This window comes from Carya illinoinensis, chromosome 8 (assembly GCF_018687715.1).
Source record: "Carya illinoinensis cultivar Pawnee chromosome 8, C.illinoinensisPawnee_v1, whole genome shotgun sequence".
Taxonomy (NCBI): domain Eukaryota; kingdom Viridiplantae; phylum Streptophyta; class Magnoliopsida; order Fagales; family Juglandaceae; genus Carya; species Carya illinoinensis.
This window is the reverse complement of record NC_056759.1, coordinates 12,256,359-12,399,892: the sequence shown is the minus strand read 5'-3', so window position 1 is coordinate 12,399,892 and position 143,534 is coordinate 12,256,359. Positions and strand designations below refer to the sequence as shown.

General features: G+C 34.6%; 13 protein-coding genes across 18 annotated transcripts; 6 read left to right on the top strand and 7 right to left on the bottom strand.

Moving 5' to 3' along the window:
- The first annotated feature begins 15,359 nt into the window (after nucleotides 1-15,359).
- Nucleotides 15,360-19,869, top strand: LOC122274192 (UDP-glucuronic acid decarboxylase 2-like). The gene is made up of 7 exons (XM_043083198.1): nucleotides 15,360-16,172; nucleotides 16,279-16,426; nucleotides 16,940-17,019; nucleotides 17,123-17,206; nucleotides 17,332-17,406; nucleotides 18,577-18,669; nucleotides 19,118-19,869. Exons 1-7 carry the CDS (start codon nucleotides 15,534-15,536, stop codon nucleotides 19,334-19,336), a joined length of 1,338 nt encoding a protein of 445 aa, XP_042939132.1. The 5' UTR covers nucleotides 15,360-15,533; the 3' UTR covers nucleotides 19,337-19,869.
- A 20,575-nt stretch (nucleotides 19,870-40,444) lies between these two features.
- LOC122274202 (small nuclear ribonucleoprotein Sm D2) lies at nucleotides 40,445-43,044 on the bottom strand. The gene is made up of 6 exons (XM_043083209.1): nucleotides 42,871-43,044; nucleotides 42,389-42,423; nucleotides 42,177-42,201; nucleotides 41,461-41,538; nucleotides 40,857-40,961; nucleotides 40,445-40,752 (listed from the first exon to the last, which is right to left on the bottom strand). The coding sequence occupies exons 2-6, from the start codon at nucleotides 42,391-42,393 to the stop codon at nucleotides 40,636-40,638; spliced, it is 330 nt and encodes a 109-aa protein (XP_042939143.1). The 5' UTR covers nucleotides 42,394-42,423; nucleotides 42,871-43,044; the 3' UTR covers nucleotides 40,445-40,635.
- Nucleotides 43,045-59,762: 16,718 nt separating this feature from the next.
- Nucleotides 59,763-61,731, bottom strand: LOC122318353 (LOB domain-containing protein 20). Its single transcript, XM_043135629.1, has 2 exons — nucleotides 61,232-61,731; nucleotides 59,763-60,396 (listed from the first exon to the last, which is right to left on the bottom strand). Exons 1-2 carry the CDS (start codon nucleotides 61,604-61,606, stop codon nucleotides 60,016-60,018), a joined length of 756 nt encoding a protein of 251 aa, XP_042991563.1. The 5' UTR covers nucleotides 61,607-61,731; the 3' UTR covers nucleotides 59,763-60,015.
- Nucleotides 61,732-64,856: 3,125 nt separating this feature from the next.
- On the top strand, nucleotides 64,857-66,030 carry LOC122274245 (60S ribosomal protein L22-2-like). The gene is made up of 2 exons (XM_043083265.1): nucleotides 64,857-65,175; nucleotides 65,621-66,030. Exons 1-2 carry the CDS (start codon nucleotides 64,943-64,945, stop codon nucleotides 65,763-65,765), a joined length of 378 nt encoding a protein of 125 aa, XP_042939199.1. The 5' UTR covers nucleotides 64,857-64,942; the 3' UTR covers nucleotides 65,766-66,030.
- Nucleotides 66,031-68,402: 2,372 nt separating this feature from the next.
- Nucleotides 68,403-70,258, top strand: LOC122274242 (pentatricopeptide repeat-containing protein At3g62890). Its single transcript, XM_043083260.1, has one exon. The coding sequence runs from the start codon at nucleotides 68,453-68,455 to the stop codon at nucleotides 70,169-70,171; it is 1,719 nt and encodes a 572-aa protein (XP_042939194.1). The 5' UTR covers nucleotides 68,403-68,452; the 3' UTR covers nucleotides 70,172-70,258.
- A 2,326-nt stretch (nucleotides 70,259-72,584) lies between these two features.
- Nucleotides 72,585-83,985, top strand: LOC122274243 (magnesium/proton exchanger). 4 transcript variants are annotated; one of them, XM_043083264.1, is made up of 9 exons: nucleotides 72,585-72,780; nucleotides 73,976-74,197; nucleotides 74,574-74,749; nucleotides 75,135-75,253; nucleotides 75,404-75,564; nucleotides 81,784-81,917; nucleotides 82,375-82,591; nucleotides 82,705-82,834; nucleotides 83,642-83,985. In XM_043083264.1, the coding sequence occupies exons 2-9, from the start codon at nucleotides 74,002-74,004 to the stop codon at nucleotides 83,937-83,939; spliced, it is 1,431 nt and encodes a 476-aa protein (XP_042939198.1). In that variant the 5' UTR covers nucleotides 72,585-72,780; nucleotides 73,976-74,001; the 3' UTR covers nucleotides 83,940-83,985. The 4 variants fall into 4 exon arrangements, with proteins under 4 accessions (XP_042939198.1, XP_042939195.1, XP_042939197.1 ...); XM_043083261.1 differs by having other exon boundaries at nucleotides 73,737-74,197; XM_043083263.1 differs by lacking the exon at nucleotides 72,585-72,780 and adding an exon at nucleotides 72,888-73,918 and having other exon boundaries at nucleotides 73,998-74,197.
- A 6,197-nt stretch (nucleotides 83,986-90,182) lies between these two features.
- LOC122318987 (blue-light photoreceptor PHR2) lies at nucleotides 90,183-93,366 on the bottom strand. The gene is made up of 4 exons (XM_043136823.1): nucleotides 92,224-93,366; nucleotides 90,806-91,035; nucleotides 90,620-90,715; nucleotides 90,183-90,434 (listed from the first exon to the last, which is right to left on the bottom strand). Exons 1-4 carry the CDS (start codon nucleotides 93,217-93,219, stop codon nucleotides 90,359-90,361), a joined length of 1,398 nt encoding a protein of 465 aa, XP_042992757.1. The 5' UTR covers nucleotides 93,220-93,366; the 3' UTR covers nucleotides 90,183-90,358.
- A 7,534-nt stretch (nucleotides 93,367-100,900) lies between these two features.
- Nucleotides 100,901-109,413, bottom strand: LOC122318942 (gamma-tubulin complex component 4 homolog). Of its 2 annotated transcripts, XM_043136709.1 has the most exons (16): nucleotides 108,941-109,405; nucleotides 108,563-108,851; nucleotides 108,326-108,462; nucleotides 107,960-108,058; nucleotides 107,752-107,872; nucleotides 106,281-106,553; nucleotides 105,989-106,069; nucleotides 105,832-105,915; nucleotides 104,982-105,068; nucleotides 104,785-104,840; nucleotides 104,450-104,647; nucleotides 104,092-104,317; nucleotides 103,491-103,579; nucleotides 102,798-102,951; nucleotides 101,878-102,000; nucleotides 100,901-101,797 (listed from the first exon to the last, which is right to left on the bottom strand). In XM_043136709.1, the coding sequence occupies exons 1-16, from the start codon at nucleotides 109,090-109,092 to the stop codon at nucleotides 101,729-101,731; spliced, it is 2,238 nt and encodes a 745-aa protein (XP_042992643.1). In that variant the 5' UTR covers nucleotides 109,093-109,405; the 3' UTR covers nucleotides 100,901-101,728. The 2 variants fall into 2 exon arrangements, with proteins under 2 accessions (XP_042992643.1, XP_042992644.1); XM_043136710.1 differs by lacking the exons at nucleotides 100,901-101,797; nucleotides 101,878-102,000 and adding an exon at nucleotides 102,005-102,115 and having other exon boundaries at nucleotides 108,941-109,413.
- A 2,404-nt stretch (nucleotides 109,414-111,817) lies between these two features.
- Nucleotides 111,818-114,969, top strand: LOC122274757 (mediator of RNA polymerase II transcription subunit 28-like). The gene is made up of 4 exons (XM_043083779.1): nucleotides 111,818-112,089; nucleotides 113,485-113,664; nucleotides 114,452-114,564; nucleotides 114,712-114,969. The coding sequence occupies exons 2-4, from the start codon at nucleotides 113,487-113,489 to the stop codon at nucleotides 114,844-114,846; spliced, it is 426 nt and encodes a 141-aa protein (XP_042939713.1). The 5' UTR covers nucleotides 111,818-112,089; nucleotides 113,485-113,486; the 3' UTR covers nucleotides 114,847-114,969.
- Nucleotides 114,970-115,220: 251 nt separating this feature from the next.
- Nucleotides 115,221-119,711, bottom strand: LOC122274756 (U1 small nuclear ribonucleoprotein A-like). Of its 2 annotated transcripts, XM_043083778.1 has the most exons (6): nucleotides 119,573-119,711; nucleotides 117,825-118,004; nucleotides 117,563-117,735; nucleotides 117,259-117,352; nucleotides 116,263-116,351; nucleotides 115,221-115,862 (listed from the first exon to the last, which is right to left on the bottom strand). In XM_043083778.1, exons 2-6 carry the CDS (start codon nucleotides 117,907-117,909, stop codon nucleotides 115,572-115,574), a joined length of 732 nt encoding a protein of 243 aa, XP_042939712.1. In that variant the 5' UTR covers nucleotides 117,910-118,004; nucleotides 119,573-119,711; the 3' UTR covers nucleotides 115,221-115,571. The 2 variants fall into 2 exon arrangements, with proteins under 2 accessions (XP_042939712.1, XP_042939711.1); XM_043083777.1 differs by lacking the exon at nucleotides 119,573-119,711 and having other exon boundaries at nucleotides 117,825-118,221.
- A 2,720-nt stretch (nucleotides 119,712-122,431) lies between these two features.
- Nucleotides 122,432-123,226, top strand: LOC122318054 (protein SENESCENCE-ASSOCIATED GENE 21, mitochondrial-like). The gene is made up of 2 exons (XM_043135183.1): nucleotides 122,432-122,671; nucleotides 122,825-123,226. Exons 1-2 carry the CDS (start codon nucleotides 122,598-122,600, stop codon nucleotides 123,054-123,056), a joined length of 306 nt encoding a protein of 101 aa, XP_042991117.1. The 5' UTR covers nucleotides 122,432-122,597; the 3' UTR covers nucleotides 123,057-123,226.
- A 10,466-nt stretch (nucleotides 123,227-133,692) lies between these two features.
- On the bottom strand, nucleotides 133,693-134,400 carry LOC122317950. Its single transcript, XM_043135036.1, has one exon. The coding sequence runs from the start codon at nucleotides 134,386-134,388 to the stop codon at nucleotides 133,741-133,743; it is 648 nt and encodes a 215-aa protein (XP_042990970.1). The 5' UTR covers nucleotides 134,389-134,400; the 3' UTR covers nucleotides 133,693-133,740.
- A 6,277-nt stretch (nucleotides 134,401-140,677) lies between these two features.
- Nucleotides 140,678-141,448, bottom strand: LOC122319040 (uncharacterized protein At5g01610-like). Its single transcript, XM_043136905.1, has one exon. It carries the CDS (start codon nucleotides 141,326-141,328, stop codon nucleotides 140,825-140,827), a length of 504 nt encoding a protein of 167 aa, XP_042992839.1. The 5' UTR covers nucleotides 141,329-141,448; the 3' UTR covers nucleotides 140,678-140,824.
- Between the last annotated feature and the right edge of the window lie 2,086 nt (nucleotides 141,449-143,534).

The following is a 143,534-nucleotide window of genomic DNA, read 5'->3' as shown; positions in this document are numbered from 1 at the left end:
AATTTAATTACGATACTTTGTAACATTTAAATGATTGTGCTTTCACTGGTTTGTAAGTTTGTAACTTTGGTTGTTAAATTGATGAGATCAGGTGAGGGAGTCATAGAAGGAGTTGTGACTGGTAACTTTGTAATATCCGTCTACAGCTACAAATATTCATTAGTGAGTGTGTTCTTGTAAGATATTTATTGTTTGCACTTTGCAAGATAGTGCATTTAGATCTTGTGTTGCTCCTGGCATGATTGTGTTTTAATGTTTATGATTCTGTTATTTTTATCTATATTTGATTGTTTGATGATGTCTCTTAATTTACATAGTTGATTTAGGTGTTAGTTTAAAAATTATTTATTATTGTTTGTTAGTTCTATTAATCATCTCTAATAATCATCTTCTTTTTTTTAATGTTTAAATACGTAAATGGTAACGAATGGGATTATTGGTTCACATTGGCATTATATGTAGTAAATTAGTAATACAAACTAATGGGCTTGCCTATCATTGTATTAAGGTTTTTTTTTTTTTTTTTTTTTTTTCTTTTTGAAGTGTTTTTGGCCAGCCCATTGGGCCATTAGACTGGCCTAACTCCTAGTTGGGCTTCAACCTTCAACTTCGACTCTGAAGCTCCAATCGTGTTCGGAGTTCGTTCCTGATCTGAGTTAGAGTCAAAAGTGGGAGTTGGGCATTCTAACTCTGTCAGAGTCGAAGTTCAGCCCTAATTATTACTACTCTTGGTCACACTCACCAGCCCTCTGGCCTTTTAAGATCATACCCTTACATGCCTTTATGATTTTGCAGGAAATAAGAATTTATTCAAAAATTACATATTTTCGTCTTTCTTTTAAAAGTTCAAATATTTTTGAAGAAAAGTCAGTTAAAAAAGCTTTGTTACCATTTCTAGAAAATAAATTGTATTCCATTGAAAACCACGACATTTTTTTGCAGGTGATTGACTAGTTTGTACTTCAATTGCTTGGTCCCTTTCCCCATTCATATTTGTCTAGTATGTGGATGGCAAGAATTCATAAACTTTACAAATTCATGTATTTTCGTGCATGATGGCAAATTTAGGTCAGGTAACGTACGGAAAAAGGGATACCAATGTTCAAGATGCTTGCTATGTGACTCCGCATCATAAGTTCATAACCTCTATCCTTACTCTATTGTATCATTTTCAAGTACTCGTAAGAGGGGCCCTAGCAAATGGGCACACTCAAGGATGTTGTTGACTCCTCGGAGACAATAAGATTCAATTTGGTAAGTGAGATGAAAATTTTAAATTTTAAAATAAAATATTAAAATATTATATTTCAATATTATTATTTTAAAATTTCAAAAAGTTAAAAAAAAAAGTTAAATTATTTATGATATTTTATATGGAGATTTGAAAAAAATTATAATAATGAGATAAAAATTTTATATTATCAAACCGAACCAAATGAGGTAAAAAGCGTTGCTTGGCAACAAAATTGAAGATTCTCTCTCTCTCTCTCTCTCTCTCTCATCAAGCTGACCATTCTAAGAGGGGTAGAGCTAGAATCCTCCTCCCTTTGCCTCTCCCTTTGTTAAACATCTTTATTGAGCCAGACTTTACTTTATGACACTTTTTTTTTTTCCAAGATTAGCAAAAGGAAAGTTCGATTTGTTGCTCCAGACTACTTTTGAGCTACACAACAAAATTTTGAAAATCATTCCGTTCTGACTAAAATTAGGGATAAGATTCGGCTAATCCAAATTGAAGAAACTAACCGGACTGGTTATTTTTAGACCAAATTCATTTGGTCCGATCCCAAATTCAAGGATTTTTAACTTCGGATCAGACCAAATAAAAATTAAAAATATATATTTTTTATTATTTATATAAATAATTGTATATAATTAATTATCAATATATCACAATATTACATAAGTATTATATTATTTAATATATAACTATAATATATAGTACTTGTATATATTAATATATTAACATATATTTTTTTTGATAAGTATTAATATATTAACATATTATAAGAGTTATAGTATAAATTATAGGATATATAAAAATTTATAATAATATTAGTATAGTTAACTTAATATATTAGTATTAAATCACTATAACTACATAGAGTATTATTTAATATAATATTACTAATTTATCACTAACATATAGTATATTAGTAATACTACTAGTATAGTCATTAGTTATAGTATTGGTACTAAGTCTATAACTATATATATTTAGATTAAGTATTATTATATTCTTTGATATATAACTATAATATATAGTACTAGTATATATTAATAATTGTACAATTGATTATGTAATTTTTATTTAATAAGTCACTTTATTTTAATTTGATATTTTAAATAAAAAATTTTATTGATCGATCTAAAAAATAAAAAAAATTGGACGAAATGAATCGACAGGACCGATCCAGTCCGGTATAGGGAAAATGATGGATTTTGGTCTATCACTCAAACCGGATCGTGCTCACACCTTATTGGAATTATCTTAATTTTTATGTTGAAACAGTAACCGGCACATCTAGGTTGGATGTTTCATTTTGGATAGAATTCCGACCTTTATGGCCGGTTTCGGTATTTCGGCCAAAATGGATGTTCCGGTCCAAAATATAATCAATGGCTTTTTCGTAAATTTTGCCAAATAATGAGGGACTTACTAGTAATTTTGGGGTCAAATTTCTCTCAGCCCTCCTCTTTTCCCCTTCCGTGTGAAACGAACTTCAAAACATTGGAACAAGATTTACATTTGGAATGCACAAACTTCACAAATTCTAACATAATGAATGCACAACATATGCAATATAGACGTAGAAGCGTTAAAAGGATTTTGAAGAGGCAACGAAGTAGAAGTGAGTCAACTCATTGGGTTGAGGTCGAAGGTATTACGTATTTATTCGAAAGAGATTGAGTTTTTTTATACATCTGTCTTTGAGGTTGCGTTTGGTTATTGAACTAAATTTAACTTATATCAATTCATTTTAAATTAATTATTGGTAGAACCTATTACTTTTTTAACTTTTTATAAAAAAATTAAATTTATCTTAATCTATTTCATACATTTTAACATAAAAAGTTAAACACATCTAAACTTAAAAAAAATTAAACTCATCTCAATAGGATCTACAAAATACTAATGTTTATAAAAATATCTAATTGTCAGTCAGTATATATAATTAATTTATTTATATAACGATTATTCCAAAACAGTATACTGAAACGTATCCGTATCCAAATATCGCATTCTAATACCTTAACCAAAACAGTCATCGAAAAAAAAATTCAAAACTTTGCTACACACCCATTACTAACGGAACCAGAAGTTGCCAATCTTCTGGCTAGAATAATGGTGTCAAAAACTGACAAGTATGAGTCTCACCCACCATAAATATATTGAGATATTTTTTGTTATATATATGGGAGCTGGGGGTTTCGAATCCAAATTTTTATTTAAAGAATTGAGTTATATACCATCAAACCATCAAACTCTTGACTATTAAGATATTTTAAATTTATACTAATCGTGGGCTAAAAGCATACAGCTGCGCCAAAAACAATAGCAAAACAACATCCTTGACCTAACCAAAGAATAAACTAGCTACAAATCTAGAAAGCAGCCCAATCTTTGGACGGCAAAACCAACCACCAATAAAAGTGGACTTTCTCTTGAACTTTGGGCCCATAAAGCAGACCTGTGGGTCCATTGCCGAAATCTTATTTTCTTCTTTTTAGCTTGGTGGAACTTAAATTAGGGAGTTGTTGGGAATCCCCTCTATTTGGTATTTAAATTACTTGCTTACTTTGAAAGAAAAGATTGTATTGAATGTTAAGACAAACGGGGGGATGGGGTTAGATCAATATTTTAAATATCGTACTGGATATCATATCAGTCAAGACATTGAAACAAAATATTTTAATATGGATATCGTTTCGTGTACCGTTTCGAGATAATCGATATATAAATAAATTATATATATAAATATATACTAATTATATTCTAAAATAATAATCTATATATGAATAAATTATACATAAATATATATAAAAATTATAAATAGCCTGGTACGAATTGGAGGTCAAAAAATGAACTTGTAATTTGAAAAAATGAAAAAAAAAACAAGTGAAGGCCAAAATACCAGCCAATACGGGCCGGTATGTAGGCCGGTATAGGTTGAAATATCGGCCAGTACGGCCAGTATTTAAACTGGTACGAAATATATGAAATTTATGTACTAGACCAGTGGGTCGTATGATATATATCGGCCGATACGGTACTAAATTTGAAACAATAGGTTGGATACTCTCTCCTTATTTGGAGGTTGGGAGATTGTTGTCTCTATTTTTATAGAGTATTATTTTCTCAAACAAATCGGATTGAAATATTTGTTTTTACAGAATCTCATATCTCATAAAGTTTTATCGTTAAAGAGTTTATAAAAGTTAAGATAATGCTCATCACAAAGAAATTTGTGTGCGGAGAAGTCCCAAACAAATGAGTAGTTTAGCTTGTAATCTGAATTTTTTTCAATATTTATTAGTCACAGTTATAACTTCAGTTTCATTAAATGAAATGAAGTCTATTTTCCATAAGAAAAAAATATTGTATTGAATGCTTTTAGGATGCAATTGACCAGCTTCACAAATCACTCTACGTACCCAAATGGTAAAGAGTTTTGCTACATATAAGCACAGTTGCGCACTAATCTATGTACCAATACTGATTTATTCATACTTAAAATTTAAATCAACAATGTTTTCAATCAAATCTACTTTTTGATCAATCACATCATATTAATGCACATATTAGTGCATAATTGTGCTTGCAACTATATTTTTCCAATGGCAAATTCTAAGATTTACTTTGTTTGGATTATTGAATGAGTTCAACTCATCTTAGTTGGGTCATGTTTTAAATCTATTTCAATATTTAAATACATAACTCTCAAATCACTAAATATCACTTAACTTAAAACCTATTTACACGTGAGATCTACAATCATTTTCAATTCAACACATCTTTATCATGTGGAATTTATAACCTTTTTTAATTTCTTATAAATACATCTAAACTCATTTTAGGTGGGTTCCATAAAACTCATTCTATCATCTCAATTTATCTCAATTTAATTCAACATCTAAACAAAACCTATTGTAAAAGAAATAGATACATAAAAACGAGTCATATAATATCATCGAACTATTTAACGCTAGCCGATAAATTTAGTCATGTAACATAACTGTTGTATGCTCCAGTTTATATATTTATTTCTCTCACTCTAAGGCTTAGGGTTTGAATAAAAACGCTAGATAATATGAATCCCGCCCTCTATGTACTCGAAAGGCTAAGCAGCAAGACATTTGACATAAAAAGTAACACATCAATGCATTAATGGAAACAAGTGACACAGACATCTGACATCCAAGCCAAAATATCTCTGGATATTCTGTTTGGTTTGGTTGCCGCTAGATGTGAAAATTTCTAGCTTTGGTTTGAATTATAAATGCTATGATGCTTTTTTCCTATCTCTACATCGATTATGAGGAGAGCATAGTTTAAGAGTTCTTCTCTCCTCGTCATACTTACACCATATATCAATTAAAAAAATATATATAAAAAAATCAAAAATACAGTAGATATGTAATATAAAGATTACGAGTAAAATTTTTCATTATTCAAATTCAATCTTTTTGAAAAGGTGGTCTCCATCACCCACTAACCTGAAAAAAAAAAAAAAAGTTGAGTTAAATTCTTTATGAACAGTAGTAAATTGAGATGATATGGTGAGTTTTGTGAGATCCACCTAAAATGATTTTAGATGTATTTGGATGTAAAATGAATTTATATGTATTTATAGAAAGTTGAAAAATATTGTTAGTCCCATATGTAAATAGATGTTGAATTGAAAAAAATTATGGATCCCACGTAAAAAGAGATTTTGAGTTAAGATGAATTTAATAATTTAAGTTTGTATTTAAACGTTAGACTCAATATAAAATTAAAATTGAATAGTCCAAATTTCAAACAGGCCTAGACAAAATATAATATATAATGGTAAGTGGAATTGATTATAATAACATTCTTAAGGGAGAAGTGGATAACACTTTCTTTGCCACACGACTTCTATATATTTATCTAAATATCTTCAATAATTTGAAAAGACATGGGCATGACATCTAAATTCCGTTAAATTAAATATATTGAGGTCTACATTATTCATGGGCAAATTTGATACAATGTGATCCACATTTTTCCTCAATCTCTTATCTACTTTAGACATCTAAATATCGCTATATAATTAATAGCATACATGCATGTTAGGTCTAAATATATGTTGTAGGCGGAGAAAGAGCTGCATGCGATTAATGAGAAAACTTGTGTACATAGTAGGCAACCAAAGACGTAGTCACAAGGGATTCACGTGAGGTAAGGCGAGTAAAGAACAAAACTTAATAAAACGTACCATACGATGCTAGAGACAACTCATGAGTCGTACTCGATTCAAAACCATAATCATACTCGATTCAGAACCACAATCAACCAAATTATTCCAAGGGTGAGATCAGCAGAGATAAATCCGAGCAAGATACTTGCGCCAAAAGGGCGCTATACACAGCCGAATTATACTTCCAAAGGAATCTTACCATACCAGACTCCCTATACTTATGCTCCCGGAAGGATCGTACCATACTAGATTCCTCAATCTCTATAGACCTATTAATTTCATTATGAATGCTTTTATTCATTTAAAACAACTTGTCAAAGACTATTGTTCCCTTGCTAACCTTAGCTGTATTTGGTATAACGAAAAAGAATGATCTATTGGTGAAAATTAGGTTATAAAGTCAAGAATGAGCTTCCAAATCACTCCAAGTTCCAACACTAATAAGAGTAGAATATTAGATGAAACATTTATAATATTAGATTCCTATTGTTTCATCAAATTATTAATTACAAACCAACCTTCCCTACTCCTTATCTTCTCTTTTAAGCTACGTCACAACCTTAAATATGGATTCAATGGCTTCCATCAATGAACAAGACCTTTCATTGGTTGCATTGCTAATTTTGTTTGCAGGGAATCTACCTTCTTGAGGCTACTAATTCTTTATTATGTATCCTCAACTACCAAAATATTTTTATGTATCCCCGTTTTGTTGTGAAATATTCCTTTTTCTCTAGATCCCATTATTTTCAACGTGTAGATCAATGTCTTTTGTACACCACACATGAAAATATGGAGCCATTGAAGGCAGACCTAGAAAATGAGAAGTGATCCTCTACGTTCTTGACGAATGCACTAAGTAGGTTCAAATTTGTCTTTATTGTTCGTAGTTTTTGACTTGTCGATCAATCTCAGGAGTATAAAGACTCTCGACAAAGAATTTTTCTTGAATATACGTTGGATAATTCAATGCAAAATTTCTCCAGTCCGATAGTCCAAAGAGTATAAATGCATAAGTTCAAACTCAAGAGGTTTGGTTTGTACAATTCGCCCCAAAACCATTACGCCATCCCTCCTTTTTTTTTTTTTTTTTTAAAAAAAAGAAACTGTCATCAGTCATTCATTAAAGAAACTTATATTCATAACCGGATACATTTTAGGATATTTTCATATCAAACACGATATCATAAACCAAAATAATACATTTGGAGCTCTACCAGTACACTGTTTCTTTTTGCGACTGGTCTGGTCTTCACTATTGGTGATCTATACAGACAAATATCCAAAAGACAACACTCTCTGTCTAAATAGATATTCAACCTCTACAGACAAACAACTGAGAAGCGAACTCTTATCTTATTTTAATAAACAATAAGGAACCAAAAAGGAAAACATTAGGCCATCCCTTAAGATTGAATCATATCATTATTATTTGTTATCACCACTTACCATATTATTAATTTTTTTCCTTAAATATAAAACGTTGGATTTCTTATTATGTCGATATAAATGATAGGGATTAGCTCTAAAAGATCAGATATGACAAACATTGGCCAAGTCTCATTCTCTCAATCTTATCATGGTCAGTTAATCAAGTGTATGATAAGCGTACTATCAATGAACCAAATTGAATGTTTCATTTTTTTTAAAATAATTTGTGTAGTCTTAAGATTTGTAAATTTAGTGTAATCATTTTGACATAAAAGTGACACACGTGATAAAGAAATTATGATTTTTTAATTACTAAATTTTATTTTCAAAAAATCATTATAAGATTTATATGCTCTAAACTTGTATCAAGGCTTCACTGCTAAATTACGTAAGTCTTCATTTTATTTATTTCTTTTATTTTCTCGTATTTATGATTGAGTAATGAGCCCTTAGTGCTAAATTACATAAGTCTTCACTTTATTTATTTATTTTATTTTCTCATATTTATGATTGATCGAGTAATACTATACACCACACCACCATCTCACTTTCATCTTATTATATAAGATGTGATATATTTATCACTATTTAATGATAACGAATAATCCAATAATGATAAATGTATCACGCCTTGTATAATGAGATGAAAATGAGATAATGACGTGGTGTATAATTTTTTTTTTTTTTTACGATATTGCAATTCTTTCGTCTCTACTACCTCCTCGCCATTCGACCACTATTAATTTCTACCATTAAAAATTGACGTCAACAATAAAGAGTACAAAAAATTTCTACTTTCTCAATATTTGGTCATGTTTTTAATATTTTTCAATATATTGAGTTTAGTACTATTTGAATTAGACTTCATTAATTTTGACTTCATTCCAACAGTTTTTTGGTATCTATGGATCATTTGGTGATTTAGGTAAGTGTTACTATTATTTATGTCAATATTTTTTATATTTTTATTGTTAATTTTGGTTGAAGTTCAATAGTAAAAAATTGAGAATTTTATTAATTAGGCTAGTATTTGAAGTAACACATTCTGAATTGATAGTCTAATGCATTTTTTTTAATCATTAAGTAGTAGTATAAAAATATCTAATTATTAATCAGTATATATAATTAATTTATTTATATAACGATTATTTCGAAATAGTACACCGAAATGTATCGGTATCTAAATATCTCATTCCAGTACCTCAACCAAAACAGTCATCGAAAATAGAATTCAAGACTTTGCTACACCCATTGTTGCCGGAACCAGAAGTAGTTGCCGATCTTCAAGTTAGAACAATGGTACCGAAAAAGGACAAGTAGAAGAGCTTCACCCGCCATTAATACACTAAGATATTTTTTGTTAATTATATATATATATATATATATATATATATATATATATATATATATATATGGAGGTTAGGGGGTTTTGAATCCAAATTTTTTATTTAAAATATCAGATCGTATACCATTAAACCTTCAAACTCTTGACTATTGAGATATTTTAAATATATACTAAACGAGGGCTAAAATCATACTGCTGCACCTAAAACAATAGCAAAACCACGTCCTTCACCTAACCAAACAATGAACTAGCTACAAATCTAGAAAGCAGCCCAATCTTTGGACGGCAAAACCAACCACCAATAAAAGTAGCCTTTCTCTAGAACTTTGGGCCCATAAAGTAGACCTATGGGTCCATTGCCGAAATCTTATTTTCTTCTTTTTAGCTTGGTGGAACTTAAATTCGGAAGTTGTTCGGAATCCCCTCTATTTGGTATTTAAATTACTTGCTTACTTTGAAAGAAAAGATTGTATTGAAGGTTAAGACAAACGGGAGGATGGGGTTGGATACCCTCTCATTCTTTGGAGGTTGGAGGATTGTTATTTATGTTTTTATAAAGTGTTATTTTTTTAAATAAATCGATATTGAAATCTCTATTTTTACATAATCTCATATCTTATAAAGTTTTTTATTAGAGAGTTTATAAAAGTTGAGACAATGCTCGTCATAAAGAAATTTATGTACCGGGAAGCCCTAAACATATGAGTAGTTTAACTTGTAATCTAAATTTTTTTCTGTATTTATCAGTCACAATTATAATTTCGATTTCATTTCATAAAAATAAGTCTATTTTCCATAAGAAAAAAAAGATTTTATTAAATGTTTTTAGGATGCAATTGACCAGATTCACAAATCACTCTACGTTGAATTTGGGTCCCATCACTTTTCCCACCCAAATGGCAAATTCTAAGACTATAAAAGATATAGATACATAAAAACGAGTCATATAATATCAGTGAGCTATTTAACGCTATCCGATAAATTTAGTCATATAATAACCATGAATGTTGTATGGTCCAGTTTATATATTTATTTCTCTCACTCTAAGTCTTAGGGTTTGAATAAAAACGCTAGATAATATGAATCCCGCCCTCTATGTACTCGAAAGGCTAAGCAACAAGACATTTGACATAAAAAGTAACACATTAATGCATTAAGGAAAACGAGTAACACAGACATCTGGCATCCAAGCCAAAATATCTCTGGATATTTTGTTTGGTTTGGCTGCCACTAGATGTGAAAATTTCTAGCTTTCGTTTGAATTATAAATGTTATAATGCTTTTTCCCTATCTCTGCATCGATCATGAGGAGAAAATAGTTTAAGAGTTCTTCTACTCATCATCCTTACATTACATATCAGTTAAAAAATTAAAAGAAAATAAAGTAAATTTGTAGTGTAGGAATAATAAGTATAATTTTTCCTAGTTCAAATCCAATCTTTTTGAAAGGGTGTTCTTCATCACTCACTAAACTGAACGAGAAAAAAAAAAAAACTCTGAGCTTCTTTCTAGTTGGACTAATTTCTTAGGTCCTATTTAGATATTAATTTGAGTTGAGTTCTTTATGAATAGTAGTGAATTAAGATAATAGAGTGAGTTTTATGAGATCCAATTAAGATAATTTTAGATGTATTTGGATATAAGATGAATTTATATGTATTTATGAGAAATTGAAAAAGATTATTAGTCTTGCGTGTAAAGAGATGTTGAGTTAAAAAAGATTGTGAATTCCACATAAAAAGAAATTTTGAATTAAGATAAATTTAGTAATTTGAGAGTTTGGTATTTAAATATTATATTCAATTTAAATTTAGATTAAAGTGTCTAAATTTCAAATAGGACCTAGACAAAATATAATATATAATGATTAGTGGAATTGATTATAATAACATTGTTAAGAGAGAACTGGATAAGACTTTCTTTGCCACGCGACTTCTATATATTTATCTAAATATCTTCAATAATTTGAAAAGACATGAGCATGACATCTAAATTCCGTTAAATTAAATTTATTGAGATCTACATTATTCATGGACAATATTTGATACAATGTGATCCACATTTTTCCTCTCTCTCTTATCAAATTTAGACATCTAAACATCGCTATATAATTAATAGCATACAAGCATGTTAGGTCTAAATATATGCTGTAGGTGGAGAAAGAGCTGCATGCGATTAATGAAAAAACTTGTGTACATAGTGGGTGACCAAAGACATAGCCACAAGGGATTCACGTGAGATAAGGCGACTAAAGAACAAAATTTAATAAAACGAACTATACGAAACCCGAGATGGCCTTGGAGTCGTACTCGATTCAGAACCACAATCAACCGAATCATTCTAAGAGTGAGATCAATAGAGATAAATACGAACAAAATACTTGCGCCAGAAGGGCGCTATACACAGCCAAATTATACTTCCAAAGGAATCTTACCATACCAGACTCCCCATACTTATGCTCCTAGAAGGATCGTACCATACTAGATTCCTCAATTTCTATAAACCTATTAATTTCATTCTGAATGCTTTTATTCATTTAAAACAACTTGTCAAAGACTATTATTCCCTTGCTAACCTTAGCTGTATTTGATATAACGAAAAAAGAATGATCTATTGGTGAAAATTAGGTTATAAAGTCAAAGAATAAGCTTCCAAATCACTCAGGTTCCAACACTAATAAGAGTAGAATATTAGATGAAACATTTATAATATTAGATTCCTCTTGTTTCATCAAATTATTAATTACAAACCAACCTTCCCTACTCCTTATCTTCCCTTTTAAGCTACATCGCAACCTTAAATATGGATTCAATGGCTTCAATCAATGAACAAGACCTTTCATTGGTTGCATTGCTCATTTTGTTTTCAGGGAATCTACTTTCTTGAGGCTACTAATTCTTTATGATGTATCCTCAACTACCAAAATATTTTTATGTATACTCGTTTTGTTGTAAAATATTCCTTTTTCTCTAGATCCCATTATTTTCAACGTGTAGATCAATGTCTTTTATACACCACACATGAAAATATGGAGCCATTGAAGGCATACCTAGAAAATGAGAAGTGATCCTGTACGTTCTTGACGAATGCACTAAGTAGGTTCAAATTTGTCTTTATTGTTCGTAGTTTTTGACTTGTCGATCAATCTCAGGAGTATAAAGACTCTCGACAAAGAATTTTTCTTGAATATACGTTGGATAATTCAATGCAAAATTTCTCCAATCCGATAGTCCAAAGAGTATAAATGCATAAGTTCAAACTCAACAGGTTTGGTTTTACAATTCGCCCCAAAACCATTACGTCATCCCTCCTTTTTTTTTTTAAAAGAAATTGTCATCATTCATTCTTTAAAAAAACTTATATTCATGATCGGATACATTTTAGGATATTTTGATATCAAACACGATATCATAAACCAAAATAATACATTTGGAGCTCTACCAGTACACTATTTCTTTTTACGATTGGTCTGGTCTTCACTATTGGTGATCTATACAGACAAATATTCAAAAGATAACACTTTTTGTCTAAATAGATATTCAACCTCTACAGACAAACAACTGAGAAGCGAACTCTTATCTTATTTTAATAAACAATAAGGAAGCAAAAAGGAAAACATTAGGCCATCCCTTAAGATTGAATCATATCATTATTATTTGTTATCACCACTTACCATATTATTAATTTTTTTCCTTAAATATAAAACGTTGCATTTCTTCTTATGTTGATATAAATGATAGGGATTAGCTCTAAAAGATCAGATATGACAAACATTGGCCAAGTCTCATTCTCTCAATCTTATCATGGTCAGTTAATTAAGTGTATGATAAGCGTACCATCAACGAACCAAATTGAATGTTTCATTTTTTAAAAAATAATTTGTATAGTCTTGAGATTTGTAAATTTAGTGCAATCATTTTGACATAAAAGTGAAACACATGAAAAAAATGAGTTTTTAGTTACTAAATTTTTATTTTCAAAAATTCCTTACAAGATTTATCCACTCTATACTTGTATCAAGCCCAAACTCCTAATTTACATAAGTCTTCACTTTATTTATTTATTTATTTTATTTTCTCATATTTATAATTGAATAATACTATATACCATACTATCATCTTACTTTCATCCTATTATTTAAGATATGACATATTTATCACTATTGAATAATAAAGAATAATTTAATAATGATAAATATATCATATTTTATATAGTGAGATGAAAATAAGATATTAATGTGATGTACGGAATTTTCATTTATGATATTGCAATTCTTTCGTCTCTACCACCTTCTAGCCATTTGACCACTATTAATTTCTACGATAAAAAATCGATGTCAACAATAAAAAGTACAAAAAGCTCTGAGATAAAAGAGAAGTTGTACAATCATAAAACATGCTTACAAATATAAATTTATAAATTGATATTATTTTATATAATATTTTAAATTTATTTTATAATAAAAACAATTTTACAATCTAATATAATATATCATGTCACGTTAGTGTATAGGTTTATTTTTGTGGAATCTTTTTGTGGTTAAGGGGTTGTTTTGAAATAAAGATTATTTAATCTCATCTCATCTTAAATTTTCTCTTAATCTCATTTCCTTCATAAATATCACTTAAACAAACATTTTTCAATTTTAAAATTTTAACTTTTTCGTCTAATCATTATTTAATTATTATAAATTTCTCAAACTTTCAGACAAGATACAAAAAATAATTCAATTTTTTCAAATTTAAAATAAAATTATTCTTAAAAATCTATATTCTAATAATATTTTAATTTTATAATATTTTTATTTATTTTTTCTTTAACCTTTACCAAAACTTAATAAAATATATTAATTCAAACTACCTTAATAATATTCACATATTCTTTGTCTCATCTCAATTTCCCAGCATCCCCATAATACTTTTCCAAGACATCAACCTCCACTGATCTCAATTGGCGACGCCGTTAAATTTTAACCATTCAACGCAATCCTTGATGGTGATTCATTATATATATATATATATATATATATATATTTATATATATAGATCTTTTTCTATGTTCTCAATATTTGGTCATGTTTTTAATATTTTTAATTCAATCCCACAGATTTCGTACCATATAATACGTGTAACACAAGTTTGGAAACTCCATTATTGAAGGAGGATTTTCAACATCCACATTACCAATAAAATGATACCTTTGAGATTTTATGTTTCTATTTATTTACACTGGGTGCCCCCCCTTCCCAACCACCTCAACCCTTACGTTATAATAATATATCTATTTGGCCACATGATTTGAACTTTCCTCAAATTTGTTGTGTTTTTTTTTTTAATTGGAAAACTCTATCAATCAACATTGTTTTTATTTATAATGTTATAAAAACTTATCTACCTAGCTAGCATTTGGACCCCACAGTTCAACATCTTAAATCCCAACAAATTATTTTGAAAAATTGTAAAAAATTGATTAATTATTAGATAGATCGAATAAGTGGTATTCCCGACTTATTATATAATCCTATGTAATTATAAATTTATATAATTTAAATAAAAAATTCTATTTATTATCAGTTTTATCAATATATGTTCAACATATCTTGATTTGCATTAAATGATTAAAACATAACAAATAATTTTCTATCATCATCAGAGTTTAGAATGACTTATAATTTTTCATAAAAATGTAAACACTTATTGGGATTTGATTAACACGGATACAATTGCTTTCTCTATGTAAACCAATGATGAAATTAATTTCAAGCATATAATAAACCTAATGACAACTGTCTTACCTATCAAACCATATCAAGTACTAGATCATAGGCTACCCGGCTGGCTTAGGGCTCGTTTGGTTATAGATTCAAGTCACTCAATTGAATTCAATTTAATTTTAAGTTAAATTTAATATTTAAATATTTAATTTTTAAATTATTAAATTTATCTTAATTTAAAATCTCTTTATACGTAAAATTATAATATTTTTTAATTTAATATTTTTTAGTTCATAAAATCTACGATTTTATTCAATTTTTTATAAATAATTTTAAACTTAACTTAATATTTAAATACATTTAAATTCATTTTAAATGACGTGACCTATTAACTCAACTCATCACTTATTTATAATCAACTGGACTCAGCTGAACATCCGACCCAAGTTCCGGGACACGACTGGACTCCATATTCCATAGCAACTCCCTACAGCTTAAATCCCAAAACCCCACGCACAAGTCCTGATCGCCCGAAAATCTCACCCCCGCCGGAGCGACGACTTCTTCTTTCCCCGGCGAATTAACTCGTGAGCCACTCTTTATGAAGGAGAAGAAGATGGGTTCGGAGTTGATTTTCAGAGGGCACGAGAGCCAACCCGTGTCGGACATGTACTCACCGAAGCCACGGAAGCCATGGCTCTCCGTGACGCGCCTGATTCGATACATGCTCCGGGAGCAACGGCTTGTCTTCATCCTTGTCGGCATTGCTATAGCAACCCTCGTTTTCACACTCCTACCCTCCTCCTCATCATCCCGCGTATTGTACAGAAACGGATACGTTCCGATCCACGAAACGCACTTCGACTGGGATCCGAACCGACTGCCCCATCACAAACCTGCCCTATACGAGCGCAGCTCCGCCTTCCATATGCGCAATTCCGTCGGGAAGCTCCCGCTGGGGCTGAAACGAAAGGGGCTCCGGATTGTGGTTACGGGTGGGGCCGGGTTCGTCGGTTCCCACCTTGTGGACCGTTTGATCGAACGAGGGGACAGCGTGATCGTCGTCGACAATTTCTTCACCGGGAGGAAGGAGAACTTGATGCATCACTTCGGGAACCCCAGGTTCGAACTCATCAGACACGACGTCGTGGAACCTCTGTTGCTGGAAGTCGACCAGATCTACCATCTCGCCTGCCCCGCCTCCCCCGTCCACTACAAGTTCAACCCCGTCAAGACCATCATATCCTTTTCTATTGAATTAAACAATTCTGATAAACGCTCGTACTATTACTGTTACTGTCTTTGTCTTCTGTGTATCCTTAATCGTGGTTTTCGTGGGATGTCACAAGACCAATGTGGTGGGAACTCTGAACATGCTGGGCCTGGCTAAGAGGGTCGGTGCGCGATTTTTGCTTACGAGTACAAGTGAGGTGTACGGAGATCCCCTGCAACACCCTCAGGTCGAAACGTACTGGGGAAACGTCAATCCCATCGGTGTGTTCACATTTCCATATTTCTTTCCCTTTTTTTTAAACTCGCAAGCGACAACTGGATTTAAACGACCCAGCGATTAGAGATATTCCGGCGAGCGTCGTTTCGGGTCTGCCGAGACGGTGAACCTTAGCATTGTTTTGAGGTTTTGGTCTAATTTGCGCTCGGACCAAGGAGTGGGGTAGAATCCAGTTGTCATTGTTTGCAATGTTTGGTAAGTCTATGCCACGTGGCATTGTTGGTGGGACTCTTTGTGACTGCAAAACAAAGTAATCCGTGATTTCTGGGTCTGTCATCCAACGGTTTACATTGCATCTTGTATTTGATTTTTCTGATCGATGGGTTAATAGCAGTAAAAGTAGGTAGAGACTAGAGTTGGAGGCTTGTAATCCTGAAGGAAGCGTAGCTGCGTATGGATTTCAGCTTTATATACATACAGGAAAATTATATATATACATATATGTATATATAAATATCTGACGAAACTTTTGTTGGGGAATCTGAATGTCGCGACAGGTGTTAGAAGTTGTTACGATGAGGGAAAGCGTACGGCTGAAACGTTGACCATGGACTACCACAGAGGTGCAAACGTCGAGGTCAGTACCTTCTCTCTTTCTCCCTCTCTCATTGTAATTTTTCTGTTGGTGATCTGAGAAAGTGTGTGGACCACGCTCTTACGTGAGAGCATTGTATTTGCAGGTGAGGATTGCGAGAATATTTAACACCTATGGGCCTAGAATGTGCATAGATGATGGTCGTGTTGTTAGCAATTTTGTTGCACAGGTAGGTCGCGGAATCTTTCTTGGTTCTGGTCTTTGTTTTTGTTTTAATGGGAAATATGAGCTAGCTAGCTGTTTTGTCTTTCATTATTAGTCTGTTAATGATGATTTTAGCAATTGATTATGTAGGCATTGAGGAAGGAGCCTTTGACTGTTTATGGCGATGGGAATCAGACAAGGAGTTTCCAATATGTATCTGACCTGGTTAGTGAAAAGAATCTTTGTTTACTCACCATGTTTGAAACTGTGTGTTTTTTTGCCCTGAAAAGGGGGTGGTTGTTTATTCTTTGTTTGGTGGCACCGGTATAAGAAATTCAGTGCTTCTTTTTTTTTTCCTTTTTCTATTCCATGTTGCTTCTAATATGCTTTTTGTGTAACCTCAAATTGTTTCTTATGTCGAGTTTTACTTCATTGTTTTTAACTTAAACATGGAAGTTTCTTCTGGCAGAATGCAACTGCTTTATGCTTGTTTGTAGCTGCTATTTGACACGAAAGCTTGCCATCGTGCATATCTTAGGCTACTATCTACTGATTACTTTTACAGTTTCAATAAACCAATTTAGGGAAATTTGGTGCCTCAGTTGGAAGTTTTGTACAGTCAGTCTACTGGTAAACCAATGGCCATCGTGGAGCCTATATTATTGTTTGTTCACAGAAAAATTTTGTTTGGTACACGCCTTAGAAAGTAGACTGAATTTGTTACTTACTGGGGCCTGTGTTGAGCATTAAGTAAAGTTTCATACTGCTCAAAATGTCAAATGTAATGCCTTGTGGTAAAGGGTCCAAACGGTGTTGCTGAAAAGAGCCATTTTGAAAGCTTAAAGTAAGCGAGTCATTTTAAATTCCCCATCGGGATACGAAACATGGTCTAGAATGCCAAGTCAATTTTCCCTATCAAAGCATTGGAATTTCTTTCCAAACTGTAAAGCAAAGCGAGTAGTAATAAACAGGAGAAAGATCCCTATGTTTCTGTCAACATTTAATTGCTCGTACGGAAGTTCATATTTTATGCTAAATAGCGTTAAACCATTGACTAGAATACTTATTAGTTACTTTATTAACAAATCTGGGATAGGCTTCTCTCTCCAACGGGGAAAGGGGTAGGTCCTATTTCATACCAGTAATGGTTGCTTCTACAGCACTCTCTCAGGAGGTGTATCCCATTCTAGGCCCTCCCTCTGTGACAGGGATTGGTGTGGATGAAAAAAATTTTGTTGTAAAACAAACTTTGATATTTTTAATAAGATTTCTATTTTGCATTTGGTTTTCCCTTTTTGGGGTGGTTTTTATGGTAAAATTGCAATTTCAGTTTAGTAACTGCTGCTCAAGATAATAAAAGTGGTGTGATTTGATGTGTGCGGCGTGCCACTGCAGGTGGAGGGTCTGATCCGACTTATGGAAGGAGAACATGTTGGACCCTTCAATCTCGGAAATCCGGGTGAATTCACCATGCTCGAACTTGCTCGTGTAAGTTTATTGCTCTTCTGGATAATATCCATGTATGATTCAAGTTATTTTCTTTTCCTGATCAGTATGTAATTAGGCATGATGAATAATACGAAGGCAGCTAGGTAGAGTTCTGTGAGTGGCAGGAATAATGATTTCTGCTTAAAAATGTATAACCGGAGATGCAATTGTCAATGTAAAACTTGCTTTTCATAGAGGTTTACTTTAACTCGCTTGTGAAGCATACATACATACATAATATATTTAAAAAAAATTACTTGCCTGTGGAATATGAGATGTGGTGCCATAAAATGACTGGAACTGTGAGGTCAATTGTTTTTGCCTTTTTCTTTTTGGTTGGTTTGCGAGGAAGTAAAGACGATAGATAATGTCGATTTACCTGCATTAGCCTTTCAATAATAAATAAATACATTCATGCATTGAGCTCTACTGCTTGTTGTTGGAGCAGGTGGTCCAGGAAACAATTGACCCAGATGCAAAGATAGAGTACAGGGCAAACACAGAGGATGACCCCCACAAGAGGAAGCCTGATATTACAAAGGCTAAAGAGCTACTTGGTTGGCAACCAAAGGTGGAACTTCGCAAGGGCCTTCCTCTAATGGTCTCAGACTTCCGGAAACGTATCTTTGGTGACCACAAGGAACGAGTTGCCACAACTACCATGTAAAATTCTAAGCCACCAGCCATATAAATATATATATATATATTATATATATATCCCCTTTTAAAGATCGACAAAAGGGAAGAAGATAATTATCTGGGGAACCTTTTCCCTTCTCAAAACAATACGGTGGCGACGCCACCAGCCACAGGACAGCAGCAGCCAGCGGATGAGCTCCTCCTATATTCGCCTCTGGACTAGGTTTGGAGAAGTACCTTTGCATTTTATTTTATTTGGTGTTTGTAATTTTTGAGCTTCATAGATTCGTAATTCCCGAATTATCTTATTCTTTTGAACTCTTATCATCAACATTTGGATTGATTATTGCTTTTGTTAAAAAAGAAGGTTCAAAAGTTGGTAGCCTCAGTTTGGTGTGGGATGAACATGTAATGTATAACGTATTACTTTCAACATGTAATGTATAACGTTTTAGTTTCAAGAAATAGTTGCACGTTGAAATGTATACATGCAAAGGAACAGTAAATCGCATTTTTTTACCTCAATTTCAAACAAAACAGATACGTTGGTTCCTTGATTTACTTCATTCTTTTTTTTTGAAAGGAAACCTGCATTTTATATTCATGTATTGACCAAATTACAGTGTTTATCAAAAACAACATTTTCCAGAACTTCCCTAGGATGATCTTCCATCCATACTAACTCTTCACTTACATTTAGAGCTAACTTTGCAAGACTATGAGCAACACCATTACAAGATCTCTTTACATGTACTACTTTCCAGCTCCCTCTATTGTGCAGAACAGCTTTTAGATCCTCAATCATTTGACCATGCCATTCCCAATTCTCTTCTAAACTGTTAACAGGTTTAACAACAGATAATGCATCACCTTCTAGTTGCACCTTTCGGAATTGTAGCTCTTCACACAACTTCATAGCCGTCCATAGAGCAAAAACTTCTGTTATAAAAGGATCTGCAACATGTTTTCTGGGATAGCACAGGGAAACTAATACCTTTCCATAGCTGTCTCTAGCAACTACCCCAATCCCACCTCTGTTTTCACTGGTCTTGAAGGCTGCATCCCAATTTACCTTCACTGCATCACCCATTGGTAACTTCCAATAATGACATTTATTGCTCTGAACTCCTCCAGTATCCTTTGCTTGACCTTGCTTAACCTGTGCCAATTGATACTCAGACAAACATTCCACAGCTTTGTTAAAGATTGCATTAGGTGCTTCGAATCTATTTTCAAAAACCAAGCCATTTCTTCTTAACCAGATTCCCCTCAATACCACAGCCATTACTTCTAACTGATCTAGAGGCAATTTGGAGAACCAGTCAGACCATAAGTCAAGAAATCTCTTTCACTACTTTGCCATTTCTGCACTGGGCTCTTTTCACACGCCCAAACATCACTTGTCCCATTACAACTCCATAGAGCATGACATACTGACTCATCCATATTTTTACAAACTGGACAAGTAGCTACTTTCAAGACAGCTCTTCTTTTTAAATTCATCTTAGTTGGTAGGCAATTGTTGATAGCCTTCCAAACAAAGATTTTAACTACCCCTGGAATTCTCAATCTCCATAACCCCTTCCATACCTCACTTGACTTGCTTGATACTACCCCTTTCTCCCTTCTTTTTCTGTTTACCTGAAAATGATATGCTCTTTTCACAATGTACATACCATTTTTCGAAAATGCCCAAATCTGTTTATCAAGAAGACCAGAAAAACTAACAGGTAACTTACAAATTATTGAGGCTTCATGTGCATTAAACACCCTCTCCACTAATTCAATATCCCATTCCTTCCTCTCAGCTCTTATTAGCTCCTCCACCTTTGCTTCAGCATTCAATATTTGAGGTGATGATTGAATTCTATAAGTGACAGCCATAGGTAACCACTTGTCTTTCCAGATTCTTATACTCTTCCCATCACCAACCCTCCAAACCAGCCCTTCCTTCAATAGATTGAGAGAACTCCACAAACTTCTCCAAATGACAGAAGGTTTAAATCCTAAAGAGGAATTCAATATACTATCATTCTTAAAGTATTTATCTTTTAACACAACAGCAGCCATGGATAAAGGGTTCATCATCACCCTCCAACACTGCTTTGCAAGGAGAGCTTGGTTAAAAGCTTCCAACTCTCTAAAGCCCAACCCACCATCCCATTTTGACATTCTCATCTTGCTCCAGCTCCTCCATTGAATTATTTTGTCCTTTTGTTTAAACCCCCACCAGAACTTGGCCATTTGTGAAGCTATCTCATTACATAATCTCTTTGGCAATCTGAATACACTCATATAGTAGGTAGGCACAGCTTGTATAACAGCCTTCAAGAGCACTTCTTTCCCTGATGGAGAGAGGAAAAGATTCTTCCAATTGTTGAGTTTTTTCCACGCACGATCCTTGAGCATACTGAATGATTGATATTTAAACCTTCCAACCATACTTGGCAAGCCTAAATATTTCTCACAGTTATTCTGTACATGAGCCCCACAATCTCTGATAATTGCCTTCCTCACATTCCAATCGGCTGTTGGACTGAACAGTACTGTTGTTTTATGCTTGTTAAGGCTTTGGCCAGATGCCTTCTCATATACCTCCAATATTCCACTGATCTTTCTCCATTCCTTCCATGTAGCCTTCCCAAATATTAGACAATCATCTACAAATAGCAAATGAGTCAACTTAACCCCACCTCTAGCTACTGTCACCCCCTTAAGTTCATCTTTCTGTTTTTCCTTTTCAAGCATTGTACTTAATCCCTCAGCACATAGAAGAAATAGGTAAGGAGACAATGGATCTCCTTGCCTTAATCCTCTAGAAGGGATAAAGTATTCACCTGGCCTTCCATTTACAATGGTAGCATAAGACACTGAAGAGATACAGCTCATAATCAATTCTGTCCATCTTGACCCAAATCCAAGTTTTTTCATTACTGCTTCCAGATACCCCCATTCAACCTTGTCATAGGCTTTAGAAATATCCAGCTTCACAGCCATGCTTCCACTCTACCCTTCTGTCTACACTTCATGATGTGCAACACTTCATAAGCTGCAATAATGTTGTCAGAAATCAACCTCCCAGGAATAAAAACACTTTGGCTTCTTGAGATGATCTCATCCATGACCTTTTTAAGTCTATTTGCAAGAGTCTTTGCAATGATCTTGTAAAATACATTGCAAAGACTAATAGGCCTGAATTCATTAACACTCCTTGGGTCTTTAACTTTAGGTATCAGTGCTATGAAAGTCTGATTAACATTCCTTTGCAAACTGCCTCCATTTAAGAATTTTAACACTGCATCAACTACTTCTTTACCAACCACATGCCAAAACTTTTGATAGAAACATGCCCCAAAGCCATCAGGCCCAGGGGCTTTCATAGGTCCCATCATCTTCAAAGCACTCACCACCTCTTCCTTTGTAAAAGTCTTCTCAAGGAAGTGGTTCATAGCTTCTGACACTCTTGATTCTATCTCAGCAATGCAATCATTTATAGCTTTTTCTGATGGTTTGACACTTAAATACACCTCAGAAAAATGGTCTCGAAAAGCCACTGCAATCCCCTCCTCATCCTCTCTCAAAACTGATTGATCATCTAATATTGAAACTATTTTATTCATTTTCCTTCTTTGGTTTGCACACTTATGAAAGAATCTGGTGTTTTTATCCCCCAAAGTGTACCAATTTCTTTTTGCACGTTGCCTCCATTTGATATCTTCCATTTCTAATAACAACCCAACCCTTTCTTGCAGCATCTTCATTTCAACCATGTTTTCCTGTGACATATCCAGTTGCAGCATCTTTATTCTCTTTGAGATCTGGTCTATCTCTTGGACTCTTCCCTTATCTTTCTTCTTGAAGGAGGATGATAAAGCTTCACTACAAAACTGTAGTCCAATTTGGACTCTCTGCACAGATTCTTCCATAAGCAAGCCTCTCTCCCAACCCTTCTTTATAATTTGTTCACAATCATCTTGTTTCATCCAACAGGCTTCAAACCTGAAAGGATAGTTTTGCCTTCTCTTTCTCTGCTCTCCTTGAGTAACAGTAAGTAAGATAGGTTGATGATCAGAACATCTTCCAATCAGTACCTCAACTTTTATCTCCTTGAAGTCTGATCTCCACTTCTCATTTGCTACAAACCTGTCTAATCTTTCCTTTGTAAAGGAGTTATCATCATGTTTATTAGACCAGGTATAAGCACTGCCTCTACAGCCAATGTCATTCAAACCACAATCCTCCAAAGCGTTTCTAAATAAATCAAGCTGACTATCTGGTCTTCTTCTACCTCCCACCTTCTCCTTATGCCACAGTATTTCATTAAAATCACCCCCTACACACCAAGCAACTCCATGCTTAGGTCTTAGCTGCCTTAACAGTTCCCAAGATAGCTCTCTTTTTCTGGTTTCAGGGTGTCCATAAAAACCTATGAATTGCCAATCCTTTCCTTCCTTCTCCTCTTTAACCATGACACTTATATGCCAACTTGAGTAATTAATCACCTCTACTTCATTCTCATGCCTCCATAACAAAACCATACCTCCTCTCCTCCCATCAAAATCCACCACAAGGCATCCTTCCATGCCTAACTTCCTTTGTAAATTTGAGATTTTACTACTTTTTGCTTTAGTTTCACACACAAACACCAATGTGGGCCACTTGTCCTTAACCAATAAGCTAAGGTCCTGAACTGTCCCAGGGTTGCCAAGCTCTCGGCAATTCCAACATATAATTTTCATAATGCTGGGTGGTGCTGATCAGCAGCCACCACCCCTGGTTTGTTTTCATCACAAACCATCTCAGAAATACCCTTGAACCTCTTACCATCCACCATCACCTCACTAAACTCTTCAATCTCCTTAAAACCTCTTTTTATCAAGGAGTGACTAGTAGTCTTATCTGACTCAGGCCTAGCTCTAGTTCTCCTTTTCCACCTCGAGACCCTCTTACCATCATCCCCTTCACCTGCATATAAATTCTCAATTAACTGCTCATTTCCAGATATAGTAACCTGGAACTCCTTTTGTTTTCCACTACCAACTGACCTCTCCTTATTCACATCTTGCAACAGATCTGGAGACTGTGGAACCCCAACCTGATTCTCAGTTTTTTTGCTCTCTTCCTGCCTCATTTTACTTCCTGTTTCCTCCATTTCTTCTCTATTTACATCCTTTTTTAATACCCCATCTTCCTCCACTATATTCAAATTTTGACTCCCTTGCTCTTCCTTTTCCTCTCTTTTTTCTTTTTCTTTTTGTTCCCCTTTCTGTACTGAATTCTTCCTTGATTGAGGTATAGCTCTAAGCCAAACACCATACTGGCCAGAGCTTTCAGCAGTCTCCTTACAACCATCCTTTTCATGGACTATTCTCCCACATTTAAAGCACATTTTCGGTAACTTTTCATACTGAAAAGGTACTCAACATTTCTTCTCTTCCACTACAATTGTTCTTCCTCGGGCTAGAGGTTTTTTCAGATCACATTCAACCTTCACCCTCAGACATCTACCCCAACCTGAACCATCTTCCAGTACATCAACCTCCACAACCTCCCCCATAGATCTCCCTATTACTTCCCCCATTGTCTTATTCATATAGCTCAGTGGTAGATTCAACATCTGAATCCAGAGGCATGCATGATCGAAATCTATCATGCTAGGTTGAGTTTCTCCATCAAAATCTTTTAAAACAAATAGGTGATTGTCAAACAACCATGGACAACCACTCATCACTCTCAATTTATCTCTACGGGAAGCAAATGTGATTACATAACAGTTTCTATCAATCTCTTGAAATTCCAGAGGCTTACCTACCTTCCATACTCTTTCCATCATAGTTCTGGCTGTATCCTTCCCGATCATTCTTTCCAGAACAATTTTACCAATCAGACTACGATCTCCTTTCCCTTGCATCACTCCAGTCCATCTCTTCTGAATTTCTATCAGACAATCCTCTTCGTCATTCAATTTCAGTCTCCTCCAAACCACCTCCATTTCCTCCATAGCTCGTTCCTCAACCAACTCAACACTCTGCTCACCAAAGCAAGCACGAGGCCAGACACTTCTTCGTCTCGGAAGATGAAGACTTCACACTCCTCTGCAATCGCTTTCCAAGGCGGGAAAAATGGTTACGAGAGACTTTTTTTGTATACCGATTTTCCATTACATAAGTATTTGATTTACTTCATTCTAGATTTACACCAAAGGTTCAGGAAAGGGTACTGCTACATCCCCCGAGGGATGTAGCCCGAGAACCCACTGGAATAGGATTAAAATATATATATATATATTTAATTTTTTTCATTCATTTTTTTTATATTCTTAAATTTTTTTTTTTAAAAAAATTCACAACATCACTACAAAAACATTTCCTTAATCACTGTTAAAAATAAAAAAATAAAAAATAAAAACACATTCTGGACCTAATTCAGGACCACAAGGATTTCCCAAAACCAAAAAACTAACATTTCTTTTCCATTACAATACGGGCCCCGACGTTAACAATTTAAGGATTGGGGGAAGTGACTTGTGAGCAACAGTCCCTTGTCCTTCTGTCGGCTACTCTGGAAAAATCCGGTGTAATTATTATGAAAATTAAGGATAGTGTCACTACCAAATTTGAATCCTTAGAGGTCTTGGGGTAGAAGAGAAATAGATATATGAATTAGACTCCAAAAGATTTATAACTACACAAATAAATGCTCAATAAAGGTTATTCGGTCAAAAACTCTAGGATCTCAATTCATCAATGCCAAACATTTCAGCTTCTTATTATTCAAAGCCCAATTTCGACCTTTTGGAAACGAGAATTGAAGTGATATTGGCAAGGCATCGTCGGCAATAGTAGCTAGGTCATTATTAGGCCTGTGCAAATATCCTTTAAATCCGATTGACCCAATCAGATCCACCTGATAAAGTCGAGTTAAAATTATAAGCAGGTCATCTAAATAACTTTGCAGGTGAAACCGTATCAGAAGAATTAACCCGTATAATAGACTCTCATCCCGACTCCCTTTGTCATCAACCCTAGCATCTCTCGACCTCTCTCTCTCACCGCTATGGGTCTCTCTCTCTCTCTCTCTCTCTCTCTCTCTCTCTCTCTCTCTCTCACATAGACGGTGGCGTGGATTTGTCTCTCTCACTCTCACTCTCTCTCTTCAACTGCAGCTCCAAGATCAACTTTGGCATAGGTCTCCAAGACAGAGGTATGTTCCTTTTCTCCTAGATCAGCTAAATTTGTGAATAAAATGAATTTATGTGAAATCTTCTAAATCCGTTCATAAAACCCTTCAGATCAGCACATAGTTTCTTCACAAGGTCATACCCGTGCATTATAATCCCAGTACAATGTATTTTCTGTTGTGTGTATTTTTCTATTTAGATGGTTTGGGCTGTGAGTTGTAGTGGTGATAATAAATATTGAGCCACTGGGGTTTGAACATGTTTTCCTATGTTGATGATTCAACTACGGGTCGAATTGTGGTGGGTTTAATATGGAACCTGTCTTTTTATTCGATTATATGACCGGGTTGAACCCATGGAAATGGAGTCATTGGAGTGGGCTTTGAAGATTGTTTTTTGTGTTAAATTTGGGAATCTGTAATTTTCTTTACATGATTGATTTCTCTTTAAGAATCTGATTTATGTAGATTTAAAAACTCAAAACTAAAGCATTCTCTGTTAAATTGGAAATTTGTAAGATGATGGCAAGCCCCCAGACATGCTCTATGCCTTCATTCAAATGTCAGTTGATGCTTCATGGATATGACTATAAATATCAATGGATGTAGAACCTTTTGGCTAACCATGGGTCTGGATACAAAAGGGTAAAAAAGACAAATTCAATTTAAGCTGCAATTGAAAGTTAGCTAGGAATTTGAATATTTGACAAAAATTATGAGGTCTGAGTGGTTGGTCTTTTGTTATGTTCGATTCTTATCACTCTGGATAATCTTCAGCCTACTCTGTCAAGAAAGGCAGCTTGGGTCCATTGATATGAAACAGTGCAAAGTGAAATATTTTTTCTTTTGTTCAAGAACCATTTTTTTTATAAGCAAAGCAAATGAAAATTGATAAAAGAAAGTCTAAACTCTAATATCCAAATTTGGAATTGACTTAAGAAAGTTTGAACCAGACTACTATGCATATGCATGTGGCATGTAGCAGATTAATGATCACCCTTCTGAAAACTAAAAACCCAATAATTTTTAGATTATTGCATAAAATGTGGCTTCCTTCAGATTCTACAATCACCTGAGAATGTGTCAGTTAACACTTTAAATCGTTGAATCTCTTCTTTGAGTGCATCATTTAGTGCTATTGTATATATATATAAAAAAAAAACAATCATTACTATGAGAATGATCACAAGTAGATCAGAAGTACATACATGCGAGTGTGTTTGTATCTTTTTCCCTTTTTTTTTTCTTTCTAGTGCTGGGGGGGATTAGCAAGGTAGCAAGAAAAAAAATATTACAAAAAGTTACTAGTAAAAATGTTACAACTAGTAAAGCAATCAAAGTTGACAGATCACATCTCAAGTAGAAAAAGGCATGAATGCCATTATAGGTATATTGGGATGATTAGGGAATTCATTTCAAAACATCAATAATGCCAACAGTGCTATGGAAAACAGAACAAAGTGATTGAATTGTCATAACAATCAAAACATACCTACCTATCACTTGCTATATATTGCTCGGGATTCGAGAATACTTGAAAGGTGATCTAACAAGGTTGAATAGAGCAGCAAATCAATTATTTACAACCCACTTTGCATTCTTGTTTGCTTTATGTCTTTTCATTTATTTCTTTTTAGCATTTAGAAAAAATTGAATTTCCATTATTCAAAACAGTATGGCATTCTTATTTTCTCATATTTTTATTATATAACAATTCATACCATGGATTCCTTCAGAAGTACTCCTACAAATTTAAGAGACAATGGAATTACTACTTCTTTAGCTTCAAACATTAACTTGTCTAATAGTAGTAACACCATCCTCCCTCTCAAAAGGAAGGCAAGTAAGGACCCATCAGTAGTGTGGGAACACTTCACAAAAATATATGGATGTTTATTAAGTGACCCAAAAGCGAGATGTAATTACTGCAACAAGACTTACGCTTGTCACCCCAAAAAATATGGTATATCAAGTATGTTGCATTATGTTAGTGTTTGTAAAAAAAATCTTGATAGAATTAGACCTAAAGATCAACAAACTACACATAAATTTAATCCAGAAGATGTATGAATGGCAATTACAAAGATGATAATTTGTGATGAGGCTCCGTTTAAGGTGGTGGAAGGGTAAGGATTTAGGAATGTATGTAAATCACTAGAACCAAGATTCCAAGTGTCATCTCAAGCCACCGTAGCAACAGATTGTATTAAACTATTTAAAAAAGAAAATGAGAAGTTGAGGAAAGTATTTAAGGTGATTTGACAGGTTAGTTTAACTACTGACACTTGGACATCTAATCATAACTTCAATTATATGTGCCTTATTGCACACTTTATTGACTATGAATGGAAATTGCACAAAAAATTTATAAATTTTTGTTTGATTCCTAATCACAAAGGGGATATTATTGGAAGGCATGTAGTCATGTCTACAGGATTGGGGTATTGAGAAGATTTTTACTGTTATAATTGACAATACTTCCTTAAATGACTTTGCCATTAATTACTTAAAAAAATTTGTGGAAAGTCATTTGTTGAAGGGGAAGTATAACAGCCTGCTAAAAATTCAATTGTGGAATTTCTGGAACCTCGTGAATACCTCATAAGTTTTCACGAATCTATTAATCGTATAGGTTTTAGTCTAACCACATAATTAGTATTATTACTCACTATGGTATCAAAAGTATGGAATGTCCAAATTAAGTTAGAAAATTTTAATTGGACAGCTTAGCATTGATTTTGGCCAAGTAATTTCATCTCCCTACATGGCTAATCAGATGTCTTCAAGAGGATCTAGAAGGTTCTAAAAGGAAAAAAAAATTAAAGAGCTACCTCACTCTTCCAAATCTATACTCTACCATTAGAAAATATCTTGGGCTGATATTTATAGATATTTTTAGGTAAAAATATCATGAGCTGATTTTTTGTAGATATTATTGGACAAAAATATCTTGAGTTGATATTTGTAAATATTTTTGGGTAAAAATATCTTGAGCTGATTTACGTGGATATTATTGGGTAAAAATATCTTGAGCTGATTTTATGGATATTATTGGGTAAAAATATCTTGAGCTGATTTTTGTGGATATTATTGAGTAAAAATATCTTGAACTGATTTTTGTAGATATTATTGGGTAAAAGAGACCAACACTCAACTCTCACTTCAGCCTCATCATCTTCCATATTTTGTGCATAAATACCTCCAGCCACTCCCCACGAAATCATCTTCATTTACACCTTTCATTGAAAGAACACCAAATGTGACACCCCCTTTTTACGTGTATTTTCACTGAAGGAATATTTTAATTTAATTAATATAATAGTTCCTTTATTTTAAATTATCAGATTTTAATTAGATTTTAATTGTTGTTGAATTTAAATTGCTGTTTAATTTATTTTAGCTTGTCTTTGTATTTAAAATTAAATAGTTTTTTTTACTAGTTATTTATTATATTTTAGTTTTACGTTGTGTTTAAAATATTTTCTTAGTTTTATTACTTTTAAACTTATTTTCGTTGGATCAGTTGTTGGACTCCAGATATGAGAATTGTACCTCATCTCTTTTCCTCCATCTTTTCTTTTCTCTTTTCCCTTTTCTTTTTTCTCTTTTCTTTCTTTTTCCCTTTCTTTTTCTCTCCCTTCCCCCGCGGTTTACCCCTCCCCCGTGCGAATTCTTTCTCTCTCTCTATACCCATTTTGCTTGTTTTCTCTCTCCACCCTGTGCCGCCGCTCGCCGGCGACGTGGTCCACACCAAGTTTCATCCCCAACCGTGCCGCTGTTTAGCCCGAAAAAGCCCATCAATCCGCGGCGTCAAAGTGCTCTAGCGCCGCCGTCGCTCCACCTCCGGCCACCACCTCTTCACCACTTCATCACCGACTCCTTGCCGTCCTAACCCACCCATTCCCGGCCTCGATCCGTCGTCGGAGCAGCTCCTACGAGCTAGTTTCCGATTTGGGCGTTTAAGCCCTTCCTTAGCCATTTTCGCCGCCACCCACGGCCAAACTCCAATTCCCTTAACTTCATAAACATTCCTAGACCATTCCCTATCAATCCTGAGCTTTAGTTTGTCCCCGTTCAAAAGTGGGTATTTTACAACCCACGGCCACAGTGAAATTTCACTGTTATGTTGCTTTTCCTTCTTCGTTTGCTGCGCGCCGATCCTTCGAAAATTAATATATAGCGCTGTAAGTATTTTCCAAACTTCGTTTTAGATTTAAATATATTATTGCCTTTACAATAATTATTTGTGATCTGGTTGGTTATTCCGGATTGAGTCCGAAGAGTCGGGGGTCGGTTGGATTTGAGAACGGAGTTGTTTGTTGGTTGTTTTGGATGCTTGGAAAGTATTGGTGAATTGTGTAATTTTATTGGCATTACATTGTGCACGCATATGCATGTGGCAATTATTGATAACTGGGTTTTCATGAGTTAAAATGGATTTTGGGTGCATGTGTATCACAACCCCAATGTCAAGATGGGGTATTATTTCGGTGGAGCTCCTCTGGTCATTCGGGAGTGTAATATACTGAGTGACGTCCCTTGAGTTGTCGCTGGGCGACGACGGGAGCGGGGGCTAGAGGATGTTTGGCTACGAACGCGCCGGGCGCGGAACTGGGCATCGCTCTACACACCGACTCCGTGGCCCTTCGCTAGCGAGGGCTAGAGGATGCTTGGCTACGAACGCGAGGGGCGCGGAATTAGGCATCGCTCGTTTAGGTGTCACATGTGTGGTCGTTACCTGCGGTGTGGCACAGGAGCCAGGGTGTGCGGATGACCCTAGGGGAGGTCATGGTGCATACGGATTAATTGGTTAATGGTTTGAGTTGAATATGGGCCAAATGTGACTTTTGGCGGGATATTTGGAAAGGTTATGTTTTTGGGCCAAATGGGATTTTGGCGTGTGTGTGGAAAAATATGTTGTTTTTGTGACATGTGCATTGGGCATACTTCATGCATATTGTTTTGGTTGTAATATGTTTTTATCTTGCGTCGTTTGGATTATTACTTATCTGCAGCACAATTTTTGATACCGTAGATTTTGGTGCAGATGTAGATAACGAGGAGGTTGAGTCCGATGAGACAGCTTCGCCGAAGGAGTATTTTGGAGTGCTTTTTATATATTACATTCGTCGTTGTTTTTATTAGCATGTATTTGGATTTGAGATGTTGAACATGTAATATTTTATTTACGCTTGTTTTAAACTGGTTTGTAGTTAAACAAAAAAATTATGGTACTTAGTTATATGACTTTATTAATCCACTGCGTGTTTTTATTTGTACACATATTGCTTGTGCACACACTTTTGTCATTTGGCAATGGGATGTGTGACCGTGTTATCATCGTCTCGACGTCTCAATTTCCACGTGGCCGTACGTGGGAGTTGGGGGCGTCATACCAAACACTCTCTCAGACAGTTTTTAGATGTTCTTTTGCACGCCCATTTTAAAACTTTTGTAAGTGTTTTATCATAAAGTCTCTTTCATACAAGTTGTTCCTTTTTTAGTCTAATTTACGTATATATCTTATTTGTTCCATTTAAAAATCATTTGGTCAGTCAAATATTATTTAAACTCTAAAAATGTCATTTTGGGAGATAAATTGGAGACTACGTTGTATTTTAGAGTTTTTGACCAAGTTAATGGATAGATCTTAGTCCGAAATTTTTATGGAGTATTGTTAACATGTGTATATGATTATTGGTTTAAGATTTGTTGCATGATTAAAGGTTTTGATGAAATATATTCTTAGATCTAGAAACTTAGAAACTGGAAGAAGAAAAATAGTTTCTGTTTTGAGAAAATTTAAATTTTTGGTGGTTCAAACTTATTCCAATGGCTTTGATAATTTTAATGGCTTTGATAATTTTATTGGAGGATCCTAAACCTCTTAAATACATATTAGAATATTATTTTGAAAATATTTGATGTTAGTTTCAAAAATATGAAATCTTATATAAAGAGATATTCGGATAGGCCAAGGTGTGAATGTTCTTGACTCAATTTATATTTTGGTTAATGTTTAATCATGTGATCTTGAATTAGAAGCTTATATATGTTTTAGGACATATTTTTAAATCATGTGACGGTTTGGTTTGAAGATCACATATTTATAAGTCATAGATCAAAAGGTTAATCAAAACAAGTTAAAAACAAAAATCAATGGAAATAGCATATGAGAATTTCAGCCCTATGAAATTTTAATAGTTATGATTAGTTTTAAATTTTTCTAAATTGATATTTGAGTTTAGGATAAAATTTTCATGCCTCATGTACATTTTGGTGACTTTTAGAGTTAGTATGCAAAATCCTTAAATTATGGGTAAAACGGTCGTTTTCCTACATATAAAAAGTAAAATAGAAATTTTACTCTTTAAGTTAGTATTTTTCCATATTTCAAATTATTAGTGATTTACTTCTAACTTTTAAAATCACTAATTACATTTCCTCGTGATCGCACGTGAGCTTTTATAAGAAACACGGAGATTGAGGTAAGTTAGCTTTTAACTTACTAGTAATTTACTATGTATGTGTGCTAAGTAAAAGAACTACAGTGTATGTATGTGTGTTATCATATATGTCATGTCATGCCAAGTTACCACATATTTGTCTGTTATACAGAATTTATTCTGTCATGAGTTTTCATCTATTACACAAGATATTCTGTCACTTATTACTATACATTGCAAGTACATCATGTTAAATATGTCATCTATTACATATATATCAAGTCATGTAATATTTACTGTTGCAAGTATGTCATGTTAAATATGTTGTCTATTACATATTATGCCATGTTACGAAATGTGCCTATCTCAAGTACGTCATGTCTTACGAGTTATGTTCAAGTTTGTTATGTTTAGAATACTCATGATGAAATAATTATGATTTTCTGAGCATCTCCTTTTATAATTCACGCGAGGTACTTTTGGTGAAATCATTTCGATTGTCAGAATTCAGTTCAAGTTCAGTTATGTTTTAATTACTTATGTATGGGGTCACAGCAACTGTGACGCATACACTACGTGAGACACATCAATTGTGACACGTAAAATACATGAGGCCACAACAACTATGGAGTATATATTTAAGCAATTAAAGAATAAGTTTCAAATCAAGTTTATGTTATGTCATGTTATGTTCATGTACATATTATGTTCATATTCAAGTTCATGTCAAGTTAAGTTTAGTTCACGTTTCAATTTAAATTATATTACTTATGCAATGTTATACGTCAAGTTATGCTTTGATTACTTATGTATGGGGTCACAGCAATTGTGACGCATACACTACGTGAGACATAGCAATTGTGACACGTAGAATACATGTGGCCATAATAACTGTGGAGTATGTATTTAAGCAGTTAAAGAATAAGTTTCAGGCACATGAAGTATGGGATCACAGTAATTGTGATGCATACACTACGTGAGATATAGCAATTGTGACACGTAGAATACATGAGGCCACAACAACTGTGGATTATGTATTTAAGCAGTTAAAGAATAAGTTTCAAATCACGTTCATGTTAAGTCAAGTTTCAGAGTAAGTTCATATTAAGTCAAGTTTCAGATCAAACTCATGTCAAGTCAAGTTCAGTTCACGTTTCAATTTAAGTTATGTCAGTTATACTATGTTGAACGTTAAGTTATGTTTTAATTACTTATCAAATTGATTATGCATTCATATTTTTATTGTCATCCATGCATCATTAGCCTGTGTGGAAGTTTTTTGTTAACTTACTAAGATTTGTAATCAAATCTCATTTTGGTAGTCCCAACTACCATTCCCTTACCATTCCCCCCGAATGATAGATTTTGTTATAGGACATAAAGGAGAATCAAGAGCTGACCAACTAGACACAATTGATTGAGCGACGGTGTGACGTCAACGTTAATATAGTAGTTAACGTAAATTACTACTTGTACGATGGAATTGCATCTCCTGTACTTTTTGGATCATAACCATTTTGAACTAGTGTTGTAATCTTAGTTGTTCAATGGGTCTTTATATGTGAAGTATGTTTTAAGCATTTGAGATATTTTTAATTTGGTGCATAGTATTGCTAAAGAAAAAAATTTATCCGCTACGAATATTGCATAATGTTAAATGCATGTTAGGAATATTGCATTTTATATGTCATGAACGGAGGCATGTAACCTTGCTTTGTATGTCTCAAAGCTTCAAATGTCCGTCCGATCCCAAACGGAATTGGGGGCGTCATAGGAAGTATATTCACATAAGGTATAGTGTCCATATTATGAACCTTATTGTGAATGATGGGCTAAAAGATTGTGATGATTCAATCACAAGGGTGTACAATGCAGTCAAGTATGTTAGATCATCTCCTACAAGAATGGAAAAATTCAAAAAGTGTATAGAGAATGAGAAAATCAGTTGTTCAAAATAGGTGTACCTTGATGTTCCCACTAGATGAAACTCCACTTACCTCATGCTAAAAGTTGCAGAAACACTTCAAAAGCCATTTTTGCGATTGGAGAATGATGATGGTTATTTTTCTTGCTATTGTCGTAGTGTGGGCTTGAGCCCCCGAACCTCTAGTGATTGGGTGAAAGTTAAAATAATGGTTAAGTTTTTTAAGATTTTTTATGATACTACTATGAGACTTTTTGGCTCTTTGTATGTCACATCTAATACATATTTCCAAGAGTTTTGTGGCATCCAATTGCATTTATAAAAAATGAGTCAAAATAATGATCCAGTGTTAAGAGTTATGGCTACGAGCATGAAGAGTAAGTATAACAAATAATGGGGATCAATTGAAAAGACTAACTTGATGATATTCATTGTTGTTGTTCTCGATCCAAGATGCAAATTTAGCCTTTTGCATTTTTTGTTCAAAAAAATATATTGTGGCAATTTAGTTGAAGGAATGATTGTAAAAGTGAAATAATTGATGATTGACATGTACGAAGAGTATAGTATTATGTATGGAAGTTTAAGTGGAGTTTCATACTCCGAGCCTCCTTCCTCAATTGATCCTAGTAATGTTTTTGGGTTGAGTATAAGCATGAAATTATTGAAAATAATTTGAGGAACAAATTACAGATTGATCAATACCTGGAACATGGTTCTAAGGCACGAGTTCTAAATTTTGATATTTTAGATTGGTGGAAGATCAATGAAATAAAGTATCATATTTTGAAGAGAGTTGCACAGGATGTGATGACTGTTCCTGTTTCTTCTGAGTCAGCCTTCAGTGCAGGGGGTCATGTGCTTGACCAATTTCGTTGTTCATTATCTCTAAGAACAGTTGAGACACTTATTTGTACTCAGAATTGGTTAAAAGATCCAATACTTATTGATCTTCATGCCTCGTTGGACAATATTGAAAGTTTTGAGATAGAATCAGGTAATGAACATATTTCTTTCTTCCATATTTATTGAAGTTTTTCATAATGTTTATTTTTATATCATTTAATAATCTTTTTTTCTTTTTCTTTTTTTTCTAAAATTTGATTCCCAATCAAGCTTTATTTATGTTGATGAGGAGTGACTCAAAACTTATGGTCTACACATTCTATATTTGTTGTTAATTTGAGGACTATTTATTTCAAGTTCATAAATTTGTTTAAAAGGGATGAAATATTTTTCCTTGATAATATATATATATAGACGTTATATTCATATTTATTGTTTATTGTTTATTGTTTATGTTATGGATGGCCTATGGGATGTAATGTATTGGATGGATAAACGGATTTGTGAGAAAGGCTGGACATTATATTTATGTTTATTTCTAGTTCATGAATTTGTTTAAAAGGGCTGGAATATTTTCCATGGATCATATATATATGTACGTTATATTCATATTTATTGTTTATTGTTTATGTTATTGATGGCCTATGGGATGTAATGTTTATTGAAAAAGGCTGGAAACATGATTTAATAATAATAATAATAAAATTGCTAATTTTACCAGACCCGAATCATTCGGGTTAGGTCGGGTGAGGTCAATCTATGCTGGTCCTAGGTTGCGAGCCACATCAGGTCGGGCCAAAAACTGATTGGGCGGGCTCATGATCAGGCCTAGTCATTATCTCTAAAATCTTATGAAGTTTACAAGTCCAACCTTCTCCTCATTCACCTCCTATCATTGCCTTTCCCAAAGTCACCTGGTCTCTACATCACAACAAGCCAGATTAACTCCAGCCCAACAGGCTTCTTCTCTTCAGCTAGTTCATCTAATTCAAGAATCCATTTGACCTAGGTATTTCAAATTATGGTCATTAAATTACTCTATAAAGAAAATGTAAACTCTTCAAGACAACTTTCATTTTTCCAACCACAAGGGAATCTCGTCAATTATCACTTCAGGAGAAAATTATAACTTCTACTCTTTCAGCCAACGCAACAAGACAAGCGACCTTGTCAATTATCATTTTAGAAGATGGTTACTAACTTCCACTGTTTCAACTTGCACACAAGACAAACGGCCTAATCAATTATCCTTTCAATAGACAAATCAATTATCACATTACTATACAATTTTACTGTTTAACTGGAATTAAAAAAATAATTTATTGCACTACCTCAATTAAGATCTTCTCATTTCAAGAAATGGAATATAGGCCGCCATTTAACTAGTGGCCAAATTTTAATTGAGAGTAGTGATTAAGACCTATTAATAATAAATTAAAAATTCTATTTACAGTCTTTGTCTTATTAATAAATGAGGATAAAAAAGAAAAACATATCATTTTAAAAAAGATATTATTGTAATTTTATATTTTTCTTAAACACAATTGCATAGACTTACATAAGCAGTCTCCATTTGGGGACTATGTATACTAACTCTTGATAAATTAGGAATCTATGATGCACATCAAAACCCAAACCTATTAGAGCATCTCCAACAATGATCTCTATCCAACCAATCAAAAAATAACATTCTATAATTTAGCTCCTCACTTGCTGTGTGACGGTCCCAAATCCCCACGCACGGATACGGGAAATTCGAGGCGTCCGGATGATGACAACCCGGGTCACCACCCTATCGACGAGTGCCAAGTGTGTGCAAAAGCAACATATGTGCATGAAGAAACACGTAGCGGATAACGAAAGTCATATAACTAAGTACCAGAATTTTTCTTAACATAATACAAGCTATTTAAAACATACATAAATAAAATATTACAAAACACGAATATAGTTTTAAACCAAACTATAAAGCATAACATCAGCAACCCGGCGGAGCCGCATCCTCGGGCTCAGCCTCCTCCTCCTCATCCTCGAATCCTGCACCAAAATCTACGGAACCAAAAATAGTACCGCAGGTAAGTAAAACCCAAACACCACCAGATAAAAACACATAGAACTCAAACAACATGCATGAAGTGATGCCAATGCGCAAAACCCATAAAACATAATTTTCCACACACGCCAAAAATCTCATTTGGCCCAAAAACAAACATTTCAAAAAAAAAAAACACGCCAAAAGTCACATTTGGTCTCTATTCATCTCAAACCATAATCCATTTTAACCCGTATGTACCATGACCTCCCCTAGAAGTCATCCGCACACCCTGGCTCCAGTGCCACACCGCAGAGTACCACCACGCATGTGACACCTAACGAGCGATGCCCAGTTCCACACCCCGCGTGTTCGTAGCCAAGCATCCTCTAGCCCTCGCCAGCGAAGGGCCACGAAGTTGGTGCGTAGAGCGATGCCCAGTTCCAGGCCCGGCGCGTTCGTAGCCAAGCACCCCCTAGCCCCCGCTCCCGTCGTCGCCCAGCGACAACCCAGGGGATATCACTCAGTTTATTCCGCTCCCGAGTGACCAGAGGAGCTCCACCGAGATAATACCTCATCTCGACTTGGGGTCGTGATACACACGCACCCGTAAGTCCACTTAACGCCAATAAACAGGCTTTTCACAATTAAACAAAAACACACATGCATGCACCATGTAAATGCTATATCAATGCACAAAAATGATCAACCAACATAATTCAATAAAACAAACAACTTCGTCCTCCATCCATCCGACCCCCGAACTCCTCGGACTCAGTCCGGAATCAACCAACCAGCAGATAAAATTATTGAATGAGTAATATATTTTTAAATCTGAAAATAGGGTTTGGAAAGTACTTACAACGCTATATGGTATTTTTAGAAAGCTTGCGGCGTTGCAAACGGCGGAGAAAAAGCAACGTAACAGTGAAAATTCACTGTGGCCGTGGGTTGTAAAATATCCACTTTTGAACGGGGACAAACCAGGGCTTGGGATTGATAGGAAATGGTCTAAGGATGATTATGAAGCTATTGGAAGTGGTGATTGGCCGTGGGTGGCGGCGGAAATGGAGGTTGATGGCCGGATTTCCCAAAATGGAAAGCTAGCTCGTGGGAGCTGTTCCGGTGACTATTGGAGGCCGAAAATGGGTGGGTTAGGACGGTAAGGGACCGGTGATGAAGTGGTGAAGAAATGGTGGCCGGAGGTGGAGCGACGGCGGCGGATCGAGGCAAAAATCGTGAGGGCTTTGATGGCGTTTTCCGGCCAAACGGCTGGCCGGATGGGGCTGAGGTTTGGTGGGGAGGTGCGCCGGAGGGAGGGGGTTCGACCGATGGAGGCGTTGTGCCGCACGGCGGCCGGACAGCGGTGAGTCGAGGGGTTAGGCTGCAATGGCGTGAGAGAGAGAGAGAGAGAGAGAGAGAGAGAGAGAGAGAGAGAGAGAGAGAGAGAGAGAGAGAGACGGGGTCGACGCGAGGAGGAAAAGAAAAGAAAGAAAAAGAAAAAGAAAGAAGAAAAAGAAAAGAGGAAAAAGGAAAAAGGAAAAAAAAGAGAAAAAGAGATATAGGAAAGAGATGAAGTCCAATTCTCACTCCGGGAAAACAAAACAAATCCGCCGAAACGAAATTAAAAACTGTAAAACGACTAAAATAAATAAAACATAACATCAAATAAAATAAAAACCAATTTTAAAACGCAATAAATTAAAATAAATAAACTAATATTAATTAAAATAAAAAAAATCCTTCAGTAAAAATACACGCAAAAGCGAGTCATCACATGCTGAATAAGCATATAGAAGTACAATTGATTAGTGTTGGATTAAAGCTAGGTAGCCATTTGATTGTATTCTTTTATTCGCATATCACTACGAATAATTTTGAGTTTGTATCTAATTATAAATAATTATGTATTGTGAATAAGAATATTTTGTTATTTGATTTTTATTAAATTTAAAAAACAATTTAAAAATGATAAACAAACTGAATCAAACTACGTGCTGCATATGATACTTATTGTGAGTATTAAGGGTCAAGCTTGGGCATGAGAATATCTTACTCAACTCAAGTTTCAACATTCAAAACAGTTCAGGCTCAATTACAGCTCTGATAAGACCCATAATTGCGACACGATTGTACGAAGAATGGGAAGATAATCTACTAGTAGAATATCTACTGAAGATGCACCCAAAAAGAAACTTCGTTTCTAATGAAACTTCTAATGATTGTATCAGATGAGGGCATAAGCTCCATCATATGGTCCATTTCTTAAATAGGAAATGACTGAAAAATAGACCAAACCAGACTTTTTGTTCCTTACAAGAAGACACCAATTTAGCAAAACCTTAATTTCAAGATGAAACTTTTAACGATTGTATCACATTACTTATATGAGGGTATAAGCTCCATCATATAGTCCATTTCCTAAATAGGAACAGACTCAAAAATAGACCAAACCAAACTTTTTAAATCTTGCAGTACGAAATGCTGCAATGCTTGGGGGCAGGAAACCTGGAATCCATGAATTGGGAATGATTTTCGAAAAAGGTGAGGGTGGTGAGAGAGTAATCAACAGACTGGGAAAGATATGAATCCAGAAACACAATACCAAACCTCGCTGCGCTGGGTGGGGGAGTGGGAGCACTTGTTAGCCCGATCAGACATTAAAAAATGCGATGATAAGGGCAAGTACCATGTGATCAACAAGTCTTGTGCAAAACAAACACGCAATTAACAACATTAGGAATACTTTAAGCAAGTAACAATTAGTCCTACAAAAAACAGATGGCGTCTGGTTTTTGTTAAGTACACCTCAGCTAAGTGAAATTTTAACGCACAATGAACTGGATTCACATCATAATAAGTTGTCCAACTTCAGATGATCATAAGATATCCTGCAACTCTCACTTAGGGTTCCTAAGGACGATGATAACTGAGTCTCCCCGAAGAAACATCTTACTGATAAACCTATCTTTGTTGACAGGATGTGCTTTCTTCTTGCCCTTACCAGTCTTCGGTACCTAAACCCAAAGCATAATATGTATATTTAAATAAGCAATAGTTTGCTAGACCTAATGGCATCGGACAGGAATTAGAGGCACCGTACGTTGCTAAAACAACTAACCTCAGTCCACATCTCCCTGACATTTTCGAGAACCATGTTGCAGTGCCGATCAAAGGCCCTCACCCGACCTAGAAGCTTCTTGTTGTTTCGGCAGTTAATTAGCACCTTAACAAGCAAGAGATAGAAGGAAACAATCAGCGTCCTCATGAACACAAATCTAACTAAATAATTGTATCTCACTGGTATACTCACGCTGATATCACAAGCCAATAACCAAAGTATTTGTTCGAGAATTCCAAAAATGGGACCAGGGTCACTTGCACAATACTACCCTGTTCTGGTCAAAACCAACAGAACAGTGATTTTAAAAATGCACCCGATGCCTAAATTTTCAAACCAGGCTATACTGATAATCAACTCACCTTTACTAAGCAAACAATGTGCATTCCAATCCAGTCAGTTCCCAGCCGACCAAATTTTGGGGTTTACCAAAAAACCCCCTACCAATAACATCGTACTTAATCCATTACACAAGCCTTTCTTTACAATCAAACAATCAATTCATTTTTTTGGGCTAAATTTAACATTAAAGTCTGAGCAACTTATATATTTTTTCTATAAGTCTGAGCAACTTATATGACAGGCTGTTAATCTTCAATTTTACCTGTGTGTTGTTTTTAACACTCATCATCAGAACAGAGAGTGGCCCAGTGTTGAATTCCTCTTCCTCATTCTTCCCAGCCTGTCACAAACAGTATGGTTGAGCAGAACTCTATGTTGAAAAGGCAGGAAATGATAAGCTTAGATCGGTACAAGGAAAAATTCTGCGAGCTAGACTCCACTGAAAAAGCTTATCGCAGACACAGATTGCACTACAACACAGTGACACATTCTAATAAAACAATATAACTTTTGTTGAAATTCAGTGCCAGTGACAACAATACTTTGTAGTTCTAAGTTAATATGTTTTTATTCATAAACCATACAAGATTTTTTAATTTTTCAGCTCGCTTACAACTCACAAAGGTGAAATAACATTCAGAAACCTGCAACAGCTCCAACATTAACGATTGAGTAACAGATAACATTAGAAACAGTTAAAAAATTCTACAAATAATTGTCATTTTAGTTAGACAGAATAATAAGTGACTAATTAGGAGCAACAAAAAAAATCCACAAATTAGAAACAGTTAAAAAATTGTACAAACAATTCTCATTTTAGTCAGACAGAGAATAATAAGTGACTACTTAGGAGCAACAAAAAAAATCCTCAACGATGCTGGAGAAATTGCACAACAAAATATCATCACGAACAGGGCTAAATACAATTAAGACACACACCCACACACACATATTTGCATCTATAAGAAGATAACTTACAGTGGCATCCTCATCCATTGGCCGACTGCAAAAGACAAAAACGAAGAAAAAAAAATAAAAATAGGAACATTAGTAAAATCTAACCATGCTTTTCGATCTATTCACAAATCGCAACTAGCAAGCCCTAGTTCTCTACCAAATTCACCGCCTAACAGAAAAAAGAACCAAAAATTAAAAGAGAACCAAGAAAGGAACGGAAAACCAGAAGTTACCTCATTTTGAGATTAATTCAATTCTCTAAAAGAACCTGCAAACGGAAACAAAGCTTAGATACTAAGAAATTAAAAAAAAAAAATGGTGCTAAAATGAAGAAAATCAAAATCTGGTGGAAACCGGTAGGGGCAATATTGAAGCTAAGGAACTTACAGGATTAGGGTTAGGGTTTTGGGGGGGTTTCTACTTTGTCGAGACGAGTCGCGTGAGGGAAAGAGATCTCTTCGAGTGAAAGAGATCTCAAGGATGGATTCTTAACTCTATAAAAGTGGTCAGGTAAGATCAATATCAAACTCAAAAAGGTTTTGAATTGAATGGATTCAAGAAAAACAAAATGATAGCTAGGATAAGTGGGAACGCGACAGTGGCTGCTAGGATCTGGTCAACAGCTTCAACACTCAAAATCATTCCATTCTTCTATTAACAAAGTGGCAACAATGCATCCATCCAAACAACGAAGAAAGAGAGAGGGGGGGCTTACCAGAAGAGAGAGAGAGGCCGTGCGGTGGAACTCTGAGAGAGAGGCCGAGCGGTCGCTGGTGGGATTTTGCGCGAGAGGCCGTGCGGGAGATTGGGAAGCCGAGCGGCGATCTTGGATTCTTAGGGTTGGAAATTAGAATTGAAGAAGAAATGAAAAGTGATTTTCGGGAACTAAGCCCTATTCGGTTCCGCCGTTTTAAGTGGACTGCGGGCTGGGCTAACAGTTGGCCCTTTTGAGCTGGGCGGCTTTTATTTTTTTGTAAATTCTAATTCAAACCCTACGGATCTAATCTGAATCCTAAATCAATTTTAATCTATGTTTTAACCTTAAGTTTTTTATTTACAGTCCTTATAATTCTTTTACCACTTAATTTTAATTATTAGTATTTATTATTAATAATTATTATTTAACTAGAGTCAAATTACAATATTATTATACTATAGCTTTACATGTTATTAACTCAATATAATATTTTATACTAATTTTTAACTTATAAGTTATTCCTATAGTATTTAATGGTTTATTAGTATTACATATTATTATATTACTCTCTAATTTAATTATGTACAAGACTTAGTATCCTATATTTAATGTTATTATAATAGTGATTATACATTCGTATACATGTTATTATACACTAGTTATTATATATTAGTATTAGATGTTATCATACATTACTATTTATATGTTATTATACTTGAAATATACTAACTATATAAGATATAGTTATATAAAATTTATATTAACAATACTTTAGTTATTATACATTAGTATTACATGTTATTATAAATTTATATATTAGTGTTTATCCATTAGTGTTATAATATTACATGTTATTATGCATTTTAGTGTTTATACATTAGTATTATATTTTATTATGCATTTTAATTATTCATTAGTGTTACATGTTACACGTATTTCTACATTAGTAATTTAGTGTTACATGGTAATAATATTGAAATAGTATGATGTTTACATACACTAAACGTACTATTATTAGTCAATTTATTCTATATATATTATAGTATAAATATATTATTTTATAATAATTAGCTCCTGCTAATATATTATTGATTTTAACTAATTATATAAGATATAGTTACATAAAATCTATATCATCAATACTTTAGTTATTATACATTATTATTACATATATTAGTGTTTATTCATTGACCAGAAGTGTTACATGTTATTATACATTAGTATTACAATATTACATGTTATTATGTATTTTACTGTTTATACACATGTAATTATATTTATATTTATATGACTAATATATAGAAAAACACATATATTTTTATAAAATATGTACAATATTAGAGCGGAGTCAGAGTTGGATGGCCAAGTCAAAGTCGGAGTGAAGTGAAGTTGGAGTAAGTTCACCTCAATGATGTGGTCTGGAGCCCTCAGCAGTGATCTGGTGTGACTATACAGTGACTGTGCATACATCCATGGGGATGAATCCATGAATGTATGAAAAATAAATAGAAAATGAGATACACAGATTTAAGTAGTTCAACATAACTCCTATGTCTACGAGCATTTAGGAAAGGGAAATCCACTGTAGTATGATTGTTTTATAGTCTCTTATTTCTTACTGTACAATGAAAGTCATAGATCTATTCACTGGAAGAGATATTATCGCTAGAGATCTCGTGGTGAAGTTGAAGAAGCTGAAGAAGTCCCCTTGAACTCTTCTAACCGTTTACTTTTATTTGATCTCTCTTTCTGCGTGCCCCTAGCATTACTCTTTTTTATTAAAATCTCAAGATGTGTTGAAATACACTATTATACTATGTTTAGAAATTTAATTAGATGCATATAAGAAATGAGGTGTAAAAAATAATTGATGAATTCCGGGAGGGAGGGGGACGGGGCTATTTTTTTACACGAGATCTCTTTCTAATAAATTATATTTTTGCTTTTAATAAACTATGGCCTTTCATTGCCATCTATTTCTATTTATCTATTTAATTTCATGAAGAAAAGTATTAACGTCGTGTTTTGCATGCCTTAGGATTGGACTCTCAGCAACTAGGGTCTTCAATCTTTAGCCTACGGATACAAATAAAATGCTATGAAACGGGGGCCGTCATTGTGGCCGGGGAGTCTCCAATGTCAAGATCAATATCATCTTAGAGTTTAGTGCAAGTATGTAGAAAGTTCACAAAAAGTTCCTAGTATCTGGGATTACCTTTTATACCCAATCTCTGGGCTTTGATGCCCATGTCCTGTGTCATGAGGATGTGTCCTCGCAACAGTTCCTTCAGTCAAGCTCGTTAATGCAGAGTGGCCTCTAGGGGTGGCGCATTCAATGCGGCATGGCTCTTTACCCTGTTCGACCAATGGATGCACGCTATCAAGCCCTTCCTTTCCCATTCGTCAGAGGATTAGGGGCTTTCCTGCTAAGGGCGTAAAAAAAAATCAGTGAACTGGTGGGTTCGATCCAATATCGAATTTGGTTCGGTCCAGTATTGATTTTATTTTTTCTTAAAACCAGTCAAAATTAGTCCGGTTTGGATTTTTTTTTTTCTAAAACTGGACCAGACCGGACCGGACCAATTTATATATATTTTAATTTTTTATATTATATATAATTTTTATATATAATATATAATTATATATAAAATAATTTTATATTATAAACTACTAATTAATATACTATTAAATTTTAAAATCTTATATCACTATAGTTTATTGTATTAATAGTTATACTAATATTATATCACTATATATTATAACATATTACAATATATTATCACTATTGTATTATATATTATAATATGCTATATTATATTATATTATATATATATTATATTAAAACTGAAAAATCGAACCGAATCAAACCAAAACCACTAAAACTAAAAGAACCGATTTTGGGGGATAATCGGTGTGAAATCAGTTCTTGAGAATGTAAAATCGGTTCATACAGGTTCGGTCCCAAATTTTATTTAAAACCGGATTAGTTACACCTTACTCTCTGCGATCTACACCCATCCGTCTGCTTAAGGCCATACGTGATTAAGCTCCATCGAGATGGCGTGTTCCTCATTTCTCTACGTTAGGGTGGGTTTTCCTTGAGTTCAAGGTCATGGACCAATTTCTATTTTAGAACTAGGGACCCTTTGATTGGGCTGATAGGTTGTTTGTTTGGCATGGGCCTCTCGTGGTATTGGGCTCATACTCTGGGCCTTTAGCCCAAGGAAAAAACTCTCATACAGTTATCCCGTCAATTTCCATCGGACTAATCTGATGGGAATTCCTTCCTTCCTCTCCTTTCATATTCTTACATGCCCGTCGTCGCTTGGTATCCTTCCCTCCCAAGCGAGATGGCTCTTCCACTTTCTTGTTCCTCCATGTGTCGGGCCCCTAGGCTCCCCTTCATCATGTGATGCGACATGCGACACTTCACATTTTGACTTTATTGGCACGTTCTCCAACGGTTGATCTCTACCTACCACATCCTAAACATTGTGCTTTTTGAGGTTCCTAGGCCATGGGAAGGCCTGTCGACACTAACGGTTCTGCTTTGCACGTTGCCCCATTCCCTGGCATGCTCTCTTGTGGGCTGATGTTGCCTTTCCCTTGCCCTGTTTGTGAATTCTTGGACTATCTTGAGCTGGCTTCCTCCCAACTTCACCCAAACACTTGGCAGATCCTGATGTGATATTGCATTTTGTGGCGACACATGCTGTTGAATTCTAACCCAGAGCATGTTGACTTGAATATCCTTGAGTTCCTCCTGACCTATAATATTATAAGGCATGCCATATATATTTGTAGTTTCAGGGCGATGAATGCCTTTGTCGTATTGGAGCAACAATATTGCAAAATCAATGATTGGAACAACAAGTTCTTCTTTATGGCTGGTCGGAGATGAGAATTTCTGTCGATTAAATGGGCTAAATTCCCCATCAAGGCTTGATGGGGTGTTGTTCCTAGTGACAAGACCTTACGACCAACGGCAACTCCCAAGGAGCTGCGCCATATAGCCATCATCAAGAAGTGAGTGGAGAAGCACCTACTCGCTGTTCTCTCGAAAGCTCTCCTGCGGGAGGAGAACATAGTAGTGCATCTTTCTCTCATCAGTCACACCATTCATGCTAGCTGCGGTATTTCCATTCGGCTACCAACTACCTCAGCAAGGAAGCATTCCCCCAACCCTTCCATCGAAGACAAGGGGAAGAAACCTCGTGCAAAGAAGGCTAGGGTTGACAACAACCCTTTCAATAATATGACTAAACCTTATAGTATGTGGCCAGTGATCCTCATTCCGTATAACTTGCTTCCATGGTTATGTATGAAAGAGGCATTTTTAATGACCTCTCTCATTATTCTTGGTCTAAAATCGCCAAGGGAATGAAATAGATGTGTACTTGCAACCTTTGGTAAATGAATTGAACGATCTTTGGGACAACAGGGTTGCTACATATGATGCCTCCACAAAGGAAACATTCTTGCTGCATGTTGCTTTATTGTGGAAATCAATGACTTCCCAACTTATGGTAACCTTTTTGAGTGGTCAATTAAAGAGAAATTAGCATGTCCAACGTGCAACTTAGGTACAAATTCCATGACGTGGTCGACGTACGGTTGAAAGCTTACATATATGGCATGTCCGAAGAGCAATGTCAATATATAGCAAGTTAATGACTTCAAGCAAAGTAGCTTTGCCATTATATACTTTTGCCCATAAGGTTAATTATGTTAGCTTATCAACATTATATGGATGAGAGGTCATGATCATGATCACAAGCTAAAGTAATAGGATTGATGGAATGTATATGTTATACTATTTGACTTTAGTTTAACAGTTCATCAATGAATACAAGGTTGTTAACATTTAATATCATGTGTTGGCATGCATGCATTGTGTCCTATGAAGGTTTTTTTCATACTCCTTCATAGGTCTTTTTCCATGCCATTGTATTGCCTATGGATTAATAGTTTGTAAAAAAAATAATATTCTCTAAGTAACAAAGTCAACCATTCAGGTTGTTAAGTTACATACTCATGTGACACCTACACAGATAATGCTCATTATTTGAGACAATTATTTGTTATAATATTTGTTGATTATTTGGGAACAAAAATATTTTGGAATGATAAAGAGGAATAAAACTGAGCATATTAGAGTGAATGCAGTTTTATTGAGTTGATCAAAAAGTAATAACCATATCGACCGATCCTGAAGACAATTTTTAGTTCCAACGAGATAAACCTTCTCTTTTTGATGATTTTATCCTTCTATTTCCGATGATTTTTCTTATTTTATAGTCTATCGCAAAACAATATTTCCAATGGAATTAGTATTCACCACAAAAGAGCTTTAAAACTTTGCTAAAAACCACTAATTGCAGCTAATGAAAAATTCAAGGCAAATATGTGTTTGATCATTTGAGTCGATGACATTTCAAAGGGGAAAAGTTTATGCAACCACAGATCAGATTGTCAACCGAAATATTTCTATCGCTTATTACTTTTTTGTCTAAAAAATAATTCACCACAAATATTTAATCCCAATAGTAAATCAACGCCCAAAAAGGTCAATATCATCAGTTGCGCACAATCACCACAATTTAGTTACGGTGAATAAAGGAGTTGTTGCGGCGGTGAAAAGTTGTCACTAATTTGTTTAAGCAACAATTTGTCATTCCATCGGGCCACGTTATTTGCAGCGAAAGATGTAGTGTAAAAAAAAAAAAAAATTAAATATTGACGTTTTTTCCGTTTCAACGCAAAAAAAAGTAAATGTATCCCAACTTTGGCATCCATCAAGCAATGAGGTTGACTTTAACAAAAAAATAAAAAAATTGCATCGAAAAATGTTATTTTTTGTGATGAATTGATGTGCTGGAATAGTTGGTTTTCCTTGTGGTTAATCAAGTCATGAAATGTTGAAATACTGTTTCCCACATTAGCATATAGACTATAGAGTATGTTATGGACTGCATATGCCCACAACATGAGGCATGAACGTCTGACAATAGGAACCAAAGATAATGAAAGGCCTCTAAATAATAGGAACGTGCATGGTATAGTGCTATAGTACTTATATAGAAAATGCTAGGGGCTACCGCTGGCTTTTATTTATTTTTATTTAATGATTAAGTAAGTTCTTTTTAATAATATAGTGATTTTTAAAAAAAATATTAAAAACTATATGTAAAAAAACACATAAAAATAACTAACAGTAACTTTCAGCAATAGCAGTAATAACACCCTAGTTATTTATATAAGAGAAACAGTTGAAGAAGACATCCTAAGAGTACTCCCAATTCAGATTTATTTATCTTATCTTTTAAAATATATTACCAAAACTCACTTTTGCTATTTTATATACTAACTTTTATAATATGTCATACATCAGCTTATCTTTTTTTTTTTTATATCATTTAAATATTATATTATTTAATAATTTGTTGGAGAAAAAAATACAAAGAGAGAGAAACTATTGTAGGAAATAAAGTACATGAAAAGAGAAAAAATAAATAAAATATTTTTACATTTGTGTACAGTTTATGCTACAGGTAGCTAAACACTATAGCAAAATGGAAAATAAATTTCCAAATACACGATCCGCTAAAAGCAACTTTAAGTTACTTTTATTCAAATTTTACATAAAAATAGGGTTTTTTGTAATTTTACAAATTTTATGTAATTTCCAAATACATTCAAATTTTACATAAAAATTTTACAAAATCATTGGGAGTGCTCTAATAACACTTGAAATCTAAGTCAACGTGTGCTCCCCTTCTATCATAGAATATCATATAACTAAAATTGTTTATGTAAAATATACTCAATTCAATTGACATGACATTTTGTGATAAGATTGAAACGCTGTGTGTTCGTTCGTACTTAAGAAGTAATTAGTAATTACTCTTAAAAAGCAGCACAACTCTGGGTAGGATGCATTATTACGAAAAGTCTAAATGCAGGCACAACGGAGGCCTCCCCGCAAACGACATCCTACGTGGAGTCAAATGCACCGTTTTATTTATTCTAAAATGCTGCATTTAGTTGAAGTCTAAATGCCATGTAAATTGCACGAAACGGTGCGTTTGGTATTTCATAGGGGACACCGTGCTCTCCCTCCCCTTTCCTCTCATTCCCAACCCTAACCCTCCCTCCCCTTCCATGTCTCCTTGAGATCCCGTCCCTAACCCTCGCCCTAAACGGTGGTAACAAGGTGCGTAATTCATTACTCCACTTTTTAACTTTGCACAAGGTACGTACAGTGAATAAATGGCTAATTTTCATCAGAGCCTGCTTTGTGGGAATGGGGAGGTCGATTTCAGAATAATAGGGAGGTCGATTTCATCAAAGCAGAATATTCCAGGGATAGGCACGAAACCATAATAGCTGATGTTTCTGTTTCTTTCCATTCTTACCTGTATTTTTGTTTGGACACGAGCCAATGAATTGCTCTTTTTGGATGTCTGCTTGTTTTGCTCTTTAACGATGAACCAGAGAGAGCTGTATATTGATAAAATTAAATGCAAAGGTAGTTATATTGATAAAAATTTTGAAGTCTGTGTCTGTGTTTATATGCAGAATTTTATAGATCTGGCAGGGAGTGAGCGTGCATCTCAAGCATTATCGGCTGGGGCAAGATTGAAAGAAGGTTGCCACATAAATCATAGTTTACTTACTCTGGGAACCGTTATTCGCAAATTAAGGTAGCCTTATTCTTTCTTAACAATTTTCTCCTGCAAAATCATTCGCAGTAGAATTTTCTAACCTATCATCAATTAGAGTGGGTGTGGCTATTTGTTAGTTACTGATCGTGTCTATTTCACTCCATGTAGAACACTGTTATAAATAGTAAGCTTTAGTGCAGTTCTATATTTGTATTGAGTTGCTATCACAAAAATTGAAGCTTGGTTGCTTCTACCACAATGTTTAGGATGTTGCTTGTAGTGAGAATTCTTTCAAGACATTAATTCCAGTACACAATATCTTGTAATGTTATTGTCTCCAAATACTTTGCTTGTTACTTGTCAGATGCTACTCTGTGCACAATGATGAAGATAAATTGTAAAAAATATTGGAAGGGTAGTGACTAGTTTCTCTCTACAGGTAAAATCTAAGCAACCTTAATGCCCTGTGAGAACTACATATTACCTTGTTCATTTATCATTAGCTTGTCAGATGCATAGACACTCAAATCTTGTTCCCACATCATTGGTTCATCTCTCTCTCTCTTTGGGTGGGTATTTGTGCACATGCGAGCTATTTTGCTTATTTTTCTGCCTTTCTTGAATTATTTGGTGATTGACAGTTATAGTGGTAATTATATTATTTCTAGCTTCATAATCTGGTAATATGATTGTATGCAGTAAGGGAAGACATGGACACATCAATTACAGAGATTCTAAGCTGGAGTTATTTTCGCAATGAGTTCTGCTGCAATGTCCAATATGAAAATTGATTTGCCTTTGTACTAGGGAATTTCTTTGCTTTAACTTGAAAATTGGAAACAAAGAAAAAGCCTCATTATTTTGCAACTAGACATTGAGCAAGTACAAAGCTTACATATGCATGCGTGCAGTTGCCTTATTTTCACTACAATGATAAAGAGTAAAAAGCTTACATTTCTTATTATTTGACCAATAATAATACATGTTGTATCTTCTTGCAAACCAGCTGTCAAGTTCTAAACCTATAGTCCTATATATTCATCAGGAAAAAGAATTAAGGATGTCATCATCAGTTTCTTCAGCATCGCTTGTTAATAGCACATTGAGTAATGTCCCAATATACAACTGTGGGAAAGAAGCTGTACTTAGAATATCAAATACTCCAAGAAATCCTGGACGAGCATTCTTTAGGTGTCCATTGTACAACAAAAAAGTAAATGCAATTAATTGTACTTGTGTGTTTCTATTTACATATTAATGTTTTGTTAAAAATTGTGACATTTGACATACTTAATTATTTATGTGACACACAGGGGTTACCACATTGCAAATATTTCAAGTGGGCAGATGGTAGTTAATACAAAGAGCAAGTTCTTGGAAAGAGAGAAGCAGAAATATTAAGGAAAGAGGAAAAACTTAAAAAGAGAGAAGAAGAAATTGACAAGAGGGAGTTGGCACTCCACAACAATGAAGCCCAGCTTCGTAGGCAAGAAGCCGACATGCGGCATGCACGAACACTACTCCGTGGGCAATGGCTAATGTCTATAGTTATTTATTTGTATTTAATACGCTCAAAGTGATGAACACGTTATATTTGTATTTGTATTTGATAGGAACTTAGCGTTTGGAAGTCTAGACTTTAATAAATGTACTTGAGACTTTATTTGTAAAAAGTCTAGACTGTTTTTGTTCTTTAATGTTGAATTGCTTATTAACAAAGTTGGTTATTGTCTCACAGTTTTTGAACCTTTTTGAGATTTTTTAGCATGAAAATCTGCTCTAGAAACAGGAACTATTCACTGTGCAGAAATTCCCTACTGCAGATTTTTTAGAAATCTGCAGCTGCATATTTCTAAAAAATCTGCATATAAACTAAGAACTTCTGCTCATTTTACAAGTATGCTACAAAAACAATGGAGTGCTGCATTATTGGTTGATAGTGGAAAAATCTGCATTATGCATGTGGTGAAAAAAACTTACTCTGCATTATAGACTTAAAAAGTGAACCAAAAAACTTGTCACTTCACTCCAAAAAACTGTTGCATTATGCATGTGGTGGAAAAAATCTGCTGCATATAAACTTTAAAGGTTAACTAAAAAACTTGCCATTTCACTTAAAAAAACTGCTGCATATGCATGTGGGGGAAAAAATCTGATGTCCTATGGATTTAAAAGGTTAACTAAAAAAACTTGCCATTTCACTCAAAAAGTTGCTGCATTATGCATGTGGTGGAAAAAATCTGCTGCATTATGCATGTGGTGGAAAAACTTACTCTGCATTATGGACTTAAAAAGTGAACAAAAAAACTTGTCATTTCACTCAAAAAAACTGCTGCATTATGCATGTGGTGGAAAAAATCTGCTGTATTATGGACTTAAAAAGTTAACTAAAAAACTTACCATTTCACTCAAAAAAACTGCTACATTATGCATTTCACTCAAAAATCTGCTGCATTATGCATGTGGTGGAAAAAATCTGCTGCATTATGGATTTAAAAGGTTAACTAAAAAACTTGCCATTTCACTTAAAAAGGTGCTGCTGCATGTGGTGGAAAAAATCTGCTGCATTATGCATGTGGTGGAAAAAAATCTTCTGCATTATGGACTTCAAAAGTTACCATAAAAACTTGCTATTTCACTCAAAAAAACTGTTGCATTTTGCATGTGGTGGAAAAAATCTGCTGCATTATAGATTTAAAAGGTTAACTAAAAAACTCACCATTTTACTCAAAAAAACTGCTGCATTATGCATGTGGGAGAAAAAATCTGCTCCAGTATATATGTGGTGTAAAAAATCTGCTGCATTATGGACTTAAAAAGTTACCACAAAAACTGCCAGTGGTGAAAAAAAAAATTCTGCTGCATTAACTAAAAAATCTGCATATAAACTGAAAAATTCTGCAACTTTTTCCATGTGCATTACAGAAAATATGGATCTGAGTACATCATAGGACCATAATCCAAAAATCTGCAGACTGCATGTCACTAAAAAAAAATCTTCATTATAGCATCAAACTTAAACTATGGACTGAGTACATGCACTCAAAGCACTTCATTTATATAAATAGCAGCCCAACAATAAATACAAGTTCACTTGGCTGGGTTCAAACATCTCAAACTCCAACAAGCATCTGTTTACAAACCAACTTAAATACAAAACATAGAACAACACTCAAACACAAAGTCTTGCTACAACATGCTATTTGGCTGCATTCCATCTGCCGTCTCTGGCTGTGTCCCATCCATCCCTAGTTACATCTGTGTATGTAATAGCAGATAAAATAAGACCCACATAAATAACTTAAAAATATAAGAAATAAATGAAGTAAAGTTTTAGTACACTTTCTTGTGTCCCCATCACTTCTTGTTGTACAGTTTCTTGATCCACCATTACAGGAGTTTGTGCATTTTCTTGATGTCTACAAAAGTGGATTTCCACTACTTTCCAATAATTCGCTATCCAATCTACATCTTTGACAACATAAAAAAATACATAAATAACCATGTTCACAAGTAATAATATATTATTAAATAATAAAAAATCTACTTTTCCATACTCTCACCAATCTGCTTTTCCCTTTATCTCCTTTCTTTCTCACAGCCTTAGTTTTTTTTTCCTCATTTGTTCCTCCATCGTTGACATCCTCCTCTTACATGGGGGTCTTCCCTTGCCTCTGACAACATGGGGGTTTAGTACCTTTTTCGAACTTCTTTCCGTGGCTGCATTCATAGTACTTACTCCAACATTGGAATCTATGTTGTGGGGCTTCGAGGTGTAGTATACCTCATTCATCGCATACAACTTTGATACCATATCCTCAGTATACCCATCTTCAGTACAAGCATTGGTTATTATCTCATAACAAATCTTCAGTAGACATTTATACCTAACAGTTTCTGGCCTCTGATCAGCAACGTCATCACTGCTCGAAATAATAGTATACTTACGTTTTATGTCCTTTCTCCATCGGTCTAATATGAACTTGTCCGGCAACTCAAGGACTTTCCGTGCTGAAAAGATGGCAAGAATATGTCTACATATTATCCCTCGCATCTCAAACAACCCACAAAGACACTTCGCCTCACACTCGGCCCCATTAAACAAAACAATATAAGTAACCTCCTTAATGAAATCTTCAGCCTTAACTTCATCATCAACTGAGTAAGTTGCGATTACTCCATTCATTTTCTCGAAACGACAATGACAATAAATCATTCCCATTATCTCTTGTTGTACCTCTCTAAATTTTTCATTTGTATACACATTTTGAAACTTCTTCTCAAGAGCCAAGTGTGATATGCAAGGAATGGTGAAGTTGAAAGAATAAAAGTCTGCTTGGTTTTCGTTCTCAATTTTTTTCTTCAATGCATTGTTAAACTGATCAACAAACTCTTTAAGGTTTGTCCTGGCATGCACATAGCCGTCGAAGAAAGCATTCATACTCTCATTGCGCTGAGTTGTACTTATTCTGGCCCAGATCGAGTTCTTTAAATATACAGGCACCCAAAACTCTCTCTCTCTGCATATAAACTTTGCAGCCATGCATTTTCATGCAAGTTGAATGTATCCTTGAGGATGTTCCAAGAATTCTCAAACTCCTCAATAGTAAGGGAGTCATATACACAAGATAATAACTTACTTTTCAAGCCAAATTGGTATTAACTATGGGAACCAAGCTTCTCAGAGAGTTTTTTCAATATGTGCCACAAGCAATATCTATGTCACGTGTTGGGAAAAACAATGGCAATCGCATTCTTCATTACACGATCTTGATCTGTAATAATAGTATTTGGCACTTTTCCATCCATGCAATCAAGCTAACTTTTGAATAACCATACAAATGATTCTGTCTTCTCACTTGAAATAAGGTTTGTACTCAAAAGGATTGATTGTCTATGGTGGTTTACACCCACGAAAGGTGTAAATGGCATGCCATACCTATTTGTCAAGTATGTGGTATCGAATGTTACCACATCTCCAAAATAGTTATAGGCCCCTCTAGTACGGGCATCTGCCCAAAACACATTTCTCATCCTATCCTCTTCATCCACCTCCATGATGCTGAAAAATCCATCATTCTTATATTGCATCATTCTAAAATATTTCAACAATGCTTGAGCACCACCTTTACCAAGGCGTAGGTGTCGTGCCTTATCAATATAGTTACGACAATCTTTTTCTCCAAATGGTACATTCTCAAACCCACCCGCCTCAGTCACAATAGCTTGAAAACTCTTATTCATCCGTATGCCAGCCTGATCATTTGTATCCAACACCCTCCTAATTGATTCATTAACTTCTCTGCTGCATCTAAAGAATCTTGCTTTTCTTAGACTGAGTACATGATTGTGTGTGTTAAAAACTAATGTGATACATAACTTTCCATTCTTGAACATCACATTTATCCTTGCCTTGCATTCTGTCTTGCTTGTTGGCCGAGGTTTCGAGACATTTGACGTTTTATTCCGTGCCTTTCCACCACGAGCACATCCCAGAGTAACATATTTGATACTCCCATCTTTCTCTCTTTTACTCTTTTGTGTCATAACTGGAAAGCCTTCTTGTTTTCCATACTGTTTATAATAAGCCATCAATGCATTCTCAGATTCAAAGCACATCCCTGACTTTGGATCCTCAACGATATCACCCCCATCAGATTGTTGGACATGAATTAACCCATAACTGCCAGCCTCTTTGGTCTCAACAGTATTACCCAAAGATGCAGTAGACTGCTCTTCACAGTCTATCGATTCTAAAGATGCCTCACTAATCTCTTCAATAGAATTACTTTGCTTCACTTTATTTTCTTGCAAATTAGGAGAAAAAAGTATTATATGACAATATATGTTCTAAATAATGTAAAAGACAACACATGGAAAATCAAACACATTACCTCGCTACCACATGGATATGGGTTGGCATTCATCGGAGGAATAAATGCTGGTAAAGCCTCACAAGAGCTAGAGGCTACAATAGCGCTGCTTTGTACACTACAACTGGCAGCTACACTAGAGCTGACATTGGTTGGAGAACTAGACATGGGAGCGATCGTAGAGTTTCATGTTTGTTGCTGCAGTTTTCTAAATAAAAATTTAACACAAATACTTAAACCAAATATTGTATAGGAAAAAAAAATTAAAACACACTAACTACAATAAATATTCCAAGAAATAATCACCTGATTGCTCTGTAGATATGGGTAGGCAGTTAGAGGAGGTCTCATCATTGGTATGGCGGGACTATGCAAGGTAGCGGAACTACTCAAGGCAGTAATACTTGACGCAGTAGCGGTTGTAGAGTTCCATGGCTGTTGCTATAGTTATCCCAAAAGAAAATTTAAAAATAAATAATTAGACCAAATATTCAAGTTCATAAAATTAAAACTATGCTCCAACGATCACCTGGTTGCTCAATGGATATGGGTTGGCACTTTGAGGAGGCATAAAAGGTGGTAACCACGCATGAGGCATTGTACCGTAATAACTTGACATGTAATTTGAAATGCCTGGATAAAATAGTCGTGATATGTCCTAACATGTAGTAACATAATGTTAATCAACTCAAGTGGCCAATGACTATACATAAAATAAACACACGCCAACTGTTGAAAGAGGTGTACAATACCGTGGTTGATGGATTAGTGGTAGGAAGTGTTATGCATGATGCGTCTTCTTTCTTTTTTTCCATCTACATAATTCCAAATAAAACTACATAACAATGAATACAAGTGGGTGGTTGTAAAAAATGACACATATAATTATATTAATAAAGTGTGAAAAAAATACCAAACTATGGACTAAATATTTGAAAAATTGGAGATTTATTTCTATGGAATTTTATCCTTTTTTTCATATTAAATAGCGTTCAACAAAAGGAATGTGGATAAATGTTTCATTTGTGCCATTAACTTGCTTTTTTTATTATGTTATTAAGAATTTCATTTATTGTTCCTGCTTAACCTCATTTTCTTTCTTCTTTTTTGTCTCCTCCTGATTATTGTGAGTGGATAGTTGCACCATCAATCTCTATACACCTATCTTTTCGGTCAAAAAAAACATTTAAGTGTGTTTTTGTATAGGTTATTGGAACTAACATTTAGAAAATATTCTCTCTCTCTCTCTCTCTCTCTCAACAAAAAAAAAAAAACATCTAGATAATATTCAATCTAGACAAACCGCCTATAAATCCAAACTATCTTGACCTTGAAAGTTGTTAAATTGCAGGGTAAATACAAAACTTAACATCGTATTATTGGTTGGTTACAAGGATTTCAATGTTGTTGATAGGACAAAAGTAGCGTGTTCCTCAAATTAGTTACTATTGGTAGAAACTAATTTTGAATTTAATTATTTATTTAACAACTTTGAAAGCAAGTGGGTGTCCATATCATTTAACAAATTTTTCAAAACCCTCTTTACATTTTCATTTATCAAATTTTAATGACTAAAATAATCTAGAAAAATTAAAATTCTTGATTTTGAATCTACTAAAACAGAAACAGCCTTATGAAGGCCTCCTCAATGCTCTTCTTCTCCTTCATTTTCCTTTTATATTCATTTCTCCAGCCTTCTCACTCCATAGAAATACTCCATTGGTAAATATTAAAAATTTAGAGATAGAAATATACAAAAACAATTTCTAAATCTTAGATCTGAGAAGATTACCTCCTCGTTAGCTTTTCTTTTGTTGATTTTCTGCCTCCTGAACCTAGAATCTGATTTCCCCTGCTATGCTAAGCTTGAACACTTTTTATGAGAAGTAAATGATGAAAGGTATGAGAGAGAGGAGGTCCACAATGGGAATGATTTTGCTGCTATATATCCATTCATTTCTATAGCAAAATCATACGAGAGAGAGGAGATCTACTTGGATGATTTTGGTAATGAAGATCTCCAACAAATCTGCAATGATGTTGAATGATTTTGGATGAATGAATAAATAGTAGGAATGAAACGTACGAGAAGGAGAATGAATGTATTCTCTACTATCCATCGAATTTGAAATGTCATAATTCTTGCTTATTTGCTTTTTTTTTTTTAATATAAATGCTGACGTGGCATTTCACGTCAGTGGAGTCCGCATGCAGGCACACATTTGTGCCTGCCTCTAGCACTAATCGCATTATTATTAGTCCTTAGCCAAAACTCTGCCACTGTAGCACTCTTATACCTCTACCATGCAAAGCTTAATATTTGATCTAACTTAAACGTCAGATTCATCCTCATCGGGACAAGCTTAGTGCTTGCTTTGCATTGTTTAATTTGCACGAGTCAACGGTGAGTACGTAGTGGAATAACATTGGAAAACTTTTCCAACAGTTTTGTTATACCTGTGTACGAAGGCTATCAATAGTATAGTACTGCAGGACAATAACAAACTAGCTGTCCTACATATATCTATATTTTTCATGGGAAAAGGAAAAAAAGGATGGGTGATCTTGCGCGGGACTTGTCTAGGCTTGTACAATTCATTTATCAATTAATTAATGGATCGCCAATGTGCATGGTTGATGTTAGATGGTACTGCTGCATGCATAAACCGCAAAGCACGCTGTGATATATAGAGTGTAGAGAGGAAATCATCGGCGAGCTTTGTTTCCTCATCCTTGGACGTGGGAGTACGAGAATCTCTAGATTTAGGGAAAACATGAAGATAGTGAGTGACGTAGTAGATCAAATAGGGTTTTGGACACGTACGTGGTGAGGCTCATACGACAATGGAAATGAGAAGGAATACTCGATTACTGGGGAGTAGATAAATCGGAGGCCAGAAAACTTGCTTGAGGCGAGTGTGAATATAGGGGGACCAAAGATAAAATGGTGCACGAGCCTCACACATGGGAATGCAGATGATCATTCATTGGAGATGTCACAGTACTCCCCGACTGTTAATGAGCGTGTTTACGTAGGATGAAGTCCCAAAGGTGGTAGATCCATTTTCAACCCTTCATATATATATATATATATATATATATAAACACATAAGGAAATGATAAATGGACTGCTTTGTGATCAGGCAAGGAAGGGAAGAAGTTAGGGAGAACGGTAGAGCTTTTCCCTATATATATGTGTGTGTGCATGTGTTTGTGTCATGTGTATGGGTTGCGTTGAGACCGGAAGGAGTAGTCCTAAAAAAAGCTCCTGCCTGAAAGCAGATGCAATATCAACTCTTATGATCTCGAGCAGTAAATTCTAGTTATTCTCAAGAATAAATGGGGATCATTCCTAAGTATCACACTCTTAACATTTATCAAATATCATCGTTTGGTTGCATATAAAACTCTTAGTCAACTCCCTGCATGTTTCTGCCGTGCCCACTTGTTTGAAACAAGTGATCCCTAAGCTATATATACCATTGGAAACTCACGATCCTTTATCCCATTGACATACATATTTTATGGACCAGAACGTACACTAACATATACATACGTATAATTATTGAAAGATGGTTATAAAAGAAAGTCTTCTGGATGAAAAATATGACAATTGTACGAAGTCATTAACTCAGGTGAAGAGTTTTATTGACGAAAACGGGTGGAATCCGGCTCTCTTCCTCGTATTCTTCCTCATCCTGGGACGGTCTTGAAAGCGGTAGTACTAAAGGATCTAGGCTTTGGGAGGATATTGGAGCAGTAGTATCCCCTGCAAGGTCGAATTCTGTGGTAGTGAAGCCATTGATGTTGACAAGGTTAGTGGAAGCAGAAGAATTGTTGGAGTAGTCAGGTTGCAGTACTGTTTGAAAGTCACGCCGTTGTTGTTGTTGTTGATGCTGCCGCTCCTGCGCATGCTGATGTGAGTTCTGAATGACATTTGAGAATGCAAACCTACTGTTTATGAGCTGAGTTTGCACCATTGCCAGCTCCGCTTGCAATGATGCCACCTGGAGATCATATCACATGACCAGTTTTTCTTTGTCAGTTTAATTTGTTTTAGATTACATATATACACTTCACCTTTCTAGTTATAATATTTCTTAGAGAATATATATACGTAATGATCTGGGCCAATTAGTTAGGTCTTGACCTGCATTAATCAGCCAATCATGAGCTCAATCAATTAAACTTAATTGCATTAATCTATCTCTTTCTCACATGTACACACGCATATATATATATATATAGATATATTATAAAATCATCATTTATTTTAAAAATTTATATAAAATTAGTGTTCAAACTTAGAACATTTATTTTAATACTATGTAAAATCATCATTTATTTTAAAAATTAAAATAAATAAAAAATATAAATTTAATTATTTATATTTATTTTAATACACTACAAGAAAATTAGATAGTTATTACTACTTATTTTTTGTAAAAATGATTATTTCTTACTAAAATAAACTTTAATAAAAAATAATTATTTTTACAAAAAAAATAAAAATAATTATTTTCACAGAAAATAAGTGACAATGATTATCTGATTTTATATACATATATGTGCGCGTGCATGCGGCCGTGCATACGGTGATCTGATTGTGTTAACTATTTGGTTTGATTTACAAAGTTGATAAGAGTACCATGTGATAACCATAAAGATTATTATAATTTTGAAGATTAATTAAGAGAATGATTTTGTGAAAAATTATATATTGTTTTTCAGAAAATTTATCCATGAATCCATGATTCTAAGTCTATTTAAGAAAAAACTATTTAGTAGTAGATGTCAGGCGTATAATCTAGTTCGTGTAAGTAAAGCAATCTGAGAAAATACCTGCTGTTGTAAAGCAAGTATGGTAGAAACACAACCTAAAACAGGATCGGACAACCTCGCCTGAGCTTCATACGAGATTGTAACCACAGCATCGTGTCTCCGGTTCACTGGGACATGCACTAAGAGCTTAGACACATTGCTTGCTCCGAACACCTTGTGCACTGCTGCAAATCGCGCAGCTCCTTGGTCTGAGCCGAAGTGGGGTGCAAAAATACACCCACTCACGCACTTCCTCCTCAAAAACTTGCATGCTCCGCATGGAGCCGCTGCTGCTGAAACGGCCGGCTCTACCTCTGCCGGTGCCAAACCTCGCTTTCCTATCCCCTTACGTCGAGTTCCAGATGTAGTACTGTCGTCACCTTGTGGCTCGGCCATGGGAGTAGATCAGACGACGTTGCTGGTTTAATTTGATTGAGCAAAAGAGAAAGGGGGTGGGATTGCTGCTTATATGTGAAACAGATGAGTGCACGTTAGTCTTGTGAAAAGGTTGCAAGGTGAAAGAGGTGAGCTTCTCTTTGATAGAAGAGAGAGAGAGAGAGAGAGAGAGAGAGACGTTATGGTTGGTAAAGTGGGAGAATGAGTGAAACGGGAAGAGTCTGGTGTGAGGGATCCACGTACGAGCAAAGAGGGTGACCGTAAAGCTTAATGATTTAATATTGGTGTTAGTTTGTGAATTTTATACGACGGACAAAAAAAAAAAACATTTCCGATGGTTTATCTATTTTTATTTAAAATAGCAAATAAACAGTCACTTTATCTATTTTAACCAATAGTTTTCGAGATATATATAGGCTTATCTCTTCTTTTTTTTTTTTTTTCATTTTAATATTCTTCTTTTATTCTTTTTTCACTCATTTTAAACAAATGTGCCCGTGTGGAAAAGAAAAAAATAAAAATATTTTACATAGATGTAGAGAATCGTTATATATATATATATATGGCACAATTCTAGCTATTTTGCATAAACGTTACATAAATTGATGGAAATATATATATTATTAATTTTTAGACTGGTTTGAATTTAGAGATGAAATGAGATAGTTTTAGATAAAAAATGAAAGGTGAATAAAATATTGTTAGAATATTATTATTGTTTGGGTATTTGAAAAAATTGAATTGTTTATTATATTTTATGTAAAAATTTAAGAAAATTATAATAATGAAATGAGATAAAATGAGATCAAACGTTTTCAAATCTACATAGACCTTAATCATTGTACTTTAACCATTTTTTACATTTGTACGCAGGATATATAAGTACTTATAAAACTATTGGGATGCTCTAACCATGTATGGTATATTTTAAGAAACTTTAAAAAAGGTTGTCATTAGTTTGTGTGTGTACGTATATCATGTACAAAGTAAATAGGTGGTGTATGAAACGTGAATAAGGTTGTCATCTTAGCGGGGCACAAGTTAAGATTTGTGGGGCACTTGCCGCTTGGCGTGTGCATGTGATCGTCATCTCATTATCTTATAATGTGTTATTAGATGATTAGAAACTATTTATTATATTTTACTTATAAACCTCTCATTTAATATCACCTCATGAGATGATGAAAGAATGATAAAAAAATAATAATGATAAATAAAGTTTTTCATATTAACAGTCTTGTGAGGCCAAAAACTCAATTGCAAAGGAATTTTTTTCGTTGTTATTAATGGTATACTTTTTACAAGGTTTTGAAACTGTTGCAAATTGAATTTCTCGTCATTGATATATTATAAGTTGTTGAAAATCATTAGGGTATTATTGATCTTATGTCTTTCTTAAATAATACTATAGTCACTATTACATAATTATCAAGTTTTCAATCATTCGAAATACACAACAAAAGCTTGCATGTACTGTTTAATCAACCCACTGATCCCTAAATAGAAGCTTACAAATCATCGAGTTTTCGAAAATCTCATAATTCTAAAGATAATTATAAGCTTACAAATCATTAAGTTTTCAACCCACTTATCTCTAAACAATATAATCAACTTAATCAACAATAGCATCCTCTAAGGGCCTCTGCCCATTGCCATACCTTTCCTACAATAATTTTGAGTAGAATGTAACACGTGCTCTTCCTAAGTCATGTTAACGTGTCAACTTTAAAAAAAAAAAAAATGACGCAACCAATCACATTAGTTGAGTGTATAAAAGGTACGCAAAAGTGGTTGTAAATAGAGTTTATATATATATATATATATTTATTTAGTAAGAAAAAGAGTTTTTCAAACTCCGAAAAATGTTTTAATTGTGATAAATCTAGATAGACATTTTGCTATTTTGTTGATAAATGTACTAATATTTTTAGAGATGAGTTGAGATTAAAGTTGAAAGTTGAACAAAATATTATTAAAATATATTGTTTTAATATTATTTTTATATTGAAATTTGAAAAAATTGATTTGTTTATTTTATTTTGTGTGGAAAATTGAAAAAATTATAATGATTAAGTAAGACGAGATGAAATGAAATATTTTGTAAAAGTGAACAAGACTAATTAAATATTAATGCTAATAATCAAGAAGATTTGTAGAGATGATACACACACATATATATATATACATACATATATGTATATATATATATATATATATATGTATGTGTGTGTATCATCTCTACGTACATGTTTTGGTCAAACCAAAGAGAGAACATCTTCATGAATGGGAGAGTTTTCTTAGAATCCGAGTGGTGGACCATATATGGTGCCATAGTACTTAAGATATTGTGGCTGAGTACTTGAGAATCACTCATGTACTGATCTGTTGTTATGTATGGATTGGCCGATGGGGAGATCAACTTGCTTTTTCTTGATCATGATAGTTAGCTTCTAGTGCCCTAAATTGCCAATTAAATGCAAATTAAGCTCACACCTAACTATATAGGCCGCTTGGCGCGCGATTAGGAGTTGCATGAATTTACTACAGGAATAATAAGTATATGTGACGAGTTATTTACGATAAAAATAAACTCATTTTAATAAGAAATTATCATTTTTGTAGCAAATAACTGACTATATATATATGTTTTTCATGTAGTGATGCATGTGAATCTAAGGATATATATTGGAATCAAAAGGCCGTTGTACGAATCAATCGGTCATGAGCTATAGGAAAATAGAATAAAAACAAAAATAAAAAGCTGGAAAAAAATTAGGTGTGGACATATGGGAGAACGATTGAGAAAGAAGAAGTAGAGAAGATAAGTTGTTAGAAATAGTACTATATATACTTACAGTTTTACTTACGTTTAAACTTATAAAACTTATTTTGTTAGTTTTTTTTTTTTTAAATTTAAATTTTAAATTTTAAATTTTATAATTTTTTAATATATCAAAGACTGATATATAGAGAAATAAATCTTTTATATATTTTTCTTTAAGTATATTTAATATTTTCCAATTTGTTGTCGGAGACAAGTATGCGTTTTAACAAATACGGTCAAAGTCGAGTAAATGTTTGAGCTGAAAGTCGGGCCTTATGGGCCGGTTTGGAGACCTGTCACCGATCTGTCAACCATGGCTTAGAAGTTTAGAACAACTTCAGTTCCCAGCTTCGCCCCAGCCCAAGAAAATATCCGACGACGTCGTTTTAGATAACCAAAAACCCTAGATACGCACGCACGACAGTGCTTTCTATCTTTCGCAGCCAAGCTCGTGTCGTGTACCTCTCTGAGTCTCTCTGGATCATACCAGGCAGTGAAGAGTCGCAGCGAAAATGAGCCGTGGGGCGGCAGCGGTGGGGGCAAAGGGGAAGAAGAAGGGAGCGACGTTCGTGATTGACTGCGCGAAGCCGGTAGAGGATAAGATCATGGACATCGCCTCACTGGAGAAATTTCTTCAGGAGCGGATCAAGGTTGGAGGCAAGGCCGGCGCTCTCGGCGAATCCATCACCGTCACCCGCGAAAAGAGCAAGATCTCTGTCACCTCTGATAGCAACTTCTCCAAACGGTATGCGTATACGCAGAACTCAGATTGTTGGACTGTGCTTTGTAGTCGTAGCGTAGTATCGTAGGATAACCTTATTGTTTGACTGCGATGTTCGTATAATTGGTTTTGTTTCATTTTTTCTCAAATGGCTGCATGGTTTCATAAATTTTCCTGTTTGTTTTGGATAATGCAATTTTAATTCCACACCGGAGTTAGGAAAACTGAAGGATCTAGAGTTTGTAAACATTAAGACGGACAAATCGTGGATTTAGGCCTAATGATTTTGTCTTTGGAACTCTATAATAGTTCCTAACAAATGCTCTTTTCTCTGTTCATCTGTGTGCTGAAATAGTAGTTTTTCTTTTTTGTGAGTTGTGAAGCTCTGTACCTGCGTATTGTGTCTATGACATGCGTGACTCTCTGTTTTTTTTTCCCACCTAGGTATGACTTTTAGTGTGTTTATCAGGTACCTTAAATACTTGACTAAGAAGTACTTGAAGAAGCACAACGTGAGGGATTGGCTTCGGGTGATTGCTTCCAACAAGGACAGAAATGTTTATGAATTGAGATACTTCAACATCGCCGAGAATGAGGGCGAGGAGGAAGATTGAAGATCTAGTATTTTTGTATTGTGTCACCATCTATTAGCACGCTTGGTTGATTTAGTAGGTGGGGTTGTTTGATGTTTTACTTCAAGTCTGTGTTATCCTCCATGCAATTCATGTTTGTTTCTGGATTTTGGTTATGATAGAATGATGGTTATTATGAGATTCATATAATTGCTTTGGTTTTGTGGCCATTAATTCATGGTGCTGCAAGTCTCACTTTTCTGCCTCCAAGTGGTCATTTCAATCAAGTAGTTGATGTTTTGGTGTATATGTTTTATCCCCTTTGATGAATATTGTCTATTGTCTACTTCTCCTTCATGTCTTGTTTAAACTTGTCTTGCTTAGATGTCTCTTTGCCACATTGGCAATAACAGGAGAGGGGTGGATTTTTTTGAATTCGATGTGCATTTTAACTTGTGTGGCTGGTGGAAAAACTTGCAGTCAAATGCCAGTCAAATGCATGTTGTGTGTGATGATGATCAGTTGAATGCCAGTCTTCCATTCTTGGGTTCTTATATGTGTTTGGTTTTTTGTTGGTTGTGATTGGGAGCACTTAGGTTTATCTGGTTGACTTTTGATTTAAGGCATCCTTAATGTGAATTTGATTTATGAGTGGGTGGATTTCTCGTGTAATGCATGGCATTATGCAGAGAAAGGACAGCAGGGTAAGCACTGTGCCATATTGGGCATTAGGAGTGTAAACTATCCGAGTTCGAGCGAGTAGTGGATGGTCAAGTCTTATTCGTTTAATTTTAATACGCACATGAGTTGAACTTGAGCTTATTACCGACCTATAAGTTTATGTTTACGAACAGTTGATTTATTATTCGAGCTAGTTTGAGCTTATTTACAAGCTACTTTCTTTTAATAAGATAGATTCTTTGTATTATATCTTGTAATTTTATATACACATTGTTACATTCAAAAGGATTCAAGCAGCACAATTTCTCATAATCTTTTAAATACTCTAGATATTTTTCATTATAAAGATATACAGTAAAAATGTTCGGGAAGTTGTATCATTTAATAACCAATTATAAATTTGTATTTGTAAATGTCCCATTCAACAAATGAAACAAGTCAAATTAGAATTCGATCAAGTCAATCTTGATTTGTCTTATTTATTTACAGCAGTAGTAGGCAACAAGGGAAGGTCATAGTATATTCTTGTAACGTGATTTTGTACCCGGAAGACTATGTGCATGTTTGGGGTTGCAGTAGAAAATATTAGTTTTAACTTAAAGCTTATAGCTTAGGGCTTAATATAATAAGCTCTATTATTAAAAAGCTATTTATTGTTTGGGATTCATATGTCTATAGCACTTTTAAACATATTAATTTGTTTGGAAACAAATTTAAAAATCATTTTTTGACATAAAAATGACATAAAAGGGCATATACTTGATAAAAATAAAATATTATAATAAAATAATAACAAAAATAGTCTAATAGATCTTTTAATAATTATAATGAAAAAAAAAATTTCTTCAATGATGCATAAGTGATAGGAGAAGAATGAAAAATTTTAATGGATAAAGTCTTGAGTAGATTATACGGGAATAATAAAAAATATAGATTGGCAAAGTTGTCAATGTGCTAAAATGATGAGGGTCATTTCGTAATGTACATAATACGGTAAAATAGGGATTACTTTTTCTAAAGTGCTTATGACAAAAAGTATCACTTTAGTGCTTTTGTTGAAACGTAGTTTTCTGTTTTTTTTTTTTTAGTTTAGAAGTACTTTAATGTAAAACTATCAAATAGATAAATTTTGACATATAAACACTTTATATCATTCTACCGTACTTTTTAGACTTCCTACCACAATCTCAAACAGACCCTATAGGTAAACTTCTCCCTATACGATGACAAGGTATATAGATGACCTACAGCTGGCTTTCCAAGAGGAAACTACTCCAGGACCCATACGCAATGCAGCAAATAAGAGAGATGTGTTCAGTGGCCTAGGGGGATTGTTGGTTCGTAGTTTCCCCCGTCTTCCATGGCGAAAGCCTTGTTGTGGTCGGATGAGATCGGCCACTTTGAAGGACTGATTCATGCGAAGTTTTGTGAGTGGCTTTGGCCAAGGAGCCGAGGACTCCCAAGTTGGCAAGTTTATTATTTCTTTACTTGATTTAGATCTTCTCACCTGGATAAAAAATTTGGTTGTAATTAATTATGTATATCAATACTCATATTTATTTAATGTGACTGGTCAGAAAATTAAACTTTAATAAAAATAATGTAGTATAATATGTTGGGAATGAAATCGACAAGGATCCCTTCACAAAATCTTTGAGGCCCCGCTCTGAGAAATTTCAACATTAGTTTCTCTATTTTTTAGAAGAGATATTTGCCGGTTTGGCTATACAAATGGTAGCATTAACAAGATACATAAAAAATAAAAATAAAATATTTTAATCATAAAGAGATTATATAAAAAAGAATTTATAAATTAATATAATTTAATGTGGTATATTATATTATAAAATTATTTTTATTATAAAAGAGATCTAACGGATTTTAAGAAACGATATTAATTTATAGATTATTTTGTATAATTTTTTTATTTGTAACAATTCCTTTAAAAAAAAAAAAAAAGGACAGTTATTTAAGGTTTCTACGACAATATATAAAGGAGAGGAGCAAAAAGCGTTGTACCAAACTGATGCTCGTACGGTTTCGCGCCAATGCGAGTCTGCACAAAGCTCATATCGTCCACGCACCCTACTCTTCATCTTGCCTATCCAACTGTTGAATCCTTCATCTGGAACACTCTCATTCGAGCCCATGTCCAAGCCGGGTCTCGGCCGGAGGTCCTAACCCACACACCACTCTCCGTCTTTTGCCGGATGCGCTTCCATGGAGTCGAGCCTGACTTCCATACCTTCCCTTTTCTTCTCCAGTCCTTCAATTCTCCAATTCAGCTCCACTCAGGAAGACTAATCCATGCGCAAATTATCCTCTTTGGGCTCGCTAACGACCCGTTTATTCAAACGTCCCTTATCAACATGTACTCGTCCTGTGGGGATTTGGCGTTCGCGCGTCAAGCATTCGATGAGATTTCCCAGCCCGATTTATCGTCTTGGAACTCGATCATTAATGCCACCTTTAAAATGGGCTTGATTTGTATTGCAAAGAAACTGTTTGATGATATGCCTGCAAGAAATGCGATATCTTGGACTTGTATGATAAATGGATACGTGAGGTGTGGTTATTATAAAGAAGCACTGGCCCTGTTTCGTGTGATGCAAACGGTGGGAGTCGATGGAGTCAGGCCTAATGAGTTCACCATGTCGACTGTGCTTTCTGCTTGTGGACGGTTGGGTGCACTTGAGCATGGAAAATGGGTTCACGCTTATATTGGCAAATGTGGGATGGAAGTTGGTGTGGTGTTAGGGACTTCGCTGATAGACATGTATGCTAAATGTGGGAGTATTGAGAGGGCCAAATGGATATTTGATAATATGGGTTTTTGTAAGGATGTGATGGCTTGGAGCGCTATGCTTTCAGGATTGGCCATGCATGGACATGCTGAAGAATGCCTTGAATTATTTACAAAGATGATTAATCATGGGATGAGACCTAATGCTGTAACCTTTTTGTGTGTTCTTTGTGCTTGTGTACATGGAGGCTTGGTGAGTGAAGGGAAGGAGTATTTTAGGAGGATGAGCGAGGAGTTTGATATTACTCCCTTGATCCAGCACTATGGATGCATGGTAGACCTTTATGGAAGAGCTGGTCTTATTGAGGAGGCATGGGTTTTGATCAAATCTATGCCCATGGAGCCTGATGTGCTGGTGTGGGGAGCTCTACTTAGTGGTTCAAGGATGCATGGGAGCATTGAAACATGTGAGATTGCCCTTAAAAGAGTAATTGAGTTGGATCCCACAAACAGTGGCGCCTACGTGCTTCTATCCAATGTGTATGCAAAAATGGGAAGGTGGGCAGACGCAAGGCACGTGAGAAATGTTATGGAGGCAAGGGGGATCAAGAAAGTTCCTGGCTGCAGTTCGGTTGAGGTCGGAGGTGTACTTCATGAGTTTTTGGTGGGAGATGATTCTCATCCAGAAACCAGAGAGATCTATAAGATGCTTGACGAGATTATGAGTAGGTTGAGGATGGAGGGTTATGTGGGAAATACTAAAGAGGTGTTGCTTGATTTGGACGAGGAAGGAAGGGAGTTGGCTCTATCCCTTCACAGTGAAAAGCTGGCCATTGCATATTGCTTTTTGAAGACGAGTCCAGGTACCCCAATTCGAATTGTTAAGAACCTGAGGATATGTAGTGATTGTCATGTTGCAATAAAGATGATATCTAGGGTGTTTAACCGAGAGATTGTGGTTAGAGATTGCAATCGATTTCACCATTTTACAGGTGGATTATGCTCTTGCAAAGACTACTGGTAGATTGATAGGAAAATTCTAACTCTAGTTTATTGGAATTTGAAATCTTCCTTCAATGGACCACATGGAAAAAATAACTACTTATAAAAAAGAAAATTTAAAGTCTCGTTTGGTTACACAGTTTATATGAGATGAGAATAGATGTTTTGCTAAAAGTTGAATAAAATATTATTATAATTTAATTTTTTAATATTAGTTTTGTTTTAGGATTTGAAAAAGTTGAATTATTTATCATATTTTGTGTAAAAATTTGAAAAAGTTATAATAATTATATAACATGAGATAAGGTAATTTGGTTTTGAGGGACAACTCATCTAAATGAGAAGAAATAGAGTTTCACATATTTTATAATTCTATAATAAAAGAATATTTTTTTTTAATCAAAACAAATCAAGTCAAAAGTTGTGTAAAGATGGTATATTTTGACACATCAGGTTCGTAATGTTTTTAGTTTACTCAATAAATTCTTGAAGATAATTAATTTTCATATATCATCGATCATAACTATATGTACAATGTTTCTTTTACCTTGGGGCCTACATTAAGAATTTTATGTTTATATAAACAATTTAGGGGCCTATATTAAAAATTTTAGTATTTATCATACAACTCAAAACTTTTTTTTTTTTTTTGTTAGAATTAAAGTCTAATTTAACTTTGGAGGTGCTAATTCATTGTAAATAAATAATATACAGAAATTATTTAAAAACACCAACAACATATACAGATGAATTATAAAAACTTATGGGGCCACCAATATATAATAGAGTCATGTTGCTCTGCCGCCCATTATTGAGTGTGCCCCACAGACTAAATGTTACTTCAAATTTTTTTTTTCTTTTTTATATTTTCTAAACATATTTAAATATTTAAAAAAATAAAAAAATATATATCAATATACTACTAATATGTATTTTTGTAACCATTAAATAAAAAATAATAATAATAAATCAAAATATATGAGTAGTCGAAGACAGATGTATGGACACATTAACATTTTCCATATATAATATGAGTCTCCCCCAGTATACTACACAAGATAATAGCGTTGACAAGAAAGAATGAAGATACGGTAGAGTATCTTTTAGCCAATAGAGTAATCAGTAAGACCCGAAGTGCCCTCTGCTCATGACTGTGAACAGATGTACACACAAAGCAAATCACGGACGCCACACATTTTATTTTAATTACTGTTCATTGTCATGGTCATGTTCTTGTCGTTTAGAGAGGTTTTTGGCCCTTCTCTGATCTGAGCCTGACTTTGTCAAAAATCTCAAGCGATGGCAGGGATGTATTTAGCTTTTTATGTCATATTTTCACTGTATCTAATATTTTGAATAGGGAATTGTTCAAAAATAGCTTCAAACAAATAATGGTGTGTCAAAATATTCATACAGAAAAGGGATGAAAAAATCTCTTTTGAGTTTGGAGCTTCTGAAGTGAACTATGTAACGAATAATGCTAGATTCTCTGCTGGGAGCCATCGCTCCTATTTTTTTTATTTTTTATTTTTGAATGATTAAAAAAATTATTTAATATTATTGTGAATTTTTTATTTATTTGAAATATTTAAAAACATTAAAAAATGATGTGAAAAAAAAAACAGAAAAAAAAATTTAAGCTAGCGAGAGCTCTCAGCACGAGTTCCTGCGATGGCTCTAGCAGTCTCCATATGTAACAGTGTCTGAAAAATACAAACAGACTTCGTGTTTTTTTTTTTGCATGTTTCACTTTCAATGATAAAGGTGGAAAAACAGAAAAAAACTGAGAATCATATGCAAAAATGCCAGACTTGGTGTTTACTGACTGAGCATGCATATTTTGAGTGGCAGTCTTTTCATATCAAATCAAACCAAAATGTCCAAGTTTCTTTGCCTGAATCTGACTTTTGATAATTGCTTTGGTTATCCCTTCGCCTTCTCGTTTACGAACCAAAAAGAAGACTCCAACAGGCAACAGCTTTGCAGCCAAGTTTCGAGTCTTGACGAGAAAATAAATAAATAAATAAATATTAAAAACAAAATTTGGGGTTACTTATAGAATTAAGTATTTAGATTTTCAATCATTTATATATGTATATATATATATATATAAATATCTGACTTTCAATGTATCTCAAAAAATGCTACGTGACATATCTAATATTATATATTAATCAATAAAAAAATTGAAATAAAGCATTTTTATGCCAAGTCATCAATATAATAAAAAAAAAACTTTAAAAATTGTATATGTTACTTTTTTCTCTATTTTATTTTCCTTTTTTTTTTTAATTTTTAATTTATAATTTTATTCAAGAAAAACTTTTAAATATTTTTTTAATAATTGAATTATGTCGTTCACAGGTTCAGGTTGGTTAACTTTTATGGCAATCTCGTTTAAGGAATTTGTTTTGTTTCCGTTGTCTTGAAAAAGTTGATCAACCGATCGAAATCCTGCACGTCTCTGTCCTGTAGAAGGCCTACAATACAGTCTACATTTCTCCAAAATCTCAACTCTCCTCCATTGTCTGCTCCTGGAAACACTTTTTTTTTTAACATCGTCCGGCAAGTTGATTACTCCGCAGGCGACTCTTCGGCGGCCCTTGCATTCACCGTTGAAGACTTTAGGAGGTGTGTACACCAGTCATCTCTTTAATGTTCTTCCCTTTCGATGCTGAATTAATCCTTTTTTTCTTCATCTTTGGAGCTAAAATTGAGATCTACTTGTTTGGTTTCAGTGGAATATCGACTGCGAATTGTGGGTTTTTAAAAATATCTTTTACTGATGACTCAAAATTCAAAGTCCTCTCTGTATCGATATATGCCGTATGCGTGTGTATGGATGTGTTTTGAGAGATTCAAATAATAATGCCTTTCTTTCTTTCTTTCTTTTATATTCAAAATATATTCATTCATCTAATACTATCCATATCTTATTTATCACATAATTAAAATAAAAACACGAGATGAATAAAATGAGAAAGCGTGCGCTGTTGCCGTGTAAAACTCGTCCCCTCTCTCTCTGGCTTCATGCGAATCCACTTTCCAGTTCAGTTCTGTAACAAACTGAAGTATTGTACGGTAACAGTCTAAAACACACACTCACTCTGTCCGTTTGACCGACGAGTGAATCCAATGTTACATGCGAAACGGATGTTTATCTGCAGAATAGAATTACAAGTATCGGGTGTGTTTGTTGTTGCACGTAATTTTCATGTTAAAGATCTAGATTATGCATATTTGGTTTAGTTGAAGAGTTCACCGAGTTAGTAACTTGGATTATCTGTTTATCTATCAATTTATTCTATGGGAATTGAATTTGGATTGAGATTTCTATGTGAAGACTGAAGATGTTATATTGAGCCTAGTGCTTTCAGTAGTAGCTTCTTAGAGTAGATTTTCTATTTATTAAAAGATTATAAAAACAAAAGAAAATGCAAAACCTTCAATGTAGACTACTCTTTAGTTTGCTTGGTCTAGTATCATCTATGTTGTGGACTACTATTGGTGCTCAATTACTGTCGCCTTGACATTGTTTGATGAAGGGTCATTCTTACTGATTTGTAGCTAACCATTTTGTTTTTCAGATCTTCTTACTGTTTTCTTGGGGTCATTGATGTTGCATGCTTGAGCTGCAATTTGGGGCTTCTTTAGATGGCCTCTGCACATAAGCATATCACGGAAAACATATCTCATCTTTCCAATATTCTTGAGCTTGAAAAATGTGAAAGCTACCTATTATTCCGCTGGGAAACCAACCTTGGGGCTGGTATTAGGACCTTACTGTATTTTCTTGGTCTTGCTTACTGTTTCATTGGGTTGTCAGCTATAACTGCTCGTTTCTTCAGCTCGATGGAAAATGTTGTGAAGCAAACACGGAAAGTTGTAAGGATAGATCCTTCTACTGGTGATGAAATTGTCAGATATGAAAAGGTGTGGAATTACACAATTGCAGACATTGCCCTCCTGGCCTTTGGGACTAGCTTTCCTCAAATATCATTGGCCACTATCGATGCCATAAGAAACATTGGCGAGCTGTACGCAGGAGGTTTGCTATATAAGTTTATTTCTTTCCTTTGTAAAAGTAAGAAAATAGTTCTAGAATTTATATTGACTCACTGAACTAGACTGTTCTTCAGGTTTTGAAATTTATGCTGCATAATAGAAGTCTTATTTTTCTGTACCATATTTCTATGCATCCTTCTTCTGGTTGATCTATGATTCTATACCATTCTCTATTATTGTAAGATGAGATTCTGGGTGAGAATGTGAACAGTCTTTTCACCATGTGATTTATTTCTCTTCCTTATTAAATTGAATTGCAAATATTTTCCTCAATTTTGATTTGATATATGTGTAACATTTGTGATGAATACTTTTATAGTTCATATCTATGACATTCTTATAATCCCCAAAATTTGTAGGTTTGGGTCCTGGAACGCTTGTTGGCTCTGCTGCATTTGACCTTTTTCCCATCCATGCTGTTTGTGTTGTCGTTCCAAAAGCTGGCGAGTTGAAAAAGATATCTGATATAGGAGTTTGGCTAGTGGAGCTCTTTTGGTCTTTTTGGGCTTATGTTTGGTTATACATAATATTAGAGGTAGTTTAAAGTGATGTTCTCCTTCTTTTGCACCATCACGATTTTTTTTCCCTGGAGTCAGAACTATGGTTTACAACATAATTCTTTAGATGAATGTTCTCATTTAGACCCTTAATTCTTTGTTATTCAATGAAGTGATTTTAATTCATGGTCCCATGCGTTTTGGTCAATGGCTATATGTGCATATGCAGTTCCATATATTGATTTCACATATCCCATCATCAAAAGAACTCATAACTAGTGATCTTTGAGTTCATAGCTGGGTTCCTATTTGGAGATGATGATCAATCAGTCTTATTTTGACCACAGACTGTTGAACAGGTATTTATATTAGCTGACACATGCCAAGAACACTGTAAGAAAAAGGGTTTACATTATGCTGTAGGTATGGACTCCAAATGTGGTTACCCTGTGGGAGGCCTTATTGACAGTACTGCAATATGGGTTACTGCTGACTCATGCTTATGCTCAAGACAAGCGCTGGCCCTACTTGACTCTTCCTTTGTATGTGCTGTGTCTTTTGATCTACATGGTTTGCAAAACTTGTTTTCCATTTTAGCGTGTATTGCTTTCTCTTGTCTTTCGGATGTATTCAGTGACTATTCTGGTTAGATTTGCATGATTTTCTGTCTCTGAGATTTTCTGCTTCTCTAGGAAAAGAACTGACAGGCCAGATGACTGGGTGCCGGCAGAAGCCACTCCATGCAAATACAATACCAATGTCTATAATGATCTCTCTGAGCTGCACCAAGTTGGTGAAGATGAAATCAGGGGCGTTGGTGCTATTTTCCCCATTCATTCAAGAAATGAAACTGGTACCCATCTGTCACATCCAACTTGGGTAATCTAGAACTTTTGTATTCATAATATTAAATACATGTATATATTTATATATATGCATATATATTAAATTTTCGGAGGTCTATTTTTATGGGCTTTAAAGATGTTTTAAAATTGAGATTTAAGGCCTAGAACTAAAGAAAAAGCAGGCCCAAACCTTGTTCTACTAGGATTGGTCAAAAAGAGTCCAAGAAAGCTGAGAAATCCTAGTTGAACAAGGATTTCCTTCTAGACAGATCTGCCACCTATTTTATAGCTAAGAAACCCTAATATTTAGAACCCCTATTTCTTAAACCCTTTATTAAGTATTAACAAAATTCTTTGCTAATGAAAGCCCTTCGGTGGTAAGAATGTAACCACTTCCCTTTAAGGATAGAATGCTACATATCATTCACATCATAGCACCCAGTTAAAAATACCGTAAATCAAACACTTAAGCAATCCTTGATAAGAAACTTGACCAATGAGCTAAAATGCTACAACTGATAAAAACATAGAGGAAAACTTTCTTTAATGCAAAAATAAAAAAATAAAGCCTTTGGTGTACTTCTAGCACTAATTAAAAACCCCCTGCTAAGTATTGACTTCGATTCACTTACCAGAAAAAAAAGCATCGACTTCAACTCTATCTTTGCTAGCCTGTTGGGTCATTCATCTTCATCCGGACATTTAAAACATATTGAATACTCGGTAATTAGATACACGATGGAGTCAATAACATTATGAACATTTTACCTTTAAAGAACATCATAAAATCTGGTTCCAAACATTTCACTTGTTCCAAACATTGTTTTATTTCATATATTAAGTGGCCAAGGCACATTTAAACCTTGTCTCAAGGTTGCCAGTCTTAACAATCCCGACACCATCTTGTTGCAGTATGAGTGGCGTCATATCGAGACATGATCATCACTCGATAAACAGAGGTGCACTCAAGTGTGCCAATTTCCATGGACCATATTGACGGTTACCTCCACCTTTCAGCTCTTGTACTATTGCACATCTTTATAGGACAATAATATTTTAAAACGTCCTCCATTCATCATAACTTTGCATAACATGGCACATTCATACTACATATAGCATAAACATGCAACATAAAGCATTTATGAAAACTTGTATGTTCTGACATCATACAAGATACAGAAAAAGGGTCTTCTGAAGAAAAGGTTCCAATTAGAGGCAATATAACTCGAAAACATTAGAAAAAATCATATCATTGATTATTTGTAAACCATAAAGGCAAGGTCATATCTAGTTACCTTATCTCCTAGCTTGCACAAAATATGAATTTTTCCTTCGCAACCTAGTACACATTGTCTGTTATTCACACTTGTGTAAGTAGAAAAAGATCTGGTTTCCTTTATTGGACCATTGAATGTACGGAGGCTCCAGTGATTAAGGAACATGTGGTAAGTTTCTATGAACAACTTTTTACAGAAAAGGAGGGATGGAGGCCAAATTTGGATGGACTCAGTTTTGATTCTATTGAGCCACAAACTGCGTCATGGTTGGAAAGAGCTTTTGAGGAAACTGAGGTAATTGAAGTGATTAGAAGAATGGCAAAAGATAAAGCACCAGGACCAGATGGTTTCTCAATAGGATTCTTTCAAACTTGCTGGGAGGTTGTGAAAGAGGATATTATGAATGTGTTCCAAGAATTATATGTGGGAGGAAAATTCCAGAAAAGTTTGAATGCTACTTTCATTGCCTTAATCCCGAAGAAGACAGGGGCATCGGAGGTGAAAGACTTTAGACCCATTAGCCTCATAAATGGGGTTTACAAAATCATCTCAAAGGTGCTTGCAAACAGGTTAGGGGTGACCTTGGCTAAAATAATCTCAAAACCACAAAATGCTTTTGTAAGGGGCCGTCAAATTCTAGATTCTGTCTTAATAGCCAATGAATGCCTGGATAGTAGAATAAAATCTGGATGTGCAAGGATCATCTGCAAGTTAGATATGGAGAAGGCATATGACCATGTAAATTGGGATTTCCTCCTTTATTTATTGAAGAGATGTGGTTTTGGAGAGAAATGGTGTATGTGGATCAGATGGTGTATCTCAACGGCCAGATTTTCAGTTCTGATCAATGGCAACCCAGAAGGTTTCTTTAATAGTTCCCGGGGACTAAGACAGGGAGATCCGTTGTCACCACTTCTCTTTGTTATCATCATGGAAGCACTGAGCAGGATGTTAACGGCCCTAGTTAACAATGGTCTTATGGCAGGTTTTTCACTGGGGGATTTAAATAGGGGCACTGTTTCAATTTCACACTTGCTTTTCGCCGATGATACTTTAATTTTCTGCGAGGCAGAGCAGGACCAACTTAGTTCTCTGAAGGCGCTCCTTCTGTGCTTTGAGGCAGTATCAGGGCTGAGAGTGAACTTTGATAAGTCAGAGATGGTACCGGTTGGTAGTTTAAGTAATACTCGGCAGTTGGCGGGCATACTTGGGTGCAAAGTGGCTTCTTTCCCAATGACTTATCTGGGCTTACCGTTGGGGGCTGCTTCAAGAGCCTTAACGATTTGGGACACAGTTATTGAGAAGATAGAACGAAGATTGGCAGGATGGAAAAGATTATATTTGTCAAAAGGAGGGAGAGTGACCCTTATCAAAAGCACTCTTTCTAACTTACCAACTTATTTTTTATCTCTATTTCCTATCCCAGCAGGTGTGGCGGCGCGGCTTGAAAAACTATACCGAGACTTTCTATGGAGTGGGATGGGGGAAGAATTTAAGTTCCATCTAGTCGGTTGGGACAAGGTGTGTAGACCAATTCATTCAGGTGGACTAGGGATAAAGAACTTGAGGTTGTTTAATCAAGCTCTCTTGGGAAAATGGTTATGGAGATACAATGTGGAACCGGACGCTCTTTGGAAACTAGTAGTTGATTGTAAATACGGTCGGTCTTGGGGAGGTTGGTGTACTAGAGAGGGCAATGGGCCGATCGGTGTGGGGATTTGGAGGCATATAAGACGAGGATGGAGGGCTTTTGCTAACTGTACTAGTTTGGTGGTGGGGGAAGGAACGCGTATAAAATTTTGGAAGGATGTTTGGTGTGGGGAGGTGGCACTAAAGGATTCTTTTCCTTTAGCTTTTTGAGTGGCAAGTGACCAAGAAGCAGCGGTGGTGGATCTCATGACACTCTCAGGAGATCAAGTTCAATGGAATGTGACCTTTACTAGAGCAGCGCAAGATTGGGAAATAGACAATTTTGAGGCCTTTTTTCGTTTGCTATACTCCAAGAAACCGAATGGACTGCAAGTCGACAAATTGTGGTGGATACCAGCGGGTAAGGGTATTTTTTCAGTTCGCTCATTTTATAAGGCCCTTACAGCTTCACCGAATCCTCAATTCCCATGGAAAAGACTGTGGAGGAACAAGGCGCCTCCTAAAGCACTGTTTTTCACATGGACAGCAGCCCTGGGTAAAATTTTGACCACTGATAACTTGAGGAAGCGAAGGATAATCATTTTAGATTGGTGTTGTATGTGTAAGAAAGCCGGTGAGACAGTGGACCATCTCTTATTACACTGTGAGACAGCCAGGTCTCTGTGGTGCGAAATTTTCAGTCGTGTAGGGTTAAGTTGGGTGATGCCGGCTTCAGTGGTTGGGCTTTTGGCGAGTTGGGTGATGCCGGGAGGTACTTCACAAATCAAAGATATTTGGAAGATGGTCCCTATCTGCATTATGTGGTGCTTATGGCGAGAGCGTAACGAGAGGACCTTCGAAGAGAAGGAGCGCACACTAGGGGAGCTGAGTCTGCTTTTTTTCAGTACTTTGTTTCAATGGGCCATTGCCATAGATTTCAATGGCCTAAATGTACATGATTTCCTTTTGTCCTACTTAGCGAACTAGATAGGTGTTATCTCTTGTATACCTCCTTGTGTACTTGGGCTATGCCTATTCTTATTAATACTATCGTTTACTTATCAAAAAAAAAAAAATTTTTAAAGAAAATAACATTTTTGTTAATGGATGATCACATCACACTTTGTTGTATGATTTGCTTCCTATAAAGCAAGCATTTGACTTGCTTTTATGCAACTTAGTGTGCTGACCCTTTTTGACTTATTCCCCAATCCTACTGTGATTGCATATTCTTTAAAAAGATCACTTATGGCTGCTGTCGGTTACTGCAAGGAGCATATGCAGGATTTACCAGCAAACATGCACTTGGATTTTTGGTGACTTCTAGGGCCCTCTAGTTGATGGTTTGTGTGTACTCCATCTAGGCTTTAAAGCCAATTTAGGGTCTTACGGTCAGGGAAATTAGGCCTCGACAGTAAGCATTTAGGTTCTTAGAATGTCTTGAAGTCTTTGTGTGTGCGTGTGTGGGTATGCATTTGGGCTATGTAGCCAGCCTTGTTTAGTGGGGTTTTGCCTGTTATAACCCCAGCATATGCCTCAATGCTTAGGAAATTCCACATTACAAGGATGACTCACTGGGGGCAATCTACGGTCTTAAATTCCTATCACAGCCTCGAAAGAAGGTCCACACGGCTGCATCTATTGGTCTGCAGAGCTGCAGGATTTTTTGCAGTAGCCAAGTCCCACCCTTAAGTAACATGTATCAAGCTTAAAATCTAAATATCTATGTATGATGTGATGATGAAAACTTGTAGAAATTTAAACTGAAAACACAAAGAATCCATTTTGTTTCATTCTTGGAAATCATGAATAAAAGTTCGCAGTCACTAAATTATTCCTTTAATAACCAATCTATCTTAAAATCACACTACTAAATCATAACCCTGCCTGAAAAAGTTCTTACCTAAAGTTTTTACAGCTGTGTAATAAAGGAAAATCTAAGAATAGTATCCGTGCACTTGGTTTCCTCTTCTCAATGTTGATCCCTTGTGCTCCCTAGCCATAGAGTTTGATGTTTTGACATGATAGAAACAATAAATAACCCATTAGGTCTCATAAAAAGTAGGCATTTCGAAATTCTTGGGAGGATACCTACTAAAACTCACCTTGAGTCAAACTTATAGTTTGCAGCATGAGTGCAGCATCTAGGGATCCTTCAAGGCTTGAAAGAAGATGCTGTCAAGATGTTAAAAACGGTAGACAGCACAAGTCTGTTCACTGATTTTACGGGAATTTTATTGAAGATGACATTGGAAACTCAAGGTTGTTTCCTCATCTATGGCTGCATCACACTTGGAAAAGGTTCCTCTATGGTTTCTTCTTGGATTTCTTGGCAAAAACTTAGGACAATGTGTGCTGTGAGGGGCGCTAGCTTTGAGAATGATTTTCCTTAAATTTTTGGATGATAGTTCTAGGCTATGGGGGTTTTCTTTGGAGAGTTATTATGTTGCAAATTAGGGTCATTATTACGGTCAATTTTGGGGAGACAGCCAGCTCAGTTAGCTGCTGACATTTTGGCAGTTTTTGGATGTTCTAAAAGTCTCTAATTATAAAAGGCAGTAGTCCTAGGCTTAAAGTGCTCTGATTTTTGGACTTTAGAAACTCTTTTTCCTTGACTTCAGTTTAGGCAAATCTTTTCTATCATAGAAAAATAGACCCACAGCTTCCTAGGGCTTCCAGACAGCTTCTCTTGCTCTGTACAGGTCTAAATATTGTCCTAGTTTGGCAAGTTTTTTAATACTTACCCCTATAGCAGGGTTGACTGTTTGAGTCCATAAATGAGACCTGCCAGCCTTTAATACTACCCTAATTGGGAAAAGGATCCTCTCCATTTAGAATGAAATGGATAATATTCATTTAGTGTAAGTCATGGGGTATTTTAGTCATTTCACAATATGCTGAAATGATCAAATTAGCCCATGTTTTATACTAAATGGATGCTATTAATTTCACTTGAAATGGAGAGGATCCTTGTCCCCCTAACTGGCACCTAAATACAGTTAAGCATTTACAACGTAATAAAACAATAATTAATATGATACCTATTAGCTCCTATAGACATTTAAGACCATTAATCATTGTTTATAAGATATTAGTCAACTTTGTAAGAAAAATCAAGAATAATTATACGGAAAAAATATGCTAGATTAAATCCTTAGGGCTCGGGAATGATAAAGAAATACACACCAGATGCTTGGAGGTACTGTAAAGACGGATTGAAGTGTAGTGTTCAATTTTGTTGCATAAATTTATGGTACTTCAATTTTTCTAATACTTTTAAATCAAAATTGGGTTTCTCCATCTGAAAGTTTATGCATGCAGGTCTGGGGTACCAAGAACTTTCTGTCAATGATTGTTCTGCTGAATGCTCCAACAAAGATATTCAACACAACATCAGTTTAAAAGATTCTCATTTTCTCCAACTTTGGAAACAGCAATTTGAGGATGCACTCATGGTATCGTATTTCAAGCTGTACATGTGAAATGTTTTTTTTGTAAGTATAGGAACATCTTAGTTTCAACAATGTTTCTCTTCTTTTATCTAGTTCAACAGCATCACCGAAAGTAGTTTTTGGAATGCAACTTCCTTTGAATCATCTCCTTGTTATGTTATAAGAGTGCGTAGTGTCTTACATCTCTGATTTCAAAGTTTAATACCACACCTAAAGTTTTTTTATGTATATATTTTTAATTTCTGCTATAGATACAGATCATGGAATTATTTCAGAATGATTTGCAACCTGATGCTTCTATTTAAGTGCATTTATGTTCCACCATGTAGTTGAGTGATCACAGGGATGTTATATTTGGCTTTCTTAATTTTCTTTCTCTGCATAATTTCATCTCTAATTATTTTTAACCATTCAAGTGTAATAATTGGTTTCCAGTTAATAATTTTTGGTTCTTCAACAGCTGGAAAGAAAAGAATCCAAAAAACTCAACAATGTCTATCTCAGAGTAGCAAGCATTTCCTGGCAGTTACTTCTTGCCCCATGGAGGTTTCTGTTTGCTTTTGTGCCTCCCTATCATATTGCTCATGGCTGGATCGCATTCATATGCTCTCTAATTTTCATCAGTGGGATAGCTTATATTGTAACCCAGCTGACAGATCTTATAAGTTGTGTCACAGGTTTTCATCCTTTCTGAAAATAAAATCTCATCTCCCTTTGCATGGTCGATGATACATATGACTTTGCCTATGACAAAACATTCATCCATTTTTATGTTGTTCTTTTTCTTCAGGAATAAATGCATATGTCATAGCATTTACAGCACTAGCAGGTGGAACTTCATGGCCAGATTTAGTGGCAAGCAAGATTGCTGCTGAACGTCAGACAACAGCAGACTCTGCCATTGCAAACATCACTTGCAGGTATTGCTCGAGATGTAGTTCCCATTTGGGGCCTTTTTACATATTAAGATCATTAGGTTACTGGCAAGGAGACAATTATTCATGGTTGACAATCGATGGTTACTCTAGAAATTTTTAATCCTTCCAAGATTCTCCTAAACTGTTAAACAGAAGTTGCTAGGTTAGAATTATCTGTGAAATTTCAAATTATCGTCGCTACGCATGTCATGAGAATCAATTGATGAAGCAGACTTATGCCCCATTTTTCATGAGATCCAGGATAGATGTTAATGTGTCTACTTGAAGCCTATCCTTCTTCCCCCCACCACCAAACAATAATAATAATAATAATTATAATTTCTCTGAAACCTCAAGGAAATGAAATGATGTGTATAATGAGGTCAAGTAATACAATTAGCGGCTGAGAGGGAACAAATCTAGATTCTGGTTGCTCCCTTAATTTGGGGGGGAAAGAAATCTCATCTCAAACTCAAAATTCTCATATCATCATTACAACTTTATCAAATTTTCACACAAAATATAATAAACAATTCAATTTTTTCATATCCCAGTACAACTTTTTCAAATCCCAAAACAATAATAATACTAAAAATAATATTTTAAACTCTCATCTCAAACTCAAAATTCTCATATCTACTCCCAAACCTCCCTAAAAAGTTCTGTGATTGTCTCTTCTCAGTTCTCATTATATTTTTCTAGGGTCCATAAGTTATAAGCCTTTAAATTCAGAATGCAATTCTGATGTAAAGGCAGTGTATAATTTTTCAGCTACTAAAATTGCTTTTTCTCCCTGTATTCTGTTTGCAGCAATTCAGTTAACATATACGTTGGCATTGGCATTCCTTGGCTTATTGACACAGCATACAACTTTATAGCATATAGAGAACCACTGCGGATCAAGAATGCAGAGGGACTAAGCTTTTCTTTGCTTGTTTTCTTCGCCACTTCTGTAGGGTGTATTACTGTTTTGGTATATAGGCGTATGACGTTGGGTGCAGAGCTGGGAGGGCCAAGGCTTTGGGCCTGGGTTACCTCTGTGTACTTAATGTTTCTTTGGATTATTTTCGTCGTGTTGTCTTCCCTCAAAGTCTCAGGGATCATATGAGAATTTACATCAATTTTTTCTTTAATTACAGCATCATTTTTCCCCATTGTTACGGTGGGCATCCTAGGTAGTAGTATCCTCTTTCGCAACTGGTCGCTTTTTAATTTCTGAATTCTGGGACTTTGTATATGTAATAAGCATGGATACCCCATAGTGGGACTCCGAGATTTTGGCGAGTTCTGCGACAAATACATGGTAAGATGGTGCAAAAGGTTTGTTTGACGCCAACTGCCATTGTTGCTTCTTTCTCCGGCGTTAGACTAGACTCTTTCAACGTACCAGACAGGATGGAAGTTTTTGTTGCAGTATCCAGCTTTGGAGCCCCTGAAAATCGGCCTCGCACTGAAGGCTTCTTTTCGCTGAAACTTCCCACACATAACCACACCTCGTATGGTTGAGAATCCTCCATAGTTGCCATTTCAGATACACCCTCTTGGTGCTTACAATCTTTGTCAATGTGGCCTATTCTCTTGCAACAGTAGCAAAAGTTTGGCAAATGCTCATAAGAGAAGCGAATCCAAACAGACTTACCCCCTCCTACCGATAACTTAGAACCACGCAGAAGAGGCTCATGGATATTAAGCTTTACCCTGACTCTCAAAAACTCTCCCCATTCCACTTCACCATTCTCCAAATCCACTACCTCAACAAGCCCAATCTTCTCCCTAAGTTTCTAACCAACATGCACATTTCGAGCCATAATAGGAATGTCATGAAGTCTGACCCAGAATGAAGCAGTCTCCAGATTGATCTGTTGTACTTGAAGTCATCCATCCGCCTCTACGAGCAACACCAGATTTTTATCAAATGTCCATGGCCCCTCCCGCAGAACCTTCTCTTTATCTCTGATATCCTCAAACTCAGCACTAACCAATGTTGTCAAAAGATTCCAAAAACGAACACCCATAAGTGACCGCCATATTTTCCGCATCGTACCCTTAAAAGCTTCCCGATTGAAATATTTTTCCGTGAACAACTTCATAAACAAACACTTTCCCCCTTGAGGCAACACATCCACCAACTTATCTGGTTCTATTATCACTTCCTCACTTTCCTTTTCAGTTAAAGAAAGCTTAGTATAAAGAATTGGAAGATCATCCTCTATAATCATTCTCTCAGACGAAAATAGAATAAACTGCACCAAGGCAGTAAGAGAACCTCTACGAAGGAAACCTAGGAGAGGAAATTTGTTTGACGTAAGTTAGTGCAACATTGTCTTGTACAATTTCTATGTAATTATTTTCATTTTTCCTGGATTTGTTTGACAATGAAAGCATACACCTAATTCTTTTTCCCCCCTCAAAAAGTGCACATTTAACTTTTAAGACCAGTGCATTAAACATCTACATCCTGTTCTCTCATGAAAACTCTCTGAAAACCCTACCCAAAAAAACCATCTAGTGAGGGATTGCTCAATCCACATTAAAAACTATAATTTGAAGAGAAATGATAGTATGTAGTCCCAAGTGTACCACTCCAGATGACTGCTCATTAATTTTATTTTAGTTTATAATTTTTTTTACTTAATAGTTAGGAAAGTGATTATTAGTGTATTGATATTTTTTTATATTTTTAAAAATATTTTAAAATGATAAAAAAATATGAATAAAAAAATAGAAAAAAAAATAAAAAAGTGATTTTAGCTTGACCGCTACAAGCGGCATAGTAGCGGTGCTCTAATTTAAAAGGATTAATTAATGGTATTGGAGCACTTAAAATTGTTGTAAAGAGTAAGAATTTTCTCTTTCCAAACAATATAGAATTCTGTTCACCACCTATACTCTCTCAATATGGGGTATCATAATTTTGACATGGCTCATGTCTCACATTTTTAGTTGAAATTGACTCTATACTATTTATAACCATTCAAAGAAGATTCAAGCCACATCCAAGTTATATTTTAAAAGAACTAATCAATAATATAGTTGAAGTTCTTATGAATTATAATATATATTTACTCAATATTGAGTATCACACCTCTCAATATTGGATGTCACACCTATATTTTTTTTTTCCTTGTCTTTTTTAGCATAGAGATGACATCATATCTAAAGTGGCTTTAATTCCCATGTGTGCTACAATGGAACCAAAAATAGTAAAACATTAAAAGGCATTTTCGTTTTCTCTCTCTAGGGTTTGTTCTCTCTCAAACCAATCTCGACCATCATCCTTTTTCCTCTGCTATAGGGGGGTTGAAGCTTCGGCTCCTCATTCCCTCCTCTCATCCGACCATCGAATATGTTCATAGTGTTTTTTTTTTCAGTATTTTAGTTGTTTTTCTTCCATAGTACCAAGAAGCATCGATCTGCTGCCAAACAGCCTCTAAAGACCACCACACGCCTCGCCTACAGACTCTTTAGCTGCTGATTTGTCAGGATAATCACATGGCTAGCTTGCTTGCATGCCTTGGCTTAGGCCCTGATAAGCAACGGGCACCCATGAGGGCTAGTGGTCACGTGCAGACCATGCATGCAAGCCCGTGCATGCCCTTGGGCGTGCACCTGCACCCATGCATATGTGCCCTCACAAGCACGCCATCCAGCGAACGACTCCAACTCATGCCTTGCAGCCCTAATGTCCAAACCGTCAGCTTTAACCATGCATGCCCATCGTGCATGCCATAAGCATGGGCCATGCAGGACCACTACCCAAGCCACTTGACTAGGCACTATAGCAACAGCACGACATCACCCTGTGCCCACCATTAGGCCTAAGCTTGGCACCATGTCATGCCCACCATCAGCAGGCCAAGCACAGCGCCATGTCATGTCCACCATCAGACCAACACATGGCACCATGCAATGCCATGTAGCAAGCCGTGGACCAGGCCATGACTAGCCCAGCCATGGGCCATGCACCACCATAGCCCATCATGAGCTAATTATCCATTTTATTATTTTTATTTAATTACTCGTGTATTTGTTATTTTACTTACTTTATTTATTTATTTTAATTTGCTAAGGACCTTTTGGGAGTTTCCAAATTGTAAACTCTATAAATAGAACCCTTATTCATTTCATTAGGGATCTTTTGTGATTTGGAACATTTGCTTGGCCTGTCATACTGCTTGATTTATCATTCGGTACTTTTGCACTTGGGCTTCTTGGGGTGTAATTCATGAATCTTCAGGGAGAATGATCAAACTTTACAATTCATGAGTAAGTGTAATCCTATTTATCTTTTAATATATTTTGAGGTTTCCGTTCAATCTTTGTGCAATTCGTGAATCAAAGTTTGATTAGATTCCTCTTTGTTCTTTGGAGTTTTCTCTTTGATATTGTGTTGGAGTTTTGTGATCGAATTATTGTGGTGAAGAGCCGAATCCTTCCTTGGGATTTTCGGCCTTGTGTGAAGATCTGAAGATCTCTTGTGTTCATGTGTTTTTTCACATGTTCATAAGTTTTCCTTGATGTTTCTTGAAGATTCTCACTTGCCAAACACCATTCGGCCACCCTTTTCCCATTGCCTTTCATGCCACTCATCATTGCCCTTAACCACAAAACCCTAGTTCCATCACAAGCCCTACATGCCACCCCCTATTCCCACAACCAAACAAGCCTTAAAACCTTAGATCTCATCTTGAGACATTCGGCCAAAGCCTCCTTGGCTTGGCCGAAATTCTAGATCCTAATTTCTCTCATTTCCACTTTCCATAAATTGTTTGATTGGTCAATAGCCCTTAATTAACTCAATCAAATTCTATTTCCCACCAAAACAATTCCATTCCTTATCCATCCTACCCATTTTCGGCCAACCCATCTTCCATTTAGATCTCACTCAAATTCCTACATTTTAGGAATTACAAATCCCTACCTTTTAGGAGATCTACATGCCACCTAGCCCTAGCCGTGTACCCCCTCTATCCTTGGCCGAAACCTTCATCAAACCCTAGCCAAATTTGCCCATCTCTCAACCCTAGCACAAAAGTGGCGTCTAGCAACCCAAGAGGCACATTGCCATGCACCACATCACCCAACCCGAGATCACCTAGCCCATACACCATCCATACTTCCCACCACTAAGCCCTAGCCTCAATTCACCCAAGCTCTCTTTGGGCTACACGTGATCTACACCAAGTAAATGAGTTCTATCTGTTACTTGAGGAGCAACAAGAAGAGGATAGAACCCTTAGTGTGTGAGGGCTTAACTGAGGTCTCCAACAACTCTACTGCCATCACGCGCAACACCACTAGGTTCAGTGGCTTCAGTTCTCCCAGAATCTACCACCCATTTCTTTTCCTAGAGTGGCACATGTACCTCACGCGCCACCACAAACAATGGAGGTCTTTTGCCTGGATATCGATGCCTTCTCCGGTTGCTACATCCATTCCTATATTCTTGTTTTTCCTAACCAATGATCATGACAAAGTGACAATGGAAGATTCCTACCGTCAGTCCAGACAAACAAGATGCAGCACACTTCGCTCCATTGTAACTTTTAGTTGTAATATGTTAGTCTATTTATCAGACTATTTTAAAATTGCTTCAAGCGGATTTCCTTAGTAGAAAATGGGTGGGAACCATTGTTTTGGCTTTAGATCCTTTTTTTTTTCTTTTTTTATGTCTATGGTGTTGCACTTTTTTTTAGGATGATTGTTGGAGACTCACATCTCATTAAATCTTATATCATGTAACTTTTAGTTTATCTATAAATTTGCTCACTTTTTATAATAATAATTATTATTATTATAAAAATAAAAATAAAAAAAGGGGGAACCCATCAATCTATAAGTCAAGACATGCTGTGTCAAAATCAAACAGGCATATGAGTTTCACGTGATGTTGTGTCCCTACACCGCTACTACTTTCTCGTGGGCTGCACTTGATGTTGCATATACTTTGTTTGAAAACAACATTTATTAGATTGAAAATTATTATTCTTTTCTAAGTAAACTTCAAATTTCTATTTCAAAGTATCAAAATTATAATTATCTAAAGTAGGGGTGGGCAGCGGGGTCCCGCCCCCGTTCACCCCGCCCCCACATGGAGGGGCGAGCAACACCGCCCAACATGGGCGGGGCCGGGGGCCCCTGCTACGCATCTAGTCCCCCTACCAGGGCCCGCCCTGCCCCCCTTACATATATATATTATATATATATAACATAAATATATATATATATATATATAAACATATATATATAAAAATATAAATATGCCTTTATATTTTACAAATCGTATATATATAAATATATATATTACAATTTGCTAGAGTTGTTTACAAATTATGCATTAGCAAATTTAAAAACTATATAGTTTAAAACTACTGCACTACAACTTATATAAAATATATACTATAAAATTTAAAAACTACATAATTTTTAAATTATAGTCATATTTACAAATTTTAAATTTACAATTTGGATATAAAAATATGTTTTTTTTTTATCACTTTTAGATCTAAAAATAATTTTTAAATATAATTAAATGTAGTTCATAATTAAAGTGAAAATAAAGCAGGACAGGGCGGGTATCCGCTCTGCACCCCGCCTAGTGGGGGACGAATGGGAAAACCCCACCCCCGCATCATGCGGGGCGGGGTGCGGGGAGAAGGCTACCCCATACCGTATGATGCAGTAGCACCCCTAATCTAAAGAACCTTATTGTTCCACTTTCAGAATATGTTTTTATTTATTTTATGTAGTTTGTGTGGAATTTGGACTCGAGAATTGTTGAGGATTCCTACCCATCAATCATGTATTTCCTATTACTCACAATATATTACTAACCAAGACAGAGAAATAACAATGCATAAGGGCAATGTTACAGTTCAAAAGAGGCCCAGTAACCGTCAGATGAACCGTATCTGAAATTGTCTCTCCCCAATTGGCTGCCAACCATCTTATCATGGCTAACTTTCAAGAACAGGTCACCGAACTTACAAAACTCAATAACTAAAATATTGGCATTCAATGTCAAGAATTCTCAGAATCAGCTTATGGTTTCCTCCCCCCCACCAAAAAAGCCACGTCAGCTGTACTGTTTCTTCCAGTTGTGCTTTTAGTTCTTGCATATGTAAACAAGTGTCTAAGGTAGTCTGGTTCAATTCATCGGCTGTAAGTTTACAATAAGAAGTGAAAACTAAAAAATACTAAGAATTTTCACTCACTGATGATTGAGCCATATCTTTCTTTTGAATCTAAAGATGAAAACATGGAACGAGGGGCAGGAACCAAAAGGACCTGTAATTCACAAGGGGGCACGTGAAGATTGAAGATGTTTAGAAAGAGCAAAAGAAGCCGACTCTGGAAGGCAAAGTTCCCATATTCACCATTTATTTGGCAGCTAAAAAAGTTCAACAAGGACTACAATGACAAGCCTAGCTACACCAAAATTTAAAAGCTACATCTTGGAAAATTATAAAGAAGCTCAAGCAACCAACATCCTAGAACAATTTTTCCTTTCCATTTGTATTTTCTTGTTTAAGCTAAGGCACCCGTACAAGCAGTGACTGGAGCAGCTTCAAGCTGTTTTGAACTGTATTTCTTGGTAATGAATCTGCAATGAACCGGTGATATAAAACATCAGTACATTTGAGAGAAATTATGCAGACATGATCCAACTTTCAATAAAGCCTGCTTGATTTCTAGGGTGATGGAAATATATCATTAATGGTCACGTCTTCCTAAAAACATGACGTACTGGTGCTAATGCAAACCAAGCTTTATGATCAGTCTAGTTACCTGAAGAAATCCCTCCACAACAACTCAAACATCAACCAGTTGTTTCCAGTATCAGGTGAGCCACTATCATTCCGGTTTGAGGAAGCAGAAATGGTTCTAGCAATAATATAATATCATAGACAGTGAGTATACTACAGACCTTGTAAATTTTGGCATCATTAAAAAGAAAGGTAGACTGAGGCACACCTGGTAGCTGTTTTCTTCAGCCCATCAAACATTGAGCGGGGAGAGAGGCATCCCATAGCTAGCCATGGAGAAATTTTGCAGGAGAAGTTTGCACCATATATGCTGTTGCTGCTGCCATCACTTTTCCCCTTATGTGGTTGTGCTTGGCATTCAGCGGCAAATTTTTTGAGCCTTTGAAGTGCTTCAGTCTCACCTCCCACCATAGAAGCATTGGCAGCAGGCTTTCCATCCTAGAGGACATAAATGACAGTAACGCAAATGAATTATTTTTTCTGTCAATACAATAATTATTGAAAAATTAGCAGCAGCACGTCATACATGACAATAATGTCTGCCGGCCACAAAAGCATTCCAAGCAAAAGAATTTACTACGTTAAAATGAAAGAAAGTTTTAACAACAGGTCAATATGGATGATGTAATATGCTGGCGAAGAATTATTGGGAGAAAAAAGGTGATGTTTTGAGTTTGATGCAGACTCGCCTAACCCAAACACATCCTAGACAGGACAACAGTTGTGTCATAGTGGGCAAAGTCCATGTATTATAAGCAGTAAACCCTAATCACAAATACAAGCCAAAATTCAATATTGAGAACTGCCCCATGTTGGCCAGTGGGTCCATTGTAAAACTTAGAAATTCAGGAAATAAAAAAGGAGTTCATACTCAATGGAACAATACCCTAATAAAAATGAATGGAACAAGACACCAATAAAACAGTAGAGCATATAAGGTCACAGCAACGAGACTACCATGTACTAAGCGACATACAAGCTTTATACTTTAGTGAATAGTTAATTCAAAGAAAGCCTCTCAAATTTAAAATTAATATATTTCCGAGTGTACTTTGTCCGCTTCTTATAAACCCCATTGCAAAACTAGGTTTCAAAACTAGTCTAGATCCATATCGATTCAAACATCAAAATTAACACGAAAAAAGGAAGCTGCTTTGGATTCCCAGTGTATGTAATCACTCTTTGGCAAAGATAGTTACCATTTTCTAACCAATATTGATATAAAATGATTTTTTTTTTTATAATTAAAATGTAATATATTAATCAAAGAATAGGCATAACGGCCGGTGCAATGTATAGTTGTCCTGTAATATTGTTATAAAATGATAAAGTCAGACGTATCTATCATGGCTATGTGATTGTTCCCTTCTCAATTTTCCCCGCCATTATATCCTGCTTTAAACATTTATCCATGTCCACTTAATTCATAGAATCCACATTGAAAAAACAGAAACAATGTTATCAAAAAAGTTTAGGAGAATTATTTATCTCATTGCCTGTGCACCCCGGGATTAGTCGGGACACCCGGTGCCAAATAAAAAAAGAAGTTGCGAAGAAATTATAAAAACATGAATATTTACAGCAACCAAAACATAGATTACATAAAAACGAAACCAAAGTGCAAACCTGAGCCATTGTCGCAGATGGGTTAAGCCCCAAATCCACCAATGATGGAATATCCCCAGGCTCTACATCACCCCGAGCCGGCAGCCCCTTTACTTGATCCAATGCCTCAATCGTTTTTCTCACCTCCAGTCCCTGCACTTTCTCTCTAAAACCACCGTAATTAGCTGGCATATCCTCCAGCTTAAACGGCAAATCGTCAAGGTGGTATAAAGTACTCCCCCAGAAGTACTTCACCTCCACATTCTCCTCCTTCATCGCAGCCTCAATCCTCCCCTCCGCCTTAACCTCATCGTGCGAAACCTCTCTATGCGCATACACCGCGTCAGCACCTACCTCCTTGGCCAACTCGACCAAAACTGTCTCAGGCTTTCCAATCCTCACCACCAGATCCGAACCTTTTGCCTGGAGATTCTTCCTGAGGTCAGAGACCGATTCGATCAAAAATGTGGCGCGGTACGGCCCGGTCTTGTCGAAACCAGAAGAGGATTTTCCGTAATCTCTCGGGTCGAAGCAGTACACGGGTAAGACCGACATGGACTCGTTGTTGGCGGTGTTAAGGCATTCGTTGTCGTGGACGCGAAGATCATTTCGGAACCAAACGATGGCAGCTCGTCGAAGTCCAGCCCCATTGGAAGGGTCTAAGGGGCGGCGAGGACCAAGAGAGAGAGGGTTTTGGAGAGGATTGGCCGAGACTGTGGACTTGAATGAGAGTCTGGAGGGAGAGGGAGAGTTGATGGTGGCGGTGAGAGAGAGGTGGGAAAGGGAGGAAGCTTGGGTAGGAACCTTGACCTTGCTTGGTTGGTGGGAAAACAATGAGTAAATTTTGGGTTGAAGAGAAAACGGTGTGGGGAGGATTGTATTGAGAGAAAGAGATAGTGACGCAGTGGCAAAAGGGGCTGAATTGGACTGGTCTTTGGAGGGTACAATGGCCAGTGGGTTTTGTTCTTCAGAGGATTTCATTTCTGGATTTTCATGGATTTGGGCGTTGGGATCCATTGGAGAAGATAGCTTTAGCTTGCAGACAAGGGAGTCGGGACGGTATCTCTATCTCCTCCTCCTCTGGTCTGGTTTGCTCTTATTTTCTTTTTTGTGGTGGTGGTGCTGTGTCTGTGTTAAGAGTCAAGACAAGTGGGGGGTTGTCCAGTCTTTAAGAGTAGGGTTTTAAAGCAAACTACTTGCATTGTCACAACCAGCGGCTGCTTCACCTAACATTTTTTTTGTTTCCACACTAAACTTTCAAGTTCGAATTATCATAGCCATCTCTTTTGGATCATAACTTAATTTCAACATATATTTTATGGTTGGTAGATTCAAGTCAAAGTATGTAACTAAATTTTTTTAAGTTGGTAAGATATGATATTTTCATAAACAATTAGGACACTGACATCAGTCCTTTTAAAATAAATATTTTATTCTCGACATATTATCGTAATATTAATATTTAATTAGTAAGATTTAAATTTTAAAATTTATTTTAAAAATTAAATTATTAAAAATTTTATGTACAGTCACTTTTACGTATTTTTTTATATATTTCATTAATATGATTAGTTTCATCATTTTTTAATATAAAATAATTATTTTAATCAATCACATCAGTAAAGTGTACAAAAATCATATAAAAGTGATTATATATAGAAAAAACTCTTAAATTATATCTTATAAGTATTTTATTAGGTCTCTTTACACTGATTTGAAAATAAAATTTTTCTTCTATAAATTCATAATAAAAGGGTCCATGCATTAAATTCTTCTAAGTTCAGATAAATTTAAACAAATTCCATAATGTCTACCAAGCACCTTTTTTTAACCAAAAACTACAAAAACACCCCCACATTAGATTATGTAAATACTAGCTAAACTAGCCAAGTTTTTAACTTCACCTACACAAATTTGTTGGATACTAGCTTATGTAAATGAGTATTTTATTCTTATATTCTTTAATTATTATAACTTTGTGATTTTCTTTTCTTATTTGTCTACCACAATTTAGTTCTTGTAATTTGACTATGTGCATGTTTGAGATTACGGTAGAAAATATAATTTATAATTTTAAAGCTTATAACTTATAACTTAAATAATAAGTTCTATTATTAAAATATATATTTTTTTTAATAGGAAACAGTTTCATTAATAATAGCAAAGGCACTACAAAGACTTGTCAATCCAAATGACTCTTTGAATACAAGAAGGAACATTACCCTACCAAACAATTTAAGTCATCCACATTTCTTGCATATCTAGCAAGTTTATGAGCAACTTCATTAGAAAATATGTATACATGTTGAATAGTGCATTTCTAAAACCTTTGCATCAACTGCTTGATGTCTTCAATAATATTTTCCAACAAAGAACTTGATCTCAATGAATCTTGGATTTCTTTGACCATTAAAAGGTAATCACTTTTAATATGCAACTCATGTAAACCAAGACAAATACATAGTTGCAAACCTCTAGATAGCAAGAACCTCAATCTTGGATGAGTCTTGAATTGACAATTCCTTCTTACTAACTGCCAAGGACCTTTCCTATGCTGTCTCAAAGAATCAGACCAACACCTCCACTTCCTTGTTCATGGAACATTGCTAAATCCACATTGTAACAGCCCGCTAGAAATTCAATTGTGAAATTTCTATTAACTTTAGGAACCTCGTGAAGACCCCATAAATTTTCACGAATCCATTAATCGTATAGGTTTTTGTCTAACTACATAGTTAGTGTTATTATTTACTATGGTATCATAAGTGTGTTTTTTATTATTGGAGATAGTTAGAAGTGTCAAAATGTATTATGGTTTGTGCCATTAGACTCGGAGGGTTATTTAACGTCTTATGACGCAATAACATTTTTTTATATTTTCGGACAAAATGTCTGTTCAAAACTGTAGATATTATTGGATAAAAATATCTTAAACTAATTTTGTGGATATTATTAGATAAAAATATTTTAAGCTAATTTCGTGGATATTATTGGGTAAAAATATCTTGAATTGATTTTTGTAGATATTATTAGGTAAGAGAGTCCTACACTCCACTCTTACTCCGGGTAAGAGAGTCCTACACTTAACTCTCACTTTAGGTAAGAGAGTCCTACACTTAACTCTCACTCCAGTCTCATCTCTTCCATATCTCATCCATAAGTATCTCCAGCCACCTCTCCCCACGAAATTACTTTCATTTATACTTTCCATTAAAAGAATATCAAACACTCTCTCTCGGACAGCTTTTAAGAGTTCTTTTGCATGCCCATTTCGAAACTTTTGTAAGTGTTTTATCATAAAGTCTCATTCATATAAGTTGTTTCTTTTTTAGTCTAGTTTACGTGGATATCTTATTTGCCCCATTTGAAGATCATTTGGTTAGTCAAATATTGTGTAAACTATAAAAATGTCATTCTGGGAGATAAACTGGAGAATATGTTATAGTTTGGAGTTTTTGACCAAGCTAATGGATAGATATTGGTCCGAAATTTTTATGGAGTATTGTTAACATGTATATATGGCTATTGGTTGAGGATTTTTGCATGATTAAAGGTTTTGATGAAAGATTTTCTTAGATTTAGAAACTTAGAAACTGGAAGAGGAAAAACAGTTTCTGTTTTGAGAAAGTTTAACTCTTTGGTGGTCTAAACCTATTCTAATGACTTTGATAATTTTATTGGAGGATCCTAAGCATCTTATATACATGTTATATTATTATTTTGAAGATATTTGATGTTAGTTTCAAAAATATGAAATTTTATGTAAAAAGATATTCAGATAAGCCAAAGTGTGGATATTCTTGCCTAAATTTATATTTTGGTTAATTTTTAACCATGTGATCTTGAATTAGAAGCTTATATATGTTTTAGGACATCTTTTTAAACCATGTGATGGTTTGGTTTGAAGATCACATATTTATGAGTCACAGATCAAAAGGTTGATCAAAACAAGTTGGAAACAAAAATCAATAGAAATAGCATATGAGAATTTCGGCCCTATGGAGTTTTAATAGTTGTGATTAGTTTTAAATTTTTCTAAATTGATATTTGAATTGAGGATAAAATTTACATGAGACATGTAAATTTTGGTGACTTTTGGAGTTAGTATGCAAAATCTTTAAATTATGGGTAAAACGGTCATTTTCCTACATGCAGAGAGTAAAATAGAAATTTTACTCTTTAAGTTAATATTTTCCATATTTCAATTTATTAGTGATTTAGTGCTAACTTTTAGAATCACTAATTACAGTTCCTTGTGATCGCGCTTAAGGTTTTGTAAGAAACGCAGAGATTGAGGTAAGTTAGCTTTTAACTTACTAGCAGTCTATTATGTATGTGTGCTAAGTAAAGGAACTATAGTGTATGTATGTGTGTTATCATATATGTCATGTCATGCCAAGTCATCACGTAATTGTCTGTTATACAGAATTTATTCTATCATCAGTTTTTATCTGTTACATAATATATTCTGTCATGTATTGCTGTGCATTACAAGTACATCATGGTAAGTATGTCATCTATTACATGTATGTCAAGTCATGTAATATTCACTATTGCAAATATGTCATGTTAAATATGTTGTCTATTATATGTTATGTCATATTACGAAATATTTCTATCTCAAGTTGGTCATGTATTTCAAGTTATGTTCAAGTCACGTTATGTTACGTCAGGGTTTCAGTCCTTTCGTATTCTAGTCACGTTTCATCTTGATTACTTATGTATGGGGTCACAGCAATTGTGACGCATACACTACGTGAGACACAGCAATTGTGACACATAGAATACATGGGGTCACAATAACTGTGGAGTATGTATTTAAGCAGTTAAAGAATAAGTTTCCGTAGAATACATAGGGCCACAACAACTGTGGAGTATGTATTTTTCATGTTAAGTCAAGTTTGTGTAGAATACATGGGGCCACAACAACTGTGGAGTATGTATTTTTCATGTTAAGTCAAGTTTCAGATCAAGTTCATGTCAAGTCAAGTTCAGTTCATGTTTCAATTTAAGTTATGTCAATTATGCTATGTTGTACGCCAAGTTATGTTTTAATTACTTATGAATTTGATTATGCATTTATGCTTTTACTGTCATCCATGCATCATTAGCTTGTATGGAAGTTTTTTTTGTTAACTTACTGAGATTTGTAATCAAATCTCACTTTGGTAGTCCCAACTACCATTCCCCCCGAATGGTAGATCTTGTTACAGGACCTGAAGGAGAATCAGGAGCTGATCAACTAGACACAGTTGACTAAGCGACGGTGCGACATCAATGTTAATATAGTAATTAACGTAAATTACTATTTGTACTATTGAGTTGCATCTTTAGTACTTTTTGGATCATAACCATTTTGGACTAGTGTTGTGATCTTAGTTGTTCAATGGGTTTTTATGTATGAAGTATGTTTTAAGCATTTGAGATATTTTCAATTTGGTGCATAGTATTATTAAAGAAAAAATTTATCCGCTGCGAATATTGCATATTATTAGATGCATATTAGGAACATTGCATCTTATATATCATGAACGAGGGCAGGTAACCTTATGTTGCATGTCTCGACGCTTCAAATATCTGTTCGATCCCAAACGGAATTTGGGGGCGTCACACACATTAAGTTTAACCACACCTTGAGGAGGAAGTTGCCACTTGATACTTTTGTTGATGCAACCCATAGGAACTCCCTTGATTGTCTTGAAAGTTTTTTTGCATTGCCAAAGCTTGATTAATCACAGTCTCTGTCGACAACTATTTCTCTTCAAACATCCATTGATTTCATCTGAACCAACAGCCTCATGCAAACAGGAAAAAATAATTCCAGGACTCCCTTCTTTTTGCTCTCCTACACATGTCTAGCTATATCCACAAAATGTAGATTGGGATCAGAAATATGTAAGTCAGTAAATAATACTTATTCCAGCTTTCTCTCCATCTGCAACCTTGAGCCAATTTGTCCTTAACAAACCAAATACCCTTCCAAGCATAAGAACAATTGTAACCCAGCTTTGAATCAAGGAATCTGTCATATAGGAAATATCTAGCTTTGAGAATCATATGCAAAAAACTACCTTCATCCTACATGAACCCTCCAGCCTTGCTTTACAAGAAGAGTATCACTAAAAATTATAAGATTTTTAAAACCAATGCCACGTACACTTTTAGAATCACACATTCTTTTCAAGTTTACCTAATTAATTTTTGTTTCCTCTTTTTTTTTTTTTTTTTATCCCACCAGAATTTAGCCATCATTTGCTCTAGTTTAGTGCACAAAGAAGCATGTAATTTAAAGTAGCTCATTGAGTAAGTTGGGATGAAAAGAGCCACAACTTTGATGAGAATTTCTTTACCACATTGTGACAAGAGCTTTTCCTTCCAACTCTATAGTTTTTGCCAAACTCTATGCTTGATATCCAATAAAGCTTTGTGTTTTGATCTTCCAATCATTGATGGGAGACTTAGGTACTTGTCATATTGCTGGAACTCTTGGATGCCCCAATAAGAAAGAATCTCCTCTTGTGTATCTGAGTGAACATTTCTATTGAATACTATAGAAGTCTTTTCTCTACTAATTCTCTGATCTAAGGCCCTCTCATAAGTCTCCAATAGCCTTTGCATAGCTACACTTTCATTGAGGGTTGTTTTACAAAAAAGTATACTGTCATCTAAAAAAAGAAGGTGGCTTACCAGAGGGGCTCTTGGACAGATCTTAATGCCTTTAATTTGTTTGGTATGTTCAGCTTGGTACAACGAAGTAACCAGTCATTCAGTACAAAGCAAAAAGAGGTAAGGAGATAAAGAGATTTCTCTACCTTACTGTTACTTAATGTTTGGTAACCATATGTGTAAAATACTTTCAAACATATTAAATTTGTTTAAAAACAAATTAAAAAGTGTTTTATGAGACAAAAATGACGATCATTTGATTTTTTAAAGATTTATGGTCATATCCTTAAAAGTTTAAAAGTTGTAATAATTTAAAAGATTTATGGCTACTTTCGCCTACTGACAGTCTTTTAAATTTTGAATCACATTTTGGATTATATGGAAAAATAAGTTTGAGGAATAATATTTTTCCTCAAATATATTTTTTAACTTATTTAAGATTAAAAAGTAATTTAGTATGTAACACCTAAATAACCTAATTTTTTCATTAAATAGCTTTTAAGTATTTTTTAAAACTTTTAATGCAATCCCAAATGGGCCCTACATCTAATGATCAATATATTGATGCAATGCACTCAAGAACTTCATATAAACCAGATAAGAGTAAATACTCAACTGAAATTTTAGGAAATGTTTGAAAAATAATATGTAAGACAATGAAAACTTGTTATTTTTTTAAACTTGTTTAATGAAAACTATCAATATTTGAAAATGTGTGATGTATAGGAAATCTATTACGTAAATTAGCCAAGATCACATTTCTAGCTAAATTTTAGCTACAAATTTAGAGAAACCAATGCCAATATTTTAGCAAATTTATATATAATCCAATGCGTGGTGTATAAAAAGTATGTTACATAAATTAGCCAAGACGACATTTTTAGCTAAATTTTAACTATAAATTTAGAGAAAAGAAAAGAGGTTTTTCTTTGTGGTAGCAGAAAAGAATCAACAATTCTTCTTTCTTTTTGTTTTTTTGTTTTTGTTTTTTTTTTTTTTTTGAGAGCAAACGAATCTCTTTTTACACTAGTGTCACAAGTGGATACTCTAGAGACACATCTATGCCTTAATCCTCATTATTATAAATTGTAACACTCGCTATTTTTTGATTAAATGACTTGAGATACACTTAAATATGATAAGATGTGAATGAATCTATGCATATCATTAAATGTTTTAAGGAAACAGAAATATACTTTCCACCATTTAGCAAAAATATAAAATTTATATTTTGCACCCTAACCAAGATTAGTATGTTGCACGCTCGGTTGTGTTTGGTTGTTAAACCAAACTCAACTTATTTTAACTCATCTCAAATCAATTATTGATAAGATTTACTATTTTTTTAACTTCTCATAAAGAAATTAACTCGTCTCAACTTACTTCACACATTTTAACCTAAAAAGTTCAACTCATCTCATTTTAAAAAAGTTAAACCCATCTCAATATGACTCACAAATGTTATTCACAACTCAACTCATCTCAATATCCAAACGTAACGAGAGGCAAAGTAAATGGATATCTCCATTAAAAGCACCAATTCAATTAACTACAATGTCGCATTATTGGCTTCAATTGTAGCCTCTTTAGTCCGGCCGATCGATTATAGCACAAAAGTCTCTGTTGGTGGTCACCTCTTTGAATTCTAAAGAAATGCATCCGAGACAATTTATTGGATCAATTATCCTTTTTAATTTTGTTTTTCTAATTAGTGTTAATTGTAACGATTTTGTTAGTTGGAACTCTTTTTATCTTCTCTTCTTGTGCACCTAATTCATTTTATTTCAATGATAATTAAAAAGAAAGAGGAAAATCCCTTGGATTGAAAGCTCCCAACTCTTTAGATATCTTCCTGATATTATATGGGTAGTAGTAGCACCCTTTCGAGGTTCCTAAAAAAATGTAAAAATACATATAAAAAAAGAGAAAAACAAAAACATTAAGAAAAATAGATGCAAGAATGATTAGATTAAAAATAAAAACAAAATTTGAGAGTTGCTTTAAAGTTAAGGGCTTATTTGGAAACTTGAAGTATATCAGAATTCTGTAAATAATAGTGAAATGGTCCGAGTAAGGATGTTACAATGAGTTTCAAACCATGACTCAATTAGAAGGAAAAACTTGGTTATGAGTAAGGGTGTTACTAGGAGAGTTTGAATCACTAATCATCTCTTTACACCCTTTTTATGGGGAGAAAAAACTACAAACCCACAAAAATATATTCTCTCCCTCAATTTATATATAAATATAAATTCATATATCCAGAAAATTTTCCAAGGTATCAATAATTTAGTTGTATCTACAAAGACAAAGATCAGAAGAAGCCGCCCAAAACGCCAACTGAATGCCCGCAGTAATCAGTTGTCACCATAGAGTCAGCCTAATGTCAGCAAACCAACCACTCGCCACCTAACACGAACACTACCATACAGCCAAGTGAGAGAATAAAGCGTACCATAATTTCATTAGACCAAGAGCAAACCCAAGACCACAAACCGCTCCAGAATCCAAACCTTGACTTCAAATGGAAGCTAAGTAGCTGGTCAATGAGATGAGAATGTAGAACACATCCATTACAGTTTGACAACTTCCAGAAGCCTCAACCGATTTTAGGACTGTAACAGGAACATCTTCAAGCTGATGATACATGCATATCATAATGCCGGGTAGAAGAAGCACCATGTAAATGTCCAATGAAACAACCACATGAGAATCGGAATCTCTCTTCAGCCTAGTGCTGAATATATATAATTGTCACTCGATCTTCAAAATACAATCGCGAATGGATTCACCAGGGCTCCCATGGCAATCATCTTGTATTTAGCAATCAGCAAAATCAAACTTGACGAGTGAATTGGTGCTATTGTTGATCTAGAACAGGAAGTGCTGGACGTGGTCTTACAACATTCAGGACACCTCTTGCAGTTGCCTGTTAAGAGAGAAACAATATTGTCAGCAAAGTTATAAGCCACATGTTATAAGTAAAAGAAAACATCGGCAAGGAAATACCTCAAAAAAGGAATTGAAGTTTAGACGCAAAAGAAAACGTCTTAGAAATGGAGCTCGTTGACTCCCAGCAAGCCTGCTACTGCGTAATATAGTATACAAGGAGTTTGACTTTTTGTTAAATTCCTGAAAGAAATCAAAGAGAACGATTAACTGAAATATGAACCAATCAAAATCGCTCGGGGGACGTTCAATAGGTGAAATTGTGGAGGATGTGTGATATACACAATAAGGCCTGTTCCTGCAATTAATAAAGTGCAAATTACAAAGTACGAACAGCCAGAGAGGCAAACAGCTTCATATCAAGTCAATTCTCATGACAATTGCAGTGATTACTCGCGGTATCCTTTGTGCCAAATATAATATAACAAAACAAATTAGGGTCTCATCTTTTCTTCAATCAAGTCTATATATACAGCAGCGCACCACCTCTCAGCAGAACAAGTGACAAGTTTTAGTCAAGACTGGATTTCCAGTGATGCTACTTTAAAAGTGGGGGATGAAAGGGGGGAAGATCCTTCAGGACACAAGTCTTCCATGATATGCAATGGTTGCATCTCTCATGTTCAAAGCTTCAAGAATTGCAACAATTACAGGTTCTCCAAATGGATTGTCTCAAGAAGAATCAAAAGAAGATGAATAACTGCACAAAATGCTAAAATGAAGAAATGCAGCTTCTACAGGAAGAAAATGAAATAATTGAATATTGGAAATTCTTCAAGTTTTATGTTTGACCCCATCCCAGCAGGAACTATCAGAGAACAACCACTTTGACAATATCAAAGGCGCATTTGGAGCATTAAGCGATGTAATAAATACAAGTTTAAGGCAACTGGGCCAACTTAAAGCATGGAGAGAAATGACGGCAATAAATACAACTAGCAGAATCCATCTAATAAATGTGAGAAAATATAACAAGGTACCTCTGTTATATGTTCCAGTGCAGATGTATTTGAACTGTTTTCTTGGTTTTCTATATTCCAACAGAACTGCAAGCAAAGTTTCATAATTCCATCCAAAATCCTTGAGACGGAGCCGATATCCAAGAAAGATTGAGATATTAAAGCTGATAAATACCTGTAGGAAGGTTGAGAATTACACTGACATTAAGCTGGAGACAAAAACATCTGGAAAGTATAGAATTTTGGTGATCAAACTAAAAAAAAAAAAAAACACGCGTGTAGAACACAAGCATCCCTTCACCAAATTCATCAAGCAAATAGAGAAAAAGCTGAGCTGCCTCCATAAAAAGGAAAACACAAATGCTAGGAGGGTATGTAACTTCTTTTTATTAAATAACAAGCTCTTTCACTCTCAAATCTTTGACAATATCAGCCCAGGATATCCAACAGAAAATTGAAAGGAAGCAAGGAATAATAAAATAGAAACTAGACATTCATGTGACCAACCCCAACATGCCATTGCCCTTTCCAAATACAACTTCTTTAGTTGTAACACTAAAGTGAAACAACCATACTATTGAATATCCATATGATGCTACTGGCCCTACACATTTTAGACAATTCAGTCTACAATGGCAATCAAGAGTTCCGGAATATCTTACAATATGATAATTCAGAAGCAAGCGGCAATCACAAACCATTCATTTTACTTACTCTTGATGAAAAGCCACAAGTTCAGTAAAATCGTGAGAATCTTGAATATGGGCTTGCAAAACGTTCCATTGAGATTCTATAACGTCCACCTGGAATAAAAATCTGAAATTTTTAGCAGGAAACAGAATATAAAGATGATCATGAGCATAGAAAAATTGCAACATTCATAATTTAGAACACAAATTGCTTCAAAGAAGAGATGAAAATATATGGTTTACTGAACCCTTTTGTTTGTATAAACAGTTACTAAATAAGAACTGGACACTTGGGCCTCCACATTATTCAAAAGCACTATGAACTGATGTGCAACTGTGCAAGGAGTAAAAATCAACAGTAATTCAATTGGTTAACCAATCAAGCAACTTAGCAGGATATTGATGTAGAAAGCAGTTGAGACAACAAATTTGAATTGATTAACCCAAAGTCCTACTTATTCATGCTCCTTTATTTTCTAGTAACGTGCTATGGTTGGCGAAAAATACCAAGATGCATTACTTGAGACATTAGCATCAATATATCATCCAATACTTGAGACATTAAATATGATGCATTCTTTTATATTCACTTTACCAAGATTCCCCAAATAGGTACCGATAATGACCTGGATATAAAATTGAAGGTTTCTGATCAGAAATGCCATATGTTCTCTAACACGCCACATTGGTCTAAAACGTTGCCTTCGCTGCTGAGCTACTGGGCAATTTACGCGGTCATTCCGATGTTTGGCAAAATCTGTGTGATCTTGATGCATCACAGAAGCCCACGATTTCTCCAGCTCCATTTGTGTTCGCTTAAGCCGCAGCAAATATTGGAAGACCCTGCGATACCTGGAGCACACTCCTTATTAACATGTGTGTGAGAGTATCAGTTAGCAGTTTCACAATATCAATTATTTTTGCAGGTAAAATCAAAACAACAAAGGAAAGCACACACAAGTGCTGGGATCAGTAGGATCTTACTTTGAGAGCACTTCTTGGGTAAAGAACAACTCTAAGGGCCAATCAACTGAGTATTCAAGAGCAATACCATCCCAACCATCAAGGGATATTTCCGAAGAAGCATTCGACAAAGCAGAACTTGAGTTTCCATCTGCATAATCTTTTGTCTTCAGTACATCTACTGGGGAGGATTTGACTGTGAATCCAAATGAAGGCATCCTAGTAGAATCAGATGTGTCAATGAGTACATGATGTTAATCAAACTCTGCAATTAAGTGATATGACTGGTAGCAAAAGGGCTATACAGTCAAGCTTTCAGGTAAATCACAGGAAGCATAGTCAATATTGGATCTAACCGCAAGGATACTCTAGAAAAGTATTTATCTTCCTCACTGATAGTCTTCAATGAAGCCTGCATGGCAGGTAGTACCAATGAATTTCTTTCCAAAGATTGGTACTAAATTTAAAAAATAAGCAAGCTGAAACAATGGACACTTCAGCTACATTCATGGGTATAATCTTATTCATCATAAGTCATCTCATGCTAACTTACCAACTGAAATGGGACCATGAGATCAGCTTCAGCAGTTGACTGGCGAGGAGGTAAACGCATCAACTGGCGACTCTCCTCAAGAAAGCACTGAAAAATAATTTTTATTAGAAAACTGGATGTCCACAGAATTTAATTGAAATTTTTAATATATATATGCATCAGTATATTTTTTGTTCCACATGAACTGTAACCTGCATTCAACCACAAATTTTTCAAATACAATCTATATTTATAAACACCGACAATTCAGCCATAGAACAGGGAAACTAGGCTAAACTTCTATCATCATTTATAATTTGTAGCAATATTCATACATATTAATTTTACATTTTAAATTTGATAAAAGTACATAAGATATTCCACAAGTCGATGTGCAAAATTGGTAGGGCGTGTTTGACCATTAAATAAAGAATTTACCAATGGCAATCATATCCTACACAAGATTTAAATATCAAGTTTCATTACGTAACAGAGAAACTCATACATTGTCTAGAAAAACCTCTACATGTCCTTGCACCCATTTTTAAGATCATGCCATGCCATCCCACATTTTTGGATCAGATATTAATGAAAGGATAAATTCCAACTTAAGTTTTAAATCAGGAGACTAGACAATAACTTTGATAGTGTATTGGTCATATTATAGAGTTATAGAAGAGTGATAATTCAGTTTTTTTTTTTTTTTTTTTTGGGGGGGGGGGGGGGGGTTTAAGTGTGAGATAGGGACTAGTGAGCAGGAGTTAACCTTCTCATCATGAAACTAATAGCATAAATAATACCTATGAAACTTTTTCTAAAGTGCAAACGGGAAGGAGAAAAAAAGAAGATTTAGCTATTGTCCATCATTTACCTGGAAGAAGTCTCCTTTTGCTAAAAGAAAATAGTCTTTTAGGGCCTTCAGATGTCCAATCAAGTCAGCGCGTACAACCACAAGCTGCAGAAATGGATAAAATATTTCAGAAAGATGGTTAAAAAAGATAAAGAACCAAATTTCTGTCACCTCAGACCTGCCAAAGATGACTGGCTGCGATAGCCCGAATAGAGTCTACAGCACACTCAAATGATCTTTTGTGAAACTCAGATGATTCCTGCACAAAATGAAACAGGCTCTTTACCTTTGATATCTGAATTTTAATTGTGGCACAGAAAAATTGTGTATGAGGAAGCATGTATAAGTCAGTACAAAAACTAGAGTTCAGAAGTACATTATTTGGTGCAGTAAACAAATACAGTCCAAACCTTTCTCAAAAGACAGGTTGAACACAATGTAAATGTTAGGGGTACCACAGTGCAACAAACCTTTAGGTCTAGAAGCATAGCTTCAATCTTATCAGCCTCAGATTGTGGAAGCAATTCTTCTCCAATCAGTTTACTATCCATGAGAGGCTCCTTATGAAAAGAAAAACGGCCAGTAAATCCTTGAACTTTCTGAGAGCCTCTAGGCATCTGCAGATGATAAACAGCATCCCGAAACCTAAAAGCAGGGCTTGGATTTCGAAGCACCCTGATTGCTTTACCAGCAAAAAGAACTGACTCTGCAACACCCATATGGATATACTCCGGCAGCATATCCTGTGAAATAACATGAAAGATCGACCACCTCAGAAAACCAATAAAGTTCCAAAGATCAGTGCATTAAAACAAAAAGTTATGACATGAAAAACTGATAAAGGCAGAAAAAGGGAAACAAAACAATATTATTTCCACAATAGTCAAAACGTCTCCTTCAAGTCTTCGGGAAGTGACACATATTTTGTGTAAATGCAGTGCTGAAGTGTCCTTTCCTTAGACAAAATTTACTGTCATGTATAGCATACTTATAGCCACATCAATATTTAGAGAATAAAATATCAAAACATGTGACAGCATTTAGAATGACAAGTTAGCTGATATAAACATCCTTAGGATCCATAGGCAAAGAAAGTACAAAGCTTGTGCAGCATAGCCAATCTGAAGAGTAAGATACTTGGTGATCATTAATGAGTAAAAATGCTTTACAAACTGAAAGTCATACACAAGGCTCTCACGATCAGTTATGATTGCTCATTATGTAGGCCAACACTAAAACTATAGTTGTGCAAAATAATCTCTTTGCAACATATAAGGGAAATCTAAACAACACAAACAACAATGACATCTGCAGCATGGTATCATAGACTTCATGTCTTATACTATAACCGTTATTGGTTAGAGCAGAACAGCACCCATTAAAGACAACGGTGAACATGCCGGTGAAAACAGACAAGACAATTGTTAGTGTTATTGAAAAGCAGATTACATTGAGAAAGTGGAAGATCTAGCTAATATACTAATTAGGCGGTGATTTTCACGTGAGTAATAACACAAACACAAGGAGATATACAAAGGTACACCCTATCTATGTGGACGCAATAGAGACAAGAAAATCATGTAAATCAAAGCCATTAAAGTCTACAGCTATGGCCCATGTACATAGAGTTCTATTAAAAAAAGCTTTCACTTCCTCTATTGATCCCTCCCAGTCTTCGAACGTCCGATCATTGCACTCCTGCCACAAACACCACAGAATGCTGATAGGGACCATCTTCCACACAGCTTTAATTTGTGGAATGCCTCTTAAATTTGTCCAGCTAGCCAAAAGTGCAACCATTGTCGTGGGCATAACCCAAGCTAACTCTAATCTTATGAACACCTCATTCCATAACACTCTAGCTGTCTCATTATTTAATAAAATCGTTTACTTATAAAAAAAAATAACACAAACACTGCAAGATACAAAGTTTAATCATACCAAAGAAATATGAAACCCCATGTGCCAATCTGTTAAAGATGCATCATCAGCTGATAAGCGTGCCAACTTCTCAGACATGTCTGGAAGAGATGAGCCTTGCTCTACATCCCTATCCTCCTGCCTGCAAAGTAGGAAAACCGTAGAATCGTTTTCAGGTGTATAATTTCCAACCAAATGCAATCATAGGAAGATTATATTTTGTTGTTACCTTCTAATGAAAAATTCTCCATGCTGATCTTGAAGAATCCCATAAACCATCCATGACGCAAGTTGATTGTACATGATCTGATGCCCATGCCAAAGAAGCCTATGCTTCCGACATACAATAATTGATAAAAGAACATAATAATCAGCTGAGCATTCAGTTTGCAAGTCCATAAATGAGATGTTTTTTCTCACTATAGATACTACATAAGATATTCATATATATTAAGTTATGGAAATATGAAGCTTATTTCAATGCATTCATCAGAATAGGAAAAACGTACTATAAACCTTAACACATTTATCTTCATGGCGAAACAAATAATAACTAATCAAATTGCAAAAAAAAAGAGACAAAAAAAGACTATACCTTTGAATGCAAGTCTGCAACTCAGGCACTCCGCAGTGGCACCGCTTTTGTAAGAGGTTAAGCAGCTGACCTCCACGGATGTCATCACGCTCGATCTCCAGAACAAGCTCATATAGAGGCGGTAAAAGAACAAAAAACTAATTTTTTTTTTTTTAAAAAAAAAAATCTCTATCAGGATTATTTATAAAAATTTAAAAGATGAATTGAAAAGAGAAAGAAATATGTTTCGGAGAGGACCTTATTGAGGCCCTGAGTCACAGTTGCCAAGATGGGGACGGTTTCTGCCAACAATTTCTGCTCAATGTGAAGCACAGCAGACCTGTAGACCGCCAGTATTTCCACAATGCCATTGGCAATGGCTCTGCGGTAGACGCTCGGTTTCACTTTCGACGAAGGAAGCTCGGAATCCCTCGGCGAAGGAGAAGGATTCGCGGATCTTATCCAGCTTAGATTACGAGACTTGGTCGAGAAGCGATCGAGCTCCCTGTAGTAAAACCCCAAGGTAATAATCCTCTCAATAAGCTCCCTGCAACCACAGGAAAGCAAACGTCAAATATGAGTGCGTCAGACACGGAATTAGTTTTGAGGAATTGAGGTTTAGAAAGTTTTTGTGACCGGTCACTGGGTTCGATGAAGGAGATATCGGGAGCGAGCTTGAAAGGTACGTCGCCGGAATCGGGTGCCAGGGAGGATTTGTGGTGATCTCGCTCTTCGATGATGAGATCGCCTGTGTAGCCCAAGAGCGCCAATAGAAGCTCGTGCAGCATTGTCGTCGTGCCTGTTCTCTATGGTTGAGAGAGAGAAAGAGAGAGAGGTACTTGGGCTCCAAAGTCAAAAGAGTTCGAGTAGTTTTGAACTTCGCGGTGAAAAAAGACTGAAATTCGCCGGCGGGATAGGCAGGGATTTGGTGGCACTGGGCTGTATTTTTTACCGACGGGCATGGCCAATTTTGGGAAGTAACTTATTGACACGACATACTGAAGGTTTGGACGTAATAGTCAATTATAACTTATTAACTCGTAATTGCTCTTTGGCCTGACCACTCTGGCCACCAAAGCAGCTGTTTAGCCTGTTTTTATCCATACAAGTCGTCAACATGAAGTATTTGGGACTCCCAATCTCATTCGGTAGATCAAAAAAGACTGTTATAAAGAACTATTGGAGACTATTAATAAGAAACTCACATTGTCCTTGTCCACCTAGTACGGTTCATCAATTCAAATCCATTAACCTTTCAAATGTCTATTACAAGGTGATTGCAAAAATTCTTGCTAATAAACTCAAAAGAGTTCTTCATAAAATCGTGTCTCCAAATCAATCGGCTTTCATACTTGGTAAAATAATCCCAAAAAAAAATAATTTCAGCCCACCTCAAGAAAAAAAGAGGCACCAAAGGGGCTCATAGCTATTAAGATTGAGTTGGAAAAAGATTTTGACTATATGGAATGAAGTTTCATTCTTACTGTTCTGAAATGTCTAGGTTTCCACTCTATATAGATTAAATAGATACATGAGTGCATATCCATGGTCTCCTTCTCAGTGGTCACCAATGGTGAGTCAAATGGATTGTTCAATCCTTCAAGAGGATTAAGACAATGAGATCCTCTTTCACATTTTCTGTTCATCATAGGAAGCAAAGTACTCTCTAGACTCATCAATACAGAGGAAAATTTGGACAATATTCAGGGCATTAAAATTAGTAGGAATGGGCCCTCTATATTCCATCTGCTATTTGCATATGACCTGATTCTCTTCAGCAAAACATCAATTCGGAATGCAAACTCCTTTTTAAGATGCATGGATACCTACTCTTCTGGGTTTGGTCAGAGGATTAACAAAGCCAAATCCTCCATTTAGAGTAAGAACTCCTCCACTGCATACATTAGATCCATCAAAGAGACTATTGATTTTAAAATCCCATCATCCAAGATCAAATACTTAGGCATTCCCTTAAGTTTTGACAGACCAATTGGCAATACATACAATAGTCTTGGAAAAAAAATAAAGCAAAACTCTCTGGTTGGAAATTGAAGCTCATATCTCAAGCTAGCAGAAATACTCTCATTAAATCAGTTCTAGTTCCATTTAAATCTATATGATGTATATTATTCTTATTCCTAAAACAATCTCAAAAAAATTGACAAATCCCTTATGAGATTCTAGTGGGGTTTCGACCTAAAAAAAATCTCATAATTTCACTCCCAAATCCTAGAAATCTATTTGCAAATCAAAATCTATGGGAGGTTTAGGAATGAGATTAACTTCCTTTTTTAATAAAGCTTTGCTAAGCAAGTTGGGTTGGCATCATCTTGCCACTAATGCCATCAGCATTGGAAGATTCTCTTAACTAAAAAATATATGAAGCAATCTTCTTGGATTTCAATGCAGGTTAAGCCATCTAATTCTAGATTTTGGAAAAGAATGTTGAAACAAAGAGAATTTCTAGCTTCTAACCTTTAATAACAAAGTCAATACCAAAGTTAGACCCCTGGATTCCCACCCTATCCCCTCCAATTCCAACACCATCATCCTCTCTCATGCCCCAAGATCCGCAACTGAGAGTCTTTGAGTTGATTCTTGAGGAACTTAGAAGATGGAATACTCTTCTTCTACAAACTCTCAAGACACTATCAAAGAAATAGAAAAAATTCCCCTTGCTCAGCTAAATTTCTATTCCATTATGGGTAGTCTGAAATAGATTCATCACTCATCTAGAAATTTCTCAGTAAAATCTACTTACGCTACTATTGTTAATCACAACACTAATGCTGAAGTGCCAACTACCCAGCATCCTTCAATTTGGAAAAAAATGTGGTATTTACAGATACAATACATACTGAAACTCTTTATTTGGAAAGTTTTTAACAATATCCTCCTAATGAGATCTCTCCTGGAAAACTACATCTCTCTTTCTGCTGATCATACTATTTGTCCTATTTATAATTTTATAGAGGAAACTACCCACCACCTTTTCTTAGAGTGCTCTTACTCTAGAATTTTTTGGAGGCAATCCCCTTGGCCTCTTAAGATCTCCTCCATTGGACAAGATCTCCAATATTGGGTTGAGTGTATATTGGATCCTGTTCATAGCTTTCAAATGGAAGATACTGAAGTTCACAAATTTCAACTTTTTAACGTGGTTGGAATAGATAATTTATGGTTCTATAGAAATCAAATTGTGCATGACTCCATAATTATTTCTATAGAACAGTTTGTTTCAAGAGTAAGCCATTCGCACAAGGATCATTGTAATGCATGGTATTCAAAGGGGAAAAAATGAGATCGAAAAAAAGGGACCCTCTCTCGATGTGGACAATCCTCAATTACTTTTGACGTGACAGTGAGGCCGAATGGTAGTAGCTCAGTAGATCACATAGTGGAGAAATCACCTTCATTGTAGCCGAACAGCCAGGGAGCTGCAACCCCAAATGGATATCTATTAATGAATTTCATTTTCTGATAAAATATATATATATAATTTATGTATAATGAATATCTCTAAATGGCACCCCGATTCACATAAATAGATTGATACTGAAATATTCCTTTCAAGTAATGAACGAACGGAATTCAAAATTTGATACTCCGCCTTTCGTGCGAAATCAAAATCCAGATTTCTGATTCTAACGTTCCCTTTCATTTTTTTTTTTCTCTCTCTGTTAGCTTGTCTCCACTCTCCATAGTCTCTCCGACGAACGACGCCAACGCCTTATCCACGCCGTCGCAGCGAGGTCCGTGAAGCCGTCGCACACTCCACGCCACAGGTATTTAGCTCAAGCAAGTTTGTTATGACAACTGGTATCGAATTGCTGAGTTTCGAATCTTTCGGTAGCTGGCTCAAAACCAATTCTTTCTTTTCGCATTAGATGACTTTGAAAAACCTTAACAAAATGAAAATGAATGGATTGATAGCTAGCTAGCGTGTACTGAGTCACTGATTATAGTATTCTAGAAGTTGAACTGTTGAAAGAACCTTTTGAAGAACCATTGCTTCAATATGAATTTTTCATTCTGTTTTTGTTTTTTATTTGGCTTACTTCTTCATTTTTTTGTATATAAATTTCATACTTGTTCTTTATATGTAGCTTTAAGAGTCAAGCAAACTGGGATATGAAGATTTATATGTCACATGTTTAGGGTTTGGGTCCATTCTGTGCCACACATCAAAAGTTTTTTCTTTTGACCTTTTCTGTAAGGGTGGATGGTGGAATATTAATGGCATACATTCTTGACAAATTACTTTAAAAGTTCTCAGTGATAATTTGTGCAAAGATGAGTATAATTTTGATCGAGAAAGTTGTGCCAGCTTGAAAAGAAATTGAATGCTAAAGAAGAGTTGCTGAAATTTATTGGGGAACAACGCTAAGCGTTTGTAACCCATTTTTAAAACTTGAGTTGGTTAAGATTTGGAGTTCTGTGCTTTTGTTTCCCCTACAAATCATGACTTGGATTAGTTTCTTTCGGTTCTTTTGCAGCAAATACCACAACTCCGGCTTTAATGGTCTAGCTGATGCATTTTTTTTTTAAATCATTATTTAGGAGTATAAAAATGTCTTTATTGTCTTTTTTATGAAGATCAGTGATTATGTTTTTTAACAGTTGAATCAATAACTTAGAAGTAATATTGAGTTTTTCAAGTACGTACACTTTTTAAACTTTCTATTGAGAAATATTGAGTTTTTCAATTATGTATATTTTTAAGACTTTTATTGTTATTTAATTTGGAATATAGCTTTACTATGTATATGTAAATCTATATAACAACTATCCCAAAACAGTATATCGAAACGTACCGGTATTGAAATATTCCGTTTTAATACCTTAACCGGAACAGTCACGGGAATGGAATTCAAGACTTTGGTTCTAAATACTAGAGAATCAGAATTTGCCAATTTCAAGTCGACACCCAAGCCCCATGTCCTTATTCTATTTCGTTCATCTTCTGAATCTAAGGTCCATTTTCTGGGGGAAAAACCAACAATTGGAAAGACCCAAAAAGACCTCAAATCGGAGCTTTTGTCTAGGCTTCTCTGAGTCTTTGAAACATAATTGTCATACAGGCACATTTCTTCTCTCTCTCTCTCTCTCTCTCTCTCGTGTTGTGTGTAGCTTTGTTGTACTTTTTTTCTGATTTTTTCCCTATCGGTTTATTTGAATAGAAATGGCAGAGCGACAAGCAGTGGATCAGCCACACCAGATTGACTCACAGCTGCAGTCCTCGCCGCCTCCAAGGGACAACACGATTGCTTGCGTCATGGCATTAGAGGCTGCTTTGCTTCCTTGCTTGCCTGCGAGAGAGCTTCAAGCTATAGACCGTTCTCCACACCCTTCTCATCAGAGTAAGCGGACCCATTTCCCCACTCTTCTAACTCTTCTTGGTCATTCGTGTTTATAGAAACTCATCAAAGAATCCATTGGTATAGTTCTTTCATCTGTCTTAATTTTAGCTTGGCATAATGGCATTGCTCTTTTTGCATGACCAGAAGGGCTATTACCTATACTTCCATTATGAATTTTTTCTTTTCGTGTTGCTGAAACTAGGACACTTTTATTCCTAGTGTTTCTTCATAGCGTCAAGCATATATTAGCTTAGGAGTGGTTTTAATTTGATGGGACTTGGACCTTCCTAGAAGACAGTCTCTGGTGGTCTTCTCTGCTTTATTTTGAAGAGAACTGTTGTACAATTTGTGCGAAAAATCAATTTTTTTTTTTTTTATTCACGACTTAGAAAGCATAATATTTCTGCAGAATGTGGAAGCATTTTGCTGTATCAGTTGTAGGGAAGTCTCCTAAAATTTATAATTTCCAAACATGAATGTGAATAACGTAAGTGCATGCATCTGTAGGCTTGACTCCTTGAGATTGTGTTTTGCATTCTAGTTTTGGTTGATGTCAAGGAATCACATGATGCTTATAGCGTTATTTTTGGTTATAGAATAGCCGTAAGGTAACGGCAGAAATAGATGTTTTGTTTCAAAACAGGACTATTTTCTGAATGATTACTCAAACTCAAGATGTAAGACGGAAGAATTCGAAAGCTGACTTTGGAAAATTTTGCTCATTTAAGGGCTCAATCTGTCTTCACATTTAGTACATGCTAAAAGGTGTCAAATTTGTGACTGACAGTTGATGTGGAAAGGCATGCCAGAGATTTTATGGAGGCTGCCAAGAAGCTTCAGCTTTATTTTATTGGCCTGCAACGTGAAGATCAGCCAACAAAGGTTGAAACACTTGGAAAGGTAACCCAAAGGTCGCATTACTTCCCAAAAAAAATATATATATAAGGTATTGCAATGGCCATCTGCAGTTGATATTGTATATCCGACCACTGCTCCTGAAATTTACTGTGAACTCGAAGTCTTCATTGCGATTTCTGCTTTTAACAGGATATTGCTTTGATGGAGGACGAGTTAAGGATGAAGAGTGACATTATCAAGAAGCAGGAGAGACTGATCCAAGGGTGGAGAAAAGATTCGAAAGATCAACTGGACAAACACAACATCCAGTTGAAGAGGGTGTAGAGATTATTTTGTAAGCAATAAGCTCGCTATTTTCTGAATTGGAGTCAAATTTCTTGGTGCTGCATGCTCCTGGTCACGTAAGATTCTTACTACATGCCAATGGAATTTTTTTATCTGCGCTCCCTTTTTTGTATTATATAAAATTAGGACTAGAAATATTTCTTGAATCCATAACGGCTACAAATTCCAAGTCTTGCATGGTGCTATGGATGATTGAATGAGAGATGGCAAACTGCAAGTTTGCAACATTCAGCAAAGGGAATGGAGTTGGTTTGCCTCAAATGGACCGACACAAAGTGCCATCTGTGGAACTCATTCAAGTAAAACTCATTCCAATGTTGTAAATCGCAGCATTGAGATTGAGAAAGCTACAATTTAAGCTAAGATGATTAAGAGATTCAATTTTGTGGGATACACAGGGCAACAATAGTAAACCTAGTAACAGTTTCTGATCTCATCGAATAACATAAAAGAAACTTTAGGTAGGTTGACCAAGAAGCAGTCAGCTAAGCTACTTAATTCTTCTCAAATGGGGCTAAAGACCATAACTGATATTACAACTACTACAATACATTAACTTCCAAAGGCTTCTTTGTATTGAGAATGTAACAAAGCAACAAAAAAGCATACGAGAAGATATGACATCTCATTCAGTAGGTGACATCTAGTTGAAGATGCAATTGCAACCTTCCCCACGTGGCTATCAAAAGCCAGAACCCATTCATCTATTTCTTTGCATAGGTGATCAACATAGGGTTCTGTTGGGTTATCTTGAAACCTTGGAGTGCCTGCATTGCTGCCGTTGATTGCATCTCATCTCCATACTCCACAAAGGCAATCCCTGGCTTTGTTTCCACCATTCTAACTTCCTTAAAACCAGGATATTGGTAGAAGAGCATTTGCAGCATCATGGGAGTTGTCTCATGCGGAAGATTCTGCACGAACAGAATGTTATTTGGCGGAGCAGGTGCCTCTGGTAGCATAGACTTTCCGCCCGGGTAGGGTAGCTGAGAGAGCTGCACGAACAACACAGTAACGTTTGTATAAGAAAATTAAGTAAAGACGAAGAAATTGCACGCACATCAGATTGCATATAAGCACAGACATTTCCAATGTTTAATAAAAGAGGAATGTTATACATCATCCTACACCATACATTTTATATATTAAAATATTATTTTTTATTTTTTATTTCATTTTATTCTTATTAAACTAATTGAATTATTTTATTTATCATTTACACACTACATATTTATTATAGAAAAAATGAAAAAAAAAATTAAAATAAATATGGTGTGTGAAGTGTGAGGATGACAAGAAGAATTTTTCTTAATAAAATCCTAGATTCGGAAACCGTATCTTGCAATGAATTCAGAAGTTATGCCCAGAAACTAGGAAAACATGCTTAGTACTTACAGCAGGTGTTGCACCGTAAGCACCAGCATATGCAGGATTCAGACCCATTCCAGCTTGATTAGCATCATGTTGCTCTTTCTTCTTCTTTCCTGGTACATTAAGGATGCATTTAAAACTTTTTAAAAGACAAAACGGTAATAAAAAATCAGGAGTACCCCTATAAATTTAACTTTGGAACGCATGAAATATAACGTGGATCCTCCTAAACACATACTGAAGCCATCCTCCAAAAAGCACATGAATTTAAGTTATTTCTAATAGTTACAAGTTAAAACCTAGGAAAGTTTAACTAACGTACAAAGAATGATGCTTGTCAGATTAAAAACAAAACTCAAAACTATAAATACAAGACAATAAGTTAATATATAGGGCGATGCTACTATGCCGCCGATTACCGCTGGGCGTGCCGCCCTTTGTAAATTTTTTTTTCTTTTTTGTTTCTTTTTTCATTTCACATTTTTTTTATATATTTAAACATTTTTAAAAAATATAAAAAAAATATCAATACATTTAAAATCACTTCCTTAATCACTAAGTAAAAAAAAAAAAATTTGTGACCAGCGGTCACTTTGAGGGGGCAAATAGAAGGGGCATATAAGCATTTCCCTAATATATAAAGCATTGAATCAAGGCCCTAGTTCATCCTACTTATGGAGTTTTCACATCACCATAGCTATATATATATATCACATCATATCCACATCCCGAATCTTATATCAATGACAAAATCTTCTACGAACTTCCAAGTAAAAAGTCAGTACCAACATCGAGTTCTAAAATGGTCAGGATACTGAATTGAATCCCACAAAACCCAAACATCGTTTCACGCCTAAGAGAAAAAGAGAAGACGAGAAACACGATACAACCATGCATACATACACTCATGACATATGTGCTGAAGAAAGCTTTTCGACAGTGAAAGAGTTCTAACTGTACGAGTAGAAAGAAAAAACAGTTTCAGGAGACAAGTGAACAGAGAAGAGGGAAGTGTTTTACCCTTATCATCATGCCTCTTACGTCTTTCCCGTGGAACGAAAGTACCATCAGCCTTGGCTATTATATCTGATTTTGTCTTTGCATATTGTATTCTCTGTGTTAATTACACAATGTCCATCAAATTCGATTGTTAACAAAAGAAATAAATTCAAGTGCAACGGAAATTGGGAAAAATAGTAACAGAAAAGCAATGCAGGCAACTTTCTGCCGAGGGGATTGAGAAAAAAGAGTAAACACAAAATATTGAAAGCGAGAAAGAAAGAAAAAAAATGGGGATTGAGAAATCAATCGAAAGGAATTGCACCATGGGCTTGTCGTAGAAAGGGAAGCCCTGCATTTGGCGAAGGGCATTGGAGGCGGAGGAGACGTCCTCGAAGACCACCCACGCTTGACCTTTGTGCTTCAGCGTCTTGAACGCCAGCACCTCCAGTATCTTCCCGAACTGCGAGAACACCGCGAGCAGCGACTTCTTCAACTCTGCCATTTAAAATTCAAAATTGAAAAAAAAAAAAAAAGATTCGAAATAGAAAGATGTGGAGGGAGATTGAGAGTGCATGTCTCAGTACCTTCGAGCTTGATTTTCTCGTTGAGATTGTTGATGTATATAGTCACGTTGGGAGGGACCTCGGTGCCTGTAGTAGCCTCCGCCATTGAAGGTGGGAAGGTGCAGGGCTTTGAGGGTTTCGCTATTCCTGTCCAGATTAACGACCGTGGGAAGGTGCAGTGCTTTGAGGGTTTCGCTATTCCTGTCCAGATTAACGATCGGAAAGATTACCCTAAACAATGCCCGCAGGATGGAGACCGTTTCCATATGGGCTTGGAAGTTTTTTTAGTGGGCCGAAATGGAGCAACTCATAGCTCATATCAGTAAATGCAAAATTTACAGGCTCAGCCCCATAGAGAGCCCAAAAGATAAACTTCTCCCAATCAGATCACACAGAGGATGTGTACTTTTTTTTTTAAAAAAAAAAAAAACAATTAGGCCTAGTGAGTTGAGATTAATTAGTTGAAATATTCTGTGAATAGTAGTGAGATATTTGAATTAAGATGAGATGAGTTAGAAATAATTTAAATTAAAATGATTAATGGAATTTTGAGAAATAAGAGAGAAAAGGTTCAATAAAAATATTATAGAATTAAAATTTTGTTATAATATTATTTTTATTTTAGGATTTGAAAATTTTAAATTATTTTTTGTAGTTTATTTGGAAGTTTGAGAAAAATTTAATAATTAAGTAATAATTAGATGAAAAAGTTGAAGATTTAAAAAAAATATTTATATTTATAGTGTTTAAATATTAAAATAGGATGGGTGAGATGACAGCATATTTGTATCCAAACCAGGCCTTATTAACCACACACAATTAGATAGGACCTAAACTAAAACACTAAAATATAAATCATACATAAAAATCTCTAATCCTAATTATTTTGAAGATTACCCTCACTACTTCACCATCGCTCGGGTGGCCAACATGACTACTGGCCATACCAAGACACGGCCAAAGTAATCACCATCAATTCAGTTGTTGCTCAGAAGTAGCAAAGTGCTATGACCCAGATACTACTAGAATTTGGCCGAAGGTCACCAATTGGTCAACTTTTTTTCCTATAAATTTGTGTTTTCTTCATGTAAATATTAATCATGTATCAGTTTTCTGTTGAAGGTATAAAAGTTATACATACATGATTATATAAGGGGGTAAAATATCACAAGATCTAAAATGGTTTTCAAAACTCAACCTATTAAAGAGTCATCACTAGGAAATAAAATGAAGAGAAAAAGAAATAGAACAAAGAGTAAAAAGGGTAGTCAAGGTGTAAGGTAAAGAAAATGTAAAAAATAAAGGGATACAAGTACATACAATTTGGGAAGACTTTTTGGCCAAACTTCTCATAAAAGTCTTCTTCAATTTCAAGATAGGAGTTCTAGAGTCCAGATCCAATGAAAGACTTTAAAATTTTTTAAATCTAGTATAAAGTAATGATGAGAAACAATCAAAGATTGTAAATAAAATATGCAAGATTTGTACGTCTTCAAAGACCATATCAAACATTATGATGAACAAAAAGCTTTTCAAACAGTATGGTAACATATCTGATGTGTTTTCCTCTAATAAGACGACCTAATTAAATTAGGATATGCGTCACAAAGGCGAACACTAATTGCAATAATTATAATGACATGCGCAATAAGTAGAGCTAAATCTGGAACGATCCGTATCAACTTTAAAGATATGGGATCGAGGTGGTCGATCTTCGGATTTTTAAAGATGAAGTGAAGTGTCGACTCTTCCATTTAAAATAGTTATACCGTGTTAAGCTTTTGAAGAAAAGTTCCACTTCGACTCAGCCGGCAGTCGCAACTCATTGACTCTGTCCCCATGAAGTGGACCGCGCGTATGCACGCCAAGCCATGCCGGCTGCCCCTATAGCATTGCTGCATGCTAGCTACTGCAATAAAGGTAAAGTGAGGAGGGGAGCATGTAATAGCTGGTGTTAATGTCATGAAGTGTCAGTCTTGCTGTAAATGACAAGATATCTGGCATCTGCATATCATCAACTTACAACAACACTCGAGACAGAAACAATAGGCCGTGCCCATTGTAATGCAATACCGTGAAATAAAAGATTATGCAGGGTTGTGAGCAAAAGAACCACAGAATCTAAACAGTGAGAAATAAAGCTGCGAGCCAATAGTGACAACTTATCGTCTATAACGGAATATTAAATAATTACAAATTATTTATTATATTTTATTTTTAAATTTATTATTTAATATCACATTATAAGATAATAATAAAATAATAAATAAATAAATAAATAATAAATAAATTTTTTCTTATATTATTTAGTCTTTAATTTTTACTTTAATTATTTATATCTTTATACATTTTTAAAAAAATTTAATATTATTCAAACATATTTTTTTAATTACTAAATAAAAAAAATTGTCAAACCCATGTCGAGGCAAGTAGCAGTATTAAGAGAAAGGCAAAAAAAGATTTTTTTTTTTAATTTTTTATATTCTTAAATATTTTTTAACAATAAAAAAATTTACCACATCATTAAAAAATACTTTATTAATAACTAATTTAAAAAAAAAAAATTACATTCGAGACACAAATTTGGATCCAAAGCATTTTTGATATTCAAGATACATACCGAACGACGCTGCATACTGGCAGCAGACTACGATCACCGTTGGGGCTCCTGATCCTGTTAGGCTATTTTAATTTTTTTATTTTATTTTTTTAACATTTTTTAGTATTTTTTAAAAAAAGAAAAAAAATTACGATATTATTACACAATATTTTTTAATTACTAGTTAAAAAAAAAAAAAGGAGTGAGAGCTCCTAGCGTATCTCTAACTTTTTCCATGAATGAATAATAAAAGTGAAGTCTATTGAGGCTGCATGCAGGCCGAGCAGTACTATTTCCGTGGGATTCACGGGTTTCCCGTTTCACTTTAAAGTTTAAACTGATGACCCCCAGCCAGGGAAATGAAATCCAACCAGTCTCCATTTTCATGATGCATCGTATGTCCGTCATGAACAGCCTGTGCTATTGTCACGTGCATGGCTTTTTTTCTTTTTAGCTAGATTTTTATTACGTGGCAAATTGGGAATAACATTTTGGAAGTTGTATGATACACGAATATCCATATAAATCCAGCAAATCCTTAAGGTGTGAGTATTATTGTTTTAAATTTCTCCAACATGAGTTATGTATTGTGTTTATGATGCGCACTCATTCTTAAAAAAGAGGAAAATATTATTAAAAAATAAAAAAGAATTTAATCTAAATTCTATATTGATTTATTTTTTTAAAAAAAAATGTGATATTTGTATATTTTATTATTGTAAATATCATTTTTCTATTTACAGTTTTAGATATACAAGCATAGCAATCTCTTCGAAAAAGTTGATAAATATTAAACCCATATAAAAAAATTATTTTTTTAAAAGTATATTCTATTTTTTTTAAAGAGAGTATCCGAGACTTTTACAACCTAAAACTACATTTAGCATTATTCAAATAAAATGAGTTAGGGGTGAAGGATTAAGGGCAAGTTTGGTAAATAAGAATTCTCATCTCAAATTTAAAATTTTCATCTTATTATTAAAAATTTTATAAATTCTCGCATAAAATATAATAAATAATTTAATTTTTTCAAATTTCAAAATAATAATAATATTAAAAAATAATATTTTAAACTTTCATCTTAAACTTAAAATTATTATCTCTACCGCCAAACTTGCCCTAATTGTTGTTTATTTTCAATCTATTTTGATCGATTTCGCATATTATTTGATTCTAGGATGGGTGATAAGGGTTTGAATGATAGCCACCTAAAAATTTGAAGCAAAGAATACAACACGCACCAGAACAAAACAAGACAGAGAGATGCTAATGGAAATACGGTGCACAATACCAAAATCACTTGGTGAGTAGAGACCGAGACACAAACACCCTGTCTCCACCTGGACCCGGAGTTCGGTCGTGGCCGCCTCTTTCTTTCATTCTTCCGTCGTCTTTTCCACACGGTTCATGGACGGTTGCTACCCGCCGCCTTCCTTGCCCTTTTCTAGATGCTCACACTGCACTACTCGTCCCCACTTTTCTTCCTTTTAAGTATTTAAATATAATTAAAATTTATGACAATTACTTTTTTTAAAAAAATAAAATAAAAACGCAGGAGGCTCTCTCCAAAAAGATCAGTTGGGTGGAAGGGTTGCGCAAAGAACGAGAGGCTTTGGACGCTTTGACGCGGTTTAGAATTTGTTACTAACCTCTTATTACTTTTTTTATTATTTTTTATTTACTTAATAATTAAGAAAGATATTATTAATGAAATAGTATATATTTTTTAATTTTTTTAATGATTAAATATGTTAAAAAAATACTTAAAAAATAATAAAAATTTTAAATATAGTAAAATAATAAAAAGAGTAATAAGAAAGTAACTGTATCATGATCCGTCCGTTTAATTCGGGTGGAAGCTACTGCACGTCCCTTTCTCTTTTAATTTCCTTAAGTTACTTTTCCTTGAATTATTATTTTTTTTCGAAACGTTAACTAAATTATTTTTTAAAGAAATTTTTCCTTAAATAAATATATGTCTCAGTAACAGTAATGGTCATCTGTTTTGCCCTACTTCGCTAGGCGGCCCTATATATAGAGCCCTCTGCCTCCTCCTCTGTTCCAAAGAAGCTTTCTTGGGGGAGAGTCGAATGCGTTGAGGTTCTCTTCTCTAGCTCTCCTTTTCTCGCTGCCGTGGAAGGTTTTCTTTTTCCTCGCTGGAAAATCTCTCTGCGGTTGCTCACGAGTAATACACAATGGCTCGCTCTTTCTCCAACGCTAAGCTTTTCTCTTCTCTCCTCTTCGATGGATTCTCTAATGCTATAAGCAGGTACTGGGAAAAATTCAAAATTTTATCAAACACCTTATGATTTTGTTTCTATAATTTGTTGGTCCCGGTAAATCGATGCTTGTTCTTCAGAGACAAATCTATATTCTATGCCAAGATGTATAAGATTTCATTTTTTTATTACCCCTGATACAGGCGTGGATACGCGGCGTCGTCACAAGGAATAATGGCTACGGTAGCAAGAGGAGGAGGGGGTTCATCGGGTGCAAGGATGGCGAAGAAGGCAGAAGAAGATGCTGCGGCGGTGTCCACCGAGAAGGTGGCCTGGGTCCCAGACCCCGTTACCGGCTACTACAGACCGGAGAATCGCATGGACGAGGTCGACGTGGCAGAGCTGCGTGCACTGCTCTTGCAAACCAAGCACTGAGTGCCCTCGATCTGTATCACTGTCGACTAGCTAGTATAACATTTTCCATGTTTGTTAGGTTCTGATAGGAATGGAAAAATTTCATATTTAGGGTTGGTTTGCATTAGAGAAGAGATGTTTTATGTTTTTGATGAAAGATAAAAATGAATAAAATATTATTAAAATATTAATTTTTAATATTATTATTATTTTTTAATTTAAAAAATTTAATTAAAATTTAAAAAATTTAAATTATTTATTATATTTATATGAAAATTTAAGAAAATTAGAATGAATGAGACAAAACATTTACAAATCCATAATGGCCTTATTCTTCCTACTCATAATATGTTCAGAATGAGTTCCATCCCCAATATTTCCTCACACATTTTAAGTTGTTTTAAATATCAATCATTTAAATAAAAAATGCACCTATGTTACCCGTAATAATACTGGGAATGAAAAGACATCATTTTTCCATCCACATCCAGAAATCCCGATCATGAAGGTGGTTTTGCTCTGGTTTGAGCGTTTCGAGAGGAAGATTTATATACCTCGGAATGTACTTGTGGGCATCGGCGGTTGCGGTTCATGTTGGATGTCCCTCTTGTGTGTAAAGAAGGTCAAGCCGTGGGATCGTGGGGCGGTTCTCTTCTTGCTTGGTTTTTGTTTTTGTACCCTATATCGATCTGCATCTGCTTTTCATTTTGTCTTTAAGCATATTTCTTAATTCTTCTTATTACTATTTATTATTTATTATTATTTTTTTATTTTTTTATAAATATTTATTATTTTATTATTATTTTTTATTTATTTTTTATTATTATTCATAATTTTTCTCAACACTCAAATCCACCTAAGATGCTAAAAATTAAAAATTGAATGGATTGTTTGGATAATGAGATTAAATGATTTTAAATAAAAGTTTTTTTAATGTTATTAATATTTTAATATTTGAAAAAATTAAATTATTATTTTATTTTATATGAAAATTTTAAAAAAATTATAATAATAAAATAAAATGAGATGTTTCTCGTCCCTAAAATTTATTCAATACTAAATAAATTTTTTTTGGGGGTGGCTTCATATCTATCTATTTATATATATATATATACAAAACACATACGTACTGTTGTCGAAGGCAATCCATTTCTAAAAATTGAGTTTTACTATATATAAATACGGCTGCGTACTAATCTGTGTAATAATACTGATTTATTTATATTTAAAATTTAAATTAATATTATTTTTAATAAAATCTACTTTTTGATCAATTACATCACATTAATGTACAGATTAATATATAATTATGTTTACAACTATATTTTTTCCTAAAAATTTCACGAGAAAAAATGACAATTTCAACGAGTTCTGCAAATAAAAGTCATTTGAACTTTGAAAGAAACAGTGAAGAACAAGGTGGCAACCTAGAAAACAAAACCACAGTTTCAAATTAAAAACGCGTTATATCTGAGTTCAAACTTTGATGCTTACGAAATTTCGGCCGCACGGAACATGATTGATGATAGATTGAAAGAGAGAATTTGTACGATTATCTTTTGTATTTTTTATTTCTCGTGTTTTAAATATTGTTATTTGTTTTTGTTTAATCCTTCACTTCAATAAGTAGTTTAATATGTTTGTAGATAATGAGTATCCTTCAGTTTACGATTGGACAGGTGGCTGAAAGATAGTAAACTGATTTAATTGAAAATGTTTATACACCAAATAAAAAACCTAAAATAAATCCAAAACTGAAAAACTGCAATTAAAAATGTTTGTATACTTTTTTTGTCAGTTTGTTATTTAAATGTGCCGGTTACGCCGGTATTCAATCCCCAAGCCCACATAAGTTGCACAACGTTGATCTCGTGGTAACATATTATTTCGTTTTCAATTTTATTTTATTTTATTATTATTATTTTAGTCTTCCAAGCCGCACTTGCAACCTTTTTGGTAACATATTAAAAATGTACATTCCTTTCAGTTCTGCAATTTGTACCTTGTAATTGCACCTTGTCTTAAGATGTGTATCTCTCGTTCATTTAATTTAATAAAAAGTAAAAATTTACAATTAAAATATAATTTTTTTATATAAATTTTATATGTACTTATTTTTTAAAAAAAAAATGCTCGAGACTTACATATTTTAGAGCACTGACATTGGTTTAGCCAAATGTCAGTGCTTTTTATAATTTAGCCAATCTAGTGAAAAAATAATCTATATTGAATTAGTTAAACTATTTTCATTTACAAGATGAGCTACAGTCTTTTTAAAAGAGAAGTCATATTTGAAATGAACTGTAGCTTTTCATATTGAATATTTAATCATTTTTCAAGTTCACTCGTACAGTTAATCCCTTTTATTTTTCCACCAGTGGCCAAGTTTCATTCACATTCTGTTGTGCAAACTGAAATATATAATTCTTGAATAATATTGGATATTGTGAAATAAAAATAAAAAGTATTAAAAAAATAAAAAATAATTTAAAAAATATAAATAATAAAAAATAATAATATTTTATTATTATAGAGAGTATAATAGCTAATCCAATGTAGATTTCAACTTTTGAGTGATTAGCTAAAATAAAAAAAGTTGCATATTAGTCAAATTTTGAAAAATAAAATAGCTAAACCAATGTCAATGCTCTTATAACTCCAAATATTATTCTTCTTTTACAATACGTGCACGTCACTCAAAGCAATTAGATCTACATCTTTCATTATTATTAAAATTGTTACAAATATAAAAAAATTACACAAAGTAAATTTATAAATTGATGCGGCTTCATAGAATCCGTTAGATATACTTTATAATAAAAATAATATTACAATTTAATGTACTACATCAAACTACACCAGTTTATAGGTTTATTTTTATATAATCTCTTTGTAGTTAAAATATTTTCCTTTTATTTTTATAAAGAGAGTACTCTTCCATGGGCCTAGAACCAATGACCTCACCCTTCCCTTCATGATCCTAAAAGGTTGACATACTAGTTTTACTACAAAAAGACTCCTTCGTGTAGGGGTGCTACCCATCCATGCATGGGTGAGGTAGCCCCTTCACCTTCCCTGCCCCTATATGAGTAGGAGGTGGGGGCCCCGACACCCTACCCCTAGGATGCAAGGGTGAACCCCTCATTTGCCTTGCCCCGCCCTACCTCACCCACTCCAATAGTGCCTATGGCCCACTGGGCCAAAAAGTGACTAAAAATACTTTTATTTTTTACCCAACTTGTAAATATGACCATAATTTAAAAACAAATAACACAGTTTTCAAATTTTCTAATGCATATTTTGTGAAGTTATAGTATGACTTTTATATAAGAGGTCAAATTAATACAAATGTCTTACTTAAGCAATGTAGAACTCTTGCATGGACCACCATGAGGACTAGAACTTAAGCATGCAAACATTGTGTGTAGCTTATTAGGGTAACCCAATTTGCACTTGCACTTAGTACAATCAAAGCGATGAGTAGGTTGCACAAACCTAGTCGCAACCATATTGTTCCAAATAGACTATCTTGGTTGCTTGGATTTGTTAATGGTGGTAGCCACCCTAAATCACTATAGGACTTTTAATTGATAATTGAGTGCAAATTGAATTACCTCACACCATTCGTTAGTTTTGTACAAGTGTAAGCCATTTTGAAGTGGAAGCAATTTGTGTGGTTGCCCGAAGAAGCTCCCAGGTGTATATATATATAGAAAATACATTTCGTTATGGAATGACACTGTTTTAGAGAGTTTATGAACTCCACAAAACAACATTGTTTCATTTTAAGATAAATTACCCCCTCTCTATGTCTGTCTATCTATCTCTTATAGAAGTATATATGGGGGAAAAAAAAAAACCCTAGATTGACTCTCTATCTTTTTCTTTCCTTCTCTTTTCTCTCTCAATCCCCTCGCTGTCCAAAGTCCCCATCTTCTTCATCTCTTCTTTCGTTGCCTGCCTTAGCCTCACATCATGTCTTCTCTTTTGTGTCTTCTCTTCATCTCCTTTTTTATCTATGTATTTCTTATTATTCTTTTGGCAGATTTGTGTATTTGAAGTTTGATATGTAGATTTGGTGAACAAATTTGTAGATTTGGGGCATTTGGAAAATTCTAGACAGGGAAGACCATCCGTTTGCCTGGTAGTTGGAAGGGATTATCCGCCCATGCAGAATGAAATCGGGTGTCAGGTTCCATAAGTTGGCCCCCTATGTCAAACCAAGGACGAAGTGGCCAGTAGCCAGCCCGTATAGGGCAGGTAGCAGGCCTACTCAAGTTCTTATAAATCTTTATTTTTTAAAAAATATGGTATTTGGTAATTTTCCCTTCACGCTTCTTCATTGTATGCGTGCACTTTTAAAAAAAAAAAATTATTTGGTGATTAGTTTAGATTGGATTTTCAAATAATGCATGCAATCTTCACGCGTACATATGCAATTATATTTTTGTTTATGAACATAATCATCCCTTTCTTTCTAATTAATGGGGGTTCTTTAAGAGTTTTGAACTTCTTATTGGATGTTTTGTTTTTGTTTTAAACTTGAAGAAAAGTGAAAGCCAGGTACATTCATATAAACATATGTTTTTAGTAAACTATTTTCTGAAAATAATATTAAATCAATAATTTGATTGAATCATTATCTGGATTTAATTTCATAATTATTAAATTAATTAATTTATTTTTGTTATGATAAAAATATTTATCTTATATCATCTTTAAATAAAGCCATCTTTTCCATCTTTATTTTAATTATATTATATTTTCAATAAATATTAACGAATGATTGAGTTTTCCACACTCCAATGTCCCAACATAGCTAGCTAGTACCTGCCATGAAATTAGCTAGGTGGCCCTTTTTGAAGGTTGGCATGTGCCGATTAAGATTCTATCTTCCAACACCATATTATAAAATAAATCATGTGGTGGAGACAATATACCTTTTCCAAAAATATAAAAAAACATGCATTAATGGATTGGTTGTATGAATTAAAAATAATAATATTCAAGCTCGGTCTTGTTGTATATACTAACTTATATTTAAAAAAGTAACTTCTACTTTCTTAGAATTAACGTGTAAGTTTTGTATATATATATATATATATATTTTAAAAAAAAATTAGAATTTATTATTAAAAATATTTTATGTAGTTTTTAATATTGACTCATTTTAAAAAAAAAAATAGGTAAGACTTGCAACTTATCAATATCATCTCTATACTTAAAATGAGTTATATTAGATACAGTTACTTTTTCGTAATCTTTACACATTCCACTCATGTAATTGGTCAAAACAGTTATTTTATATTAAAACAATGATGCAATCAATTACATTAGTTAATTACATAAGGAGTACGAAAAAGTAATTAATATTATAAAGAGATGTCCTTATTATTTATAAATTTATATCTATTTTTTATTAAAAAATAAAAAATAATGATATTTACAATTCTAGAGTGTGCAAGTTTCACTTATTCTTTTTGAAAAAAAGTAGATAAATCTAGAATTTATATGTAAAAATAATTTTTTTAATGATAGACTTAACTTTTCTTAAAAAAAATGAAGTGCACATTACTTGCATATCATAAAACTATATATAACATTATTTAAAAGAAAAAATAAATCAAAATCTTTGTTAAAATTGCAACACTACTTATGTTTAAAGGTAGATGCGGTGATTTGCCAACACCTTTATATTAAAGAAAATGATAATATAATTATCAAATATGTCAACTCATATATATATATATATATTTCTTAATGGTTAAGCAAGCAGTAAATTTATATATATTTTTATTTATTTTTAATGATTAAGGATATTTAAAAAATAATTAAAAAATAAAATAATAAAAAAACTTATATATATTAATACGCACATTTAATAATCACCCTCTCATTGTCATCTAAGGGTAAGAAGATGTCACGCCATCAAAGAGCACAATTTGTTATGCTAGATGGTTATCAATTTGGAGAGAGAGATGGGAGGAAGTTTCGAATACACGAGTATCATGCAAGTGGATGCAGTTACGTATCAGAGCTGATAGCATTGGGTTTGACCTTTATATTTCCTTCTGGAATTCATCCGTGGGACTTTGTGTCCAAAACAATTAAGGCTCCGTTTGGATAAGGTTAATTTTTAATATTTTTATTTAATTATTATCTAATAATTATAATTTTTTTAAAATTTATAAAAAAACTCATTTTTTTAAATTTTAAAATAAAAATAATATTAAAAAATTCTATCTAACAATATTTTAACTTTATAATATTTTTATTTAATTTTTTCTCTATCTTTTTTAAAATCTTATAAAACATTTTAATTCAAATAATTTCACTACTATTCACAAACTATCACACTATTATTAATAAATTTTTTATTTCATCTATGTAATCAAACAAGACGTAAGATCATTTCATATAATTTATAAATAGTAATGAAATAATAAAAAATAATAATAAATAATAACAAATAGTTTGCAAATAGGAAAGAAATAATCTGAAAATATCTTATACCAGCTTATATTCCCAAACGTAAGAGGAAGAAAGAGAGAAACGAAGAATGCAGGCAAGGGGACGACAATTTATGGATTGGATTTTCTAATAATGGAGGACATTATAACAATGTTTTCTTCTTTGTTTTTTGTTTTTTTGTTTTGAGGGCATTATAACTTGCACGGCTGTTATGCCTTTTGCTATATATATATTCTTTATTGTTCTTTTGATAAGGAACCTTTTGCTATCATAAGATACGTAAGCGAATGTATCACTTATTGCAATTTCTTTGAAAATTCAGATTTTTTAATTGCTTAATCGAATTATACAGTTTAACTAAGAGGGAATATGCTAAGCATTTATATAGAATCTACACCTTTTCAAATATTAGTGATTAGACCCTCCAATTCGTATTAAGTAATTAGAAAATATTTCCATTCTAAATCTTTCCAAATCAAATAAAAACAGTACCATAAACTTCAGAAAAAGTAAGATATTTGCAGACATATTTGTCGACGTTGGAGGTTAAAATTTAGAATAATGCTAGTTTCACCTCTCTTATCTATTGTTGATACTTTTTTTTTTATTTTTTTTACTTCGTAATTAAGATAGTATTTTTAATGATGTTGTATTTTTTTTTTTAAAAAAAATTATATATATATATATATATATATATAAAAGTTAAAGAACGTACCAAAATAGCTGACGGTTGCTCCCAACGATCGCTACCCTAAAATTTAAGGGTGTGAAGCATGGTAAGCGCAATCAAAGGCGCATAACAAGTTAAAGCCCACTGATGGAGGTAGAGGAGACAGCTAACGCTAGTAGGACAATACAATGGCATGGAGGACAAGGTTTACAGCTGACACAAAAGATAGCCCGACAAATTCCTCCCTTAATGTCTGTGTCTCCATTTTTTTTTTTTTTTAAATATAATATCATTAAAAAATATTTATTTAATCATTAAATAAAAAGAAAAAGAAAAGAGTCGGTAGACACTCACGAGACCCAAGCTTTTCTGTGTTTCTGAAAATAAAAAGAGATATAACTTCGAAAGAAGAAGAGAACCATGGAGTGTAGCTTCTCCTCCTTTTCCATCTCCATAAGGAATGGTATATTCTTTTGCTTGTCTCATTCAATACTAACGAGGTCATGAAATTTATATCAAGAGTTAGATCTTAAAACTTTATAGGCAACAGGTTCATACAACATTTGTCACATGTTATGGGGGAAAGAGAATTCAATTTATTTGTAGCGTTTTAAGACTTGTAACAAAATAAAACTAGTGTTGGGGTGATTTGTTTATGCAGACTTGGATCCCGACAAAAATCTTAGAGTTTAGAGTGGAAGAAAGATAAATACATAAAATAAGTCACATTATTTATTAATCATTTAATGATGTCCTAAAAATTCACGGTGACAAGTATAAATATCGTGAAACTCACTTTATATGTCTATCTCTCTCATACTCTAAATTATCCCATTTTAGATTCGAGAGTAAATCGCTTGGAAATCTAAATCCAATTTCCAACTGTCTCTTCCTCGTACGTGCCGGCTGTAGTCTTTACAAAACATCCAACTTCATAATCTTTAGTTGCAACACCAATAAAAGGCGTTTCGTTCAAAAGAAACACCGATCGAATGAGGATTTATGCCCATATGACATTCAACTTTTCCCGTATTTAACTTGTTCTTTAACATATTACAACACTTTCTCATCCGAAATTAAGGTGTCTAACCTATAGACATGACTTGCTTCTCTTCATTGCCTAGAAAAAAATAAAAGAAAAATAATATTTACAATCATATGCGTCGTGCACTCATTTTATAAAAAGTAAATAAATATAAAATCTATATAAAAAGTTAATTTTTTAATAATAGATTTTACTCAATTTTAAAGAGAGTGCACAACTCTTATACAACTCATGACTACTATATTTGGCATTACACACAATAAAAGCTACATCTACACTACTATAAAGCTGGCATGGCCACCTAACCGACCCGATAAGAAACGGATTGAACAGCGAAGAATTGTGAGCATATTTCCAAAGCTATCGGGCCTACCCAACCTAATTATATTCTCAAATTACACAAAATGTGGTAAACGACGTTGTAAATTTTGGTTAAAATAATAATTAATAACAAAATAAAATCGAAAGTGGGTCAGGTTGGAAACGAGAATTTTTTCAGGGCAAACACAGTTCAGGAACAAACACAGTTCAGCTCATAATGGGTCAGGTTGGAAATGAGCTTAAGATGGTAACTATGCTATGTTTGGTTTTCAAAGTAATATCAACCCATCTCAAACTAATAATTGATTGGATCCATTACCTTTTCAACTTCTAATAAAAAAGTTAAAATCTATCTCAACCTATTTCACATATTTAAACATATATATATCAATCTATTTCCATTCAAACATATCTCAATAAGATCAACAAAACATTACTATTCATAAATCAACTTACATTATCTTAACATCCAAACGCAGCTGTTTGGATCTAGAGTTAACATGATACAGAGATCTTTTGAATTTACAAACTGCCATGGCATTCGCCATCATTTCTGTATGTTAAGATTTGTCACATCATATATCAACAAAGTAACTCTCAGCAGGTAAATAATAGCTTCAATCAGAAGCAAATTAAGCATGAATGCATCAAACTAATAGCCATCAAACTATTCATTATTTTATCATTATTATTATTATTATTTTACTATTTACTATTATTCAATATTTTATCTTTACTTTTTCACTACTATTCACTAAATATATGAGATCACCTCACTACTCAAACGCAAACTAAATCTCTCACAATGGTCATACAAGGAAAGCAAATGACAATTCGATAGCTCCCTCATCCTCCGTTCACACTCATAAACATTTCTATCATTCATTTTCCACCAGAAGCACCATATAATGAAAATAGGTACCCATTTTCCACAATGCTGCAATTAATGGGCAATCACGTAACCTTCTCCAAGAGTTAAAAAGGTCCACCGCACTTCTTGTCATGACCCAAGCCATCTAACTTGGCTGAATAAGACACTCTCCACCAGCCGTTTCACAATGGAGTAAAACGTGATCCATAGGCTCCCCACTCCTCTTACGCATGTTAAATCACTCAATCACATCAATGTGTCTTTTTCTTGGACTATCCCTGGTGTAAATCTTATCTGATGAGGCTAACCAAGAAAATAAAACAGATCTTGGGGGACTTTAGCCCGCTGGGTTGTTATCACAGGGGATAAGAACAAATATAGAAAGAAGGGGTATTTAACACCCCTTTCTTGGAAGGGGTCTGCAGGAGCTAGCGTTCACCCCCTCTTCTTCTCCAACTATTGGATATAAGATATCAAAGAATCTTGTATAGGCCCCTACAGCCCAATCATGGGCCTTTTGAATATAACTTACATTGCAATGGGAAAGGTTGCTAGACATCTTAAGGAAAATTAAAAAGATACAACCCTTTTTACAACTCTCTTTCAAATGGGGTGCATTTTGTAAATTGATTACTCCTATAACTATTTTACAACTTATATTACAAAAGTGCCCTAAATTTAAAATGTAGCTGTAAAACTGGTTTTGTCATTACTCCCCCAGATGATCTGCCATAGAAACCTCCGTCTCTTTGAGAAGAGCAGCAACACTGTACACATCAGGGAAACCTCCTTGATAACCATGACACTACACACACCATGCCAGAGTCTAATCTTGACTACATCTCCCACTTCAATCTAGCGTAGTCAGAAAACTTTTCCCATTTCCCCCAATATAAAATCAATTCAACAGAGCTATTCAGCTCAACAAATTTTGGAATGATTCCAGTTTGCCTATTCCTCCCCAATCCACGTGGCACAAATCTCTGCCAAGGTCAGTAACAGAAGGTTCCCTTTGGACATGAAAACAAAGTACTAAAGACATTTCCATTCTCTCCCACCAGCCCAGATTACAGTGTTTTCGAAACAAGATCACAGCCATATTCCCAGAACATCAAACAAACCGCAGTACCTATTAATTTTCATTTCAGGTGGTTCTGTACAAATCGGATTTCTATACAAGAAATCTAAAGGACCAATCAAAAGTTAATAATCAAACATCAGTAAACCAAAAGCGAAACCTATTGCCATTAATCCCTTGTGAAATATAACCCACCATCCAAATCCCACAAAAAATATATATATATATATATAGAGTTCAAAATTCCGATTACATAGAAGATACAAAAGGATTGAATTTCAATTTCCTTACTTGGCCATTATCGCAATCGAATCCACACCCACACTGCGGGGATTCGTAGAAATCATCGATAAGAAAAGAAGCCGATGCAATACCCACAGAGAACTCAAGCTGGTCCCCGTCCCTAACCACCTCCACAATATTCAGCCACAAGAACAAGACCTTGACGCTGATACCGCTCAAGTTGGTGAGCCTGTTCTCGGAGATGTAGCCGCTAATGGTGGACTTGTATTTCAATTCGTATGAACCCTCAAGGGAGAAACTGCAAGAACCGTTCAGAAAGGCGCTGAATTTGCCGTTGGCTCGATCCAGTTCGTAGCCCAAGGCACCTTTGGGGAGCAGACCAACGGGGAAGTTGAAGTCTGCGAGGGCCTTGTACGGGGACTGCGCATCGTCGGTAGTGGTTGTGGGGGATGATGCGGCTAGTGTTGATAGGAGAAGGAAAAGGATGAGAATTGCCGTGAGAGACATTGGGGTTTTCTCCATTTTCTTCGAATATGGATCTTTTTTTCCTTCCCTTTTTTTCCTGTTTCGACTTTCGAGTGTTCGGGGGTTGTTTGGACGCCAGGAAAGGACGAACTGGAAAAATGGGTCACGTTGATAACGAACGAGCTGCATTTCAGCTTTGTGGACAGCGCACGTGGCAGTTATTCTAGTCAAACCAAATGGCCAAAAGCACATGTGGACAATAGAGATATCACATATAGATCGGAATCCATCATTTCGGAATCCATCATTTCGTTTGCCGGCATCGCGTGTCAGGTTAAGGCGAGTTTAGATATTGAAATTATTTTTAATATTTTATTTAATTTTTAATTTTTTAAAAATTATTTCATCTATCTTATTATCCAAATCACATCTAAAATTTTGACTTAAAATAATAATTTATAACATACTTAAATTTTACTGTATTACTATCAATGAACCAGATCATTCATCCTTTCCAACAACTCAAATAATCTGGTGCATGCAACTCTTTCTCTACACAAAAGTGTTTTAGCTTAGAATATATTATATAAAAATAAATTTATAAAATGATATGAATTGACGTGATATATAAAATTATAAATTTATAAAATGATGTAACTGGATGTAGTCACTGAAAGATAACACTTGGGCCAGGGTGTGCCATGAGATGACATGGTTGTGCAGAGTGTGTCACGCGTTGATTGATTTAGGTATGAATTTTGAGTTTTTGGCGTGGGATAAATTATGAAACCATCACTTATTTTAAAATTTTAAGTTGATAAAAAAATAAAGATTTTATTATTTATTTTATATCTTAATATTCTCATTTACATGTGAGCTAGACTCTCCCTTAATGAGTGATCTAATACGTGAAATATTTAATTAAATGAGATAGAGTATAGAGTCAGGGCACTAATATTATGTGAAATTACTACTTATCTCAAAAATTTAAACTATTAAAAAGAAATAGATTTTATTATTTAATTTATATTTTAACATAAATGCCATTTTGATTTGATTGAGAATGACAAAGATTATTGTTATCATAACTAACTAATTTAAGATTACGTTTGGGTATTGAAGTCATTCTAAATATTCTGTGAATAATAGGAAAAAAATATCAAAAAAATAATGATAAAATATTAAATAATAATGAATAATAATAAATAAATAAAATAATAATAAAATAATAAATAATAGTAAAATATGTTAAAAAATATCACTGCACAAAGATGTTCCGAAGTTAGGCTTTGTCAATGCATATCGAGGCCCAAGCAGAGCTTGTCGGATTTAATTTCATCCATGCCAATGTCCAAGGAAATTGGAAAATGAAAGACACGATTACAAGTAATATACAATTGCTCCTCCGGCTTCAACATTTGGGGCTCCAAATATGGTTTTCATGATGAGAACTTTTAGATACAGTCGTAATATATAAGCGGTGTGTAAACGAGTGTATAGAAAAAAAAAAAAAAAAAAAAAAAAAAAACACGAATACTTCTCATTCTCTTTCTTCTTTCTCCTCTCTTTCTCCCCACTTTCTTCTTAGATTTTTTTTTTCAGTCCTGTCCGTCTGCTGCCGATTAGATTTTCTTTTCAGTGAAAAAATTTCATGTTGGTTTTAAAATGTTCCACCAAGTTTATGGAGCTGAAACAGGGTGTGGATAATTCTGATTTGAACAGAAAGATAGAAGAACCTTTAATCTCTAGCGCGAAGCCAAAGATTAACCGTAGGGTTTAAGTTTGTGTCCCGCGGAGATATTCACCGGAGCCAAACCTCGACAGCCAGATAAGCCTGAAATCACGCCGGTCCAACCAATTCAGAGTCGTCGGAAATCATGCTTTTGCAAGCTTCAAGACATTGATGAGTTGAAAGTGGCAAAAGAAAGGGGTAAGAGTCTGAGTGTTAGCCCAAAATCGTGGAAATCTTTATCGAAGTTTCAAGCTCCAAAGCAGGAAGATGACCCACACAACGATTCTGGCGTACCGTTTATTTTTTCTTCTTTTTTTCCTTCTTCTTAACTCGTCTCCGTCTCTCCCAGCTTTTTCATGGAGTCGGCCATGACACTTTTGTTCCTCAACACTTATTAAATAGCAACTGACAAGATTAGTAAAAAGATAATGAAAGAGAGAGGAGAGAGGATTAAAAAAATTATTATTAAATGGGCCGATTGCGTGCCGTTTGTATCCGGCGCTTGTAGAAGGCATTTCTCTTTCATGATTGACACAAATCTAGGTCATAACTTACCTTTATAAACGTGCACTATTATTTTCGAGCTGAACGTATAATATAGAGTTTGGCATAATATTACATATAATTATGGAATGAGTAAGTTTAAAAAAGTAAAGTTTATTATTAAAATATTATTTTTTATGTAAATCTCGTATTTATTCACTTTTTTAAAAATGATTATGCAGTACTTGTACAATCACGATTATAATTATTATTTCTCTGAAATTTATAATGATGTCAATAATTTTATACTAAAAGTGTGACGTAATAGACTAAAAAGATTTTGTTAAAAAAAAAAGTTTATAAATTGATGTAATTTAATATGATACATCAAATTTATTTAACAATTAAAAATAACTCTACAATCTAAATTACTATTTAATTAAGACACATCAATATGTAAATTTTCTTAGAAGACACTTTCATAAACCAAGCATTTCTGTTTTCTTCTAAAATAAAATCCCAACTTATCCCAAAGGTGGGAAAAAAGGAGATGTACGTACCGATCATTCTTTATGTTTTTAGTCGGTTAACTTTTTAATTACTATTTCCAATTATGGAGTTTTTATTTCATTAACCCTATATTTTACATAATTGTGTGTGCATAATGGCTGAAAAAATAAAAAAATTTTAGAATATGCTCTACATATATATATTTAATAATATTATTATATCAGTCTTTTTCCAAGTTTGACAAATTAGATACCCGTCTCAATCCACATTAAAGGTCATTAAAGTTTGTGATAACTAATCCAACAAAATCTATGAGAGAAACTCTCCCTTCTCTCTAGAAAAAGTTTCAGGAAAAGCCGTTTTAAGGTAGGTGGAACTTCGGCTCCTCCCTCCCTCCTCCATCGTCTCATTTCTGTTTTTCCTTTAATAATAAGTTGTTTGGCTATGTTGATGTCCTTTGAAAGACTGATGACCAGCTGTTTGTTGCCGAGCTCCCTTCCTCAACAAATCACCCAACTGGGCGGAGAGATATTCCATGGTGGAGGTGGAGGTTTTTCGGCTTCGAATGGCAGGTGTTCCTGACCGGTTGGTTTCGCTCTTTTGAGGAGACAGTTTTGAGGTTTAAGGTGTGGGCTGGTCATGGAGCTTGCCTATGGAGATGGACTTAACTTACTGGTTGGGGTGCTTTTCTACGGGTTATAGGACCTCTGTTTTATCCATAGAAAACAGAGGATTGTTTGGGGACGTATGCCGAGATGCATGAAGGGGATAAAGCTTTTCGAGGTGGATCTCAGGCGTAGCTCACGGTGGTTGTCTTCATGGATGGTGTTTGGAATTTCAAGGGACGCAGTCAAATGGTGGTTTTGTTTTTCTGTTTTTCTGCTTTAGTGTGTTTCATTTTGTTAAGAGTGTTCTGGTTGTTCGGAGATCTTTGTTTTTTCGGAGAGCTGTTCTTAGTCAATCGGTGAATAAGCTCATGTTGCTCTGTGCATGGATGTAGGAGATATCTGATTTTGCTCTGTTCTGGTTTGGGATGTCTCTGGCTTTGTCTCTATAAGTCCAAGATGGTGTTTGCCGATTGGAGTACCGGTAATGCGAGAGGTTGAAGGCGATGGGGCTGGATACCTGAACCGGGAGGTGGGGGATGGTTCGGTGCTGGGAAGAGGGCAGGGGCAACAGCATACCAGAGCAAATGGAGAACGTGCATGCCGCATGGGTATTCGGTGTGGGCAGTTAGTGGAGTGTGTTGTACTTTTTTCTTTTTTTGTCTTTCCGTTAGGATATGTTAGTGGATTTTATTTGTTGCACTTTTAGGTTAATGAAAATAATTTGAAATAGGCAATTTCCTTTTCTCTTTGGAGGAGTAGAGTAGTGAGTCCCTTTCCTCTTTGGAGGAGTAGGGTAGTGAGTCCCTATCCTCTTTGGAGGATTAAGGTGGAAAATCCCCCTCCTCTGGTGGAGGGTGGGGGGGAAATGAGTTTGGTTTTCTCGCAGACAAGTTGAGATGGATACCTCTGTATTTTACAGAGTCTCGTATCTCAGAATGACTGTGTCATTAAAGAGTTTTTTTTTTAAGTTTTTAGACAGTGTCTGACACAATGAAAGTTGTGTACAGAGGAACTTATAACCGTTGTGTAGTTGGCTTGTAATCGGGTTTTGCATCCGGATTCATAGGTTACAACTGTAATTTCCTTCATTCATGAATTGAATTGAAGTCTATTTAAAAAAAAAAGTTTGTGATAATTAAATTAAATGATCTATCGTCTGTGGTGTGTAACTATTATTATAAGAAGTGTTATAATTATAAAATATCTTATAAATATAAATTTATAAATTAATATAGTTTTGAATAATACGTTAAATATAATTTATAATTAAATGAAGAAACATTTTATATATAATTATAAGTTGTACAAGTGTATTGTATTATTTTTAAAAGAGGGGTATATAATTAAAAAATTAAATTTTTATATGGATTCCATATTTATTTTTTTAAAAAGAATAAATAATATTTACACAACTCATAACTGTATTTAACATTATTTATAAAATTCAACACGATGCATCACATCAAAACAAATCAAATTTATAAATTTGATACTCTTTTTTATAGAAGTTCTTTAGAAATCAAGTCTTTCTTTTGTTATATATATATATATATATATATGGACATGGTTTTTCTTCAACAGTTAACAATTAATATATTTAGAAAACAATTCCTACTTTTGTTATCTGAATTTCAGACAGAGAGAGAGAGAGAGAGGGCATCTGATATATAAAAGATGAGTGTAACCAACCAGTCAAAATGCTTAAGAAATTACACCAATAATTCAGCCAACGGGGATTGGTGCACATGATCGATAGGTATAAATACCTACGCCTAATAATTAATTATTACTGTTCATGTTGCATACGTTGGAACACTTTGCAAATGTTTTGGAAAAATAATTGTGGTCCTTTGAATAGGAAAAATATTTTATTTCATCCCATATTATTTTATAATTATATTTTTTTAAAATTTTTACATAAAATATAATAAATAATTTAATTTTTTTAAATATCAAAATAATGATAATATTAAAAAATAATATTTTAATAATATTTTATTTAATTTTTATTTTTTTTTTCAATTCATTTTATCTTAACTCACTATCCAAATGACACCTAAAGGATTGCTTAGATTGAGAGAGCCTTTTAATTCATGTCATCTAATCATTATAATTTTTTTTAATTTTTCACACAAAATATAATAAATAATTAAACTTTTTTTAATTTTAAAATAAAAATAATATTAAAAAATAATATTCTAATAATATTTTTTTGATAAGTTTCTAGTAATATTTTATTCAATTTTCATATCATCTCATCTCGACTTACTATCTAAACCTCTCCTAAATAAATGCTTAGAAATGAGAATTTTATAAATAGTATAGAGATAGTTTTAGTCAAGTATTTTTTAGATTTTAAGAAAAAAAAGAAAAAAATTGAATAAAAAATATTATAAATTTAAAATATCGTTAAAATATAATTTTTTAATATAATTTTTATTTTAAGATTTGAAAAAATTGAATTATTTTTTATTTGAAATTTTTTGAAAGTTATAATGATTAGTTTGAAATAGTAAAAATTAATTTAAAAGTATTTATATTTGAAAAATAATTAAAAATAAAATAAAATAAAATTAGATAAGATAAGTTAAGATTTATATACCATTCATTGTACGCAGGGATGAGAGTATCGTGCTCATACAAAATCATCCAGACGGTATGATTTTTTTAGCATGAAATGTACTATTTTTTCTTCCAACAAACGCTGCCTTCCAAAATATACTTACAAGCTGTCGTTGACAGAATGATAATGTATAATTTGATTGGGAAAAGATATTTATAATTTTACCATCGTGGAATAATCGTTTAAAAAATAATAAAATATAAAATTTATGTGAAAAAAATTAAAATTTTAAAATAATAAATCTCATTTTTTTTTAAAACAAGTACGTGATATTTATCTATTTCATAATTGTATATAGAATTATTCATCTAAAACCTTGTTTCAAGAGGAATATTCGTCTATATATAAAAGTGAGTTTATAAATTGATGCGGTTTACTAATATAATTTGTCAGATCTGTTTTATAATAATAAGAACTTTACAATATGATATATAGATCACATTAAGTCTTATCAATTTGTAAAATTTTTGTAGAGACCCACTCCTTATCTTTTTTGAAACATTCTTAAAAGACACCCAATTCTGAGATGAAATTAAGATACATTTATGCATGTTAAAGACAACTTAGCATCTTCCCTACAATTGCCAGCAAAGTCGACATTGCTAATTCTCCAATACATAACTAAATATTGTTACATCCAATTTATTCGTTTCAAAAAGCAAATCTGATTTAAGAAGAGGACAGAAGATCACTAATCGAGGGCTTAATCTTCCTAATTCCTTCACCACTCATCACACAATCAAAGCCACATCCACAGGTCGCGCTCTCACTGAAATTACTGACCGGAAAATCCGCCGAGGCGATCCCGACGGAGAATGCCAGCTCATCGTCGTCCCGAGTGACGCTGACAATGCTGAGCCACAGGAAGAGCACCTTAACTTTGATGCCACTCAAGCTGGAGATCTTGTCCTTGGCTATGACACCCGTGACGGTGGACTTGTACTTCAACTCGTAAGAATCAATGGAAAAAGTGCAAGAGCCATTCAGATACACAGAGAATTTACCTGTGGAAGTATCCAGTTCGTAGCCTAAGACGCCCTTGGGAAGAATGCCCACCGGGAAGTCATATTCTTCAAGAACTTGGTACGCCGTGAGGGAGTCGGATGGAGATGGGGTTGCAGAGGAGAGGAGAAAGAAGAGGATCAGGCACAGAATGGTAGTGATGGGAGACATGGCCTTTGTTTTTTCTTCCCAATGAGCAGCTGAATAATAAGTCTTCGGTGGTACTGCTGGTAGATAGATTGGAGTTCTTTGACTTCCTGGTTTGTGTTTAGTGAACAGTGGTGGGTAGGAATTAAGTCAAAAGGACACATGTTTATTTATTTATATGTATAGAGGTGATGCAACGGGTAGATGATGGATGGGAAAATTGGTTGAACGAAAAGGATATTCCTTTTATATACGTTTTGAGTTTTTTTTTTTTTTTTTGACATTATATACGTTTTAGTTTTCGTGGATGCAAAATGTCATTTTTTTTTCTTTAAATGTAAAGTGCAATCGTTTTTAATCGTATTTGTTGATGTGACATGTTTTAAGTCGTCAGTTGTCTATTAATGAGATTTTATTGAATAAGCATGTCGCATGATGTCATACATAATTTTAATAAAAATTTATTTATGACGTTTTAACGTAGTGTTATTGAGAAAAAAATATAGACATGCAACTATTTTGCAAATAAAACATTATTAAAAACAGCAGTAGTGCCATCCATAGAACTGGATGGAAGGAAAACATCATAACGCATCTGCAAAGCATGGTCGAGCTTTTACAAAGCAGAGTTGCCTGCAATTTCTTGCTAATTTTATAAAAACATCGAATTTTAAAATAACTTCAATCATTACCATTATTTAGGGTGAGAATGGTCTGGTCTAGCTCGAAGGGTGGTCGACCGAAATTTTGATCCTAGACAGGGAGTTATCGGTCTAGTCTGGTCTGGTTTGGTCTGGTTGGTTCAACTTTTTTTATTTTTTAAATTAATTAATAAAAAAATTTTATTTAAAATATTAAATTAAAATTAAGTAAATTATTAAATAAAAATTACATAATAAATTTTATAATTATTAATATATACTAGTACTATATATTATAGTTATACATTAAAAAATATAATAATATATTGATCTAAATATATATAGTTATAGACTTGATGCCAATACTATAACTAATAACTATACTAGCAGTAATATTAATATACTATATGTTAGTAATAATTTGGTGATACTATATTAAATAATATTCTATGTAGTTAAAGTTATTTAATACTAACATATTAAGGTGACTATACTAATAGTATTATAAATTTATATATATACTATAATTTATATTATAACTCTTATAATATGTTAATATATTAATATATACTAGTACTATATATTATAGTTATTAAGGGATATTTTCGTCAAGGACTAAAGCCCATGACACTGCCCCCCCCATGAGCTCCAGGAATGCCGGCCCGATCCCGGAAGGCCACCCTTTGGTAGCTTGGGGCAGGTCCCAGAGCCATGCGGGTCGGGTGAGCTCTAAACCCGTACGAGTTGGAGGTAATTATCAACATTGAGATGAAACGTTTCAGAAGAACGCACTAAATCATAATTGGGACAAAGGGAAGAGACGGCATCCGACATATCTGCCAGAGACCCACACCGCATTAAATGACTGATACCAAAAAAATCATGTCGCATTAAATGCAGTATGGTAGTCAAAACTTCGGGGAGATGCGTCTCTTTGCCCTAGAACACAAGGCATGGCTCTTCTAACCTGGAGGACCAAGTATAAAAGGTCGTCCAGAACTACGAGGTAAGAAAAAATGAATTTAAGTATGTTGTCAATTATACACCACTGTTATATTTTTCTGTAAGCATTTTTATCTCTACTCTATACTAACTTTGGCATTGGAGGTTTTCCGGGTCATTGTAAGGCCGCTCCTCTCCCATCTCAAGATTCGAAAAGAGTGAAGACCCGCACCGCTGAGCAACTCGGCCCGATGGCGTACAAAACATGACGTTAACATTTGGCACCATATGTGGGATCAGACCAATTTTACAGTCGAGCGTGTCCTTTGTATGCTTGCGAGGACCTGTTCTCAACTAGCACGGGAGCAGGACAAAAGTATGGTAAGCGACACAGAAGCAAGGTTGACCGCTATCGAGCATCTCATTAAAAGGCTCAATAACGAAGTGAAGGACCTTCGGGAGGAAAACCAGACCCTTAAGGATAACTTCCGTGAACACCATTCAAGAAAAGAGGAAGAGGGTGACAATGCCCAGGATGAAAGGAAATGCATGCAGCAGGACCTGCGTAACCTTCAGGGAAGGTATGAGGAGATATTGAGGAAAATGAGTAGTTCGTCCTCAGTAGACCAACTACTAGTCAGCACGGG

What these genes read in the sequence shown, in the direction of transcription:
- LOC122274192 (XM_043083198.1), top strand. Translation starts at nt 15,534, where the DNA reads ATGAAGGAGAAGAAGATGGGTTCGGAGTTGATTTTCAGAGGGCACGAG. An exon ending in GGGAAACGTCAATCCCATCG is followed by an intron (nt 16,427 to 16,939) that starts GTGTGTTCACAT and finishes ATGTCGCGACAG; the next exon opens with GTGTTAGAAGTTGTTACGAT. An exon ending in ACAGAGGTGCAAACGTCGAG is followed by an intron (nt 17,020 to 17,122) that starts GTCAGTACCTTC and finishes TTGTATTTGCAG; the next exon opens with GTGAGGATTGCGAGAATATT.
- LOC122274202 (XM_043083209.1), bottom strand. An exon ending in CAATGGATGAGGATGCCACT is followed by an intron (nt 41,539 to 42,176) that starts GTAAGTTATCTT and finishes TGTTTGTGACAG; the next exon opens with GCTGGGAAGAATGAGGAAGA. An exon ending in TCAGGGAGATGTGGACTGAG is followed by an intron (nt 40,753 to 40,856) that starts GTTAGTTGTTTT and finishes CTTTGGGTTTAG; the next exon opens with GTACCGAAGACTGGTAAGGG.
- LOC122318353 (XM_043135629.1), bottom strand. Translation starts at nt 61,606, where the DNA reads ATGGCCGAGCCACAAGGTGACGACAGTACTACATCTGGAACTCGACGT. An exon ending in TACTTGCTTTACAACAGCAG is followed by an intron (nt 60,397 to 61,231) that starts GTATTTTCTCAG and finishes TATGATCTCCAG; the next exon opens with GTGGCATCATTGCAAGCGGA.
- LOC122274245 (XM_043083265.1), top strand. Translation starts at nt 64,943, where the DNA reads ATGAGCCGTGGGGCGGCAGCGGTGGGGGCAAAGGGGAAGAAGAAGGGA. An exon ending in GATAGCAACTTCTCCAAACG is followed by an intron (nt 65,176 to 65,620) that starts GTATGCGTATAC and finishes TGTGTTTATCAG; the next exon opens with GTACCTTAAATACTTGACTA.
- LOC122274242 (XM_043083260.1), top strand. Translation starts at nt 68,453, where the DNA reads ATGCGAGTCTGCACAAAGCTCATATCGTCCACGCACCCTACTCTTCAT.
- LOC122274243 (XM_043083261.1), top strand. Translation starts at nt 73,804, where the DNA reads ATGGCCTCTGCACATAAGCATATCACGGAAAACATATCTCATCTTTCC. An exon ending in TGGCGAGCTGTACGCAGGAG is followed by an intron (nt 74,198 to 74,573) that starts GTTTGCTATATA and finishes CAAAATTTGTAG; the next exon opens with GTTTGGGTCCTGGAACGCTT. An exon ending in TCTTATAAGTTGTGTCACAG is followed by an intron (nt 82,592 to 82,704) that starts GTTTTCATCCTT and finishes CTTTTTCTTCAG; the next exon opens with GAATAAATGCATATGTCATA.
- LOC122318987 (XM_043136823.1), bottom strand. Translation starts at nt 93,219, where the DNA reads ATGGATCCCAACGCCCAAATCCATGAAAATCCAGAAATGAAATCCTCT. An exon ending in CTGAAGAAAACAGCTACCAG is followed by an intron (nt 90,716 to 90,805) that starts GTGTGCCTCAGT and finishes TATTATTGCTAG; the next exon opens with AACCATTTCTGCTTCCTCAA. An exon ending in TTGTGGAGGGATTTCTTCAG is followed by an intron (nt 90,435 to 90,619) that starts GTAACTAGACTG and finishes GGTTCATTGCAG; the next exon opens with ATTCATTACCAAGAAATACA.
- LOC122318942 (XM_043136709.1), bottom strand. Translation starts at nt 109,092, where the DNA reads ATGCTGCACGAGCTTCTATTGGCGCTCTTGGGCTACACAGGCGATCTC. An exon ending in CAGCCAGTCATCTTTGGCAG is followed by an intron (nt 105,916 to 105,988) that starts GTCTGAGGTGAC and finishes CCATTTCTGCAG; the next exon opens with CTTGTGGTTGTACGCGCTGA. An exon ending in ACCTTCAATTTTATATCCAG is followed by an intron (nt 103,580 to 104,091) that starts GTCATTATCGGT and finishes TTTTTATTCCAG; the next exon opens with GTGGACGTTATAGAATCTCA.
- LOC122274757 (XM_043083779.1), top strand. Translation starts at nt 113,487, where the DNA reads ATGGCAGAGCGACAAGCAGTGGATCAGCCACACCAGATTGACTCACAG. An exon ending in TCCACACCCTTCTCATCAGA is followed by an intron (nt 113,665 to 114,451) that starts GTAAGCGGACCC and finishes TGTGACTGACAG; the next exon opens with TTGATGTGGAAAGGCATGCC. An exon ending in AGGTTGAAACACTTGGAAAG is followed by an intron (nt 114,565 to 114,711) that starts GTAACCCAAAGG and finishes TGCTTTTAACAG; the next exon opens with GATATTGCTTTGATGGAGGA.
- LOC122274756 (XM_043083778.1), bottom strand. Translation starts at nt 117,909, where the DNA reads ATGGCGGAGGCTACTACAGGCACCGAGGTCCCTCCCAACGTGACTATA. An exon ending in CGAGAAAATCAAGCTCGAAG is followed by an intron (nt 117,736 to 117,824) that starts GTACTGAGACAT and finishes TTTAAATGGCAG; the next exon opens with AGTTGAAGAAGTCGCTGCTC. An exon ending in CTTTCTACGACAAGCCCATG is followed by an intron (nt 117,353 to 117,562) that starts GTGCAATTCCTT and finishes TAATTAACACAG; the next exon opens with AGAATACAATATGCAAAGAC.
- LOC122318054 (XM_043135183.1), top strand. Translation starts at nt 122,598, where the DNA reads ATGGCTCGCTCTTTCTCCAACGCTAAGCTTTTCTCTTCTCTCCTCTTC. An exon ending in TTCTCTAATGCTATAAGCAG is followed by an intron (nt 122,672 to 122,824) that starts GTACTGGGAAAA and finishes CCCCTGATACAG; the next exon opens with GCGTGGATACGCGGCGTCGT.
- LOC122317950 (XM_043135036.1), bottom strand. Translation starts at nt 134,388, where the DNA reads ATGCAGCTCGTTCGTTATCAACGTGACCCATTTTTCCAGTTCGTCCTT.
- LOC122319040 (XM_043136905.1), bottom strand. Translation starts at nt 141,328, where the DNA reads ATGTCTCCCATCACTACCATTCTGTGCCTGATCCTCTTCTTTCTCCTC.